Below are 144179 nucleotides of genomic sequence, written 5' to 3'. Positions count from 1 at the left end.
TGGACTAGAATAATATAAAATATAACCTTTAATTTTGAATAATAAAATTATTTCACCTTATCCGACATGCTTGTTTGCAGTCTATCCACAATGGTAGCACAAAAAACACATGGAGGGTACACATCATCTGTTTAGAAGAGATTCCAAACATTAAAAAAAAAAAAAAAAAAGAATATATTTTATTGATATACATATTTAAAAACACTTAAAAAGACAAGGAATAGAACCTCTAAATAAGGGATGGGAAAACTACTGTATGACTAAAGATGCACAGTCTAAGCGTGGGGAGGTGGGCACCAGAAAAATAGGACAAGAGGGATGAAGGTGGAATGAGGAGATACGTATATAAGTAAATAGATATATTTAGATTGTCAAGCAGTCCTTTAAAAGGTTCTGCAAAAATTTGCACGTGTATTTACTTGTTTATCATTTGTAATTGCCCATAAGATGTATATGCGAACAATCCTCCCTTCCTACGTGGTGCCTGAGTTAACTTATGAGAAAAGTGAAATCATGAGATAATTGTATATTACTTCGACACAGAAAGTAGTGCAGTCAGGATGGCATGCGGCATTCCCCTTACACTCAACGGACACCATTTCGCTATTGCTTCTTCAGGGGGTAATAGTGCTATCTGTGCCTACACCATATACAAAGTGAAACAAGAAGGCAGTACTATCAATGCAATATACAGCGGGTGAAATAAGTATTGAACACGTCACCAGTGGGGTTGAGCATTCCGATACTGCAAATATCGGGTATCGGCCGATATTTGCTGTATCGGAATTCTGATACCGAATTCCGATATTTTTGGAATATCAGAAATCGGAATCGGAAGTGTTCCCAGTCATCTTCGGCGTGTGCGGTGCGTATGGTTCCCAGGGTCTGAAGGAGAGGAAACTCTCCTTCAGGCCCTGGGATCCATATTCATGTAAAAAATAAAGAATAAAAATAAAAAATATGGATATACTCACCCCTCCGAAAACCCTGGCTGGCACCGCTGCAAGCGTCTGCCTACGTTCCTAAGAATGCAAAGCGTGAAGGACCTTCGATGACGTTGCGGTCATATGAGCGGTCACGGACCAATCATAAGACCACGACGTCATCGAAGGTCCTTCACCCTCTGCATTCTTAGGAACGGAGGCAGACGCTTGCAGGGGTGACAGCCAGGGTTCTCGGAGGGGTGAGTATATCCATATTTTTTATTTTTAATCTTTATTTTTTACATGAATATGGATCCCAGGGCCTGAAGGAGAGTTTCCTCTCCTTCAGACCCTGGGAACCATCCAGGATAGCTTCCGATACTTGTGTCCCATTGACTTGCATTGGTATCGGGTATCGATATCGGCGATATCCGATATTTTTTGGATATCGGCCGATCCCATCCGATCCGATTTATTGATGATGTGACACAGGACAGAAGCAGATGAATGAATTCTGAGGTATTCAGAGACATACTGTGTGCTCAGATCCAGCCAAATGCAGCCAAACTGATTGGTTGTCATTTCATACTACAGATGGACAATGACCCAAAACATAAAGCCAAAGCAACCCAGGAGTTTATTAAAGCAAAGAAGTGGAATATTCTTGAATGGCCAAGTCAGTCACCTGATCTCAACCCATTTGAGCATGCATTTCACTTGTTAAAGACTAAACTTCAGACAGAAAGACCCACAAACAAACAGCAACTGAAAACCACCGCAGTGATGGCCTGGCAGAGCATCAAAAAGGAGGAAACACAGCGCCTGGTGATGTCCATGAGGTCAAGACTTCAGGCAGTCATTGCCAACAAAGGGTTTTCAACCAAGTACTAGAAATGAACATTTTATTTAAAATTATTTAATCTGTCCAATTACTTTTGGTCCCTTTAAAAACAGGGTGGCACATGTTAAGGAGCTGAAACTCCTAAACCCTTCATCCAATTTTAATGTGGATACCCTCAAACAAAAGCTGAAAGTCCGAACTACAACTGCATCTGAATTGTTTTTTTTAATTCATTGTGGTAATGTCTATAACCAAAATTAGAAAAATGTTGTCTCTGTCCAAATATACATACTTGTAGTAAACGTGACTGGCTGTTCTCTTTGCCAGGCCGGAGAATCCTAACAGCGCACAATGCGCACACTGTGAGGATTCAAAAGTTTGCAGACTTTCATCACAAACCTGGACAACTAGGGTCCCATACAAAGTAGTTATTTATTAACAGAAAATACGAGAAGTAGATTTTGTAAACCTCACTAGTGTGATTGTAAGACTTTCAAATTGGCAGTAACATAAATGAAAAAGTTGTTTGTGTTATTAAAAAATAAGAAGAACCTACATACATTATACTGAACGCCATGTTTGAGTTTGTGAAGACATGAGGTTATTTCTATAAATGCATTGGAATGTAACTGTCAATTACATATTCCACTACTTTTTATTAGCAGCCTCCATTGTGGTTGATATATGGATTTCCAGATTGGGCAACACCCTCTAACATCCACATGCCCTGATTGATTGTACAAAAAATGTTTTTTTTTTATGAAAAAGATTGCATAATTGTTTATTTTGAAATATAGTTGCCTGATATTTCTTAGGTTTCACAGCTACTACAGTCCGATTAGGGTATGTTCACATTTTTGACACATTTTTCCTGCATTTTTTTCCTGCACGTTTTTTCCAGCAAAACATGAAACATTTTTACTGAACCAGCAAAGTGAATGATATTTCTGGACTCTCATGCACATATTATAAATTTTTTCTTGTAGATTTGAAGCAGTTTCAAATATGCAGCATGTAAATTCTATCAGTGTCTTTGCAGCGTTTTGCCCCGGAAAACAGGAAAAAAAAACACAAAAAACTAATTAAAAATGCACACAAAAATGCTGCAAAATCACCGTAAAAAAATAGACTTTTCATGCAACATTCTTCTTGCCAAATGTCTGCAAAAAATACTTAATGTGTGCACATAAGTTTATTCTGCTGCTGCCCTTGCCCTAGGGTGGTCTTACAAATAAAACAACCCTGGATAGAAACAAAAATTAAAAAGTGACACCATTCCAAACCTGTTGTTTGTGTGATAACTGAATATACATCTTTTTTTTCACTGTTTTTGGCACCTTTCAACCCTAAAGCTGTGATTTATGAAGATTACACTTTGAGATTGCTTATTAAAGTCTTTAAACACCCAAGACATGATGCTTCGCATCACATCAAAGAAAGTTTATAGAACCGGATCTCTGACTTTGAACAAAGATCCTGGAAATCTGACTTCTGTTGTTCCAATGGTTCAGTAGGTTATAAATGGCAAAACTTTTTATGAACTGTAGCTATAGTAAATCCTTACTTCCTCTATCAGCATAGCTCTGCCGTGTTATCATTTCACGGCAATTATGGGCATGCCTTAGAGAAGAAGACAACACCTAATTTACTCCATCGTTTTCCGGGGATACGTCATGAGAAAATAATGGAAGAACAGACTACAGTTCCTGTTTTGTCTATCTCCGTGTCGTTCTGTCTTCACAGGCAAGAAGACAAGATTGCCAAGATTGGGGAAAAAAGACAAAAATCCGTGAAGGAGAGAAAATCTATCATTTGTATTTTGGAAACATTTGTGTCTATGAGATCTGGGTCTATCTGCTATGAACCAACCTAATGTTAGCTGTTGGATTGGTGAAGTCTGGTGTCATTCTGTAAGCTCTTTCCTTAATGATCCCTCATCCATCTCAATTACTGTACTGTCAATTCATCATCTAATATTTATATTACGCATCTATGCCAGACACATCCAACAAACACATCTCCCATGGTATTTTGACACTTTTTCACGCAGTCTTTATAAACAGTTGTCAGCCCATAGCTATAATTAGTAGCTCCATACCCCCTTCTGTACACAATACGTCTTTAGTCTTTATATTGCTTGTTATTAATGGTCTAGTGTTATATAAAAAGATTGGTAATATAAATACAATAAAGGATGGCTGCATTTCCATCATCAGTTTCATCACTAATGACAGTAATAGAGCCAATGATAGGAAAATAGAAAGCTCTACATTATTAACTTAAAGGGATTGTCCACTACTGGAAAATCCCAGCTTAACACAAAAACCCACAAAGGGGTGCCGCTCCTGCAGTATTGATGCTGCTGTTGACGGCCTATGGATGACACAGTATAAGGCTGGTTTCACATTTGCGGTTGTGTCCGCAGCATTTCGGATGCATACATTTGCATGTGTATTGATTTCCTATCTTTAAGATTGTAGACGCAGATGCTTGCGTTTGCATGCGTTCGCCTGCGTTTGCTTACGCATGCGTTCTTTCGCGGTGGGCGTCGGGGCGCGGCTGACGCACCATGTTGGAACTTTTGAGGCGGCAAATTTCTGTCAAATATGCGCAGGCATGAGCATGCGGATGAGTGCGTTTAAAAAAAGCATTACTGTCTATGGTAACGCATGTGTATGCATGTCTTTGCGTATGCATGCGTTCGATTCGCTTGCGTACTTCGGACTGCGCATGTCCAGGAACTGATTGAGACACACCCATTGAGACACGCCCTCCTGGAAATATCAAACGCATGTGAATAAAAAATGCAAACGCATGCAAAAACGCATGCAAACGTTGCGTTTTTTAACCGTCATGTGTAAGTTGATGCGGATAAAAAATGCAGCGTTAGGCCAGTCTCACACGTCCAGATAATTCCGGTACTGGAGAATCGGTACCAGAGTTATCTGTGTCCGTGTGTCCATGTGCTCAAGTGGCACATCAGTGTGGCACACATGCGGCAGCCGTGTGCCGCCCATGAGCCGCCTGAGGACGACATGGACCACCGCAGGAGAGGCAGCGCTACAGTAAGCGCTGTCCCCTGCTTGTGGTGCTGAATCCGGCATTCATCCCCTCTCCGCTGCTTGGCTGAAAGCAGCACTTGCAGGAGAGAAGGGATGAAAGATCATGGGTTTTTTTGTTTTTTTTTTAATTTAAAGTTTGGGGTCACCTCTCGCCTCCCACCCCTCCCCACCCCCCCATGCGCCCACCCGCTTTAAGAGAAATACTCACCCAACTCCCGCGATGCCTGCTCTCAGCGCCGGCAGCTCGTCCTGTGTGAGCAGTCACGTGGTACAGCTCATTAACGTGATGAATATGTTCTGAATATATGACCCCAAACTTTAATTTAAACAAAAAAAACCCTTCTCCTGCAAGCGCTGCTTTCAGCCGAGCAGGGGAGAAGGGATGAATGCCAGCTACAGCACCACATGCAGGGGACAGCGCTTACTGTAGCGCTGTTTCTCCTGCAGCGGTACGTGCACATGGAGGAGAGTGCACACTGTTCTCTGTGTGCACGTGTGTGGGATGCTTTGCGGACCGTGCTGCCGGAGAAAAACAGACATGTCTATGTGTTTTCAACACGGACACACGGTCCGTGAAAACACGCAGACATGTGCATAGACCCATTCATTTGAATGGGTCTACATGTGTCAGTGTCTCCGGTGCATAAGAAAACTGTCACTACACGTACCGGAGACACTGACGTGTGAAACCGGCCTTAGCATGTGTTTGCATGCGTTTTGCAATGCGGTTGCAGTTGCGGACGAGACGCTGCAGACTCAACCACAAATATGAACTGTTATGATCCGGTGACCTTGGAGCCGCATGAGACTTTCTCTGGAGAAGGTGGAACCTGTACTGACCGCAACCCCTAAACTAACACCGCAACTAGAAGTAGCTGTGGGGTGTACCTAACACATCCTAGACACCTCGACACAGCCGGAGGACTAAATACCCCTATAGATGGAAATGGGAATTCTGTCTTGCCTCAGAGCAGAACCCCAAAGAATAGGCAGCCCCCCACAAATATTGACTGTGAGTATTAGAGGAAAGACACGCAGGCAGAAAACAGGATTTAGCAAAAGAGGCCACTCTAGCTAAATAGAAAAGGATAGGACAGAATACTAAGCGGTCAGTATTAAAACCCAAAAAATATCCACAGCAGATAATACAAAAATTCCACATCTAACTAAAGACATGGAAAGTATATCTGCATCTCCTGAGAATCCAACTTGACTGAAAAAGTCCAAACACAGTCTAAGCTGGACAAGAAAAAACAATGAATAGTACTGAACTGTAAAGCACACAGCATGTGTGCTGCAGAAACAAAACCCAGACACTTATCTTTGCAGATTTGGCAGCAGGGCAGGAGGAACCAGACAGAGATGTAAAACCTCCAAGAACAATGGACAACTGGCAAGGGCTAATGAATCCTGCATAACTAAATACCCAGTCAGAGCTGCAATCAGCAGGAACACCTGATCAGGATTGCAACCCAGGGATAGCTGTATTACCACCAATAACCACCGGAGGGAACCCAAGAGCAGAATTCACAACAATGAACCTTGCCTAATATGTCTGCTGCAGCCAATCAGCGAACACTGTTTGGCTGCAGCCCTCACTATTTTGTCACAGCAGACATCTATCATCCTAACGGGTCGCACAACAGCATTTTTTCCAATCCACTCTGACCAGAGTTTTATTCGAGTGTGGTCCGATTTTCTAGGAGAAAATGGCAAAAAAAATGTTTACATCTTCTCCACTGTGACAGTCCACGAAAATCAGTCAGCACTCGGATGTCATTCGAGTGCATCCCAATTTTTTTCAATGACTCATTGACTTGCAAAGCCAATTGTGATACGATTTATGGATGCAAATTAAAATTATACTGCAATTTTTTTAAAATGGACAGACTCAGTCCGAGGAAAAAAAATAGCTAAAAATAGGACATGTGCATGGCCCCATAGAATAACATTGGTCTGAGTGCGATTTGATATTTTGTCAGAACCCACTAGGACCAAAAATGCAATTGTCTGCACAAGCCCTTGAACTGCAACCAAAACAGTGGCCACTGGCTGCAACAGACATGTAGCACAGCAATGTCATGTTACCTGCCGGGAACAGCCACACTGGCATTGCAGGAATGGTGCCATTGTTGGGTGATGATGAGTATTCAGTATTTGTATTTTAAACAATAATTTTTGTGACAAATTAAATGAGGATTTACAAGCGGTCAGCTAAATGTACCATCATTCTTGAGCAATTTGTCCAAAAAACAACTGGAGCCAATGCTTTGCACCAAATTCAGTATAGCATGGGTCCAATTTATAATTGTTTATTATGAGGTGACAAATAAAATAAAAATGTTCTTTATTTTTGTCTATCCTTTTCTGCAACATTTTAGCTCAAAAAGTCGCATGTTTCATTAAAATGTTGCAACACATTAACAAAAATTCCAGGCGCACATAAAATCACTCCAGAGCGAGGCTGGAATACACGTTGCGACTTGTTAAAAAGCTGTAATGGAATAATCACCCACAATCAACTGGAATCCCGCAAACCAATATGGCTAAATAGAGCTGTAAGGGGCGCAATAAGTGACAAAAAGAAAGCATTTAGAGAATTGAAGGAAGTAGGTAGTGAGGAGGCATTAAATAAATACAGAAAATTAAATAAATTCTGTAAAAAGCAAATCAAGGCAGCAAAAATTGAGACAGAGAGACTCATTGCAAGAGAGAGTAAAAATAATCCCAAAATATTCTTTAACTACATAAAAAGTAAGAAACTAAAAAATGAAAGTGTTGGCCCCCTTAAAAATAGTCTGGGTGAAATGGTGGATGAGGATGAGGAAAAAGCCAAAATGCTAAATGACTTTTTTTCATCAGTATTTACACAAGAAAATCCCATGGCAGACAATATGATCAGTGATAACAAAAATTCCCAATTAAAGGTTACCTGCTTAACCCAGCAGGAAGTACGGCGGCGTCTAAAAATCACTAAAATTGATAAATCTCCGGGCCCGGATGGGATACACCCCCGAGTACTGCAGGAACTAAGTACAGTCATTGATAGACCATTATTTTTAATCTTTAAAGAGTCCATAATAACAGGGTCTGTACCACAGGACTGGCGTATAGCAAATGTGGTGCCAATATTCAAAAAGGGGACAAAAACTGAACTCGGAAATTATAGGCCAGTAAGCTTAACCTCTACTGTGGGTAAAATCCTGGAGGGCATTCTAAGGGATGCTATGCTGGAGTATCTGAAGAGGAATAACCTCATGACCCAGTATCAGCACGGGTTTACTAGGGACCGTTCATGTCAGACTAATTTGATCAGCTTCTATGAAGAGGTAAGTTCCAGACTGGACCAAGGGAACCCAGTAGATGTAGTGTATATGGACTTTTCAAAAGCTTTTGATACGGTGCCACACAAAAGGTTGATACATAAAATGAGAATAATGGGGATAGGGGAAAATATGTGTAAGTGGGTTGAGAGCTGGATCAGGGATAGGAAACAAAGGGTGGTTATTAATGGAGCACACTCGGACTGGGTCGCGGTTAGTAGTGGGGTACCACAGGGGTCAGTATTGGGCCCTCTTCTTTTTAACATATTTATTAATGACCTTGTAGGGGGCATTCAGAGTAGAATTTCAATATTTGCAGATGACACTAAACTCTGCAGGGTAATCAAGACAGAGGAGGACAATTTTGTATTACAGGATGATTTATGTAAACTAGAAGCTTGGGCTGATAAATGGCAAATGAGCTTTAATGGGGATAAATGTAAGGTCATGCACTTGGGTAGAAGTAATAGGATGTATAACTATGTGCTTATTTCTAAAATTCTGGGCAAAACCGTCAATGAAAAAGACCTGGGTGTATGGGTGGATGACAAACTCACATTCGGTGGCCAGTGTCAGGCAGCTGCTACAAAGGCAAATAAAATAATGGGATGCATTAAAAGAGGCATAGATGCTCATGAGGAGAACATAATTTTACCTCTATACAAGTCACTAGTTCGACCACACTTAGAATACTGTGCACAGTTCTGGTCTCTGGTGTATAAGAAAGACATAGCTGAACTAGAGCGGGTGCAGAGAAGAGTGACCAAGGTTATTAGAGGACTGGGGGGTCTGCAATACCAAGATAGGTTATTACACTTGGGGCTATTTAGTTTGGAAAAACGAAGACTAAGGAGTGATCTTATTTTAATGTATAAATATATGAGGGGACAGTACAAAGACATTTCTGATGATCTTTTTAATCATAGACCGGTGACAGGGACAAGGGGGCATCCTCTACGTCTGGAGGAAAGAAGGTTTAAGCATAATAACAGACGCGGATTCTTTACTGTAAGAGCAGTGAGACTATGGAACTCTCTGCCATATGATGTTGTAATGAGTGATTCATTACTTAAATTTAAGAGGGGACTGGATGCCTTTCTTGAAAAGTATAATGTTACAGGGTATATACACTAGATTCCTTGATAGGGCGTTGATCCAGGGAACTAGTCTGATTGCCGTAGGTGGAGTCGGGAAGGAATTTTTTTCTCCAATGTGGAGCTTACTCTTTGCCACATGGGTTTTTTTTGCCTTCCTCTGGATCAACATGTTAGGGCATGTTAGGTTAGGCTATGGGTTGAACTAGATGGACTTAAAGTCTTCCTTCAACCTTAATAACTATGTAACTATGTAACTAAAACCCCACTCACAATGACAAACAAAAAAACATGCAGACACATGTAAAACAGACTTCAAAAACGCGCAAATGACAGTCATGGGAATACTAAGTCTGCTTATTTTATTATGATAGTTTGAAACTTGAAAAGTGTGGTTGTAACCTAAACTTGCATTGTTTTCTATTTCATTAAACTGTTTTTTAAGTTTCTTTTGATTATTCAAACCTGTGATTTTTTTGATCACTTCTACTATATCCTGAACTAAGAAAGCAATTTTGTTTAATACTTTTTTTATTGAACTTTATTGTATGAAATGTTATTTTTGCTGAAATTGTATAATATAATATTGCATTGCACCCACTGTACCATGTGTGTGCTGCACTCATCTTTTTTTTGAAAGAAGAGATAAAATTCCATGCAGAAAAAATTTGTGAGATATATTCTCTATCAGAATAGATCAAATAGAAAGTTAAGATTTGACCCACCCTGGACCCCTCGACATAATATTTCTGGATCGATATAAAAATCAGGGTTCCCGAATTTTTATTTTTTCTGGACAGGTTATCAAAAAATCACGGCCAGATGCTATTTTTTACGGACTTATTGGGAAGCCATAAATCATTATGATTATAAGTGCTACATGTCTACATGCCTTAATTTTGATATGAAGACATCAGCTGCATTGATTGTAAAATTATGACAATTAGGCTATTTTCACGCTGGGCGATTTTTCTGCGGGTTTTTTTTGCTAATTTTTTGCTGCATTTTACAGTGCCAGCAAAGTCTATGAGATTTCAGAAATCTCCTGCACACACATTGTTTTTTTGTCATCAGTATTTTGTGCTTTCCATGATTCTTTGCACAATAGAACATGTCATTTCTTTCAGCATTTTTTCACCCATTGAAAGTAATGGGTGGTGAAAAAATGCTGAAAATCCACACCACAAAATGTAGATATTAGGTTTTGCAATGTTTTGGCGCCCAAACTCTAAATAGAATGAGATTTTTTTTTGCACTAAATTTTATCAGCATTCACAAGAGACAAATGTAGCATAACAAAAACACACAAAAAAAGCAGCAAAACCGCAGCACAAAACTCACCAAAAACGCCGCAAAACTTGCATTTATGCCACAGCTTCTGTCCTGCCAAGAGATGAGGCTTTGCTGCTGAAAAAAAATGCAGCAGAAAAGGCTAGTGTGAACATAGCCCAACAGTCCAAATAATCTGTCTAAGTTTTTTTAGCTTAGTTTTTTTTTTTTGCAACTGCAATGCAAGAAACTCGCGCCTCAATACCCGGCACTGCCGCCAGCACTTGGGACCGGAGTGTTCAGCTGCATGTATTTCCAGATTCTAGCATTACAGTTGCAAGTGTGACCCCAGCCTTAAATAAAAATCATGGATGCCTTACATTATTACGGACACATTGAAAAATCACGATAAATCATTATGATTATAAGTGATCCATGTCTACAGCCCATAATTCTGATATGAAGACATCAGCTGCCTTCACTGTAAAATAATGACAATTATAGTCAAAATAATCTGTATAAATTTCTCCAGCTTAAAAAAAATAAAAATTAAATCAAGGACCTCTTAAATTAATTTTTCTGGACAGAGCAAAACAGTGCCATATTTTTATGGAATGTCCGGTCGGTTGGCAACTCTGATAATCTACTGATTTATGGACTGTTGCTATAAATTCATCTAATAATGGGCCTTGTTTTTACCAATCCCATAGTATAATTCATACAGTAAGTAGATACTTTTGAAGAAGCAAAAAAAAATTAAATAACTAAATTTCACAAAAATGGAGGACGTTGGGATATTCAGTTTCGCAGTGATGTATTATTATTATTATTATTATTATTATTATTATTATTATTATTAAGAGTCTTATCGGTATTATTCATTTAGGAAACCTCATTTTAGTCAGATTTCGTGTATGAATAGGGCAGCGCTGTCTACTTCAAAACATAACACATGAAGATTAATGGTAAGATTTACTCTGAGGATAGTGATAGGAGTCTAAATAACTTTAAGCCATTACATTAGTGATGTCATGTGAAGCTGAATTAGTGCAAGAAATCCCAAAGTGCTGCTGCATAAACATAGTTGTCAAGCACTTGTTATTTTAAAGCTGGAGCTTGTCAAGACGGTATAATGGCTAAGACACACCAGCTCCGAGTCAACAGCTTTATTTATGGCTCGCTCTGAGACAGAGGAAGGTAATGTCTGCGAAAGCACAAACGTGGAATTAAAAGGAAACGTGTGACTCTGAAGAATGCAATTTTTATGAATGTATTTTACAGTATTAGCAAAAGGGGAACTAATTACACACTTCTCTTTATGACAGCCGTGTGGATGGAATTTTGCAGAACAGGAAATTTGCAACCCTATAATGGCAAGGGTGAACGAGAGACCACACAGACATATCCTCTCTACCGCCTTATATACATGGGTGGCGACTTACACAAAGGATCCAGGTGATCGGTGAATTTATAACCCACAAAGGTGCCACATTGGATAATTAAGGATTCATAAGTGGTGGTTAATTAGTATTATTCGTTTTTCTTTATATATATGAAAATGGGCTATTGTTTAAAAATAAGTACATATATAAGGTCGAAATTAAGGGGGAGCCTCCGAAAGACAATACACTCAAAGATAAACTGGAAGCATGGAATCCCAAGTGTACAAATGTAGCCAACTTAATTAGTCAGAGCAACACATGATGAAGCGTAATAAAAGAGAATGCGAAACACAAGGTAATAGGAGTACAACGAAAGACATGTATACTTATATGGTTCTGTGGCTTTTTAGAAGGTGGAGCACAAGGCTGTATATCTCAAAACAGGCACAGACAGACAAAATGTTATAGGCTCAATGCCCACAAGTGTTATAGGCCAAATTCCCATATAGAAAAGTGCAGTAATATATAAGGATAATAAAACAACATGTATCCCTACAGTGGTAAGAAATCAAATAGGAAACAGAATGCAAAGTATCAAATGTATAAAGTAAACTTGGGAGACCTGGGAGGATGAGAAACAGAACCCAAATGGGCATTTCGCTTTCGTTTATCTTCTTCCAGGGGGTCAGTTTGAATTAAAGTGAATCTACCACTAGGTTTTTGGTATGTAATCTGAGAGCACCATGATGAAGTGGCAGATAGTCTGATTCCAGAAATGAATCACTTTCTTTGCTGCTTTGTGTAGTTTGCATAGAATCTCTGTTTTCTCTCGTGTAGATGCATTCATATTCAGAATGCTGAGCCCTGTATAACGACGCCCACAGCACTGATTGACAGCTTCCTGTGTACACTGTATATTGAAAGCAAGCTGCCAATCAGTGGTGGGGGTGGGGTTATACAGATTAGCCTGGCTGGTTGCACTTGAGACCTAGTCCTCTAATAATAATCTCTTGCTGATAAAACACTGATTTGAAACTACTGCACAGAGTCTAACAAGTGACACATCTCTGGAATCAGGATCTTCTCCCCTACATTTTGTTGCTTTGTTGTTGATTCCCTTTAAGCATAGGAGGAGCAGAGATATAAGTAGATGTACTGAATAAAAAAGTTATACTGAATCTCTTCCCAGAAAACTATAAATCAATATGCTTAGGTTTTTCTACTCCATAACATCTGTCGGCAGATAGGACTGCATGTGTAATGCAACAGGTTCCCTTTAAATTTTTTTTAGGCGTGGGTTTCCTCTGGGTACTCCAGTTTCCTCCCACATTCCAAAGACATTCTAATAGGGAATTTAGACTGTCAGCCCCATCGGGGGCAGCGATGATAATGTATGTAAAGTGCTGTGGAATAAGATAGCGCTATATAAGCAAAACATAATAAATAAGTAATAAATAAATCTTAAATTCTGTGGCATTTTATAGAAATAATAGTTTAAAAAATAGCTATGAATGGAACTCTATTCTCAACAGACTTGGATACATCAAAAGTGCAGCTGAATATAAAAAAGTTTACTATACATCAGATTTTTTTTCCCACTTAGATAAGATATTTCTTTCTTTCCCCCTGCCCCCTGAACTTGTTATTTAGGCCGGGGTCACACTTGAGTTCAATGTGAGAAACTCGCGCTAGTCTCTCGCATCAATACCCAGCACTGCCGCCGGCACTCGGGACCGGATCATTCAGCTGCATAGAAATACATGCAGTCGCACACTCCGATCCCGAGTGACGGCGGCAGTGCTGGGTATTGATGCGAGAGACTAGCGCGAGTTTCTCGCATTGAACTCACAAGCGTGACCCCTGCCTTACTATGAAAAACTGCAAATCTGTCTAAGGCCCCTTCACACGTCTGTAAAAAAAACGGTACCAGAAAAACTGTACCAGTGTCAGTGTTTTGGAACAGTGCGCCATTAATGTTTTTCTGATATGGATAATGAAAGAATGAAATTACAAAGCTTCACCTATACTTTGCAATGTTAAACACATACAGCACACCAACGGCACGCGAATGCTCTCATGGACCCATAGACTTGTATTGGCTCGTCATCACCCGTGCTGCTGGAATAAAATGGACATGTGCATAGCAGCATAGGTTAATGTGTGGTATCCCTGAAAAAAACAGATGCCACACATATGGCAAACACAGCCAAGTGAAAGGGGCTTAATCAGATAAGATAGACTGTCAGCTCACTGTTCTAGCATGTGATGAAGCCCATTATACTCTATAGGGAGGAGTAGTGAGGAGCAGGGAGAGGAAACAGGCAGAGGCATATGTAAAAGATCGAGGTATGCTTTTTAAGTAATTTACCTCACCCCGGAGCTGAATCACATCCAGACAGCTCAGCTCTGCAGTATAATATCGTCCACTATGCTGCTACTGTGTGCTAAAAAAGAGATGTGGAGCAGGAATCCCTCTCTATGTGCTGGGCCGTGTATGGCAGAAATCATAGCAGCTAATATCCTTCCTCCAGCTCCAAGTGAATGGCAAATCTAGAAATAAAGACTGCAGGGGGAAAAGTGGTGAGTATGCAGTATAAAAGTCAAATAATTGCCAAATATAATTACTAATCATGTACATACAGTACATTCACATGACAGCTTCTTCTGAATAGTTACTTTAAAGTTACCTTTTAAAACAACAAACTGGGCATAGGGAGAAAAGTCCAAGCACAGTAGTCTGTCTGAATCTCATATTGCCCTTGTTTCAAGCAGGATTTAACTGACTATTAGAGATGAGGTGATTGTTGCACAGAGGGTTGAGTTTGAGTTAGATTTCCTGAAATTCGTAGTTTCACATAAATTCAAACAGTTTGAGATTCGATTTTCAAAAAATGAAAAACTTACCCAACACTAGTTTCAACAATGCTGAAGAATCAGAGAGCAGGCTAATGTCTTTTTGTGTGGGCCTCCCCATAATGCCCTGCAGCAATGACATGTTACATATGATCATACCATGTACCGTGGTAGTCAGTACCAGCGTCATCACAGGTCAGCGATTTCCAGTGGAGCACAGTTTGCACTGCAGAGACATTTTCGATCTCCAGAATCACTGGGTGAATCTCTTTTAATGTGTCGAAAGTCATGAACGACGTACTCGCCTTCCACGTCTTGGCACGCTACATGAAAATCGGGGTCCTGTCTGGGTGGGTGTGATGTATTACTGCTGTGGACACCTTCAGGTTTAGCTCTGCCACAATTTGAGAGGTGCCAGACCTCTTTAACCCCTTCCCGACATGCGCTGTACTAGTATTGTTCTGCGGGAACTGAGTTCCCGCAAACAGCAGTACTAGTACGGCGGCACAATCGCGCGGTCTCACAGTGAGCACTGTGACAGCGACATAGAGGGGCATCGCGCAGGGACGGGGGCTCCCTGCGCTCTCCCACTGGAACACGTTGTTCCGGTGTTCTGGAAGGAGACCCCGGATCCAAAATGGCCGCAGGGCTCCTTCTGGGTCCTTCACTGAGGTGGCTTGCCGGCGCCTGGTCTGAGCAGCCTCCTGCATTGCCTGTCAGATCGCTGATCTGACACAGTGCTATGCAAAGTGTCAGATCAGTGATCTGATGAAATATAGTGATGTCCCACCCTGGGACAATGTTATAAAGTAAAAAAGAAAAAATAGAATTTATGAAAAAAAAATCCCCAAATAAAGAAAAAAATAAATAAATAAATATTTTCCAATAAATCTATTTATTTACGTAAATAAATAAAAAAACAATAAAAGTACACATATTTGGTATCGCTGCGTCCGTAACAACCCAATCTATAAAACTATCCCACTAGTTAACCCCTTCAGTGAACACCGCAACAAAAATAAATAAAAAACGAGGCAAAAAACCATGCTTTATCTTCATACTGCCAAATAAAAAGTGCAATAAAATGTGATCAAAAAGACGGATATAAATAACCATGGGACCGCTGAAATCGTCATCTTGTCCCCCCCAAAAAAAGCTGCCACACAGCATCATCAGCAGAAAAATAAAAAAGTTATAGCTCTCAGAATAAAGCAATGCAAAAACAATTATTGTTTTATATAAAATAGTTTTTATTGTGTAAAAGCAGCAAAACATAAAAAAATGATATAAATGAGGTATCGCTGTAATCGTACTAACCCGAAGAATAAAGCTGCTTTATCAATTTTACCACACGTGGAATGGTATAAACGCCCCCTTAAAAGAAATTCAAGAATTGCTGGTTTTTGTTCATTCTGCCTCCCAAAAATCGGAATAAAAAGCGATAAAAAAGTCATGTGTCTGAAAATGGTACCAATAAATACATCAACTCATCCTGCAAAAAACAAGACTCACATGACTCTGTGGGCCAAAACATGGATAAATTATAGCTCTCAAAATGTGGTGATGCAAAAACTATTTTTTGCAATAAAAAGCGTTTAGTGTGTGATGGCTGCCAATCATAAAAATCAGCCCAAAAAAATGCTATAAAAGTAAATCAAACCCCCCTTCATCACCCCTTTAGTTTGGGAAAAATACTAAAATTTAGAAAAATATATTTATTTCCATTTTCCCATTAGAATTAGGGTTAGGGTTAGGGTTGGGGCTAAAGTTAGGGTTAGGATTGGGGCTAAAGTTAGGGTTGGGGTTAGGGTTGTGGTTAGGGTTGGGGCTAAAGTCAGGGTTAGGGTTGGGGCTAAAGTTAGAGTTAGGGTTGGGGCTAAAGTTAGGGTTTGGATTACATTTACGGTTGAGATTAGGGTTGGGATTAGGGGTTTGGTTAGGGTTATGGTTGGGATTAGGGTTGGGGGTGTGTTTGGGTTAGGGTTTCAGTTAGAATTAGGGGGTTTCCACTGTTTAGGCACATTAGGGGCTTTCCAAACGCGACATGGTGTCCAATCTCAATTCTAGCCAATTCTGCGTTGAAAAAGTAAAACAGTGCTCCTTCCCTTCCGAGCTCTCCCGTGCGCCCAAACAGGGGTTTACCCCAACATATGGGGTATCAGCGTAGTCAGGACAAATTGGACAACAAGATTTGGGATCCAATTTCTCTTGTTACCCTTGGGAAAATACAAAACCAGGGCTAAAAAATAATTTTTGTGGAAAACAAATTTTTTTTTATTTTCACTGCTTTGTGTTATAAACTGTAGTGAAACACTTGGGGGTTCAAAGTTCTCACAACACATCTAGATAAGTTCCTTGGAGAGTCTAGTTTCCAATATGGGGTCACTTGTGGGGGGTTTCTACTGTTTAGGTACATCAAGGGCTCTGCAAATGCAATGTGATGCCCGCAGACCATTCCATCAAAGTCTGCATTCCAAAACAGCACTCCTTCCCTTCCAAGCTCTGCCATGCGCCCAAACGGTAGTTCCCCCCCACATATGGGGTATCAGCATACTCAGGACAAATTGGAAAACAGCTTTTGGGGTCCAATTTCTCCTGTTACCCTTGGGAAAATAAAAACTTGCGGGCTAAAAAATAATTTTGTGGAAATAAAAAATGATTTTTTTAATTTTTACGGCTCTACATTCTAAACTTTAGTGAAACAATTGGGGTTTCAAAGTGCTCACTACACATCTAGATAAGTTCCTTAGGGGGTCTTCTTTCCAAAATGGGGTCACATGTGGGGGGTTTCTACTGTTTAGGCACTTTAGGGGCTCTCCAAACGCAACATGGGTTTTGATGTCAATTTCAGCCAATTTTGCATTGAAAATTGAAAAGTCAAACGGCGCTCCTTCCCTTCCGAGCTCTTCCATGCTCCCAAACAGTGGTTTACCCCCACACACAGGGTATAAGCATACTCAGCGCAAATTGCACAAGAACTATTGGGGTCCAATTTGTCCTGTTACCCTTGGGAAAATAAAAAATTTGGGGCAAAAAGATAACTTTTGTGAAAAAATATGATTTTTTTTTGCAGCTCTACATTATAAACTTCTGTGAAGCACTTGGGGGATCAAAGTGCTCACCACACATCTAGATTAGATCCTTAGGGGGTCTACTTTTCAAAATGGTGTCACTTGTGGGGGGTTTCCATTGCTTAGGCACATCAGGGGCTCTCCAAACGCGACATGGTGTCCGATCCCAATTCCAGCCAATTTTGCATTGAAAAGTCAAACGTCGCTCCTTCCCTTCCGCGCTCTGCCATGCACCCAAACAGTGGTTTACCCCCACACATGGGGTATCAGCGTACTCAGAACAAATTGCAAAACAACTTTTGGGGTCCAATTTGTCCTGTTACACTTGGGAAAATAAAAAATTGGGGGCGAAAAGATCATTTTTGTAAAAAAAATATGATTTTTTTGCGGCTCTACATTATAAACTTCAGTGAAGCACTTGGAGGTTTAAAGTGCTCACCACACATCTAGATTAGTTCCTAGGTGGTCTACTTTCCAAAATGGTGTCACTTGTGGGGGGTTTCCACTGTTTAGGCACATCAGAGGCTCTCCAAACGCGACATGGTGTCTGATCTCAATTCCAGTAAATTTTGCATTGAAAAGTCAAATGGAGCTCCTTCCCTTCCAAGCTCTGCCATGTGCCCAAACAATGGTTTACCCCCACATATGGGGTATTGGCGTACTCAGCACAAATTTTACAATGATTTTTGTTGTCCAATTTCTCCTTTTACCCTTGGTAAAATAAAACAAATTGAATCTGATATAAAAATTTTGTGAAAAAAGTTAAATGTTCAATTTTTTTAAACATTCCAAAAATTCCTGTGAAGCACCTGAAGGGTTAATAAACTTTTTGAATGTGGTTTTGAGTACCTTGAGGGGTGCTGTTTTTAGAATGGTGTCACTTTTGGGCCTTTTTTGTCATATAGACCCCTCAAAGTGACTTCAAGTGTGAGGTGGTCCTAAAAAAAAATGGTTTTGCAAATTTTGTTGTAAAAATTAGAAATCACTGGTCAACTTTTAACCCTTATAACTTCCTAACAAAAAAAATTATGTTTCCAAAATTGTGCAAATGTAAAGCAGACATGTGGGTAATGTTATTTATTAACTATTTTGTGTGATATAACTCTCTATTTTAAGGGCATAAAACTAAAAATTAAAAAATTGCAAAATTTTCAAAATTTTTGCCAAATTTCCATTTTTTTCACAAATAAACACAAGTCAAATCAATGAAATGTTACCACTAGCATAAAGTTCAATATGTCATGAGAAAAAAATCTCAGAGTGACCTGGATCCATTGAAGCGTTTCAGAGTTATGATCTCATAAAGTGACAGTGTCAGAATTGAAAAAATGGCCTGGTCAGGAAGTTAAAAACAGGCTTCGGGGTGAAGGGGTTAAATCCACAATGTGGAAACCAGACAAGTTTGCAAAAGTAAAGTCCTTTTTACTAACGATAAAAGCTTATGTACAGAGGGTAGCAGAAAATAAGCTTGCTTTTTTCTTCTGCACAATAAAGAGGCACATACTTAGTGGTAAATGTTACAAATGAACAAAAGAACAAATTGGGTAACTCCATCTTCCTGCTACAGGGCCACATGGGTCAATGTGCTTTACTATGACTAGTGATGATCAAATTGAGAAATTTTCGGATTCAGGAAAATCAGCACGAATAATTTCTAATATCTGTGTATTCATACCAAATAACGAATCCAATGCAAGTCAATGGGAAAGCCGAATATTTTTCTGCTGGACCCAACAAACAGGTCTGGGAGCCAGAGAAAAAAATCTGAAATGGATGGGAAAGTGCTAAAACTAAATAAGAACAGCAAGGAGAAGGTGCCTGCATGCCTTTCTGACTCACATATGGTATCCGGGAATAATGTTATCAGACTATTGCGCCGATTTTACAGATTTTTAAAAATACCCACTAAACCAAACGAATTTTTTTAAAAATGCTAAGAAATATTTTTCCTTCATAATTACATGTATATAACGCAAAATAAAAATTACAAAAAAAATACCTCCCCTTTAGCAAGCTTTTCCTTTAACATTTGTAAGGGCTCTCACTCCTACATTTGGGAGGATCTTGCCTCATGCCAAATAGTTAGCAATATAATGGAATACAAATTCCCCATCCCTTTACAATGCCATTTCAAACATGCCCATTTAAATTTTGGACTTTGCCCGCCAGCACCACCATGTTCACCGCCATGTCATTATTTTGTCCTCGCTTACAATTTGCAGAGTGCCAGGAGGTGCCGTGAAACCTACATTTTGTAAGCTCCACAATTCATTTTGGCAATGGAACATCTGTCATTGTGGATGAAGCTGCTGTAAGGTGAATATAACACAGGAGTTGGGGGAGCTGCATGATCCATGTTGTTAAATTGGATTCTACCAGACACCAAAAGCATTAGAATTAAATTCTGAATACAGTGTATGCAAGCGAGGGCCTGTATTGTGGTTAGTCTGTTAGGCCTGAAACCCATGTGAGCAACATGTACAAGACTCATTTTACTTGGAAGCAGCCTCCTCAAGGGAAAGAGACAGAAGTGCCATTGACCAATCTGCACAAGCCTAAGCACTTCTTCTGGAAACTACCCAACCAGGCAGAATTTCCCTGTTGCATGGTTTTGAGCAATAATGGAGTAATTACAGGATATGTCCCAGGCATACTCAGGTGACAGGCAATGCTACAGAGCTCAGGTAAAGGCCTTAGCGTGGAAATTACCATGTTTCAATATGTACAAGGCTGTGGCCTGAATAGGTCTATGGAGCGTATTAACCCAGTCTCTTAGACGTGCTTAAAATGTACATAAACGGGCGAATACCCCACCACCATTTTTTTGTAAGGACTCAAACTTAAAAAATGTAAGGGAAGCGACAATTTAAAAAAGCGACAGAAGTCTCATTTAGGAGCCTGGAAAGTCAGTAATGGTCTTCATCCAGCACCATACAAGTAAAGTACTAACGTATATGCCCTATCTAACTAACAATTCGTTCCGTCCACCTACTGGTCTGCTGCGTATTTGAGTAGTATATGACGTATGCTAACAAAGCTATTATGTCGAATTTCCCTTTATAAAGGGATGTGTGGGTAAGATTTTTGAACTAGCAGCATATATATAGAGCATGTTTCATTACTCATATTATTATTCTATGTAAGGCTGAAACCTGAAGAATTGTGTGGAGCATATTAATGCATTTATGTTCCAAAATGTCCAAGTGCAGAACCAAAAATCAACATCAGGCTACCAGATACACAATTAAAGAGTCTGTGAGAAGGGCAACACAATAAATAAATTGTAAAAATAGAATATATAGAGACTAGTTGGCCAATGCTAAATTTTCGCACATTCGTCGTCGGGGGCGCAGGCAATTTCCAAAAAAGCAAGCTGGTTAAATACATATATGTAGATTGTTAATAGAAAAGTTGGTTTGATAAGTAGAGGCCAAAAAATGTCTTAGTAAAATAAAATATCGCTGTTATAAAACCTCCCTAAACACAACATCGGGGGTGATAATGTCAGTCTGAGTGACTTTTTGATTGTAAGTATCGCTTACGCAAGCATGTATATTTTTGAAGCTTCGCACTCTTGAAAATGTCACGTACAACTGGCCGTGTGAATATTGGTGTTGGTAGGCCAGCTGTTTGAAGTTTTTGTCCCTGTGCTTTATTAGTGGTCATTGCAAATGCCACTTTGACTGGGAATTGCTTTCTGCTCAGGTGGAAAGGCATAATTTGTTCGGAAGGTGTGAGGTTAATTCGAGGTATGATAACTGAGCGGAATTAATGACTTTTGCAGTGATTGTGTAATTGCCTAAATTAGTGATGACTAATGTCAATCCATTGATGAGTCCTTGTTTAGCGTAAAGATTTCTTAGCAACATGATAATCGTATTTTTTTCAAGACCAACTTTTGAGGGGGTAAGCTAGAAGGGTTTAAGGAATTGAGAAACTCTAATTGGTATAACTGTTGATGTTGTGGATCCTCACATAATACAGTATTGCAACTTAGATAACCTTTAGACTTGCCAGTAGTGTTGAGCGATACCGTCCGATACTTGAAAGTATCGGTATCGGAAAGTATCGGCCGATACCGGCAAAGTATCGGATCTAATCCGATACCGATACCCGATACCAATACAAGTCATTGGGACTCAAGTATCGGACGGTATTCCTGATGGTTCCCAGGGTCTGAAGGAGAGGAAACTCTCCTTCAGGCCCTGGGATCCATATTAATGTGTAAAATAAAGAATTAAAATAAAAAATATTGCTATACTCACCTCTCCGACGCAGCCTGGACCTTACCGAGGGAACCGGCAGCGTTCTTTGCTTAAAATGCACGCTTTTACTTCCTTCCGTGACGTCACGGCCTGTGATTGGTCACGTGCCGCCCATGTGGCCGCGACGCGACCAATCACAGCAAGCCGTGACGTAATTTTCAGGTCCTCAATGCCTAATTCTAGGCATTCATGATTTTAAAATTACGTTCCGGCTTGTGATTGGTCGCGTCGCGGTCACATGGGTGACGCGACCAATCACAAGCCGTGACGTCACGGGAGGCAGGAGACGCGCGCATTTTTAAAATTACGTCACGGCTTGTGATTGGTGATTTCAGGTCCTGAATGCAGAAATAGGCACGCGACCAATCACAAGCCGGAACGTAATTTTAAAATCATGAATGCCTAGAATTAGGCATTGAGGACCTGAAAATTACGTCACGGCTTGCTGTGATTGGTCGCGTCGCGGCCACATGGGCGGCACGCGACCAATCACAAGCCGTGACTTCAAGGAAGGAAGTAAAAGCGCGCATTTTAAGCAAACAACGCTGCCGGTTCCCTTGGTGAGGTCCAGGCTGCGTCGGAGAGGTGAGTATAGCAATATTTTTTATTTTAATTCTTTATTTTACACATTAATGTTGTTTCGATACCGATACCCGATACCACAAAAGTATCGGATCTCGGTATCGGAATTCCGATACCCGCAAGTATCGGCCGATACTCGATACTTGCGGTATCGGAATGCTCAACACTACTTGCCAGTTATCATTTGTGTAACAACGTAATCATTAAGTGCTGTACAATCTTAATTTTTTGGACACAAAATTGCTGTAGAATAGAAGTTGGAAACATTTTGTTCATTGATTTGTGTGGCTTTAAAAACAGTGCTAATTAAGCTATGGTAATCAGAGTAACAATGTTTTGGTTTTTTGACTGCATCAGGGGCAAAGTCAGTCTGTATTTCTAAATCACCATTACTTAACTTTAGTAACTAGTCAGTGAACACGTGATCATCGTTTGCTCTCATGTTTTCGGTTTATTTCCTAACTTTTACGTTTGGCAATAAAGGAGATTGTTTCACATTTCATTCCACTATGGCTTTTCTACTGGCGTGTCGTAGTACAGGTAAGACCTGTTGAAAATGTCCGCCAAACAAAATTATTTTACCTCCATATGGTAGTCGATTGTTAGTGATGTCCTTCAAAAGCCTAACAACAACTGTGAGAGCATCTTTATGAACCATTGAGACTTCGTCCAAAATAACGAGGTCAGCATCCTGGAGTACTTATGCATAATTGGTGTTTAGTCGCATCGATGATACAGACGTTTCTAAGATGGGGACTGGCAACTTAAATAGGGAATGTGATGTTTGGCCTCCTGGTAGAAGATTTTGCAGCAATGTCTGTCCATGCAACTGGCAAGATGACCCTTTGTTCACCTCATATTATGTGACATACTGTAACGTCTTGTAGAGAAATGTTTTTCCTGATCGCCCCGGTCCATCGATGAAGTAACTAACAGTGGGGAAGTTTTTTTTCTAACGTCGTGTAACACCTCATTTGCTATCACTGCCTGCTCCGCGTTGAGTTGGCTCTATGACTCTTCTCCATTTTTGCGCTCGTTGTCAACGTCATACGTTTCGCTTGGCTGTTGTACGTAAACTGGCTGTGGCAAATTAAATTGTTGACAGTTTGTGTCGTGTTATTTGTAAATGTCTTGCAATTGTAGGAGAGCCCAGTTGTAGGATTCGTCCTGTGGGTGTTGTCTTTGAAAATCTTCTGCTAAGGCATTTCTGAATGTTTCCCACAACAGAAGTACATTGCTAGGTTTAGAGAAAATGCAGATAATTGCAAAAAGGCATCTCAACTGGGATGGCATTTGGTGTTGAGCAGCTTCTTGCAAGCATTCCTTCCATTCTGCGTCTTTAATCACCAAATGTAATTTTTCTGCAGCCTGGTGGGCTGTATGGAACAAAGTTCCATCAACAGTGCATAGGTGTATGAAGGATTGGGGCCCTTTAACGTTTTACTTCATAAAGGTAAAAACTTTCTGTATCTGGTAACATGAAGGTGTATATGCGACCAAGGCACTTGGTGCTGTCCATTGTCCTTTTGACCAAATAAAATGTTTGGGAATTTGATGGTAAAGATACTGGCAGGCCGAGACATTAGTACGAGGCAAAGTAAAAAATGCCATGAGCTTTGAGTCTCGTTCAACATTAGCATTAGCTTCCTTGCGAGCTTGAAAAAGAACCATATGTTGTTCTTCTAAATGCACAGGTAGGCGTTTGATGGAATGAGATCAGTAGAAAAGACAGGGACTGTTCCGCAAGACCCGTGTACCATGCATTGTTGAATAATTGAATAATTTCCGGTTTTGTGTTTTTATCTGGACTTTTGGCACAAATTAATGAATCAACATAATCAATAGTACACAGTTTATCAATGTCTTTGAGTTTGAGTAGGATTTGAGCATGAGGTAGGCCCCTTTTTTGAAATTCAAAAACAGAAACGTACGCAAGAACTACCCCAAGTACATGTTTTTCAAAATATCATCCATTAGCACTTGTAATTTTAAATGGAAATCTCTGGAAACTAAGTCTGGCATATGGTTAACCTTTCTGTATGGTTTTAATTGAGAGATGATTTCACTCCACTTTGTATTGCAGGTGAAAGTGATAAAATGATCTGGCTTGCCAAAGCGAGCAACTACAGCCATTGCATCCTGATCATTTGGAAGCATATTTCTGGGGCTACCAATATATGTTGAGGGAAGAATAGGAATTCCCCCAATTGCACCTCGTTCTTGAGCATCACTGTGAAGAAAGTCCATTAAACCTTTGTAACTGTCAGCTACAAGTTGTTTTTGATGTGTGCAAATATATGCTAACCAGGAGCCTTCTATTTTTACAAAACTGTCTACAATGTACTGTTGAAAAAATTTACTTGAAGAATGAAGTGTGACGCCCCAGGGTCCTGGTCGTCACAGTGGCATTGCTTTCCTCTCGGGGAGAGTGATGTCACGCTTGGAAGCAATGAAGGATATCTTTCACCAGGTAATCACATACATACAAAACATTCATACTCCAGGCCAGAAGGGTGTGCTCCAAACCTGGTTTAGGGTGAACTCCCCTATAAATATATTTTGGTCTGGAGGGAAAGGGTCAGTGAGTGGAGATTCTGTCAGAGGACAGAGACGAGGCAGACAGAGATAGAGTGTCAGAAGGACGGAAGGGGCCATGTAGTCTGAGGTACTACAACTCCTGGAGAAAAGAGAACTTAGAAAGAATGAACAGCTTGTGGAAAGTGTGCAGGCGAGAAAAGGCACAGGAGAGTGATACCAGCAGAGCAGAGCAGTGAATTAGCTACCTCCCTGGCTGGCGCAGATTTCGGTAGCCGGAAGACTGTGGCAGTGCTGAACTCTAAGTGGCATAGCTGAAACCGGCAGGACAGCTGAACTTCAAGTTACCTGTCCGTCTTTACACCCAGGAGACACAGTGATACATATAGGGCGCGGGTCGTGATAGAGACCCTATAAAAAGGCCTGCTTTACCTGTCATACAGGTTATGTCCTAACCTATATGGGGGACAGAGAGGAACTGTGAGGACCTTATCAGAAGCCACAGGCAGTAAGGGACTACAACACCACTGCACTTTAAGGAAGGCTCTTATCTCCACCTGGTGAAGGGGACTCTGGATTTGCTTCCAAGCTGGCTGGACCCTGTCTGTCCTGTGATCTGGTGCCCTGGACTGCGGTTGCCTGAATCTACAGTAAACCAGGCAAAGACATTGCAAACCTGTGTCCTTGTTCTTCATTGCACCATTCACCTTCTTCACCTATACACCGGCAGCCCTGGGGACCTACTTCACGTGTGGGAAGTTATTCCATCTAGCCGCCATACCATCTCCCCCAGAGGACCCCTTTAAGCAGCATCGGTCCCTACTGACTGAGAACCACAGATGGCGTTACAAACACAAACTTTATTCAATCCCTCTTTTATATGGGCGCCCAGGGCCACGGACCGGGTCGCCACTGTGACACGTCCCTTTAAGCACCGGACCTGGTACCAAGTACCCCACTGCCCAGGTAGGTGACTCAGAAGTATACTGAAACCATCTGTAACTGCTAACCGATAACAATAGTACTGCAATTGAGTAGTGACAGTTCGTACAGCTGAAGCATGAACATTAACATGTTGCCTTCCTTCACTCCAACCTGCTTCACCACATGGGAAAAGCAATGGGTAGTACATTGGATCAGAATGTGAATTCAAGTAAGAGATTTTATGAAGTTGCCCATTTGATTTTGAGTAGATAGAAAAATCTGATTTGCCTTGTGGTGCACCGTCGTGACTAAGAAACACATCTGCCACTAAACTTACTGTAGGTTCATTAGATCTGCCTGGATGGAATGCATTAGTAGTAGTAAATTGTAATTGCAACTGAGAAGCATCGTGTGAGACATCTTTGATATACTTGTGTGCTTTGGGGTAGTGTGGTGCCACCTGCAGGTCATTTTTCCTTACTGCAGGTTTATGAAAATTAATGTTTAAACTGTATTTTGTGATCACATCATGGATGTGTGGTTTGTTTGACTATTTTCTTGCTGAAGGGGGCAAGTTTACCTTTCAAATGGTGTATCATTTGTGTGTGTGGGTGCAGTATGAACAGAGATACAAAGTAATCACCGAAAAAGAGTGTTTAGAAATAATATATAAGGATTGAGAGTAGAAATTTGACCTTTGCACAATGTCCAAAGGTTTAAAAAAATGACCCTAAGGGGTCTATATCATATATGCTGAAAGAGGCCATATGGGGACCTCACAATTAGTGTTGAGCGATACCGTCCGATACTTGAAAGTATCGGTATCGGAAAGTATCGGCCGATACCGGCAAAGTATCGGATCTAATCTGATACCGATACCCGATACCAATACAAGTCAATGGGACACCAAGTATCGGACGGTATCCTGTATGGTTCCCAGGGTCTGAAGGAGAGGAAACTCTCCTTCAGGCCCTGGGATCCATATCAATGTGTAAAAGAAAGAATTAAAATAAAAAATAGGGATATACTCACCTCTCCGACGCAGCCTGGACTTTACCGCCGTAACCGGGAGCCGTTGTACCTAGGAATGCGCGCTTGAAGGGCCTTAGATGACGTCACGGCGCTCTGATTGGTCCGTAGCGGTCGCGTGACCGCTACACGACCAATCACAAAGCAGTGACGTCACCTAAGGTCTTTCAAGCGCTTGAAATACCTTAGAAGACATCCGCAGCTTCTGATTGGTCGCGTAGCGGTCGCGTGACCGCTACGCGACCAATCACAAAGCAGTGACGTCACCTAAGGTCTTTCAAGCGCTTGAAAGACCTTAGGTGACGTCACTGCTTTGTGATTGGTCGCGTAGCGGTCACGCAACCGCTACGGACCAATCAGAGCGGCGTGACGTCATCTAAGGCCCTTCAAGCGCGCATTTTTAGGTACAACGGCTCCCGGTTACGGCGGTAAAGTCCAGGCTGCGTCGGAGAGGTGAGTATATCCCTATTTTTTATTTTAATTCTTTCTTTTACACATTGATATTAATCCCGATACCGATTCCCGATACCACAAAAGTATCGGATCTCGGTATCGGAATTCCGATACCCGCAAGTATCGGCCGATACCCGATACTTGCGGTATCGGAATGCTCAACACTACTCACAATACATTTAGCAGTTATTACAAGAGGTAGAGATAGAGAGTACAAGCTTCGCCATTGCACAGTGTGCAAAGGTTTAAAAAAATTAGCCAAGGGGTCTGTATCAGACCAGCTGAAAGACCCCGTGATGGGGACATCACAATACACTTAGCAGTGATTACAAGTGGTAGAGGTAGAGAGTACAAGTTTCATTATTGCACAATGTGCAAAAATTCAAAAAGTACAAAACATTATCCAGGTGAGGTTTACATAGATGAACACTAAAGTACTTGTTGCAGAAGCAGGAAGAGGAAGAGGAGGAGGAGATGATTTCCTGAACAAAATGATTTTGGATGGTAAGGGATGGACATGAAGACAACTTCCTAAAAAAACTATTTGCCTGCATTTACATAACATTGCTGTCATCCGTAGAGCTTACAAAGTCAGAGGAAATCCAGGCCTTGTTCAATTTCAGAAGAGTCAGCCTGTCTCCATTTTCCGTTGATAGGCATGTGTGCCTATCTGTTTTGATTGCACCTGCCAAGCTAAAGATCCACTCAGACAGCACACTCATGGCAGAGGGTGGCAGCACCTCCAAGGTGTACATGGAGAGGTCGAGCCAAGTGTACAACTTGGACAATCAATAGTTAAAGGGCACTGAAGAATCAGGAGGGACTCTGGTATGGTCACTTAATTAGTCCTTCACCATATTGGTCAACTTCTCCATCCTCGTCATAGTTACACCCACAGATAGCCCTTGCTGATGTGACAGTCTCATGAAAATGGTCCAGTTGGTGGACATTCCATCCCCCTTGAATTGCACCTGGTGTTTGTGGCCCTCCCCTGTAATCCTTGTGAGCAAAAAGAGCTGGTACCTCTGCCATCAGCATTGTCTGAGGGTAATCTTTTGAGCAAGTCTTCCACTACGGCCCTCTGGCATGCATGCACTGAAAAAGGCACGTCTGACTCCGACATTAGAGAAGCACATTTCTCCTTGTACCATGGGTTAAAAAGGTGCACAGCTAGTCTTTCACGCGAGGGTCTTGGGAAAGGCTTCTGGACATGAACTCTGCCATGTGTGGCAGACTACAAAGAGTCAAAAGTTCAGTGGCCTAACCAGGAAGAACAGTAACCATCCTCTCCTCCACACGACACATAGCCTCCACCTCCTCCTCCTCTTCAGTCCATCCATGCTAGATAGGAATGAAGCTGGGATTGGGAGTCCCCTCTGTAGCACAGAGCAAAAAATCCTCTTTCTCCTCCTCCTCCTCTTCTTCCTCCTGTTCCTCATCATCACCCAATGTAACCTGCGAATACTGCGTGAGGCTGGGCTGTGTGGTATCAGCCATGTGCGCTGACAAGGCGTACCTTGGAAAGTAGGTCAGGCAAATTAGGCTATGTTTTTACAAACTGCTGCACAACCAAGTTCAGCACATGGGCCATGCATGGAACGTGTACCAGCTTGCCAAGCTTTAAAGCCACCACCAAGTTATGTCCATTATTGCACACAACCAGAAATGGTTGAGAGTTCAGCAGGGAGAGCCTGTTTTTTTATCCCTTTCAACGTCTCGGCTGTGAGCTTTATCACCTAAACAGATGAGCTTCAGCAGTGCGTTCTGCCTCTTCACCAAGGCAGTGCTGCAGATTTCCCAGCTGGAGAGTGATGGGGAATCAAGTTCTGCTGAGGATGAGGAGGAGAAGACACAGGAAGTGGAATATGAGGATACTGAAACCCTGGTGGAAGTTGGGCCAGCTATTCTTGGTGTGGGTAAGATGTGTGATGTCCCAGCCTCAGACTCTGTCCCAGACTCCACCAGGTTAACCTAGTGTGCCATAAGGGAAATGTATCGTCCCTGTACACAAGAACTTATCCATGTGTCTGTGGTTTGGTGTACCTCTCCTCCTGTGACTGTGTAGGCCAGAACACAGCTGATAGTGTGTAACACTTGCTTATGTAACGTGGGGACAGCACACCAGGAAAAATTGTGTCAGCTGGGAATCGAGTACCGTGGGGCTGCCACTGACAATAAATCACGGAAAGACTCAGTTCCCACAAGTGAAAACAGCAACATTTCCAGGGCTAGCAATCTGGCAATGTGGATGTTTAGCATTTGGGCCTGTCGGTGGGTGGATGGATATTTCTGCTATCTGGTAAACATCTAGGGTAGGGACAACTGGACACTGCGATGGTACAACGCTGCTGTTTGTGTACAACCGCTGGTTTTGGGCAGGAGGCATCAGCACCTGCTTCTTGGACAGCAAATTGAGCAGGCTGTAACACAGGGGAAAAGGCAGTGGTTTCACTCTAAGGCTAGGTTCACATTGCGTTAGTGGGTGATCGCTAACGGACAGCGTTGCACGGCGAAAATGTCGCAATTAACACCGTGCAATGGGTCCGTTAGCGCACCCATTGAAAGCAATGTTGTTTCAGCCTGAAGCGCATCGCTAGCGCGTGCCTTTTTCGGCTCGTGCTAGCGATGTGACGTTCTTTTGTGGCGCGCCTCGGACACTGCTTGCAGCGTCCGCGGCGCGCCCGAGGTCCGTTCCCCGCTCTCGCAGATCGGGGATCTGTGAGAGCGGGGACGTTAGCGCAACCCCTAAATGCGGCCCCGAAAAAGACATTGCGTTAGCGCAATCCGCTAGCGTTAGCGCTAAAAGGATTGCCCTAACGCAATGTGAACCTAGCCTTAGACACAGATTTGAAACCTAAACGTTCTGCCCACCTACTGGGGTGCTTGGCTGCCATGTGCTTTTGCATGTTGGTGATGCTTAGGTTGGCAGTGTTCTTGCCTCTTCTTAGCTTGGTTTGGCAGATGCTGCAAATTGGTCTAAGTTCACACTGCGTTAGCAGCAGCCCGCTCAGCACATACGCTAAAAGGCTGCTGCTAGAGCAAGTGCCGGCGTTTGCATCCCGCTAGCGCAGATAGAGCTCGGGTCCGTCACTCAATGATGGCACATCGCTAGCGCATGCCCATTGTGGGCGTGTGCTAGCGATTCCTCCACCATTGCATTCAATGGCGGCGTTAACGGACTACGTTACACCGTGTAATGCCGCGGTGTAACGTAGTCCATTAAACGGGTCACACTAACGCAATGTGAACCCAGCCTTACAATTATTAGATCTGAAGGACTTTCACAAAAAAGCTGTCATACAGGGGAACAAAGCACCCTTGGCCTGTTATCTAGCCGAATGGGGGGGCTCCGTGGAACAGTTGACTTGAGTTGAGTTCTACCTCTGGGCAATCCACTACCTCTTCTTGCATGTTTTATTGCTATGGATCCATCCCTCTCTGCACTGCTGTGCTCGCTAGGCGTGCCACCATGCCAGATTGGATCAGTGGCCTCATCATTAATCATGTCATCTTCCAATACCTCAATCTGATCCTCCTTCTGAGTTGCAATTTGAGGCTGACCTGATGGCAGCTGTGCCTCATGATTATCCTCCACCTTTTCAGACATCAATTAACCTTCCCCAAAGTATGTTTCTCCTGGCCATGGGTGCTCAAATGTTTGTGCATCGCTGCACTCCACCTCCTCATGACCCTCTTTAATTGTGCACGTTGAAAAGCCTGAAAAATTACAAGGGAACGTAAGCAGTTCTTCACAGTGGCCAGCATTGAGGTCATATGTCTACTGGGACTCTTGATGGTGGGAGGAAGAAGGACCAGGTTGAGTATTCAGAGGCCCAGGCCCCAGCTGAATGATTTACATCTGTTAGCCAGCATAAGTACATGTGGGGGTTGCCTGGTTGTTAGGGAATCTCCACATGTACTTATGCTGGCTAACAGATGCAAATGATTCAGCTGCGGCAATAAAAACTAAATCTCCGAGCACTAAAGAATACTCGGAGGACCCCCGAGCGTGCTCGGGAAATCTCGAGTAACGAGTATATTCGCTCATCACTAAAGATTATCTCTACCTGGATTGCACCAGTCACACAACTGCTAGATAAAGATACGCTTTTTTTAAACCAATAGAAAATTATTATTTTTTTTATCGCCTTGCTGACACACTCCAAATGAGCAGTAATGGAGAATATTGCCCCTGCTAAAGTTTCAAATATGATTATCTCTACCCGAATTGCACCAGTCGCACAACTGCTAGACAAAATATTAGGTATTTAAGCAATAGACGAGGAATATTATTTAGCAATTAGATTTTAAAATGGATGTTACTATATTCTGGCACTGAGGAGTATTATTTTGCATTAAAAAACAAAATTATAAGCTGCTACACAGGAATATTATGTAGCTCCCCTAAATGGTTTTGTATATGCTTTTACTACCTAGTATTATTTCTCTCTGCATATAGCTGATTTTCATATTTTGGTGGTGGATGAAACCCTTCCTATTTCACCCTAATCCCACAGTCTGTTCCTAATACTAACTACTATACAACACAGTGAAAACTAGCAGAGATCTGCAGCATGTACTTGCAATGATGAGAACACCCAGGTGCCTGCCTTTCACCCTCCCTCCAATTAAATCTCTCCCTACTTAAATCCCCACCTAACAAACAAGTAATCTCTTCACAATCTTCAGCTCTTAATAAAGCTTTTTGGAATGAATAACGCTCACTATAATCTTCTATCACTCTCCTTACACTCCTTTCACTCTCCCTATGCTGAAACTATGCTCTCCCTGTGGTGTTTCTGGCTGCAATGTGCGCAAGATGTTGCCGGCAGCCTTTAAATAGTCCCTATGACCATGGAAGGCCAGCCAATGAAAGGTGCTGCCAGCATTACTGTGATTGGCAAGCCAGCCCAGCATATTCATTGGCTGCAAATAAAGCACCAAACATGTTGGGCAGGTCACTCGAATATACCGAGCCAAATACCTAATCACTCGACGAGTAATGAATTGCCTTAATACTGTACTATTTGTGCGAGTAACAAACAATGCGGAATGTATTCACTCATCACTAACTATGACCACTGCAACCAAACTGCCCTCCAGGACTCCACGGGTCAATGTTTTTGGCTGTGGCCACTGCAATCTTGTGAAGCAATGAAAGAGAGCTCTCACTCACTGCTACTATACCAACGTGCCCCAGCCTGCGTGACTCTGACTTGGTTCACGGCTGGTTTCCAAGTCTGCTAACACCACTGCTTCCTTTAGCTTTTCCAGTAATTAAGTGCCCCAAATGTGCCTGTCATGAGGAACTGACACCACTGAAACTTTCTTGCTGAAACTTTCTCCTTTTTTCTTGTCTCTTCTCACACACTCCCATCCTATGATGATAGCCATCCTCTGATGGTGTCCTCTCTTCTCTCTTGCTAACTAACTACTCCCTACCCAACAGCAACTAACTCACAGGTCTCTACTACTCCTCAAAACCATGGTCCGGCCTTACAGTTAACCCTGTCATCTCTGACTAATGGGAACTACAGCCTCCAGGTAGACAACACATGCAATACAGTAAATTTTCATACATTTAAAATAACAGGGGTCTTCAGAGGGGTGTTATGCATCTTCTCCCCCTCTCTTCTGTAGAGTGTAAACTTATGATCATTGGGGTTCTCTCTCGCTGTACCCCATATTGTAAGCTCTTTTGATCAGCAGGTCTTTTCTCTCCCTTTCTCATATAGAATGTAAGTTGTTATCTTCAGCAGGTCCTCTCTCTCTCATATAGAGTGTAAGGTCAGCAGGGTCATCTCTCTCTTCTATAGTGTTTAAGTTATTATGATCATCATAGTTCTCTCTTTCTACTATTTAGTGTAAACCCTTATCAATGGGTCCTCTCTCTTTCCTATAGAATTCAAGCTATTATAATCAGTGATTTCTCTCTTCTACAGTATAGAGTGTAAGCTCCTATGGTCAGTGGAATCTACTCTCCTGTTAAGTGTAAGATCTTATGAACAGTCGCGCTCTCTCTCCCCTCTCCCTCCTCTCCCCATGTGTATTTTCCAGACAATTGCAAGCCAGTATTGAGACTCACCACAAATCAATTTTTTGGATTTCAAAAGATCTTCTCTTCCCCAATTAAATCATACTTCACAAGAAATTACAGACACTCTCTTATGATTTGTTTCGCACTATTTATGTAGTGCTAAAGTAAAATGTGGAAGATTGTAAGAATGCACAAAAAGTCCACTTACACGTTTGTTATATATTAAGAGTTTAAGACAGATAACTAGAAATTAATCGTATTTCTTTTACTTCTTATAATTTTTGTTTATGGTACAAAATGATCATGTCAGTCTAGAGATTTTTTAGCAAAAATTTCTTAGAAGTCAACATAGATTCCCAAGTCTGTTTGTTTGTGCGTATTCTTTAGACTACAGTAACTTTAACTTAATGTTTGAGCTGCAAAAATATTGTATTATCTTGAATCAGTAACACAACAATTTAATTAAGAACGGATGTTCTTTTTCTTGATGCTGACATTATAGATATTTGTGTAGATGCATTTCATATTTCTCAGAATAAAAGTGATGATCACCTCCCAGCCTCTAAAAATAAATCTTTAATTACACCTAAAAGACTCAGAACTGTGAGGCTTTTGATCTAAGAAACAGTATGTAGAAAATTAGAAAACCATGTAAAATAAAAATCAAATGCTTAATTAAGAATGTTTCCTTTACATTTATTAATATTTACATGCCATTTGTATTCTTCCTTTGATACAAAAATGCAAAGTTTCAGGAATAAATTGCCAAAATGAGAAATGAATAAACTAATTAGCCAAGTATATATTTATTTAAAGCCAGTCTCTCACAAAAAGTATTTACCTAGCTGTATGCACATTGCAGTATTTTTTTCTTGCTATCTGCATCCTATACGCATATGTGTAATTTTCTCACTTCATGGTTGGAGAATCCTTGACCTAGTCTCAATCAGACTCCTTTAGGAGTAATTTTCTATGATTGCAATAGTTTGTTCTTTTAGAAGATAAGTCTCATGGAAATTCTTTTATTTACAAACAAAGCATCACCTTGTGTATAAAATCTGATGTCCTGTTTGTAAATAACAAAATACTCATGAAATTCCATTGAACGAGCAGAACGTTGCACAGTATGTTGTATACAGGTTTGCGAACCTACTTACTGCAACTTCAATTTGAAGAAAATTCTCAATGTTTAACCTTTTACCAACATCTGCCGCACATGTATAGCTTAAGTCAATAGCGGGTATATGGAGCAAGCTCACTGCATGAGCTCATCCCATACCGGGAAGGTAATGGCTGTGTATTAGGGTCAGGACCTGCCTTTATCAGCAGTGGTTCAAGTTCCACTCCACCTGCGACTGTTAATATGTTAAATACTGCTGTTAAAAATCTATCAGTGGCATTAACAGCGTGCCGGCATGGAGGCAGGTCAGTCTATGCGCCTATCGACACCCCAGTGACTTAATTGCAGGGCACTAGTGGAGTACTATGACAGCCAGGGATCTCTGGAAGACCTTTGTGCCTGTCATCAGGAAGCTCCTGTAAGGGGCACAAGGAGGTGTCCGTAAATATGAATATTGTATTGCCATTGTAAATAATTCATGTTGTGCATATTTATGGTACCCTTTCTGTAAATGCTATGTATGATTACTGTTATAGTTGTAGGGAAAGCGTAGTACCCTAGTTTGGCCACTAGTAGGGGGTGGAGAGTATGCTTAACCTATATATAGTTAAAGTAAGAGGATCTAACGCCCATTAACCAGTGGAACATCTGGGATTTGAATCAGTTGGGCGGTAGCGCCCTGACAGGGCTGATAGCTCTGTAACATTGAAGATAAGAGTCCAGTCATACAGTATTCGGGGTCAGGGCCTCATCGGGGAGTAACACCAGGAGAAGTACTGACAGTGCAGAATAAGTGGGATTGCAGTAGCCAGATGAAGACAAAACAGTACTGGCAGGTCACTCAGAATGTGGCGGCTTGTTTTGTGGGTGGATGTTCTCGAGACTGGGGTAAAATGGTTTAGAGTTTCCCCCTACTGGAGCAGGACTGAGCAGAGTTGACACTGAGAGACCGGAGAGCACGGTCCATCCTGGAAGCGAGCTTAGCGACAGAGAAGGAAACACAGGGACAAAGGAGAAAGTGTCCAATATTAACCCTGATACTGATGCTGGAGAGAATATGTAAGCGCTGTGTACTAGAAGCGGTAAAGTTAATAGTTCAAGTGTTGAACTGGATTGTGACTTTGTTTATTCTTCATCGTCTGAGGAGTATGTGCAGAGCAGTGCAGGAAGTCATGTAGGGGAGCTGGAGAATGTGACAGGTAATGGAAGGGAGCCCTGTGATTTGTATGTGATGGGAGGCCAGGGTGTGCTAGAGACTTTTACCTCAGCCACAACTGCCGCCCTGGCCCTCCCTCACACTTGGCGTAGTCGGCAGGATGCCAACACCCTGCTATGCGGGGATGCCACAAAGAATGAAGAAAAAAATGGTTTGGATGTGACTGAAACAATGGACTTGATTGAAACTACAAATTTGAATGATATTCTTTTTGTGACCAAGATGGCGACCTCAAAGATGGTGGTGAAGGGCGCCAAGGAAGAGAACAACAATGGTGGCTACCCCTTTCATGGTCAAGTCATCCTAGAAAGAGCTCGAAAGTCTGACTGCCAACAATTTCTGAACCTACCATGGTGGGTGTGGCTAAATAAGAGGACCTCGCCTTCCCCTATCAAATGCTGCAAAATGGGTGGAGTAGCTGGAGTTCACCCCACCTAGGAATGGATGGGGTCCGAAAGTGACCTGTGGGTGCAGCTGTACAGAACCATTTTGTAATCCGGGCCCGGTGATGATAAAGCCCTCTTATTATCGTCCTTGCCAAGGTATTGGCCGCGTAGAGTGGAGGTGGCGAGAAGAGGAGCATCCATGGCCCAGAAAAGTGAGAGGGGGAAAAGGAGAGGCAGTAGCTTACCTGTCCCAGAAGATCCTCCAAGCACCGGACTGGTGGCTACCAGAGCTGGGGAGGAGTGATGAGTCTGTCCAGCGACACTGGGAGAAGAGGCCTGCACCACCGATGCTGACATTACTGATCCAGCGGACACCAGAGGCAACAACCACCCTTGAGGAACCCAGACCGGAAGCCAGGAATGAACCGAATCCTGACGCAGTAGCGGCGAAGTGCACCGTGTAAGGATACAGCGATCACGGGATGGGCGCGGCTAATGTGACTGGAGTGGTGAGTGCACCCCTGCCCCTTACCTCAGAAGTAAGGTCCATGCCACAACTCCGTGTCCCCGAGGCCCAGTCTCCCTCCGCCACTGTGATGTCCCTGAGTGCCTCCCGTTTCCACCAGGCGGGAGAGGGCCTTTTTTCCTTTGCCTAACTAGGCTGCTTGGATTGAGCATGTTTTCAGGCGTAAAAAACAATGAGAGTGTGAGGTCTGGGGGGAGTTGCACCAAAGGGGAAGGTGCTATGGCAGACCGCCGCAGCAGCGGGCAGCTAGTTTACACTGACATGAACCGCAGCTATGATTTTAGACGTGAAATGGAGACCAATGTCAAGGGCTAGGTCAATGCTGCCTTGGTCAAATTTGGCCGACCCTTATGGGAGGGAGACTGGGTCACCTTCAGGGAGGATGGCCCTTGCGAATACTATTTCCTCAGCCACGACTGCCACCCCGGCCCTCCCTCACACTCCCATGAACACCCTTCCTGTGGATGGTTTTTAAACGAGGCCATAATTTTTACTATATGTAACAATGCTGTGGTATTGCTGTATTTAGCACAAGCAATCAGATGATCGTAAGTAAAAGTCACCTACAGACACTAATAAATAGAGTGAAAAGTAAAAATAAGTGTTAAAAAATATGAAATAAAAAGCATAAAAATTCAAATCAACCCTTTTTTCATATTAAAAATAAAAATAATAAAACAAATACATAAATGTGGTAACATCGTGTCCATAAGTGTCCGATCTATCAAAATACAAAAATAATTAAATCCACAAATCGAAGAAAAAAGTAAGCAGCACTCACCAATCTTCTAAAACAGGTAAACTTTTATTCAGTCATGAAAAAATCTTCACAGCTCGGGGGTGTACAAAAGATAGAGTGTGCAGGTCCGGATGATGGCTGTTTCGTGCCGATCTGGCGCTTCTGCGGGTCACTCACGACGGTACCAAGATATATATCTTTCCTGTATCAAAAAGGGGGATAAAAAAACTTACGTATTTATGCACTGAAGATGGCACAATTCCTGAGTTTTTCCAGCAAGATGGTGCACCACCACATTATGGGTGTCAGGTCCTAGAATTCCTACATGAACATTTTCCTGGAAAGTGGATTGGTTGTCGTGGGCCAGTTGAATGGCCACCAAGGTCTCTCGATCTGACCCCCTTAGACTTTTATCTTTGGGGTCATCTGAAGGCAATTGTCTATGCTGTGAAGATATGAAATGTGCAGCATCTGAAACAAGGGATACGGGAAGCCTGTGCTAGCATTTCTTCTGCGTTGTTGCTATCAGTGTGTCAAGAGTGGGAGAAGAGGGTTGCATTTACAATCCAACACAATGGGCAGCACTTTGAACACATTTTATAAGAGGTCATAAACTTGTAAATAACTCATGAAAGAATAAAGTTGCATTAAAACCAAGCACACCATTGTTTTTTTGTGTGAAATTTTCAATACGTTTGATGTGTCACCTCAAGAGGGTTTGGTGACCCTCTTCCCATTGAAAAAAATAAAGTTAGATCCAAAATAGCCGACTTCAAAATGGCCGCCATGGTCACCACCCATCTTGAAAAGTCCCCCCCCCCGTATACTAATGTGCCACAAACAGGAAGTTGATGTCACCAACCATTCCCATGTTATTTAGGTGTATCCGTATAAATGGCCCACCATATATATGTATATATATAAAACATTAAGTTACCCAATATTTTTTTCTATTAAGTTAAAATCCCTATAATGAAGGCTCTCTTGTCATTAGGGTATTTCTCTCCAACAATTCACCACAATTTGGAAACTCATGCATAATATATAATTCTTAGCCTCTTAATTCCTGATCTGAGTATTATTATGATGATGAGTAGGCAATCATAAATCTATTCCTGCCTACAGTAGCAAGCAGCCCACTGAACTTGACCTGGAAAAGCTTAAGCCCCTCATTAAACTTAGTGGCTCAGATGGTTGAAATAATTGGATGCTAGCCAGAGGGCATCTATTTAGTCTATAATTAGGTCATTTTTTCATTTCATTTTCTTTCCTTTCAGCAAGTGTACTTATAAATTAATTTAAAATCCTCCAGTGAAGGGAAAAATACAAATAAATATGATGTAAGTTACAAATCATGAAGCCGAGCAGCTATTGAAAAATGATTCTATTAGCATGAACAGATTGGTCCATGGACAGTACACATGCTGCTGTGCAGATTCTGAAATCATTCCTATTGATTGCAAGCAGCAAGTTACTTCTAAATTTAAACCTAAAAAATATAAAATATTTCTAATAAAGTGGAAATGGCTTACAAATTCCACAAAAACAAATCTAAAAACCTTTACTACATCTATGGTTAGTTTAGCAGAATAGTTAAAGAAAAAAAAACGTCTATACAAATGTGTATCCTCTTAATTTATTGCAGTCATCATACCATATAACATTGTGTACTTATAATTGCTCATTTTGCCTTTATACCAAGTTAATTCTTCTCTTTTCCATTAGATCTATTACATCACATGATTAAAAACAAAACTAGTTGAATCCTTCTAAGCACTATGTAGAAAAAAGAAGTATCTCTTTCCTGCAGGAGTCATCATTAGAACTACAATTCCACCTCACTCAAAGTCCCTGGCAGGGAGGAGTGGAGCAGCTGGGTCAGGAATTGAAAAGGGGGATGACTTATACAGTGGAAATTGACCTCCTGTTTCTACACAGAGCTTCAGATAGTCAGTTTTTAATTACGTGAAGTCACATATCTAATGGAAAGAGAAGAATTAACTGAGTAGAAAGGCAAAATGAGCAATTGTAAGTACACCATGCTATCTGATGATTGCAATATATTAAGAGGATAAAAACTTTAATGGTAGTGCTTCTTTAAAGAGAATCTGTCACCACATTCGGCCTGTGTCAACTATTAATTTGAGCATACAGGTTATAGACTGCTGAAAAGGAACCTTTAAGCCTCATAACAGATGCCATGTTGTTGAGAAATATGCTTTTATTCGATTATGTAAATTAGTTCTTCCAGGCTATGGTAAGGATGCTTCTTGGGTGATAACGCTGCCCCCACACTTAATTATCTTATGTATCACCTCCCACAGTGTCACTCTGTCCCTGTGATGTTGAGTGCTCAGCAAGAAATATCACATTCCATCTCCTAGTGTTCCTCTTCAGTGTTCCACCCTTCTATTGGCACAAACTTCAGGTTCCTACTACACAGATGGCAGCGAGTTACTGGTACATGTATAGTGCAAAGTTTGTGCACACCGACAACACTGGGAGCAGAAGTACCAGTGTCTCGCCGGCACCTGCATGTAGGAACGTGAACCCTATGCCAATAGAAAGGTGGAACACTGAAGAGAAACACCGGGAGCTGGAATGCAAGATTTCCAAATGGCACCAGGAAGGAGTAACATTGTGGGAGGTAATACATAGGATAATGAAATGCAGAACCGGAGTTATCTTCCGGGCAGCACCTTCCCCATAGCCTGGAAGGAACTAATTTACATAATTGGATAAATGTGCATTTATCAACAAGGCATCTGATCTGAAGCTTACAGGTATGACTTTTTTTCAGCATCGTATATCCTGTGTAACTATATTAATAGTTTAGATATCTCTCATGAAGAAACAGACTACCTTCTATTGGCCAGAGAGCGGCTAAGAGATTTTGTTAATTTCGTTATACAATTACATGAGAAATAACATAGAAATGGCACCAAGTAGAGTACCTATATGTGATCTAGCATTAATACTTTCTGAGGAATGCAAATATTTTTAAAAACTGACAAACAGTCCATTTTTAGTGTTCTACCAGACGAGAATAGCCAGTGGCGTACGCCACGTGTTTCCTATGGGGCTCGTGAGTTTGAGGGGCATGCCAACACCGACACCCCCTCCGTAAATGCACATTCCCGGATATTGAAAGCACTGATGGAAGAGGGAGCTGCCAGCTTTCTCCTCCATCATTCTTTCTTGGCGTCTGGCGTCTCAGCGCAACGTAAGCGATTATGTCACTACATGGTGCAGACTGCGCTGAGATGTGTGGCGCCTCAGAATTCTTGCTGCAGAGACTGTAGCAGGAACAAGGAAGAGAGGTGAGTATTGTATTTGTTTTTTTTAAATTGTGGTGGCCATAATACTGCACATAGGACTATGGAGAGTGCATTATAATGCATGGAGGACTAAGGAGAGTGCTGTATACTGTATGGAAAACTATGGGGACTGTAGTATATTGTATGGAGAACTGTGGGGAGTAGTGTTGAGCATTCCGATACCGCAAGATACCGAGATCCGATACTTTTGTGATATCGGGAATCGGTATCGGGATCAATATTAATGTGTAAAATAAAGAATAAAAATAAAAAATATTGATATACTCACCTCTCCGACACAGCCTGGACCTTACCGATGTAACCGCCAGCCTCCGTTCATAAGAATGAGCGCTTGAAAGTCCTTAGATGACGTCGCGGCCTGTGATTAGTCGCGGAGTGGTCACGTGACCGCAACGCGACCAATCACAAGCCGTGACGTCATCTAAGATCTTTCAAGCGCTTGAAAGTCCTTAGATGACGTCGCGGCCTGTGATTGGTCGCGTTGCGGTCACGTGACCGCTCCGCGACCAATCACAGGCCGCGACGTCATCTAAGGACTTTCAAGCACTCATTCATATGAACGGAGGCTGGCGGTTACAACCAGGGCGCGTCAGAGGGTGAGTATATCAATATATTTTTTTTTTATTCTTTATTTTACACATTAATATGGATCCCAGGGCCTGAAGGGGAGTTTCCTCTCCTTCAGACCCTGGGAACCATCAGGATACCTTCCGATACTTGGTGTCCCATTGACTTGTATTGGTATCGGGTATCGGTATCGGCGATATCCGATACTTTTCGGGTATTGGCCGATGCTATCCGATACCAATACTTTCAAGTATTGGACGGTATCGCTCAACACTAGTGGGGAGTGCAATATATTGTATGTAGGCTATGGAGTGCAGTATACTGTATGGAAGACTATGGGGAGTGCAGTGTATTGTAAGGAGTACTATAGGGAGTGCAGTGTACTGTATGGAGGACTATTTGGATTGCAGTGTACTGTATGGAGGACTATGGGGTGCATCATACTATATGGAAGCCAATGTGGGGGCCATTATAATATTTGGAGGGCCATGTGGATGCCTTTATGCATTATGGAGGACTATGTGGGGGCCATTACACTGTACGCAAGCAGTTGTACATTGTGAACGTTTGTGTGGAGTCTATAATTGTTGAGGGCAGTGTGGGGGTGATTATACTGTTTGGAAAGATACTGTGGGGCATTATACAGTGTGGACAGGTTTGGGGCCATTATGCTGTATGTAGGCCCATTATACTGCATTGAAGGCTGTGTGGGGGTCACAGTTGGGGGATCACACTGTTTTGGGGTCACCATACTTTGCCAGAGGGAGTTTAGGGAGGGTACAGTAGGGTCATACTGTGCATGTGTAAGGTCCAGTGAAGGACTTCATTGTGGGGTTATCATACAGTGATTGTGGGGCACTTTTTTGGCATCATACTAGATGATGTGATGAAAGGGGCATTTTGGGCTTCGGTAGGAGGTAAATTACTTTGTAAAGGCTGCAAAGTTTTGAGACATGCTCTTCTGTGGCCCTGTCAAATACTATTTTTATTTTTGATGTGGGGAGCAATTAGAACTTCTGCTATGGGGCCCCATGATTTCTATGTATGCCCCTGAGCATAACATATGGACGTGTATTCTCAGTGTTAAAATCGGATATCACACAGGCAGCATGAGGCTTAATGTTATTTAATAGGGCTATTCAGATGAAAGTTTTTCTCTCATAGACCGTGTCATTTGAAAAAACAAATCTAGCATGCACTATTCTCTCCTGTTTTTCATCAAGTCAACTTTATGGCTGCGCAAAAATAAATTAAAAGATTGATCCAATACAGTTCAATACAAATCATCCAAATTGCATCCAGGTTTTACAGATATATTGCATTATTAACATAGCAAACATCTTGGTTTTGTAACTTTTTTAAATGTTGACGTAAAAAGATTGATGCCATATAGATATTATATGAAAGTTAAAAAACAGAAATACGAATGACACAGATATATGAGTGGAATACAGATGACATTCTGGATGGAAATCGGCCATTTTTTCAGGATTAAAATTTTAAATTTTCTCATGAGAAAAACACATTTCTTTGTACCATGTAAGGCTGGTTTCACATTTGCGTTTTTTGCCGCTGCGTTTTAGCGCAAAAAAATGCATGCGTTTTTTTTCCTATATTTAACATTAAAAATGCATGCAGTTTTTTTGTATGCGTTTTGCCGCGTTTGACGACGCATGCGTCGTTTCTATGCTTGCATTTTGTTGCAGAAATGCAACATGTAGTAATTTCTAGAGGCGTTTTTTTGCCGCAAAAAAACGCATGCTTTTTTTGCGGCAAAAAAAGTATTGCTGTCTATGTAAACGCATGCGTTTTTAAGCACATGCGTTTGGTTGCATTTTAAACGCATGCATTTCAATAAAAAAAAACAAGAATACACACTGATAAGCCACCCCCCACCATCAAGGTGGTAAAGGGATCCAAACCCTAACCCTAACCCTACCCCTAACCCTAACCCTAACCCTAGGGATCCTAACCCTAACCCTAACCCTAACCCTAGGGATCCTAACCCTAACCCTAACCCTACCCCTAACCCTAACCCTAGGGATCCTAACCCTAACCCTAACCCTACCCCTAACCCTAACCCCAACCCTAGCTATTTCTATTTATAGTGGGTTTTCTACATGATTTTGATGATTGGCAGCTGTCACACACTTCTCAGCATGCGTTTCAAAAACGCAAACGCAGGAAAAAACGCATGTAAATGCATCAAAACGCTGCGTCTTTTTTACCGCATGAGAAAACGCATGTGTCTAAAAAACACAGCGTTTGCACGCGTTTACATGCGTTTTTTTCACCACCTGAGTTTGCGTTTTAAATGCTGCGTTTTTAAACGCAAATGTGAAAATAGCCTTAGTCAGTAGATTGAAAAAGAAAAATGTTAAAATTTGAGAGTCCTCACCTTTTAATGGCTAACTGAAAAAATGGTACTAAATATTAAGCTTTCAAGACTACTTAGGTCTCTTCACCAGGCAAAGTTTTCGCATTTTCATCTGAATTTATCATATGGGTAAACACATAACCAAATATTATTGAGATATTCTTGAGTAATATTTGCAGATTTTCGCAGTAGATTTGTGATGCCCTGCTCATCAGTGGGTGTAATCCACAATACAAGCTTTGACATGCTGCGTATTTTAAAATTTCCGCATTGTGTAGATGAGATTTCTAAAATCTGATTTACTTAGCTGGAACTGTATTATGTTTCAGATTATGCTCATGCATATCCGAGTGGAAAATATACATTAACACACACACTAGCTGCATTCACCCTAAACTTATAAAATGTTACTACTATTAGTTATAATTATGATTTCAGAGAATGAGTTTCACAACCAATCAAGGAATTCAGGTAAAGTATTTTAAGTCCCTTGTTTTGATTAGCATTAAAAAAAAAGATTTGCATGCAGATTTTTTCATTATTTTGCTAAAATAAAAATGAAAGATCTACAAATAAATAAAATAAATAAAATGTTTGCGTTTCAATAAAACAACTAGCCACACATACCATATGGTTAGCTTTTCTGTTTCAACCAATTAGATTTTTTTTTAGCTAAGCTTGGAAATATTGTATTCTTCCAGTAGACATCTTAACCGTAACCTGCCATATACAGAAAAGCTAATTACCAGCAGATATAGGATTAATCAGCAGGTAGATAGCATTGAAATACTACTTGGCCATGTTACTGGACCAGTGGCTACAGGGAGAAAATGAACTTATATCCTCCCTATAGCTGTGTAATACCAGTCATCGGAACAGGAAGCGGTGACAATCTCCACTCACTAAAGGCTGAGTGTGGCCGTAATCACTCCCAGACACTATGATTGACAGCCTTTTCTGCAACATGTGTGTGCAGTATGTGTGCAGATCAGACAGTCAATCAATGTGCTGGGGAGTAATTACAGCAGACCGCAATCTGTAGTGAGCGGAGATTGTAACTGCTCCCTGTACCGATTTTTACGCTATGAACTTTCATATTACAAAATCTTTTCATACACTCAGACTTAGCAAGAAATGAAACTGAAATTTCATAAAATATATTAATATATTGTTGTGCTTCCAATCTTTTCATACTGTAAGTAATTGACTTTTGTCGAGCTTGGTGACAAGACCATAAAATCACATATATAATGTAATATTTGCCATAGATAAACATTAGTGATAAGCGAACGTGCTCGATAAGGTGTTATCAGAGCATGCTTGTGTGGTAACCGATGACATCAGCGTGCTCGAATAATATGTTTGAGTCCCCACGGCTGCATGTCTCGACTCCCACAACACATGCAGGGATTGCCTATCAAGCAGGCAATTCATCCACATTCTGGCTGACAGGACCCGTAGACTTAGGACAAGTGACACTGATGACGTCATTACAGGTTTTTCTGCACTTCTATGTTGCTGCCTGCTTGTGATTGGTCAGTGTCAAACAGGAGGCAGAAGTACATGTCCAGAATGAAATTTATGCACTAACACCCACTTACTAAAGTTAACTCATTAAGTGCCAAATATTTGATTGTTAATATCTCCGTGTCAGTGAGGTCCAATTAAAAAATAATGTTTTATTCTGTTCTGCAGACATCCATTATCCAGCTCAACATTATAAATTTGGTGAAGAGTTCTCTTTCACCAAATTTCAAGTCTCTTCACAAGAACAGCCATGCACAGGCTGCATCAGTCCTGTTGACTTCTGAACACACAAGACATTGGCACTATACTTACAGTATATAATATTTATTAAGTTTATGGCTGATGGAGAAAAGCATTGGGGCACAGTGTGTAAGAATAGGGAAGGTGTTGCAGCATAAATATACTTCAGAAATAAAATATAAAATAGGTGTCTGTCAGTGCAGTAGAGTAAGTAAAATAAACCAGAAATTCATGAGACAATGAAAAATTAGTTGGAACGCTGAAGAAGGAACTAAGTCGCTTTAAGTTGCTTTTAGTTTTATTTGGAGTTAAAAAGGGATCTGTCTCCAGACTTTGTTTTAAATGTACGGGAGACATGTAGATCAGGATAGCAGACTGTCAGTTATTACATGTCTCATACTGGTAATGCCTCCTTTATAAAAAGCTCTGAAGGCAGATTCTCAGGGAGATCTATGTCTCGCCCACAGAGCTTAACAGCTAATTTACATATTAAGAAAAAAATTGGATTTCTCTGGAATAAGACTTCAGATTGCAGATATAAAGGTATCATTTTATTTAACTTTTTATGACCAAAATGCTTATATAAAAGGCATAGGAGGATTGATTCTACTGACAAATTTCCTTTAAGGGAACATGGCTGTGACTGGCAGTTTGTGGCACTATCGCTAACATGGTTTACCTTTGACTTGCACTATATTTGCAAATCATGGCAGACAATTGATAGTGACGGCTTGTGCTATATTAAGGCATGAAGACTGAAATGACTGGACAGTGAGAATGGTTTGGCGCCTTCGTTCCAGCAATTGGTGACTGTCCCATCATCTTAGACCCTTCTTCCTGAAACATCCCTATTATTAATGTTTAATCCTGTAAATATTGGACCCTCATTCATTTGTGTGTATGGGGTTTTAGAAAAAGCTTGAAGAATAAATCTAGTCTCTGAATTTTATTTCCTGATCTACACTAGAATTTTAAGCATTCTTCTTTGAATCAAAAGAGAAACATTCTTAATGCCACAAGAAATAATAAAAGTGAAAATGCTCTCCTACAAGTCTAAATTTTGAAACTGTTGGAAATATTTCAATACTCTGCAGTCTTAGATGTATATATTCTATAGAGGATTTTTATTATGTAGCTCGATGATGTTCATATTACACTGAGACAAGTCTGAACAATTGGCTCTCTGTGTAACGAAACAGATGTGCTATGAAACAGCTGGTCCTGAAATCTCCATGCAAGTTATCTTACAACGAATTTCAAAAGAAGTTATGTTGATATTGTTACGTTGCATTAGGTTTACACTACTTCCACTCTGTAGTGAAATGAATGTGCAAATTTGACCCCCGCTTCAGTTGTTTCGGGAAGTAATGACTCATTAAAGGTCTATTAGAAGACACCTTTGATATTGTGTGAGAAAATTGGAGTTTGTTTATGTTATGAAACAAATGTTTGTCAAAGATTTTTTTAAGAATTTTTTGAAAAAAAAAATATTTTAATTGCCTTCGGCTCCATCTTGAGCCATGGTGACTTGATGAATGAATTATCTGTTGTCAAATCGATCTTGTGCAAGTCTAGATGGGTCCGTCAGGGTTTTCTCTGCTGTTATTTTAATTGTCAATAAAAAACTGGAAGGAAAGTAAAAGCGTAATATGGTCTTATCTGGGTATTAAAAGATACCTCTAATCAGATTTTACTCACCAGATAGAGCCCAAACACAGGCTCATAGAAATATTAGCTGCTGCAGATCCACCGGTCTCCTCGTGACCAGCCAGAGTAAAAAAAAAAATTAAAAAATGGGATAAAAAGGTGGATTATCTCCGCGCTGCTTGAAAGATAAAAGTCCAAATGGATATTCAGATGAAAAAGTGGCTTTATTCAACGCATTTCAAAGTACTATGACTCCTTCATCAGGAAACCACAAAAATATCTGTGATATACTTTCTACACAAAGGCTTGCACACAGGAGTCATTGACAGCAAACATTTTTTAAAGCTTTTTAGCAGTTTTACAGATCACAGAAATGTTCACAGACCATGATAACAGTGTACGTCTGAGAAATGGAAGCCAGCAAAAGGTTTAAAAGCTTTTCAACAGTTTTACAGATTACAGAAATTTTCACAGACCACGTAACATTATTTGTCTGAGAAATGGAGGCCTACTATATTTTCAAAAGCTTTTGTTCCCTTTTAGAGATCTTAAAAATGTTCACAGGCCATTGTATGTATGAGAAATGAAAGCCTACAAAATTTTTATAAGCATTTTAGCAGTTTTAGAGCTCACAGAAATGTTCACAAACCAAGTAACACTGTGTGTCTGAGAAATGGAAGCTTATAAAGCTTTTAAAAGCTTTTTTCAGTTTTAGAGATCACAGAAATGTTCACAGACCATGTAGCACTGTATGTCTGAGAAATGGAAGCCTATACATTTTTTACAAGCATTTTAGCAGTTTTAGAGATCATAGAAATGTTCACGGACCACATAACACTGTGTATCTGAGAAATTGATGCCTATAACATTTTTAAAACCTTTTTCTCACTTTTAAAGATCACAGAAATGTTTACAGACCACATGACACTGTGTATCTGGGAAATGGAAGCCTAGAAAATTTTGAAAACCTTTTGTTCACTTTTACAGATCACATAAATGTTCACAGACCATGTAACACTGTATGTCTGAGGAATGGAATCCTACAACATTTTTAAAGCTTTATAGTAGTTTTAGATATCATAGAAATTTACTCCACACTATGGAATAGTGTATGGCTTGGAAATGGAGCCCAGGAAAATGTTTCAATGATTTTTGGGTGTGTTATATAACACAAAAAAGGCCCTCAAAGCACCTAATCCTATATGGATCAAAATATATTTAACTTTTTCACCATCCACAAAAAATTCTGCAGCTTTATATTTGCCAATTGACTGCACAGGTCAAATCCCTGTCTACAGACTGGATTCTGTAACTCTCCCTGCTCCTGTGACTCACTCCCTCGCTAGGCTAAATGCAGATTGTATGTTCTACAAACGATTAGTAGAACATTGGTCTAACATATCCGTAAATTCTGTCTGTAGCCAGGTCCCAAGCACAGGAGCATTTAAATGTATGTAGAGGGGGGTTTCTATCACTCCCTGTCAAGCCCCTGCATGACTCCTGTCCTGACAAGGACAGTACCCAAATGTGATCTTCTACTGGTATCCCACCATATATGTATCAATGGTTATTTTCCAATGCATTTCTTCCCCAGTAAGAGGGATTCATCAGGGGAACAATAATAGAAAATTAGTGGGTATGAATGGACCCTGCAGTGGCAAGAGTCCAGTATACTAAGCGTGGTCAGCTTTAGCAACACCCATGAGGGGGAAATGGTAACCAGCTTCAGCACCAACATCAACACTACAGGCCTCTGATTCGTCACACTGTGCATGCAGGCATAGGCAAGCACTCTCTCCCTCCAATAAGAAGTGTTACAGAGCTGTTCAATAGCATCAGTATGCCAAGCTGGGCTGCACCTGTCCTTTTGTAAACCCTGATGATGTGAGACAGACAGCCAATTACAGTAATGCCACAACCAAGATGGGCATGGCATTACATTGTCTCACAGGCAATCAACGCATGTTTATTGGCTGTGTCACAGGTGCTAAATATACAGGGATTTGCATTTTACATCAAGCACCAACCATTACTTGCCGAGTAACGAGAACATCTGGGCACTATGATACTTGAGTGATAACCGAGTATCACCGAGTATGTTTGCTCATTCCTAATAATGAGCAATTAGTAGTGTTGATTTATTTTAGTAATAGTTAAAGCTACATGTTAACATGCTTCTTTTTTTATAATATTGTGTTCTGATATTTTTTACCTAATGGGCTTTATATTTCTAGACTTCTACAGCACGAGCTATTTAGGTGTATGTACGAGATTGGGTTTGACTCCAGTAATTTTATTTTCAACAAGTTGTTCAATCTTTCATCTATTTTTTATGACTGATTCACACGAACAGTGCACAGCTATGAATTTTTGTTTCCTTTTGGGAAAATAAGCGTTGGCAGTGATTGTTGAAAGGAAAAAAATGTTGTTGGAACTCGTTTCATGCCCAATACTTCTAGTAAAATGCACTAGTAGGAGCTCCATGAATTCCCAGTCCACTTTACAAGTTCAAAAATAGTGCAGTGGAAATCTCCCAGACTAGCTTGATGAATTTTTGTCACATTTCCATCAATTCGAACAATCATAGGATGTTAGGAATGAGGTTGATAATCAATTTACATTTCTCATGATTTAAAATAGGAAAACCATTTAAAAATCTCTGAAGTGAAACTCAACCTCCTCTGTTGTGAATTCCGCTCTTGGGCTCCCTCCGGTGGTTGTGAGTAGCACTTTTGTGAGTTCTGCTCTTGGGCTCCCTCCTGTGGTTTTGAGTGGTATAGCTGCTTCTTGGATTTAGCATTAGCAGCTGCTTCCACTGATCGTCTTTCTGGCTCGGCTATTTTAGTCTGGCTTTAGCCCTCAATCAATGCCAGTTGTCAATTGTTCCTGCTTGGAGCCACTGCTCTTTTGGATTTCCCTGACACTCTGTCCAGTTCAGCAAAGATAAGTCCTTGCTTGTCCTTTTGCAGTCCATTTGTTGTGGACTTTATTGTTCAGCACATTCTATGTTTTGCTCATTTGTCCAGCTTATCAGTATGGATCTATTTAGCTAAGCTGGAAGCTCTGGGCTGCAGATTTTGCCCTCCACACCTTTAGTCAGGTGTGGAGATTTTTGCATATCTCTGCAGTGGACTTTTTCTAGTTTTTATTACTGACCGCACAGTGTTCTTTCTTTACTATGTATATAGCTAGAAGTGGCCTCCTTTGCTAAATCTTGTTTCATACTACGTATGTCATTTCCTTCTCCTCTCACAGTCAATATTTGTGGGGGGCTATCCTATCCTTTGGGGATTTTCTCTGAGGCAAGATAGCTTTCCTGTTTCTACCTTTAGGGGTAGCTAGTTCTCCGGCTGTGACGAGGTGTCCAGGGAGTGACAGGAACATCCCACGGCTACTTCTAGTGTTGTGTTAAGATCAGGAACTGCGGTCTGTATAGTTACCACCTGCTCAGAGCTAGTCGCATGTCGCTCCTAAATTACCAGTCCATAACAGTACAACTGGCCCAAAAATGAGTTGAATGCATCTCAAAAGAAGGAAAAGAAAAAGAGTTCTGAGCCATTTTTTTTTTCTTTATTCTGTTTTGTCTTTTTCCTTCCTCTTAATCTCTGGGTGGATTTGGGCGCGGACATGGATGTTCAGGGTCTGTTTTCTCGCATGGATCAGCTTGCTGCAAGAGTTCAGAGTATCCAAGATTATGTTGTTCAGACTCCAGCCTTAGAGCCTAGAATTCCTACTCCAGATTTGTTTTACGGGGATAGATCTAAGTTTTTGAACTTTAAAAATAACTGCAAATTGTTTTTTGCTCTGAAACCCTGTTCCTCTGGTGACCCCACTCAGCAAGTTAAAATAGTTATTTCTCTGCTGCGTGGTGACCCTCAGGACTGGGCATCATCCCTTGAGTCAGGGGATCTGGCATTGCTTAATGTAGATGCATTTTTTCAATCGCTCGGATTATTGTATGACGAACCTAACTCTGTGGATCATGCGGAAAAAAACCTTGTTGGCTCTGTGCCAGGGTCAGGAAGTGGCAGAATTATACTGCCAGAAATTTAGAAAATGGTCTGTGCTCACTAAATGGAATGAGGACGCTCTGGCAGCAATTTTCAGAAAGGGTCTTTCTGAAGCCCTTAAAGATGTTGTGGTGGGGTTCCCCACGCCTGTTGGTCTGAGCGAATCTATGTCTCTAGCCATTCTGATCGATTGGCGCCTGCGTGAGCGCAAAGTGGTGCACCATATGGTAGCATCCTCTGAGCGGAGTCCTGAGCCTATGCAATGTGATAGGATTCTGACTAGAGGGGAACAGAGGGGATACAGACGTCAGAATGGGCTGTGTTTTTACTGTGGTGATTCAGCTCATACTATCTCTGATTGCCCTAAGCGTATTAAGAGGGTCGCTAGATCTGTTACCATTAGTACTGTACAGCCTAAGTTTCTCCTGTCTGTGACCCTGATTTGCTCATTGTCATCTTTCTCTGTCATGGCATTTGTGGATTCAGGCGCTGCCCTGAACTTAATGGACTTAGAATTTGCCAGGCGCTGTGGTTTTTCTTTGCAACCTTTGCAGAGCCCTATTCCTTTGAGGGGTATTGATGCTACACCGTTGGCCAAGAATAAACCTCAGTATTGGACTCAGTTGACTATGTGCATGGCTCCAGCACATCAGGAAGATTGTCGTTTTCTGGTGTTGCATAATTTACATGATGTTGTACTGGGTTTTCCATTATTACAAGTACACAATCCAGTGTTGGATTGGAAATCGATGTCTGTGACTAGTTGGGGTTGTCAAGGGGTACATAGTGACATTCCTTTAATGTCAATTTCCTCTTCCCCCTCTTCTGATGTTCCTGAATTTTTGTCAGATTTCCAGGATGTATTCGATGAGCCCAAGTCCAGTTCCCTTCCTCCACATAGGGACTGTGATTGTGCTATTGACTTGATTCCAGGCTGTAAGTTCCCTAAGGGCCGACTTTTCAGCCTGTCTGTGCCAGAACATACCGCTATGCAGAGCTATGTTAAGGAGTCCTTGGAGAAGGGGCATATTCGGCCGTCTTCGTCACCATTGGGAGCGGGATTCTTTTTTGTTGCCAAGAAGGATGGCTCCTTGAGACCCTGTATTGATTATCGCCTTCTTAATAAGATCACGGTCAAATTCCAATACCCTTTACCTTTGCTCTCTGATTTGTTTGCTTGGATTAAGGGGGCTAGTTGGTTTACCAAGATTGACCTTCGAGGGGTATATAATCTTGTTCGTATTAAACAGGGTGACGAATGGAAAACTGCATTTAATACGCCCGAAGGCCATTTTGAATACCTGGTGATGCCTTTCGGGCTTTCTAATGCTCCTTCTGTATTTCAGTCCTTCATGCATGACATTTTCCGCAATTATCTTGATAAATTCTTGATTGTGTATTTGGATGATATTTTTATTTTTTCCAATGATTGGGAGTCTCATGTGAAGCAGGTCAGGATGGTATTCCAGATCCTTCGTGATAATGCTCTATTTGTGAAGGGGTCTAATTGCATATTTGGAGTTCAGAAGGTCTCTTTTTTGGGGTTTATTTTTTCTCCTTCGTCTATAGAAATGGATCCTGTTAAGGTCCAAGCCATTCATGACTGGATTCAACCCACATCTGTGAAGAGCTGTTGTGAACTCTGTTTCCGGGCTCCCTCCTGTGGTCATGAGTGGTACTGTGTGAGTTCTCTCTTTGGGCTCCTCCTGGTGGCTCTTTTTGTTATTTTGCAGGTTTCTGGCAGGATCAGCTGTCTCGTCATCTGCTAGTTAGGTTTCCTATTTAATCCACCTGGTCCTTCATTCCTTGCCTGTTGCCGTTGTATTCAGTGCTATTCTGATTGCTCCTGTCTACATCCGTTATCAGTCTCTCCAAGAGAAGCTAAGTTCTGTTTGCTTATTTTTGCTCATCTGTGTTCAAGATGTTTCCTAGTATATGATGAGTTTTTGTCCAGCTTGCTAATATGTGATTTCCCTGCTTGCTGGTGCTCTGGGGTGCTGAGTTGCTCCCTCCACATCATTAGTTGGTGTGGGGGTTCTCGCATTCTCTGCGTGGATATTTTTGCATAGGGTTTTTTACTGACCGCACAGATCCCTTGCTATTTTCTGCTATCTAGCGTTAGCGGGCCTCATTTGCTTAACCTGTTTCATCTCTGCGTTTGTCTTTTCCTCTTAACTCACCGTTATTATTTGTGGGGGGCTTCTATATCTCTGGGGGATTTCTCTGAGGCAAGTGAGGTCTTTACTTTCTCTTTAGGGGTAGTCAGTTTCTCAGGCCGTGAAGAGACGTCTAGGATTTAAGGAAACGTTCCACGGCTGCCTATAGTGTGTGCGGTTAGGATCAGGTTTGCGGTTAGTCCAATTACCACATCCCCAGAGCTCGTCCTATTATTTTCTACTTAGCTGGTTAGATTTGTGATCCTAAGCCACTAGGATCATAACAAAGAGCCTTCAGAAATTTTTGGGCTTTGCTAATTTTTATCGCCGTTTCATTGCCAACTTCTCTAGTGTGGTTAAGCCCCTGACCGATTTGACGAAGAAAGGCGCTGATGTGACAAATTGGTCCTCTGAGGCTGTTGAGGCCTTTCAGAAGCTTAAGCGCCGATTTACTTCTGCCCGTCTTGCGTCAGCCGGATGTGTCTCTTCCTTTTCAGGTTGAGGTTGACGCTTCTGAGATTGGGGCAGGGGCCGTTTTGTCACAGAGGAATCCTTGATGAAACCATGTGCCTTCTTTTCCCGAAAGTTTTCGCCTGCGGAACGCAATTATGATGTCGGCAATCGGGAGTTGTTGGCTATGAAGTGGGCATTTGAGGAGTGGCGACATTGGCTTGAGGGGGCCAAGCACCATATTGTGGTCTTGACCGATCATAAGAATCTGATTTACCTCGAGTCGGCCAAGCGGCTGAACCCTAGACAGGCTCGGTGGTCCCTGTTTTTCTCCCGTTTCGATTTTGTGGTTTCATATCTTCCGGGATCTAAGAATGTTAAAGTGGATGCCCTCTCTAGGAGTTTTTTGCCTGATTCTCCTGGAGTTCTTGAGCCGGTTGGCATTCTTAGGGAAGGGGTGATTCTTTCTGCCATCTCCCCTGATTTACGGCGGGTGCTTCAGGAATTTCAGGCTGATAAACCTGACCGCTGTCCTGTGGGGAAGCTGTTTGTTCCTGATAGATGGACAAGTAAGGTAATTTCTGAGGTCCATTGTTTGGTGTTGGCCGGTCATCCTGGGATTTTTGGTACCAGAGATTTGGTGGCTAGGTCCTTTTGGTGGCCTTCCTTGTCGCGGGATGTGCGTTCTTTTGTGCAGTCCTGTGGGACTTGTGCCCGGGCTAAGCCTTGCTGTTCCCGCACTAGTGGGTTGCTTTTGCCTTTGCCTGTCCCTGAGAGGCCCTGGACGCATATTTCCATGGATTTTATTTTGGATCTTCCTGTGTCCCAGAGGATGTCTGTTATCTGGGTGGTTTGTGACCGGTTCTCTAAAATGGTCCATTTGGTACCTTTGCATAAATTGCCTTTTTCCTCTGATTTGGTTCCATTGTTTTTTCAGCATGTGGTTCGTTTGCATGGCATTCCGGAAAATATTGTGTCTGACAGAGGTTCCCAGTTTGTTTCCGGGTTTTGGCGGGCCTTTTGTGCTAGGATGAGCATTAATTTGTCTTTTTCTTCGGTGTTCCATCCTCAGACAAATGGCCAAACTGAGCGAACTAATCAAACCTTGGAAACCTATTTCAGATGCTTTGTGTCTGCTGATCAGGATGATTGGGTGGCTTTCTTGCCGTTGGCCGAGTTTGCCCTTAATAATCGGGCCAGTTCGGCTACTTTGGTTTCGCCTTTTTTTGTAATTTTGGTTTCCATCCTCGTTTTTCTTCAGGGCGGGTTGAGCCTTCTGATTGTCCTGGTGTAGATTCTGTGATGGACAGGTTACAGCAGATTTGGACTCATGTGGTAGACAATTTGACGTTGTCTCAGGAAAAGGCTCAGCGTTTTGCTAACCGCCGTCGGTGTGTTGGTCCTCGGCTTCGTGTGGGGGATTTAGTCTGGTTATCTTCTCGTCATGTTCCTATGAAGGTTTCTTCCCCTAAGTTCAAGCCTCGGTTTATTGGTCCTTATAAGATCTCTGAGATTATCAATCCAGTGTCTTTTCGTTTGGCCCTTCCAGCCTCTTTTGCCATCCACAATGTTTTCCATAGATCTTTGTTGCGGAGATATGTGGTGCCCGTTGTTCCCTCTGTTGATCCTCCTGCCCCGGTGTTGGTTGAGGGGGAGTTGGAATATGTGGTTGAGAAAATTTTGGATTCTCGTTTTTTGAGGCGGAGGCTTCAGTATCTTGTTAAGTGGAAGGGTTATGGCCAGGAGGATAATTCTTGGGTGGTTGCCTCCGATGTCCATGCTGCCGATTTGGTTCGTGCTTTTCACTCGGCTCATCCTGATCGGCCTGGGGGCTCTGGTCAGGGTTCGGTGACCCCTCCTCAAGGGGGGGTACTGTTGTGAATTCCGCTCTTGGGCTCCCTCCGGTGGTTGTGAGTAGCACTTTTGTGAGTTCTGCTCTTGGGCTCCCTCCTGTGGTTTTGAGTGGTATAGCTGCTTCTTGGATTTAGCATTAGCAGCTGCTTCCGCTGATCGTCTTTCTGGCTCGGCTATTTTAGTCTGGCTTTAGCCCTCAATCAATTCCAGTTGTCAATTGTTCCTGCTTGGAGCCACTGCTCTTTTGGATTTCCCTGACACTCTGTCCAGTTCAGCAAAGATAAGTCCTTGCTTGTCCTTTTGCAGTCCATTTGTTGTGGACTTTATTGTTCAGCACATTCTATGTTTTGCTCATTTGTCCAGCTTATCAGTATGGATCTATTTAGCTAAGCTGGAAGCTCTGGGCTGCAGATTTTGCCCTCCACACCTTTAGTCAGGTGTGGAGATTTTTGCATATCTCTGCGGTGGACTTTTTCTAGTTTTTATTACTGACCGCACAGTGTTCTTTCCTTACTATGTATATAGCTAGAAGTGGCCTCCTTTGCTAAATCTTGTTTCATACTACGTATGTCATTTCCTTCTCCTCTCACAGTCAATATTTGTGGGGGGCTATCCAATCCTTTGGGGATTTTCTCTGAAGCAAGATAGCTTTCCTGTTTCTACCTTTAGGGGTAGCTAGTTCTCCAGCTGTGACGAGGTGTCCAGGGAGTGACAGGAACATCCCACGGCTACTTCTATTGTTGTGTTAAGATCAGGAACTGCAGTCTGTATAGTTACCACCTGCTCAGAGCTAGTCGCATGTCGCTCCTAAATTACCAGTCCATAACACTCCTCCAACAATATTGGCGGGCATACTGACTCAGCGTGGTTCTATAAACATTCATCTAGTGGCAGATGCCTATGCATCAAGCCTGCCGCCCTCCAGAAGAGGATTCCTTTTTTGGGGGGGTTCCCTTGTGCATGTACTGTGAAATGTAGAAAATGACCTGATTCTTCACTGGTGAAAAGTTTGCAGCATTCCATGCAAATAAGTATGTATGACCCCTCACATCCAGTTCATATATTGGTTTAAATGGAAGTGTTCATGTATCAACCTACTTACCACATCTGACTGAGAGGTTTCCCATCATAACAAGCTTGATCTCAATGCTTCCCCTCTGACTATATCAAAGGACCTGAGAGTTGGATGTATCCATAATGTCTCACATAGTGAAGTGGATCTTTGAAGCCCCTACTTTAGATAAGCAGTTCTTATGCAGTACTAACAGGTTGTATTGATGCAGCATTCTTGAACAATGACTAGTAATGTAGTACAGCTGGAACAATGACAAATGATGTAGCAGAGTTGTGATGATGACAACTGATGTAGCAGATCTGGGACAATGAAATCTGATATAGCAGAGCAGGAACAATGGCAATGATTTAGCAGATGTGGAAGCATGATGCAACACAGCTGGAACCATAATACTGAAGGGATATAGACTGTGAAACATAGTAAAAGAGATGCCGACTACCTGTATATTCAGGTGTCGTCCTACCACCTTATCCGGGTTTAAAAGACATGGATGGATTAAGTCATTGAAGTTGTCTCGATTTCCATGGTAAGAAAACATGCAGGAGAGTAGACAGGACTGGTTAGAGAGGGGGAGCAATGTAGGTCTCAGTTCTGGAACTGCAACAAATGAGTAAAAACCATGATATTCTCTTAATTAGGTAATCTTACCAAGGTCCTAATATTGTAGGTTGCCCTCTACGTAACATCATCGATCCCTTTGTAGCTAGAGTCTGTTATCATGTCAGGATCTAATCACAGGAGCATTGACCATTAGGAGCATCAGGTTGGATAATGGGTGGACCATTTTACAAGGGACAGTTTGTAGTGTTAGGAGCTGGATTCACTTGAAAGTGGGAGTCACTAACTTGAGAATCCTGGGTAACTGGGCTAACGCAATAAGACCAAATTACTGGCTTAATTTCTAGTAGTCATACACAGAGCAGGTATATTTTCTACATTTATCATATTAAAGACTAATTGAGACAGCTTAAAGTAGTTATCCAAGGCCTTTGTCCTTTTTTCCTATAGGGATAAGCACTTTTCAGCAGATAGCTGCTAACTACCGGCCTGTTCTGTTCTGTGATGACCTCTCCCAACTACAAGCGGTTGCGGACTGCTCCTGGCAGCGATTTTACTGCTTCTCGCGATGCTCCATAAAACAAAAAATACCTTTTCTTCTGCTCTGCTTAGTCAATGGGGCATCACTGCCAAAATCATGTGGATTGAGATCTGGCTTCTCGCTGACTAAAAGAAACGTAATGCCTGCTAACCAATGTGTAAACATATAATACATAGAAAATAGAAGTGCAATATAAAGGTAGTGATGAAATGTACATTTTATTACCTGACATACATGGCAAGTGCCTTACTATGTGCATTGTATTTGTGATTGATTAATTATTTGTGAAGGTGTAAAGTCAACCTTCAAGGTTCACCTAGAGAAAATACATTGCATCACGAATTCCTCACGTCTTTCTGGCCTCGGTAAGGCAGTTCATTTGTCAGGCTGCTTCATTGGTATAATGACCAATTTTATTTTCCCTCAGATTCTGAAACTTTTGCCAGAAATATCTAATACCTGGCTTTTTTAAATGTTTGCTGGGCAGCTGTTAATTTCCGTCTATATAAAATTCATTTCCAAAACAGTCAGAAATTCCCAGCAGAGACATCTGGCAGGACCTATTCTGAGCAGTTCACATTTCTTCTGCAAAGCTCTGTAGTTTCAGGTTACATATTCCCTCTAACCCAACATGTATTCTCCTGCGTCTTTACACATCCACGCAAATGAAATGTTTAGTGCTAGCTAGGTGCCAAAAACGCATAAAATGTAGTTGTACCTATTACAGCAAAATGGTACAATAAGGGCGGTAATATGTAAACACACACAAACATAATATTTTCTGTGATCTGGGTGAATATTATATATATATTACATAAAACATGTAGATTTAAAGGTAATTACAGTAAATTAGTTAATTACAAGACTTGCACAGCTCTAAAATTGAATTTATTGTATACTCAAAGTCCCAGTACATACACCCAGTATGGTAAACCCAGAGACCCTATGGCTTTATATTGCACTTCATGACCCTCTATAACAGAGCTGGGCTAAGTGCGAATGAGACAGCCAAGGGTCTGAAAATGGTGGCCCAGGGGCCGCACCATGCTGTCTGCTGCCCATCCACCACTTCCCGATGTCACCAGTATGCGCATACTCGGGATGCAGACAGCAGTGAATACATTGGAGCAGGATGGGGCCACCAGCCTCTTCTTCCATCAATCAACATGTGAGACAGCAGACACGATGATGCCACTTCATCGCACTGCTGAGAGTCAATGCACCAAAGACCGGAGCATAGTGCCAGGGGAGTATGTGTTTGTTTTTCTTTCTTTCAAATGTGTATGGGATGTATACATGTACTTGGGAGGCTATCTGGGAGCTCATACTGTATACATGAAGTTATGTGTGGCTCACACTGTATGTAGCAGGCTATGTAGGGCTCATACTTTATATTGAGGGCTATGTAGGGGCTGCTGTATATAGAAAAGCTGTGTCTGGGCATACTGTATGACTGAGGCTGTGTGGGGGCTCATGCTGTATATAGTGAGGCTGTGTGGGGGGCTCATGCTGTATATAATGAGGCTGTGTGGGGCTCATGCTGTATATAGGGAGGCTGCATTGGGTGCTCATGTTATATATCGGGAGGCTTTGTTGGGCTCATGCTGTACATAGGGAGGCTGAGTGAGGGTTCATGTTGTATATAGGGGATTGTCAGCATACCTAATTTTGCTTAATATCATGTGACAATATGAATATAAAATGACAATTATAATTGTAATTAACATGTTAATATTAATATTCAGCAAAATTGTTTTCAGCCTATTGCTTCTGGCCTTCACAAAAGTAACAGTCTCTCATATGGCTCCTCAGTAAAATTAATTGCTCACCCCTGTTCTATAACATAGAATCCACTGGAACATGCCAATAAAAAAACAATGTCTGTGTATCTTAATAAAAAAATTGCATAGCTACATTTAAATTTTCATTTGCTGGAAATTTAAAGCACCACTCCTGATTACTCACAAACAATCCAAAAACACACAATTTGACCACATCTCTCTAAGCCCACCCACTTGAAGTCCATTTTGATGGAAATTCCTATTAAAAATATATGGTTGAGAGATAAAAAAAACTAAAGGCACAATGAGGTCTTCGCTCCTACTCTTTTGGTACTGTATTAGGATCCCTACTTCACAGACCTAAAGTGCATTTCAATTCTCTTTTGCAGAACTTTTTTAAGCTCCAACCCTGATCCGTCCAGTAGCACTTGCAACAACTCTCACTTTGAGCATATTTTTTCTAAGCTAAGAGTTAAACTTGCATATTATTGGAGAATACAGCCCAAAATAGGACAGTTGGAAGGTGCAGTATCATATTAGATCCACATAAGAGTATGTTTTGGGTGCTGTATTATGAATCCATACTTTGTCGATCCACATTTCAGCAATGTGCATGATTGCTGAAGGAAAATTTTCCTTAAATGTTTGTATACTTATATATGCAAAAGTTTATTTCAGCTCAACTTTACAAATGTGTGAAGTTCTAATAAGAAGATTGTAGACTTATATAGTGCCATGCTATATCTCAATACACCACCAATTTCATCACATACAATATTCGCAGTCTACTATGTCTGAGTGTCCGCCTGTACTAGGTGTACATGCTTGAAAATTAAGCACATAAGCTCTGTCGGCACCATTATAGTCTATGGCCCCATTGCAGCATACGCCCAAATCCCATTTTGATGGGTGACGTAAACCCGGTTGGGGCCACCGATATGTGAGGTCTTATTTTTTTTCGAAGAGTTTGTACAGTTTTTTAAGTTCCACTTGAGCAATCTTGCATGTAAGTGTCACATTTGGATTACATTTTTATGGGTTTAAAGGAGAGAAAAGAAAAACATCATACCATTTTATTATAACATTTATCGATGACCATACTGTAAGTAATCTGTTCACTTTATTGGAAGAGTTGTTACAATTTCAAGTGTACAAAATATGTACATTTTATTTAGTGATTTATGATGTTTATGTAAATCAAAACATAATTATTGTATTTTATATAATAATTTTGTTGTAATTTTATTGGGAAAACAATCTCGGACTTTTATTTTACACTTATTATACTGGCATATAGAGATACATCTCTACATGCTATTACAATCTGTAGGTAGAGAAGAATACCATTTAAATATTTAGGAAGAGAAAATTCTCCTATACTTGGCTCACTGCTAGAGTTTCTGTCTGCCATGCTACAAGTTGTGAGTTCAAATCCTGGTAAGGATGGAGCTTCAAGAAAAACAACTATTTTACTATCTATTAATGTGTGTATAGACCACAAACAAATACAGGGGCCCTCCTCCAAGGTTCTGAGTCGAAGGAGGAAAAACTGAATAATCACAGAAGTGCCCTGACTAGGACACATGTTGAGAAACAGGATCCCACTTCACCTGTGTGTTACATGCTCAGAGATTGTCTTTGTTATATGCTTCACAGGGTTTTGCTCTCAAGAGCAGGAAAACTGTGCTGTACATCACCGGGAAATAACTGTTCTGCTGCCCCCGAGAGATGTTGCCTGTGCCTGAGACAAGATGCTCAGCTTGCCACGTGGCAGATGGGGCACTGTACATTGTTGCAGTGTTCACGAGACTTTAGGACTTCAAAGCATATTCCCATGTTGTGAATTTATGGAATATCCACATTGAGCTCATCAATATTCTGAACTCTCACACAAATAAATGTTGAGCAGGAACCGCTTCACTGACTTTAGCATGCAATTACAGCAGGGACCTTCACTTGTCATATAATTATGGCCAACCCTTCGGATATGCCATCAATGTGCAAGATTGGACAACCTCTTTAAATCTATGTTATAGTTCATTGCTTGTAATAATAAAAAAATTAGATATTTGTAACATTTTAAAAACTTTACACGTCCCTAAAAGCAATTAAAAAATTAATTTTTGTATCACAGACCAATAATTACCATTACAAAGGCTCATTAATGGTCATATCATATAGATAATTGCAAAATCACAATCTGACGCGGTAGACGGCATCTATATAATATGTATGTACATCTGTTCACAATGTTCGGGTTCACATCGTAATGCTGTTTCCATACAGAAATCCTGGCTATACTTGCTGAAAGAACTGACAGGGTTCTCTATTCACTCAGTGAATTTTCTTGACTCTGCGGATTAGCCCAAAACAGCTGTGAGCAGCGTTGAAGTGTTCCCTTAAACACAACAAAATGTTAATGTTGCCTAGGGCAGTTTTTTTTCTTTTCCCTAACTCTCAAGTGATTTTATGAACCAGCCGGTCTGGAAAATTTTGCATTTGTTTGCAGGAAAAGTAAATACTGCCAAAATCAACAGCTTCCTTCCTTTGGGAGTGTAGAGCAAATTGGTGTGCAGATTACTCCAAATCAGTGATCTTAAAATGGAGTTAATGCAAACCCTTCGGGCTCCGAGGTTATACCTCTGGTGTGATAAATCTTTCCTATGCATTGCACACTTGAGAGGTGAAGTAAATTAAAATTGATCTCCCTTATAAATATGTTGCCAAAAATGTTTCACTGGCCATTAATGGTTTACTGCTGGTTTCCTCGACATCGGGTCAAGTAACTACGCCTCAGACTGGTGCTGCTGTTGATGGATTTAATGGTGATTAGTATGAAGCAAAATGATGTCATGTGTTGTCACCTGCCAAAAAGAATTGTACTGTATCCACTGCAATGGACCTTACAGTAAATTAGGAAAACGTTCAGATGAGATGGACTGCAAATCATCTTCAAACAGACAGAGAGTGCAGAGTGAAATGTTATAGTGTGCTACTGGTATGAAAAATAAAGTGATTTCTACATAGGCAATGGACTTTAAGAACATCTCTATGAATATAATTATTACTATTATTAGTTTCTAGATTTGTAGTTGCATATGGTATTTTGCATACTGTGAAAAAGAGTGAACAGAGTGGTGTTCAGAGCTGAGACTAAAAGGGGTGCAAAGGTGGTGGTCCTACTCAGAGGCGAAACACTTGTCTACCAGGTAAAAAGACACAAATATTGTAAATGAAGAGCTGGTCTATGGGCTTGCTGTGGTGCACTGTTCACAGAGTAAAGAAGTTTCTTACCAACTGTAAGCATGATTCCTTTATTCAAATATTCTTAAAACACACAAACTATTTTTTGGCTTCGGGCTAGAGCCTCAGAGACTGGTTGGTCTGTTTTCAGAAACTTCTAATTAAGGAATCACGCCTACAATTGGTAAGAGACTTCTTAACTTTGCAGACTGCACAACACAGCAAGCCCATAGACCAGCTCTTCACTTATCCTAACTCACGTGGAGAACCGCATGGTAAGGCTGGTTTCAGACTTGTGTTCGGCAGGGCTGCGGAAGAAAGCCTTCTTCCTCCATTAATCCCCGCCCACTGCCGCACCTCTTCCTTTAGCTCCACCTACATCTGCATGCATCCTGCATACCCTATCTTTAACATTAGGTACGCAGGCCATGCGTATGTATGTGGATGCCTCCGCATGTGTTGTTTGGACCCTGTGCTGAACTGCGTTGAACACAACATGTTGCATTTTGCTGTGATCGGTGCAGCGTCAAAATGATGAATGCGGAGGCCTGTGTACCCAATGTTAAAGATAGGGTATGCAGGACTCATGCATACGTAGGCGGAGCTGAAGGAAGAGGTGCGACAGTGTGCGGGACTTAACAGAGGAAGAAGGCTCTGGTAAAGGACCACAATTACAAAAAGAGTGCTTTTGTATTTTGTTAATTTTGTACCAAGAAAGAACTCATTGGAGTCCTTTGAACCCAGGACCCCAGCGCTGCAAAGCAACAGAGCTAACATCTGACCTTCCTTGATACCTCTTCAGTGATGACTTTTTGTGTACTCTATGTTCTCATTTGATTAGAAAATCGCTGTCTGTTTTATGATCTGTTACCATTAATTTTGTGAATTTTTGTGAACAAATGCTCTTTTGGGGATTTCTGATTCATTGTCTGGTATAATAATACTTTCTCATTGTGCTTAGTAGGAGCACCCCAATGCATTCCACTGTCTATTAAACTACATCCAAACCGTCTAATGGATATCTAAACTAAATCTAAACTGAAATGCGGCCAAGTTTTTTTTCTATGAAATTATGGACCTACACTTGAACTTGTCTTTAGAGCTCCAGCTCATCTCTGGTGACACAACTCAAATAAAGCCAAATGACTGTTATTATTTTCACTATTGAGTTGCCCTGGTATTGAAAATAGAACATGACAGTAATGATTTATTTATCCACGTTTCAGCATTTATACTGCGGCTAGCAATGCGGGGCAGTTCTACATTTTTATATTTGTATTAGCACGACATCAGAAGAATTCCTCAGTTGCAAAGGATTTGGGGCTGTTTTAAATTGGTGTCATGTGCGAAAGTAAGATCATATGTGTAAATAGGTCTCTGGGTGGCAAGATGCTTAATTTATAAGTGAAACCACTCTGAATTTGTCAATCACTATTAAAACATCGGAAAGAAGATAAAAAAGCTATAGTAAAATATATAATAATATATTAGCTATAAAGTGTCAATTGTCTTGCCAGTTCCTTTCTTGATGTAACGTTAGCTCTCACGGTGGCCTCTAAATTTAACAACCTCAGTTATCCATACCTCGAGACCTACTAAAAGCACCATAAAAAAAAAACATGATAAGAAGCGAGGATACCACTTACGAACCAGCATAGCCTTACCTTTTTCTTTTTTGCTCTAGCTGGAACTATGGAGCTGAGCTTTCAATATGAAGATTTCTATAAAGCAGCTTACAGATCTAACAAGGGTTAGCTGACTCAGATAACACATCGTTATGATATCATGACACACAAAAAGTTTAATTTGACCACTAACTTGACATCATTGAATGAGTTGTGCAACTTATCTTAATCTTATTAAATGAAATAACCTTCTGTGATAAGTTATCGGGAAGGTGCATTGCAAGCCATGAAAACCTTCACAACAACCATAATATTGGCAACATGTTTACTGATATTATATTAATGTAATATAGCCTTGTATGGGACATTAATAACTGTTAAGCTACTGGTCAGTTATAGTAGCTATTTGGTACTAAATGGCCTAATTACAGTCTAGCTCAAATCGTTGACTTTGCCGAATTTTCACTAAAAATGTGATTTGTAGCGGAAAAAATTTACTCAAATCTCAAAACTGGAAATTTTGTAATTGCTAGTAAAATACATATGAGGGAGAGAAGGGAGAGATAGCACCCCACTGACCATAAGCTCTTACACTCTACAGGAAAGAGAGATGATCCAGCTGACGATAAGAGATTATACTCTACAGGAGAAAGAGAGAGGACCCCGCTGACCATAAAAGGTTACATTCTACAGGAGAGAGAGGACCCCGCTGATCATAAGAAGTTACCCTCTACAGAAGAGAGAGAAAACCCCACTGACCATAAGAGCTTACACTCTACAGGAGCTACAGGAGAGAGAGAGGACCTCACTGACAATAAGAGCTTATGCTTACACTTTACAGGAGAGAGAGAAAAGGGATCCAGTTGACAATAAGAGCTTACACTCTACAGGAGAGAGGACCTTGCTGACCATAAGCTCTTACACTCTACAGGATAGAGAGAGAGTATCCAGCTGACAATAAGAGCTTACACTCTACATGAGATAGAGAGGACCCCACTGACCATAAGAGCTTACACTCCACAGAAAAAAGAGAGGGCCATGCTGGCCACACATGCTTACATTTTACAGGCAACAGAGAGAAAAGACACCACTTACCATAACATCTTACGGTTACGTGAGAAAGAGGACCCCGCTGACTATAAGACCTTATACTTTACATGCGAAAAAGAGAGTAGCCTGCTGACCATAAGAGCTTCTACTCTATAGAACAGAGAGACCTATCCAGTGACACTGGAGAATGAAAATAATTCTGCGGTACAAACTGTGCTGCACTGGGAACCGCTCATCTGTGATGGCAAAGGTACTGACCATCACTGTACAAAGTATGGTAATCCGCTTAATGTCATATCATAGGGGGTTCTAGCTGGTGGATCCCACCTGGTGTTCCCTGTCATCATACCCGGCACTGGTAAGTGCTGCTTGTTACATTCACTGCTGCTGTGCAGTGTGGTATATTCTATCTATTAGCCAATTCGGCACAATTACTTCCTGGCAGCACCTTTCCTTTGCTATTATGCACAGTGGTTAGTTTGGCAGCTAACACTGGGGGATACCCGCTCCTTTTTAATCATCCTTGTGCACCTTAGTATATATTGACTTTTGTATACTTTATGCAACTTTTGCTTGTCTATATTTATTTATTTAATAATCTAATAAAAATTACAATTTTTCAATTACCTATTCGCTCCTTTTTTGTACTCCTTTTCGTATGGTTTCTATGGAGTTGGTTTTTCGCTTTGGTGGGGGGGGGTTCTAGCACTACCAAGTGCTTTAATCCCCCTCCTGTGTTAAATATGTTGCCTGGTTTTGCTATAAAAGTCATATCTGCAGGGCATTATGGGGAGGGCCTCATTGCAATGTAAAATTACGTTTGCCCACGCTCTAATGTCTAATGCTTTAGCAGTGTGAGAAATAGTTTGGGCAATTTTAAATTTTTTTTGCAAACCACAAATCGAATTACAAAATATTCGAATTTGCATAAACACAACAATTTCAAGGAATGCGACTTAAGCTCGATCCTCAGTGATCCACTCATCTCTACTGAGAATCCCTTAACACAGTGTCACCAGAGGGAAAATTATCCTTTGTCTGATGGAAAATGTGCCTCTGATAAACTGTTATGCCCTACCATTGAATAGCTAAGGGAGTTTCTGAACCTTAACACCTTGTTAAATGAATAAGGTAAATTTCCATCATAGTACTACCATTGGTCATCAGGCACTACATGGCTGTTTCAAGTTGGAAAAACCTCTTTTTAAAGCTAAATATTTTAGCAATCTCCTCCATACTAATACTGAAGGAACACTATATATAGAAAATTAAACAATAAATATTTAAAAGTGATCCTAGCATTTCCTCTGCCAATCTCCTAATTTTTTTTTATCCTAATTTCTCTCATATTGGAATTAAAACTGAGAAATATATATATAAAAAATCCCTCTATGTGTCTGAGGAGCTCTACCATGTCCCATTCCTCCTCAGTGTCCTGTGTCTGGCTGTAAGACAACTGACTGAAGCAGAAGCCAATTATTTTCTATGGAGGCAAGACTTCAGACAACAACCAGCCTAACGTTACACTAAGCAACTTACCAGCGATCGCGACCAGCGACGTGATCGCTGGTAAGTTGCTGTGTGGTCGCTGGGGAGCTGTCACACAGACAGCTCTCTCCAGCGACCAAGCGACTTCGGCATCGCTGAAACTGTCTTCAGCGATGCCGAAGTCCCCATGTAAAAAAAAAAAAAACACTACATACGCACCTTCTGTCGTCCTTCATGTCCCTCGGCGCTTGCCGCACTGACTGTGTCTCAGCGCCGGCCGGCCGTAACAGCGGTGCCCAGCGGTGAACCGCTGTTACTGCAGGTTCACCGCTGGGCTCTGCTTTACGGCCGGACGGCGCTGAGACAGTCAGTACGGCAAGCTCCAGGGGACGTGACGGACAACAGACGGTGAGTATGTAGTGGTTTTTTTTTACTTTTACCATGGTATCCATGGTAAATATCGGGTTACTAAGCGCGGCCCTGCGCTTAGTAACCCGATGTTTACCATGGATACCAGTGAAGACATCGCTGGATCGGCGTCACACACGGCGATCCAGCGATGTCAGCGGGAGAGTTGCGACGAAAGAAAGTTCTTCCACTCTCCCTGCAACCAGCGATATCCCAGCAGGATCCAGATCGCTGCTGCGTGCCAAACATAGCGATATCGCTATGCAGGACGCTGCAACGTCACGGATCGCTGGCGATATCGCCTAGTGTGACGGTACCTTAAGATTACCAGTTTTGTTCCCTGCAGGATTTCTATAAGACTGATTGAGGGTCACGGAAAAAATGCTGTGGACAAAAAACAGTGAAGGCAACTATATTTCTTGTTTAATTAACCTTTTCTGGGTTTAGTATTCCTGCTCTGTCCAAAGAATTACATTGGCAGTAGGTCCCATAAAAATTGTCAGTGTTCGTCACTAAGAATCTAATGTTTATGGCAAGTAAATGTGGTGCGCAGTCCATTTGTGGAGCTGGCGCAGAATATGAGGCCACTTTTCCAGATACACAGTGCTTATATTGATTCCTAATATAACTTTTAATTGCTTTTATCTGACATTTGCAGCATATTTATTTCCAAGGCATTGCCTAAATACTCGCATATAAATGTCTTCACTGTGTGGATTTGTCCAAATATATTTGCTTATTTTTCCAAAGTATTTCCTAAAAGTTGTCCCAATAGGTCCGCATGAACCAGGTGCAGATTTAGTAGAAATTTACTTTCAGCTCAGCGAGGAAAAATATTCATGTCACATTTGTGCTGTCTGCCAAAGACTTACATGAGCCTATTTCACTTTTAAGGATATAACTAAATCTGGCAAACTAACAAATAAAGAAAAGTATAAACTGCCAACACAGGGCTAATTTCCTCTTCTAACTAAAATCAGTGATGACATTTCCTTTGTTTTTGGCAAATATCCAGATTCTAAACAAGGAGGTTTTGCTTAAGTTTATCTAAAACACGCATCTGAAAAAAGATTAAATGCTAGGCATCTGCGAACTAAATGAAGATTGAAACTGGGTACAAATTTTAAGAATTAAACATTAAAAAATTTTGGTTTGACGCATCTTCTTACAGGTCAATGACGGTTGGAGCTGTAAGAACCTATTGTCAGAATACAGCAGTTTTCATGTGCAGTAAAGTTCCAATGAAATAAATAGGACTTCTATTGATTGAGTTACTGATTTAAAGATACCTCCAAATTGCAACCTTACAGTCATAGATTGATTTCTTCTGGTATTCAGTGGGATCTCCTAATTTTGGGTCCATATTGGTACTATTCGAGCAGATAATTCTTGGGAATCAAATGTTATTTCCCTGATGGGTAATTTACACTGTGTGCAGAATTATTAGGCAAGTTGTATTTTGATCACATGATACTTTTTATACATGTTGTCCTACTCCAAGCTGTTCAGGCTTGAGAGCCAACTACCAATTCAGTAAATCAGGTGATGTGCATCTCTGTAATGAGAAGGGGAGAAGTCTAATGACATCAACACCCTATATAAGGTGTGCATAATTTTTAAGCAACTTCCTTTCCTTTGGCAAAATGGGTCAGAAGAGAGATTTGACGGGCTCTAAAAAGTCCAAAATTGTGAGTTGTCTTGCAGGGGGATGCAGAAGTCTTGAAATTGCGAAACTTTTGAAGTGTGATCACCAAACAATCAAGGGTTTCATGGCAAATAGCCAACAGAGTCACAAGAAGCATGTTGGGCAAAAAAGGAGCAAAGAAACTGCCCATGAATTGAGGAAAATCAAGTGTGAAGCTGCCAAGATGCCATTTGCCACCAGTTTAGCCATATTTCAGAGCTGCAACATTGCTGGAATAACAAAAAGCACAAGGTGTGCGATACTCAGGGACATGGCCAAGGTAAGGAAGGCATAAACACGACTACCTTTGAACAAGAAACATAAGATAAAACGTCAAGACTGGGCCAAAAAATATCTGGAGACTGCCATTTGAAAGGTTTTATGGACTGATGAAATGAGAGTAACTCTTGATGGGCCAGAAGCTGGAACAGTAAAGGGCAGAGAGCTCCACTCTGACTCAGACGCCAGCAAGGTGGAGGTGGGGTACTGGTATGGGCTGGTACCATCAAATATGAACTTGTGGGACCTTTTCGGGTTGAGGATGGAGTGAAGCTCAATTTCCAGACCTACTGCCAGTTTCAGGAAGACAACTTCTTCAAGCAGTAGCACAGGAAGAAGTCGGTATCGTTCAAGAAAAACAGGATTTTCATGCAGGACAATGCTCCATCACATGCCTCCAACTACTCCACAGCATGGCTGGCCAGTAAAGGTCTCAAAGAAGAAAAAATAATCACATGGCCCCCTTGTTCACCTGATCTGAACCCATAGAGAACCTGTGGTCCCTCATAAAATATGAGATCTACAGGGAGGGAAAACAGTCCACCTCTCGGAACAGTATCTGGGAGGCTGTGGTGACTGCTGCCGCAATGTTCATCGTAAACAGATCAAGCAACTGACAGAATCTATGGATGGAAGGCTGCTGAGTGTCATCATAAAGAAATGTGGCTATATTGGTCACTAATTTTGGGGGGTTTTGTTTTTGCATGTCAGAAATGATTATTTCTAAATTTTGTGCAGTAATATTCGTTTAACTAGTGAAAATAAACAAGTGAGATGGGAATATATTTGTTTTTTATTAAGTTGCTTAATAATTCTGCACAGTAATAGTTACCTGCACAACCAGATAGCCTCCTAAGATAGCCAAATCTAAAAAAAACCCACTCCAACTTCCAAAAATATTAAGCTTTGATATTTATGAGTCTTTTGGGTTGATTGAGAACATAGTTGTTGATCAATAATAAAAATAATCCTCTAAAATACAACTTGCCTAATATTTCTGCACACAGTGTATATCACAAACCATAGCTGAATTAACAGCAATAATAATAATGTCAATTATCCTTTGGCCTGTACCACCTATTAGTAAACACTTCCATCATTAAGACGTTGCCAATCACCACTGATAACCCCTGAAAAACCCCTACTTAATCAATTTATGATCCCAATTGAACAAAAAATTAGGGATAATCACCTACTACAGCAGTAACATTCCAGCGACATCGGCACCGCTGTAGCTTCATGGTCACGTGGCACAGTTGGGTCACGTGTCTGTTGCAACAAACAAGTGGCCACTGTTTGATTGCAGCTTATCAATGTACCATCAAGGAAAACACCTGCTCCGATGGAATAGTAAGGGCTGCAGCCAAACAGTGACCGTTCATTGGCTTCAGCAGGCATATGACTCAAAAGTGTCGACATCGCTTGAACAGCATTACTGAGGGAGGTGAGTACACACTGTTTTTATTTTATTCGGAGTCCTGAATTCATAATGCAGGGGTTGTCTTATAGTGAACACCCTTTTTAATAGATGGGGAGGTATTTGGTCCAATATTAGCGGTAGCTTGCTATGTTTATGGAAGGAAACGATGCCAGTATACAAAATAAAATAAATTCAATTATGTTTATATAAATCTACTTAAAATAGCAGACAGCCAAATCAAACATGGAGGACAAAAAAAAGAACCATCCAATTATTTGTTTTGAGTCATTGTATAATGGCTCAAAATGCGTAATCAGATTGTTCTTTTTATTTGTCCTCCATGATTGATATGGCTCTCTGCTATCTTAAGAAACTCATTGACTTTTTTCTATTGTGGACATCATTTTTCTTCCTACTATATTGGCTCCACTTCTGGCCTTGCGGTTATTGTTTCCAGGGTGAACTGACTGCCTCCTTCACACATTTACTATGTTTATATTATTAGGAAACATTATATACTATATTGATAAAAGTATTGGGCCCCCAGATTACACCTACAAGAACTTTTATTGCACCCATTCTAAATACAACAACATTAACATGAAGTTAGTCTGGCCTATGCAACTAAAAGAGTTTCCATTGTCCTGGGGCTCCACTCCATCTGATGCATGACATTGTGTTTGTAGATGCAAGACTTGCATGCAACCAATAAGCAAAGGAAACTCATGCCACAAAGCTCCGGGTGCAGGGTTTTTGTGCTGATACTAACGTAGGAGGAGGCTTGGCACATTAGCACTCAATGTCCGCGTTCTGTACCTATACATGGTCTGTACTCTGTGGCTCAGTTGCTGTGGACTCTAAACACTTCTACTTTTCAATAATACCACTTACAGCTGATTTTGGAATAGTTTAGAGGAAGAAATTTAATGAACGGACTTGTTAAAATGGTGACGTCCTGTTACAGGACATTGCTAGTATCAGTGAGCTCTTTAGCATGACCTATTCTAAGATTAGTAAAGACAGACTACATTGGGATTATGTAGACCTTTGGCAATGAAATACTTGAATTCACTGATTAAAGATGTGTGTCCCAGTACTTTTGTCTCTATAGCATATTATTGGGCAGCATGGTGGCTCGGTGGAAAGAACTGTTGGAGTCCTGGGTTCAAATCCCACCAAGACAACATCTACCAGGAGTTTGTATGTGCTCCCGGTATTTGCATGGGATTCCTCCCATCGCTCCAAAGACATATTGTTAGGGAGTTTAGATTGTGAGCTGCAATGGGGACAGTGATGATGACTGTGGGATTGATAAAGTGCTTTTTTTTTTATTACCTACCCATTTTTCTTAGGGTCGGCGATTTATTTTTATGGAGAAACCAAATTGATCGGGGATAGAAAAAGTGTCCATTACTTGATAGACAATGAAATGTGCCTTTCATTCATTGGGGTCATTGGCAATCCCTGGCATTCCCAGTTATGTTCAGAGCTTCCTAGCCATGACATTATGAGTTATGTTTCTTTCCATAACTTGCTGCTTGTCAAGCAGCAGCTCGAAACCAAGTTACGATTAGTCAAGAAAGTTACTTTAAATAAAGAATGGATCCCCTCGGATTTATCTATATGATGAACGAGCATGAGGACAGAAAAATGTAAGATAACATTGCTTTCCACTTGCCCGTGGACAGTTACAATTTCTGAACTGTGGCTGCCTTTCCTGCTGCTTACTGATTTTATATCCCAAAAGTACAACTCCTGTCACAGTGCACAGATGGGAAAGCCATTTCTCTTGATTGACCCTTCACCTTCTCACACATGTAGACATCACATTTCTTATGCACAGTATGGATAACAATATGTTGCTCTTTCCCTGAACTCGGCTACAGTAAAGCATTTTTACGTGAGGAAAAGGAAAACAATTTTGTAAAGCTGTTAAAGTTTTCCATGATTGGTTTGAAACATTTCCAGTTAAATAAAAGTTTCCTTTGCATTCTCCTTTATCCTAAGTGATGGTGCCTATAAATAACAGATGAGATCTCGATGACCAAGAAAAAAATAGTTTGAAAGACAATAATTTTATTCACCATTTTATACAACACGATAGACAACATATTTATTTTTTGTGCAGTTCCAGGGCTGAATCAAAAGATAGAGTAGACCCCAGACAATAAATTTAGTGGTGCCAGCAGGATAACCCTCTCTAAAAATGAGTGTTGAAGATCAGTTGATTGCAGTGGATCTGACTGTTTTTCTGTCCCCCGTTGTGTTAAGTAGTCACTGTAACTTGGTCTCATTTACTAGATAATGATAACAGGCTGTCATGGTATTTACAAATGATGTTGTCTTATGATGAAAAATCACCGTATAGCTTCACGTACTAGATGTCTCCCTTCTGTCTAACTTGCTGTACAATGCCTGTACAATAACGTTAATGCCTTGCACATCTTGTGGTATAGCATCTAATCAGGAGGAATTATCACAGCCTATATAAAAGCTGAAGCAGGGAATGCAAGAGCCATTTTTGGTGCATTTAGTGACAGTTTGTCATATTTCACAGCTCAGCAACAGAGATTCTGTAAGAAGATAAAGCATGAAAATTAGACAATTACTCCACTCTTTAATATGCTGAATAACTGCAGCACTGAAGAAGATGAGAATTGTAGTCTGGAAATAAATACAGCAATTATTATTATCATTATTATTTATTATTAAAGCGCCATGGTGCTTTATATGTGAGGAGGGGTACTGCACTGACTCTTTGCATTTCTTGTCTGAGGGCAACATTTTTCCTTCTTGAGAGTCACATACCGGTCCTGGCATGCCAATGTAAGGAGGCTTATTCACCATGCAATGCTCCTCTGGGACAGTAAACATGCAAATGATCTCTTCAGAGAGAATGAGGACTAGAAATCTATAGCGCCACCTGTTGGAAGCAGCAATCCTACAAGTCGCTATCAACACTTTAACAAGCCTTGCAATATGATTTAGGATAAAGAGCCAAATTATAATCTCAGTTTGCAGAAACTGTGTTTCAGGTTATTGCCCCTCATCAATAGAAAGTATGCAAACTGATTTGGCTAGGTCAGAGGCTTTGGACTGAGATGTTAATGGTAACATTTCTCCTTGCGTTGAGTGACATACCAGCCCTGGCATGCCAATGTAAGGATGCTTATTCTCCATGCAATGCTCTTCTGGTACATTAAATATGCAAATTGCCTTTTCAGAGAGGAAGAGGACTAGAACTTACAATACTATTCACAGGCATTTCTTTTTACAGAGCTACATTAGTTAATGCACAACATGAAATATTTCTTCAATGGCTGTTCAGCATTCATGGGTCAACTTCTGTCTGGCATGGAGGTGACAAGCCCTGTATTGGTGGGAACAGTCACTAAACAGTCTCTTGCACAATCCAGCCACTGACAAGAGCCACTGCTTGGTCTCCCTAGCAGCACGTTTTCCTGGCAAAGTCTATCAGCTCTCTCTGGGGCTCTCTATCATCAGCCGGACCCAGTCTGGCCTGCAATTCTCCCTCTGCCCACGCTCAGTAAAGTAAGCCTCTGCTTATAGTGATGGCCCGTTTCACACATTGCCTCTGATCACCAGACAAGGCTTGGGTCTCTAGCTGGATTTCCTCAGGTCCGCTTCGGTACTTGACCAGCCGATGAATGTCTCCTTGGTCCATATGGATGAGGGCTGGTCCTTGGCTGTTGACCAGCATCATCTGGGTCGGGATCCTTGACCGACTTCGTTCAGGTCTTCAGTGCTTGACCGTCAACGGGTGGAGTCTGGACCTTGACTGGCATAGCTCTGCTCTTTGGTGCTTGACCGTCATTGTCTGAGTCTGTACTTTGCTGGTACACATAGCTGTGATCAACTGTCTTGGCTGCTAGAGCTGCAGCAGTAGCAACTGTCACTTCCTTTGGTGTCAAATCTTCTCTCTTTTTGGCATGCTGGCCTTTTGTATCCAAGGCTGGCTTCGTCACGTCACCTGACCAAGACAACTGGCTAATTCCGTCCCTCCTGCAACTTCTCTCCTTTGGATCAGTTCTGCAGGGTTTTGTTCAGGCCTGAACGCCACACGTATTGCCTCGTTTAATCCGCTGTGCTCAGTTCTCCAACACTACTTCCAACAGGTGGCGCTATAGAGTTCTAGCTCTATTCCTCTCTGGAGAGGCAATTTTCATTTCTTGTGTAATGGTTTTTGTAAAGGGAGAAATAGTTCTTTTAAATACAAAAGAAAATTCCCCAAATGCCAGACAATTATCCTCGACTGTCTACCTCACAGAGTGTGTGTGTGTCACAAACAATTTTTTTTTTAATATCTGCTTTACTAGTCAGATTTTACACTAGTACACTCCACACTAATACAATGCCCTGTTACTTGTACTGGCTTTTTGGATGTGCACTTAAATAATATTTTTAACTATCACATTTTTGGAAAGGTGCTTGAATTCTGTTGCAAAAATGGAAAAGAAAAAAATTAAAATATTTGGACAAATAACTGTACATATCTGTTTGTGCACAAATATTTTACTAATCCAATTTTGCAAGCATACACGCCACACCTATTCTGTGTTCAGTTGCCACAATTTGCTTCATTATGTCTTTTTTTTGGCAAGGGTTGGAAATTTGGGATTGAAAATGCTATTTTGAGGTAATTATATTATTTTATGGTAAAAGAAAAAGTGACAATAGATGGGATAGTGAAAATTAAAAAAAATATTTCACTGCTAAGAATGTGATAGCTGCTAACAGCAGCAGATTCCCTCTCCATCACTAACACCAGCCATCTGGACAGTAGTACTACTAAATGAAGAACAAATTAGCCTCCATACACAGTTTTAAGGCAATTTTCAGAGTCTTTTTTTTTTTAAATTTGCTAAATCTGATGAATTCGAAAGTCAAAAGATCTGATCATCTCTGAGCAGAAGGAATTGTACAGATAGGGTCATATTGCTCACATTTGAGCAGGTAATGAAGCCGGATGGTAGATAATTAGTGAGATTGCACAAAGTAGAGACAGAACTGATATGTAAATTTATGTGGTCTTGTTTTAGTTTATGTTAATTTAGATGGCTTGGTCTAGTTGGTTTCTGATGTAGCATCTGAATTTATTTACACTGTTTGGTATTGGATCTGAATCTATTTAGGAGTCTCATCTTGGGTTTGTATTTATTTAGGCCAGTGTTTCCCAAACTCCAGTCCTCACGGCCCCCACACATCATGTTTTCAGGATTTACTTAGTATTGCACAGGTAATGGAATTATTATGAAAGGCATCAAAATTGCCACAGGTTCTCTCACCTGTGCAATGCTAATAAAATTCTGAAAACATGATGTGTGGGGGCTGTGAGGACTGGAATTTGGGAAACACTGATTTAGAGGATCTGGGCTTTGCATAGGGTATCCATGTCATGTAAGAGTGAGCAAATGGGCATATCCTGTTCAGTTGATAACGATAGCTACATTTTATTCTTTAGTTTATGGATGTGTGCATTGTACTGCTTTATTGATATTCTGTGCAATTCTGCTTACTTATTTCTGTTATTTGTGGTAGGTGATGGATCTACCGAGTTAGATCAGGCACACGCAGTATGTAGGCTACTTCATTTTGTTTGACAATATGGTGGTAGAACAATAAAGTCCCAGGGTGTCTTTTTAGGGAAGCTTAATTCCCTTTAACGAGTCTTGCAATATGACTTAGGATAAGAGCCAAATCAGTATCTCAATTCACTGACACGGTGTTTCGGGCTGTTGGCCCTCGTCAGTGCGGAGCATGAGAACTGTTTTTGCGAGGGCCAACAGCCCAAAACACCGTGTCTGCGAATTCAGATACTGATTTGGCTTTTATCCTAAGTCATACGGGAAGACTCGTTAAACGGTTGATTGTGACTTGTAGGATCGCTACTTCCAATAGGTGGCACTATAGAGTTTAAGTCCTCCTTTTTCTGGAGGCAATTTGCATATTAAATTTCCCAGAGGAGCATTGCACGGCGAATAAGCCTCCTTACCTTGACAAGCCAGAGCTGGTATGTCACTCTTCATAAGGAGAAACCTTACTTTTTATTGAAGGTCTTTTATACTATTTAGTTTTATGGTGATAATGCTGGGAAGTTACAAAAGCTTTAAGATAGCAGCATGAAAACCTGGTAGGTGAGACCATCAGAGGAGATCATTAGAGAGGTTAGAAGACCGTTGGGTGGAGGCCATTGCTTTTCAAACATTCCCTTACATATAGGAAGTGCCTAGCGTTACACAGAAAAGATTATGTACCTGCAGGAACATAGATTGAGAGATTCACTAGAGGCAACCAGATGCCTAGCAGAGTCTACCTTAAAGAAGGAGAGAATCTAGCAAGATGCCCTTGAGACATTTCTTGAGGCTATCCAAAAAACAGAGGCAGGCAGAGGGGCCGGAGAATCACAGACAGGGAGAAAAAGAACCAGTGCGCAGTCCGGCAGCTGAGAAGCAAAACCTAATTAGCAGAAAACTTCAAATGGTGATTAAAGAAAAACTACACAACATATATATCAGTATTACAAGTGCCATTAATGCAATTTCTTTAGTTTACATTACAAAATCGTGCATTCTCTTTAATGACATTGATACTTTCCTGAGGAACTACATGCAGAACACAATGCAGAATATGAGGGGCTTATAGTGACAGGCAATATATCAGGATTTGGCTGTTGGTGTGAGCACAAAGTGCCAAGAAACCCATCTTGCCCAATGTGAAAACTAACAGGCGTCTGACACATTTCAGTTAATTTACCAGGCATAAGCAATAAGGGATTTTAACGAAAAATAAAGAAGCCCAGTGTCATGTACCTGTGTATATCATATTGAATCAAGTTTTTCAGCAGCATCTCTCGATTTGCATAAAACAGCTATTTGTCAAATTCACATCTGCTATGTCTTTGCATACAGGTTATATTGGGAGATGTGGTGTCGGAATCAGTGGTAGCTTTATAAAATGACAAAACGAAAATTATTATATACTGAGCTGACACATATTTGGAAAGTTCTTAATTTGTTGTAGGCTGCTAGACTTTAGGACTGTGACCACATTTGGTTGTGCACTGTTTGACTGAAGAAAAGCTTTTTGTTGGGTTGTTTAGTAACTGCAGCTAAACTTAGTGACTTTCTCTAAACAAATGTGTTACTTTTGTACAGGTTTCCTATTTCGGAATGTGTACACAATAGCACATCTGTTATGATGCAGAGCTGTGTTTTCTTCCCCCTGGCTTACTCCTTCCACATTAGCACCCACAGAAACTTTTTAACACACTGAATCATTTGCAAACCACATGTGCTACAAGGGCAGGAATAAGATCCATGAATTATGAGCGCTTTCCCAAATGGCTGCTTGTGGCTAACAGCGCTGTTCCTGATATAAAGGTTTTGTAACACAATTTATCTGACTCACATGTAAAGCGCCATGGAATAAATGGCGCTATAAGAATAAATAATAATAATAATCTGCAGAGTGAACATCCCAGTGTGTGTTTTTTCAGTATGTGCAGCCAGAAGTCTGTCTTGAGTTTACATTACTTTACAACTCCAATAAATGCTGTCAAATACAAAAGCAGTCAACAATTTTGTCTTCTAATTAATTTGCAAACCTGACATGAAAGACACCAGAAAACCTTAGAGATGAGCCAATACATTTGAGCAAAATTGAATTCTACTTGAATTCTACAAAAATCAGCAAATCATTAAAATGTGAAATTTACTTCTGTGCGAATTCATCAAAATGGTATCAGCTGACCGCTATTTTTCTGAACTGTAAGTGGCCATAAAATACAAGAATCCTTACCGCTCATCTCTACGGACTCTTCGCTCCTCACTGTCACTTTTCCAGGCCTCGTGACATCTTTTGATCTCTTCTGCTTGCGCTGACATCCCAGGATCTCTTATAGTGAGCCATAATTTCCAACTATGACAAGATCCAGAGAGGTTCTGCGAAAGTGCATGTAAAGTCGCTGGGCAAGTTGTGACATCATGACATCGTGACATATTGTAGAAAAAAAAATATGGGAGACCTGGGAATTTAAAAAATACAATCTAAGAGGCCACAACAATTAACAAAACCAACTTAAAGCATATTTGGTGATTAATCATTTAAGAAAAAAAGAAAAAGAAGTATACGAATGAGAAAAGGATCTCCATAAGTACAAATTTTTGTTACGATTCCTCTGCTCAGCGAGTGACTGTTTTTCTTTCCTATGGAATATGGGTCATGCGGAGTTGTCAGTGTTTGAATTGACAGCTTGACTGTCCAATCTTGTGATTGGTATGCTGAGATGTTGGTGCTTTGATTGACAGCTCAGCTGTCCAATCTGGGACTGGGAGGTGTGTGACTTTCTCCAGGTGTTCTCTGCTCTGGAGTTTGCCCAACCTGATCCCTGCCTGATGAGTGTTCGCATCACTTCCCGGTGAGGGCTTACATCATTCTGTTGTTCTGAGTTCTGATCATCATGCCTGGCACTTGGACCATGTTCTGACTATCCCTTTGTCTTGTCCTTTTGCCTTTATCCGCTATCTTGTGGTATTTTGACTCTTGACCATGGCCTGACTAAGGCTGCTTTCACACTAGTGTCGGTACGGGGCCGTCGCGCTGCGTCGGCCCGACGTACTGAAGCATACTGTGAAGAAAATGCCCGACGTTGGCAGCGGAAGCAGTCTTAAGACGCTTCCGCTGCTTCATTGTAAGGTACAGGGAGGAGGGGGTGGAGTTTCGGCCGCGTATGCACGGTCGAAAATGGCGGTCCCGACGCACAAAAAAAGTTACATGTAACTTTTTTTGTGGCGGCGGTGCGCAAAACACGACGTAACCGTCGCACGATGGTTGCGACGTGTGGCACTGTGTCGCAATGCGTCGGTAATGTTAGTCTATGGGGAAAAAACGCATCCTGCAGACAACTTTGCAGGATGCATTTTTTCTCCACAACGACGCATTGCGACGTGCAGTGCACGACGCTAGTGTGAAAGTAGCCTTATGCCTTTGTCTTTTCCCTTGGTTTCCTATGTGCTCTCTGAGTGCTGACCTCGGAACGTCTGACTTCTCTGCCTCATGGCCTATCCATGAGTACTGACTAGTGTCATCATATTATTATACAAATGTACAATAAGGATAAATATAAAAACACTTACAAAACCAATAGGCAGCAATCAGTACAATGTAACCTCAATAAATTAGCAACCCACCCACCTTCGCCATAAATGTTTCACATAGAGTACCCTTTAAAATGATATTGGTAGTACTTATATTGGTAGTAACCAAAAGGGCCAGTTAGTGCCAGTTACAAACAATGCATAAATTATCAAACAATAAATAAAAATTTGGTCCTGTAAGAACACCTTATTATAGCAAAAAATATACTTGGCATAATAAAAATAGAATGTCAGAGATGATAACAAACACATGGAACACAATTATGTTAATAAACTCTATAATAAGGATATAAGCCATAAAGATCTGTTATGGAAAAACCAGTACAGTTGACCATGAGATAAGGGGTATATTAAAAGGACATGTCAGTTGAGGCAGAGACAGGAGGTAGAAAGTCCCATGTGTATCACCACCAGACCTGTGGCTTCATCAGGGAAAAAGTCAAGTCCTGGGGATTTGAGCGGAAGTGACGGGGATCAGAAGATCTGATGAGGATGGTGAGGAGCGAATGAACAAAAGAGGTAATATGAGTATAAGGATTTTAATTTTTTACATATTTTGTTTATTATGCTCTGATATCTACAGAGCAAATAGGCTGCATTAAATTCGCAGAGAACTCCTTTTCTGCTGATAAAATTTCCAGAGAAAAAAAAACTTGCAAACAAGCTAATTAGAATTTTGCCTTTCCACTCCTTTCTAATCATAAGTTAATTTGCCCTAAATTTGAATGAAGTGTCTGATTTTGTCATATTAATGATACTATGATAGGTTATATAGGTGATCTGGCAACGGCATCAACAAATTAATCAGCACCGGTGTCGTCAAAGCACAAGTGTACAAAGTCCCAGGCACCCCAGGGCTATCAACTAAAAAGAAACTTACAAAATGATAGAAACTGTAAGCCCTTTATTCCCCCCACAACATGGTGCAATATTTAAACTCATCAAGGGTTTTTGTCAAGACCATCAAGACTACCCAAGGGGTCATTATAGTCCTTTTACTGCTCACGGTGAAATATCTCACCCAACACTGAAAATATGAAAAAAGGACAAATAGATGAAGCAAGAAAGATTTCTTTAGATGTAAACCTCACTGGAATGCGAGTTTCTTTTGTTAAGTGATGTCATATCACTCGTATATAATTATCACTGTGGTCCCGACCTGAGGAAGCCACTCTGACCTTGACAATATAGAGACTGCCTATGACAGTTCCAAGGTTTTTCCCTGCACATCTAAGCACCCAACTGTACAAGGAGCTATTGAATTCAATGAGCAATTCACTTAAATGGTGCATTGGGTAACAGAGGAGATCACTGTACAGAGAACGAAAATGGAATAGTAGGTACGTAATACTGAAGCTACTAAGTGTCCCCAGTCTCATAGTTCTTTGGTCAGTAGTGTTGCACTCCTGGATTCCAATTCAAACAAGACCAACATCTACATGAAACTTGTATATTCTCCAAAAATTTGTGTACATTTCCTATGGGTACTCTGGCTTTCTCCTGAAATCCAAAAATGTACTGTATATCAGATTGATCATAATGTTTGCCATATTAAAATGAGATTGTAAGCCCCACCAGGAACGGACTGATGTCTACACTGCTGGGGAATATGTTTGTGCTATTCAAGCAACGAGAAATTAAAATAATGTCAATGGGGCAGACAGCAAAGCACTGCTTCCCCATAGACCGGGAGAGATTGACCACCTGAGACAAATTGCACATCTTTTGTAGGTATCTCAACTCTTTTTAAAAAAGTCTGTGTATTCTGGAAGTCTTTTCTCTTTTTGCCTGCTTGCTATATTGTAGAGTCATGGCCAAAGGTTTTAAAGGGAACCTGTCACCAGGTTTGTCCCATATGAGATAAGACCAGTACCTTTAAGCCTTGATATACAGAATTCTAATATGCAGAACATGCCCCTAATCTAGCCTGCAAAAAAAGAAAAACAACTTTTATAATCCTTAACTACAGGGTGGTCTGGTCCGATAGGTAGTCTGATCTCACTCCTGCCTTTTTAGAGAACACCAGTGATTGTCTTACCGCTGTCTCTAACATCATGTCCTCCCTCTATCTGAAACTGAACCTGTCAAATACTGAACTTCTCGTGTTCTCTCCCTCTACTAACCTATCTTTGCCTGACATTGCCATCTCCGTGTGTGGTTCCACCATTACTCCAAAGCAACATGCCCGCTGCCTTGGGGTCATACTTGATTCCGAGCTTTCCTTTACCCCCCACATCTGATCATTGGCTCGCTCTTCTTATCTGCATCTCAAAAACATTTCTAGAATTCGCCCTTTTCTTACTTTCGGCTCTGCAAAAACTCTTACTGTTTCACTCATTCATTCTCGTCGGGACTATTGTAACTCTCTCCTAATGGCCTCCCTCTTACCAAACTCTCCTCTTTCCAATCTGTCCTGAATGCTGCAGCCAGGATCATATTCCTCACCAACCGTTACACCAATGCCTCTACCCTGTGCCAGTCATTACACTGGCTACCCATCCGCTCCAGAATCCAGTACAAAACTATTACCCTCATTTACAAAGCACTCCATGGCTCAGCACCACCCTACATCTCCTCCCTGGTCTCAGCCTACCACCCTACCTGTGTTCTCCGTTCTGCTAATGACCTGAGGTTAGCATCCTCAATAATCAGAACCTGCCACTCCCGTCTCCAAGACTTTTCACATGCTTCGCCAATTCTTTGGAATGCACTACTCAGGTTAATACGATTAATCCCCACAGTTTTAAGCGTGCCCTAAAAACGCATTTGTTCAGACTGGCCTACCGCCTCAACGCATTAACCTAATTATCCCTGTGTGGCCCATTCATATAAGTTAAACCATAATCAGGTTCCTCGCATCATGTTCTCATACAATTTATGCAGTTAATAGCCCTCTGTGTCTGTACTGCTGTTAACTGGTTCATGCAGCTTTACATGAACACTCGATCCTTACACTATGGCTGGTCCGAACAATGAAACCAATTGTTACCATCCACCTCTCGTGTCTCCCCTTTTTCCTCATAGTTTGTCAGCTTGCGAGCAGGGCCCTCACTCCTCTTGGTATCTGTTTTGAACTGTGATTTTTGTTATGCTGTAATGTCTATTGTCTGTACAAATCCCCTCTATAATTTGTAAAGCGCTGCGGAATATGTTGGAGCTATATAAATAAAATTATTATTATTATAATAGGTGTCGCTGGTCTTGATCCGGTGCCTTCCTACTTCTTGTGATGCTGTCCTCCTTCTGTGCTTCGTGTAGATGACGTATCCTACATCATCCATACAGTGTCCCCAGCATCACGCTCCTCTGTAGGCGTGCTTCTTTGCCCTGACCAGGGCAGAGTAAAGTAGTGCAGTACTCATGTGCTGGGTATCTTTGACCTTTCCCGGCACATGCACGCTGAAGAGAAGTACGCCTGCACAGGAGCACGATGTCGAGGACATTGTGTGGTTCAAATAGAAAGCGCCACCCACATGAAGTACAGAAGGAAGTCGGCATTGCAAGAAAAAGGGAGGCACCGGACCAAGACAGCAACGCCCTTCGGACCCGACTGCCCCATAGGTAAGTATTAGAAAAGGTATTTTTCTTGTCTTGCAGGCTTGATTGGGAGCATATGCAGTATAGAGCATATAAGAATACTGTATATGAGGGCTGAAAGATACTGGTCTTATCTAATTTAATCAGATGTCTCTATGGTTACTGCAGTACAATTAGAACCATTTCATAAGTTTTAAATTTTTAATGACAAATACATCAAGTACATGCAAAGACTCAATATCTAGAGTGTTGACCTTTATTTTGCAAGACTTCTGCAATTTGCCCTAGCAGTTGGATATCAACTTCTTGGCCAAATAGTGACTGATGATAATGCTTTCTTGCCTAATCAGTGCTTCGAGTTTATTTCAATATCTATGGTTTTGTTTGTCCACCTCCTTTTTGAAGATTGATATCTGTTTTGTTGTCTAAGCCACTTCATTTTTGCATTGTGAAATTGTTCTCCATTAAGCTGGAAAAAGCATCGCTCATCACCAAATATCTCCTGCATCTTTGGGAGAAGTTGCTGTTAGAGGAGGTTTAGATACCAGTTTTTATTCTTGGAAGTGTTCTTAGGCCAAATTGTGAATGAGCCCACTCCTTTGCATGAAAGGCCTCTACACATGAATGGTCTCAGGATGTTTTGCAGTTGGCCTTACACAGGAGTCATGGTAATATTCACCTTTTCTTTTCCAGACAACAATTCTTTCAGTTGTCCCATAACAGTGTGAAGGGGCCTTCATCAGAGAAAAAACTTTACTCCAGTACTCTGCAGTCCAATACCTGTAATTCCATCAAAATGTTCTTCAGACCTTGATGAGTTTATTTTGTGAGACATGGCTTTATTGCTGCCCTTCTTCACACCAGGCCAGCCTCCATAAGCATTCGCCTTACTGTGCATGCAGATGCATTGACACCTGCTTGCTGCCATTCCTGATGAAGTTCTGCACTGAAGTTGAGCAAATCATATAGCTGGCTGAATCCTCCTTAGGAGAGGATGCTGGCACTTGCTGCTTTTTCTAAAGCCTTCTTCAAAGCAATTAAAGATGAAGACGTAGATGAACTGATAAATGGCCGATATAAGGCCAATCTTACAATCTGCAATGTCCTTGCCTGTAAAGCCCTTTTGATGTAAAGCAATAATAATTGCACACATTTCCTTGGAGGTCACCATGGTTTTAAAGGTATGACAGGGATATCGGCTGATTTATCCTTGCTAATACTTTCTCCTATTGAGTCAGAGCTGAAATTTCGTGAAAATAAGTTTTTGTGGCTAGTTACTTTTCGTGGTAAGATATAACGTTGTACATTTTTTGCAACTCATCTAACAACTCAATCTAGAGTTAATACAAATTGCCACTGTAAAAAGTGAAGCAGCAAACTGTGAAAACCAAAATTTGCTTCCGTGCCAAAACTCTTGGCCATGACTGCATACATGCCACATTCTTTATTCTGAATTACTTTACAAAAAGGAATACCAATGTTGATTACCCATGCAAATAATCAACACCAGTTCTTTTCATTGACTTCACAGACCTATGCCTCATTAATCCATGGAACAAAAAGTCTGTATTGTATCTCTGTGTTGTGAAATCATGTATTTATTATCCGGATTCTGTGACAATACTTTATTAATATATTTATTATACTTTTATATCACTGTGTTTATTAATTTTGTATTATGAAATAACCCACTTTTTTACTCCATGTTGGGATATAAGCATGTACATTTTCTAGATGAAGTAACATCATTATGTGCCCCATGATTCTTCTAATACAGGGAACATTTTGGGTCATTGTTGTTGATATTCATTGTGCAAAAGGATTTAAGGACAATGCCAGTACTTGTATTTCTGGCTACTCATATGCTTTCCAGTGGACCAATATTTATTTTCAGTTTCCAATTTACTAGAAAATAGGAATGTTAAAAGAAAATCAATAAACATATTGAAAGGGTTTTTCCAGACTTAATTTTAGAGACGCTTTTCATAAAATAAGAGGGGGTTTAACAACCACAAATATAATGTTATTTTTAATGGAAAGAAATCCTGTGCAGCTGCCTTAATGGATTTTTTTTTCAAAATGAGCAATTCCATTGATATGGCCGGATACAAAAACACTAGAAGACAGCTGGAACATCTCTAGCCCCTGCATAATGTCCAAAATAATAAAATCTGACTTTATAAGGGCTTTCTATCTAATGTATTTCTACAATACTCTGAGTACATTACGGATAACCATGGATTGACTGCCAAGGTTAAATTGGTAAGTGCTGTGGAATATGTTGGCACTATGTAAATAAAATTATTATTATTATTACTACTACTACTAATCCTATTAAGCCTGGGAACTTCTGACGCTCCCAGTAATAAGCCATGAATGTTTAAAAAAATTAAACGTGTATCTCTTATAATATAGGAAATTAGATTGAACAGTTTCTAACTCTCACTCTGGTATTGTAGGGGGCCAGGTTACAAATTTTGTACATATTTTCCATCCCTGGCATCCCCACCTATGATGTAAATGAGAGTCCAATGTCCCCCCTCCTAATGGAGCAATGGTCATTCATGCACTCTACTGCTCAACTTTTGTGTATGTGGCAGAAATAGCTGATTACGGCGTTCCCCTATATCAGTCACATAGACATTGAATAGAGCGATTGTGCGCATGCTTGATTACTGATCCATTAAAACTAAGGACCCGTTTTAATGATGATTGAGGTTCCTAGTGGAGAAGCTGAGAACAATTACACATTTAGCACATATCCACTATATTGATGCTCAATGTTGATTATAGGCCAAGCCTATAGTCAAGGCATAATGATCAAAAGGGGGGCCCATTGGTGCCAGTGCCAATTTCACCTGGATGTGCATCCTTGGATACATATTCAGTTGAAATGTATTGTGACACAGAAACCCTTTGGCTCCCTGTGCTGGAAAAAACACTGCTGGTCAATCAGAGACCGGCAGCAGACGTCGGCTTGCGTGTGGCTCATGGCAGTGATATCATGCGCTGTCCATGCTGGCATGCCAAAGTCACCTATCAACTCCTATGCCAGCTATATAGGAGGATGCTGCATGTCGTTGGAGCAAGGGAAGGTAAGAAGAATTGTTTTTTTCATTCTCAAATGTGCTGGAAAAAAACAGAAGGGGTCTAGGAAGGTGGGCGTTATACCAGAATGAGGGTCATTGTACCAGGATGGGGGGCATTACACAAGGACGGAGCTCAAGAGGGGGGAATATTGTTATATGATGGGGCCCCGAATGGGTGGAATTACTGGAAGGGCAGAGGTTGAGACTTTTTTTACTAGAAGTTGTCCAAGGTGGAGGACATTATTATAGGAAGGGGCTCAGGATGGGGGACATTATTAAATAAAGGGCCCATGATGGAAGACATTATAACATGATGGTAAACATTATACCAGGAAGGGGAATGGGCCCAGGATAGGAGACACTATACCAGGAAGGGGGCCAAAATGTGGAACATTTTTATAGCATGGGGCACATACTATAAATGGGAATGGGTCCAGGATAAGGAACAATATACCTGGAAGGGCACATTTTTCCAGAAAAGGGCCCAGGATGGGAGATATTTTTAAAGGAAGGTGCCAGGATGGGGAACATTATTACATGGGAGGCAAACACGCATGTCTTTATTGGATCTAGAATGCTACAGGAGTCAATACATCTGACCAACATGCATTTGGAGGTCCAAACTTTGCATCGGGGCCCATCAGACTCTAGTTATGCCACTGTATATAGTCATGTTATGACAGTGATTTAGCCCTGCTCAGTGCTGTCATATTTGCATTTCTTCTATGTCTGTCTGTTTGGCCTTGAGTACCTGAGTTCAACACCTCCACAATCTAAATTATCATGGTTAATTGGCGCACACTCATTGACATTAGTGGGTGAAAGGCTACAGTTGTTAAGCAGTATGTCTCTGTCAACCAGGCTGTGGGATTGGCATTTTGTCAGTAAAAGAGAATGTGTAAAAGAATTTTGACAGAACTTTTATTGCACCAGTCCTCATTTTTGGATGTTGTAAATTTAGAAATTAAAGGGGGAATTTCACTACTAGTTATTTTCTGGTGTCAAAAAGATGCTAAATTGGCAGGAGGGAGGTTTGCAAAAAAAATGGTACAAACTCTTCGCCTCTTCGTATTGGCTCAATATTTTTTAAAAAAAAGTATGTGCAGCTCATCATAAGTAGTGGGACCCATCGCTGCCCAGCAAATTTACTATAATGTATGCCAGAAAACCAATGTAGATTATTGCGGAGATCTAAGCCAGCTTTCCGCTAGCAAAGACATCATTTTCTGGTGCACGGGCAGACCAAGCTACTCCAAATTTATGAAGAGACACCTTATTCCAACAGGCGCATTAATCAAGACTGGTGAAAGAACCATTGGTCACAAAAAATCCCCTCAATATTACCACTACTTACAGTAAATTATTGCTATCTATAATATAACGCTGGGAGCGTCACTCTGTCCGAAGCCTCTATAGACTGCGCAAGCGCACGCGCCGGCGCAGTCTAGGCCCCACAGAGCGACGCTCCCAGGAGATCGCGGTATGCGTAAACACTGAACGCTCACCGCGATCTCCAACGGAGAAGCAGGGACCGCCAGGAGGGTAAGTATGATATATTTACCTGTCCCGTTCCTCCGTTGCGCGCTGCCCCTCCGTCCTCCGGTCCACATCCTCTGCCTGTGACGTTCACAGTTCAGAGGGCGCGATGACGCGCTTAATGCGCGCCGCCCTCTGACTGAACAGTCACAGGCAGAGGACCCGGAAGACAGACCGGCGCGCAGCGCTGGATCAGGGCCAGGTAACTATAGCAAGTGCCGGGGGCCTGAGCTAGCGGCGACTCCGGCACCTGACCCCCACAGTGCGCCGGTGTCCCCGCCTGCTCAGGCCCCCGGCACCGCCGCGCACAGCCTGAGCCACCGCAGCCAGCACCGCATGAGCCACCGCACCCAGCACCGCCTGAGCCACCGCAGCCAGCACCGCCTGAGCCACCGCAGCCAGCACCGCCTGAGCCACCGCAGCCAGCACCGCCTGAGCCACCGCACCCAGCACGGCCTGAGCCACCGCACCCAGCACGGCCTGAGCCACCGCAGCCAGCACCGCCTGAGCCACCGCAGCCAGCACCGCCTGAGCCACCGCAGCCAGCACCGCCTGAGCCACCGCAGCCAGCACCGCCTGAGCCACCGCACCCAGCACGGCCTGAGCCACCGCACCCAGCACGGCCTGAGCCACCGCAGCCAGCACCGCCTGAGCCACCGCAGCCAGCACCGCCTGAGCCACCGCACCCAGCACGGCCTGAGCCACCGCACCCAGCACGGCCTGAGCCACCGCACCCAGCACGGCCTGAGCCACCGCACCCAGCACGGCCTGAGCCACCGCACCCAGCACGGCCTGAGCCACCGCACCCAGCACGGCCTGAGCCACCGCACCCAGCACGGCCTGAGCCACCGCACCCAGCACGGCCTGAGCCACCGCACCCAGCACGGCCGCCCACAGCCACGCACAGCCGCCGCACCCAGCACAGCCTGAGCCACCGCACAGCCTGAGCCACCGCACCCAGCACAGCCACGCACAGCCGCCGCACCCAGCACAGCCACGCACAGCCGCCGCACCCAGCACAGCCACGCACAGCCGCCGCACCCAGCACAGCCACGCACAGCCGCCTGCACTCAGCACCGCCACGCACAGCTGCCCGCGCTCAGCTCCGCCACGCAAAGCCACCCACGCACAGCACAGCCACATACAGCCGCCCGCACTCAGCACAGCCGCCTGCACTTAGCACAGCCGCCCGCACTGATGGGGGCGCAGGATGGAGCAGCACATGATAGGGTGGAGCAGCACATGACAGGATGGGGGCGCAGGATGGAGCAGCACAGCCACCGCACCCAGCACAGCCACCGCACCCAGCACAGCCGCCCGCACCCAGCACAGCCTGAGCCACCGCACCCAGCACAGCCACGCACAGCTGCCGCACCCAGCACAGCCACCGCACCCAGCACAGCCACGCCCACCCAGCACGGCCACGCACAGCCGCCTGCACTCAGCACAGCCACGCACAGCCGCCTGCACTCAGCATAGCCACGCACAGCCGCCTGCACTCAGCACCGCCACGCACAGCCGCCCGCACTCAGCACCGCCACGCACAGCCGCCCGCACTCAGCACCGCCACGCACAGCCGCCCGCACTCAGCACCGCCACGCACAGCCGCCCGCACTCAGCACCGCCACGCACAGCATAGCCACGCACAGCCGCCGCACCCAGCATAGCCACGCACAGCCGCCGCACCCAGCATAGCCACGCACAGCCGCCGCACCCAGCACCACCACAAACAGCCGCCGCACCCAGCACAGCCACGCACAGCCGCCCACACCCAGCACAGCCAGCACAGCCGGCCACACCCAGCACAGCCGCCCGCACCCAGCACAGCCGCCGCACCCAGCACAGCCGCCGCACCCAGCACAGCCGCCGCACCCAGCACAGCCGCCGCACCCAGCACAGCCACGCCCACCCAGCACAGCCACGCACAGCCGCCCGCACCCAGCACAGCCGCCCGCACTCAGCACCGCCACGCACAGCCGCCCGCACTCAGCACCGCCACGCACAGCCGCCCATGCACAGCACAGCCACATACAGCCGCCGCACCCAGCATAGCCACGCACAGCCGCCCGCACCCAGCACCGCCACGCACAGCCGCCGCACCCAGCACAGCCACGCACAGCCGCCCGCACCCAGCACAGCTGCCCGCACCCAGCACAGCCGCCTGCACTCAGCACAGCCACGCACAGCCGCCCACAGCCACGCACAGCCGCCTGCACTCAGCACCGCCACTCACAGCTGCCCGCACTCAGCACCGCCACGCACAGCCGCCCACGCATAGCACAGCCACATACAGCCGCCCGCACTTAGCACAGCCGCCCGCACTGATGGGGTGCAGGATGGAGCAGCACATGATAGGGTGGAGCAGCACATGACAGGATGGGGGCGCAGGATGGAGCAGCACAGCCACCGCACCCAGCACAGCCACCGCACCCAGCACAGCCACCGCACCCAGCACAGCCACCGCACCCAGCACAGCCACCGCACCCAGCACAGCCACGCACAGCCGCCCGCACCCAGCACAGCCACGCACAGCCGCCCGCACTCAGTACCGCCACGCACAGCCGCCCGCACCCAGCACAGCCACCTGCACCCAGCACAGCCACGCCCAGCCGCCTGCACCCAGCACAGCCACGCCCAGCCGCCCACGCACAGCACAGCCACATACAGCCGCCCGCACTCAGCACAGCTGCCCGCACTCAGCACAGCCGCCCGCACTGATGGGGGCGCAGGATGGGAGCACATGACAGGATGGGGATGCAGGATGGAGTAGCACATACCAGGATGGAGACCATATACCAATATAAATGCTCGCCACCCGGGCGTAGAACGGGTTCAATAGCTAGTAAATGAATAAAGGTTGGTAACCGCTACAATATGGAGCAGTTGCAAGATAATAATGATGGTACTGATAAAGCTGTGTTGTGTCTAATCATATTTGTCAATCGCTAAACTAAAGTTCCCACTGCTCACATAGAACATAGGACATATTGGAAAGAAAATCAAGATGAGCTGGAGATCCTCTGGTGTCAGGCTTTATAAATTAGTGTTTACCAGGCAGCCACCGGTAACAGAACTTGTTCTCTGCTGACATCCATTACACATCTCCTGCTGGTAGACAGCTGTGATACCTTGGCAGGAGTCAAATATTTTATTAGTAAGATGTATTCATCCTAAAATCTCAATTACCATAGTCTGAGAGTCTGGACTCCGAAATAAACTTGGCCAAAGAGATCACTAGTTTTAGAGAAAAATACATAAAAGTGCTAAAATGTAAACCAAAATAAATAGAATATTAATGGAATATGTAAAATAGTAACTTTTTTGTCTCTATAGGTTTTATATATTTTCTAGAAATGTGTTTAAAGGGAACCTGTTACCTTGAAAAACCCTCTTTACCTACATAGGGTTAATCTGCAGGTTTATATCACTACAATGCTGTCCCTCAGCCTTACTGTAAATGCCCCCCTAGGAGAAAATGAACTTATTTCCTCCTGGGAGCCTCCGGCTTTCAGTTATAAGGGTGTGCACTAGTGATGAGCCAGTATACTCGTTGCTCGGATTTTCCAGAGCACGCTCGGGTGGTCTCCGAGTATTTATGACTGCTCGGAGATTTAGTTTAGTTGATGCAGCTGGATGATTTGCGACTACTAGACAGGTTGATTACATTTGGGGATTCCCTAGCAACCAGGCAACCCCCACATATACTCAGGCTGGCTAGCAGCCGTAAATCATCCAGCTGTGGCAAAGAAAACTAAATCTCCGAGCAGTCATAATAAATACTCAGAAACCACCCGAGCATGCTCAGGAAAACCCGAGCAACGAGTATACTCGCTCATCACTAGTTTACACATTGTGGCAATAGTCATTACTAACAACACCGCGTACTATACTGTGAGTGGCAGCTTTAAACATGTCCCAGCACTTTCATTGACAGCTTGTGTGGCACCCCAGGAGTTCAGGTACCACAGTAGTATTGCCTTCCTCTCGGGGAGGGTAATGCCATGCCTGGAGACAGGAGGGATCCCTTTGGCAGGTAATCTTACATGCAACATTTTCTGACTCCAGGCCAGAAAGGGGAGCTTTAAACCCTGTTTAAGGGGAACTTCCCTATATACATCCTGGTCTGGAGGAGGAGTCAGTTAGTCTGGTGCAGACAAGCAGACAGTTGACAGTTGGTAGCAGACAGTGAAGGAGCACAGAAGGACTTAGGAGCTAGAGGAGGCCTGCGACTGGGCCTCTCTAAGCTGAGCGCAGAAACCGGGCACCGGGAGCCCGAGGTCACGAGGAACTACATGTCCCACTGCAGAACCGGAGGGCAGGAAACTAAAAGACCTTGTTAGACAACTACAGGCAGCAAGGGACAACAGACCAGTGCATAGTGGAAGGCTGCCAAACTGACCTGTCAAAGGGATTGCCACTTGTCTTCAGGCAGCCTGGACTCCATCTATACCTGTTGCCGGTACCCTGGACTGAGGCTGCTTAACACCAGTAAACCAGGTAAAGACTGCAATTCTGTGTCCTCCATTTATTTGCTGGCATTCACCATCCCTGCCAAACACACTGGGAGCTGTGGGGACCCCGCTTCTCCTGTGGGAAGCGACACCATCTTTGCTGCAGCACCATCGCCCCCAGAGGACCCCTTTAAGCAGCGTCGGTCACCTCTGACCGAGAACCACAGGTGACGTCATGAACTTTCATTATTTCCACAACTCCTTTAAAGACCGTCCCTTTTACTTGGGCGCCCAGGGCCATGGACTGGGTCGCTGCCACCTTGACCACCCCTTTAATTACGACCGGACCCAGTACTGAGTATCCCCACTGCACTGACGGCCGACTCGCTTGCTCTGCACATATGCCCTGGAAAGACTCGTTGCACTGCTCCTATGACTGAAAGCTGGAAATAAGGTAATTTTCTCCCAGTAACTTTCATTAAGGCGGTCAGGCAGCATTGTAACACTTTTTACCTGAAGATGAACCCTATATCTACAGGTAATAGGCTATCACCTCAATGAAAAAGATTTAGACGCAGCAATGTTTAACATGTTGGTGGTTGCATTAGTAGACATACATCCACAGCAAAATACCACGGTGCAAGAAGGAAATATGGGCCCTTTCCGGTCCTATAATGAATTTTGAAAAATATGTAAAAAGAATGTGCTCCTTCATTCTAAGTGTAGATGTATTTTTCTATAACCTCCTATTTGTCAAACCAACATATGTTGAGATAAGTGGCATTAGATTAACTGCTTTAAAAAAATCTTGATTTTATGATCCTCTGTAAGGAGTTGTTTAAGTTATATGTGTGTCTATATGTGGCCGCCCAATAGTTGTGATGTGTGCTGCAGTCTATGAATGTTTTTTCAGCTTATCGGATTAATGTATGGTTTGAAAATAGAGTACTTAAGTAAATTTAAGAAAAGGTTTGGGTAGACATCTTTTTCTTTAGTATTTTTGAGTTTTCAGTTGTAAAGAAGCTCACAGTTCAGTGTGTTTAAGCATACCCTAGCTATATGTCATGAGTAAAATCTTGCAAATAATAATATTCTCACTATAAGGACCACAACTCAGCAATTTTTGCATACAAAAGACATCGGAAAACTCTTGTAAATGATAATATTCTGATTTCCTGCACTTGTCCCTAGAGGGAGTTATTAGGTATATCCACTGAATTCAAAGAAATCTGTTTAAAGCCTTGTGATCTCCATGTAGTGGGAGGTAAAGGTAGAACAAAATTTCTCTACTTTTTTTTTTTGCAAGGTTGGGGTAGGTTGTGGTAGATGAAACAAGAAATTAAGCAATACTATAATAATGCACAATAAGTATACTAATGCCCATAAAACATAATTTCTTAGTTCAGAATTTTTTTTATTGTTCCTAAAAATCCTTGTGATTCCATCTCATACATGACCCACCCTAGGCTTCAAATTTAGCACTTCACAGGACTTTTTTTTAAATGCATCTTTTGGCACTCTTCCTCCCCAGATGCTAGAGAGGTATGCATATCTTAGTTATTGTAAAGCCTCAGAGACTTAATGGAAACAGTATTAATCCTTTCTTTACTCTACTGGTACAGCTAATATAAACACACTGTAACATAAGTTGACGATTCTTTGGACCTATTTACATTTGCTTTTGATTAATTACTTTTAACTTACATCTCCAAATAATCATTCATTTAGAAAGGTTTTTTTCTTCATTATTTGTCAATGAAAAGACTTATAAGACCGCAAGAACATGACCTTAATGGGGTAATCTCATTTATACATTTAGTAATATGCTGTAATTTATTTTTATATATTTTAAGGAAAATCTGCAGAGGTGGAGAGTACTTAAGAGTAGCGACGAGCAGATGAATTTGAGTGAAACTGAATTGTACTCGACTTTTAATAAAATCTGCATTCTCCAAAATGTGGATTTTTATCATTCACTTTCGTTCGGATGGAGCAAATTGGTGGCAACTGAACCATAATATGCCAACACATGGTTAAAGAAACAAAAAATAATAATTATACTCAATTTCCTTACTTTTCTGGCCCCTGCACTACCCACCACCACCCGTACAGTCCTCACTGCATCTTCTGAACCCCCATTGCGCACTTTGGAATCTTTGGTCCTCTTGATATGCCAGACTCCTGTGTCTCATGGGTCCGGAGATGGTTCTGCAGGAAAGGATTGGGCAATGGCATCATGACATCGCAACATGCGCCAATGACCTTCTGGGCACAATGACATCTACAGTCCAATACAGCACGGGATGACCGAAGATTCCAATGCGAGCGGCAGGGATCAGAAGATGCAGCAAGGACTGGACGGATAGCAGTTAGTAGCGGAGGGGGCTGAAGTGATGCGCAGAGGGTGACTATAACGATTTAGATACAGGAAAGATATATATCTTGGTACCGTGTTAGCCAGTGGATAGAAAAATATTTAGAACTGAGAGTCCTCAGTAGTTGATACCTTTTAATGGCTACCTGAAAAGATGGTAACAAATTGCAAGCTTTCGAGACTACTCAGGTCTCTTCATCAGGGAAGATGTATATCCTGATGAAGAGACCTGAGTAGTCTTGAAAGCTTTCAATTTGTTACCATCTTTTCAGTTAGCCATAAAAAGGTATCAACCACTGAGGACTCTCAATTCTAAATATTTTTCTATAACAATTTAGTAATTTATTTTTACATATTACATTTATTATTCTCTGGATAGACACCCCAGAGCTTAATAAAGGACATTAAATTAGCTGAGAATAACTTATCCACAAATCCAATTTCCCAGAAAAAAAAGAGCAAATAGTGGAATCTAAATGTTGCCTTATTCACCCATCTCTATCACAATAAAAAAGAGTAAGGGTACTGTCTCACAGTGGCACTTTGGTCGCTACGACGGCACGATCCTTGACGCTCCAGCGTCGCTCCATTATCGCTCCAGCGTCGTAGACAGCGGTCACACTTTGCAATGCACGGCTCTGGAGCAATAATTTCATGACGTATTTGCGATGTAGAAGCCGTTGGTTACTGTGCGCACATCGTATACAACCTTTGTTACACGATGCGATCATGCCGCCACAGCGGGACACTTGACGACGAAAGAAAGTTTCAAACGATCTGCTACGACGTACGATTCTCAGCGGGGTCCCTGATCGCAGTAGCGTGTCAGACACAGCGAGATCGTAACTATATCGCTGGAACGTCACGGATCGTGCCGTCGTAGCGACCAAAGTGCCACTGTGAGACAGTACCCTAACACAAAACATATTGGTAACAATTAACTGAACAAGAGAAGAAAAGAGTGAAATAGAATTATAAAGTGTCTCCAGATTTAGCAAAGTTACAACTGTCATAGACAGATTATTGTTTATTGTTTAGTGTTGGTAGCAGCATGGGCCACAAAACATCCTACACATGAACACACTGATGACACAAAGATGAAGTAAAGACAGCTCACATTACTGTCCTCTGCTCGAGCTGCAAGCAGGGGACAATGTTGAGAGTTGTTTTCAACTGTTAACAGCGAGAGCAGACGGCAGCTGATAAGAGTATTCATCTGCCGCCATCTGCGCTATAAATAAAAATTAGCTAACATCATTTTTTGTGGGGTCACCCATTTTAATAACCAGGAAAGGCTAAGTATACAGCCAGGAGTGAGCTGATATTAATCACTTGGGAGCCTTTATGAATATTGTCTCTTTCCCAGAATATTAACCGCTTTACCTTGGCTGGTTGTCAAAAATTGGATGGGGACCACACACCATTTTTTTAAATTATTTATTTAAATAATTTAAAAATACAGCATGGGAACCCCTCTATTCCTGATAACCAGCGTTACTAACACTGACAGCTGAGGGTTGCAGCCCGCAGCTGTCAGTTTTTCCTGGCTGATTATAGTGCAATTCATGGGTCAATTGATGCCACTTCTCCTGGAGTCTGAACTTAATTGTAGCTGCTTTGGTAGCTTTTTGCCCCCCCCCCCCTGGAGATGTTGTCTATGCCTTCGACTTTGCCTCCCATTTGATTGTTTGCTCCTACTGTTCCCTTGAATTTCACTTTGTTGTTTCATGAGCATTTTTTATGATTGCAGGTTTCTTTCATGAAAGTCTCTTTCCCAAGTCTGTCTGGTTTGTGCTATCTGTTTGAAGTCTGCCCCTTGCTTCCCTGGGTGGAGGAGGAAATAATTCAATGGGCATTTAGGAGCATAGTAAGGTTGGAGACCAAGGTCTCTCTACCATCAAGAGTACCCCTGGGACAGGGATAGTGAGGGCTCCTGCTTCAGAGATAGTTTTAGGCCCCTCTCTCTTACTTCAGACCATTACATCGTGACAGTTAGCCTCAGTGATAAGAAGCTGGAAAAATGCTCCAGCATACTAACTGCTGAGTGGAGTTAATTATCCATGTTAAGGGCTAGGGTTTTGTGGACACCTGAAGAGTGGGTGGGAGGCTGATAACCATAGTTAAAATAGTTAAACAGAAAGCATTCCTGTGGCTGCCTCATAAAGCAGCAGAGTGAGCCGATCTGATCTACCACACTATATACATAGACAAGGTCATATATATATATACATATACAGTATATATATATATATATACAGGGGCGTAACTACCGCGGTCGCAGCGGTCGCCATTGCGACCGGGCCCCGCAGGTCAGGGGCCCCACGCCGGCAGGTCTGAGCAGGGCCAGGCTGGCCATCGGGCACTTCTGGCAAATGCCAGAAGAGCCGATGCCAGTAGTGGGCCGCTGCACTGTTCCTCCCCCGGAACCCCCCCCAGTGCCGCCGCCGCCGCCGCATTTAACTATACCGGCGTCTATGACACCGGTATAGTTCAATGCAATGATGGGAGGAGAGAGCGTCACCTGACGCTTCCTCTCCCATCATTCCCCGCTCTGCCTCTGACAGTACACTGCGGGTGCGCGATGACGTCATATCATCGCGCACCTGCAGTGTCCTGGGCAGACTGCAGCCGCCAGGAGCAGCGCGGGCAAAAGGAAAGGTGAGGAGAGTTTTTTTTTTTTCTTTTTAACCGGACTGTGGGGCCATTATCGGGGGGGGGGGAATGAGATGAGATGTGGGCTGTGCTCTATATATCCCTGTGCGGGCTGTGCTGTATATACCCCTGTGGGGGCTGTGCTGTATATATCCCTGTGCGGGCTCTGCTGTATATATCCCTGTGCGGGCTCTGCTGTATATACCACTGTGCGGGCTCTGCTGTATATACCACTGTGCGGGCTCTGCTGTATATAACACTGTGCGGGCTGTGCTCTATATACTACTGTGCGGGCTCTGTTGTATATAACACTGTGCGGGCTGTGCTGTATATACCACTGTGCGGGCTCTGCTGTATATAACACTGTGCGGGCTGTGCTCTATATACCACTGTGCGGGCTCTGCTGTATATAACACTGTGCGGGCTGTGCTGTATATACCACTGTGCGGGCTGTGCTGTATATACCACTGTGCGGGCTGTGCTGTATATACCACTGTGCGGGCTCTGCTGGATATACCACTGTGCGGGCTGTGCTCTATATATCCCTGTGCGGGCTCTGCTGTATATACCACTGTGCGGGCTGTGCTGGATATACCACTGTGCGGGCTGTGCTGTATATACCACTGTGCGGGCTGTGCTGTATATACCACTGTGCGGGCTCTGCTGGATATACCACTGTGCGGGCTGTGCTCTATATATCCCTGTGCGGGCTCTGCTGTATATACCACTGTGCGGGCTGTGCTGTATATACCACTGTGCGGGCTCTGCTGGATATACCACTGTGCGGGCTGTGCTCTATATATCCCTGTGCGGGCTCTGCTGTATATACCACTGTGCGGGCTGTGCTGGATATACCACTGTGCGGGCTGTGCTGTATATACCACTGTGCGGGCTGTGCTGTATATACCACTGTGCGGGCTCTGCTGGATATACCACTGTGCGGGCTGTGCTCTATATATCCCTGTGCGGGCTCTGCTGTATATACCACTGTGCGGGCTGTGCTGTATATACCACTGTGCGGGCTGTGCTGTATATACCACTGTGCGGGCTGTGCTGTATATACCACTGTGCGGGCTCTGCTGTATATACCACTGTGCGGGCTCTGCTGTATATACCACTGTGCGGGCTGTGCTGGATATACCACTGTGCGGGCTCTGCTGTATATACCACTGTGCGGGCTCTGCTGTATATACCACTGTGCGGGCTGTGCTGGATATACCACTGTGAGGGCTGTGCTGTATATACCCCCTGTGCGGGCTGTGCTGTATATACCCCTGTGCGGGCTGTGCTGTATATACCCCTGTGCGGGCTGTGCTGTATATACCCCTGTGCGGGCTGTGCTGTATATACCACTGTGCGGGCTGTGCTGGATATACCACTGTGCGGGCTGTGCTGGATATACCACTGTGCGGTCTGTGCTGGATATACCACTGTGCGGTCTGTGCTGGATATACCACTGTGCGGGCTGTGCTGGATAGACCACTGTGCGGGCTGTGCTGGCACCCAACACCATGTTGCAGTGCAGGAGATTCCTGCAACAGTCCGAGGCGTATCTAGGGGAAGCGGGGCGGGGGAAGGTGGGGGGGTTGTGGGGGCGGGGGAAGGTGGGGGGGGTAGGGGGGGTAGGGGGGGGGCCCCATTTGGAAGTTCGCACCGGGGCCCATAACTTTGTAGTTACGCCACTGTATATATATATACAGTATATATTATATATCATCAGAAACTATATGATTCCTAACTAAGTAGGGAGGAAGTGGGGAGAGTACCTTATCACTTCGCATGCAGGAAGGCACTGGAGCCAAAGTAGGAGTGACTCACCAGCGCCTGCACAGAGGACAAAAGAAGCCAATGCCCATAGTAGGGCAGAAAAGTAATTGTGCTATTGCAAGGTGCAGGTGCGGGATTGTGGAACCACCACTACAAGTCACAGGGCACAGTGACGCTGATGGGAGATGGCTGGTATGCTAATGAAAGACTAGAGGCAGAGTTTTCTTCCAGGCACCGCTTGCCCTTGAGCCTGGAAGATCCCATTACCATAAAGGAATAAAAGAGTATTTCTGCACAACAAGACCACTGATATTAGGCATACAGGTAGGGCTATTTAAACATTCTATAACCTGTATGCCCATATTAATAGGTTACCTAGGTCCAAGGGGGTGACAAATTCCCTTTTATGAGCTCTAATTCCTAAACCTTTACTGCAATTAGGGTGTGAATACCCTAAAATTTAAAGCTGAGAGTTTACATTTTGAGCCTACATTGATTATATAACTGTATCTTAAATATATTTTGTTAAACAGCAAAAATGTCAACCTGTGCCACTTTCCATATATTTGTGGACCTAACTGTATGTGAAATAAATGCAGATAAACTCTCATAAAAATGCACAAAAATCCTGGAGTTATAAAAAAATTTATTCTGTAGCCTATTAGGTGTCGAGTTCCCGCCTCCGCACAGGGGGAATCTCGAACCATGTCTTCTGCGGTCTCCCATTCTTCTCCAGCCGCAGTGGAGCCTGTTCAGCAGAGACGTTGGTCCCTCCCAGCGTCTTGCACAAGCTGATACTGTGTGACTGGTTACTGCTGCCTTTCCAGGCTCTGCCTTTGGAGCCAGCACTGACCAGCAGCGAGCTGGTCTTTCTGGGACTAATCCTGCTTTTCCCATACTGAGCATGCCCACAAGACGACCTCCCATTGGAGGTCGGGGGTCACATGCTTGGGTCCTGTTGCGGCTCCTATTGGACCATCAGGAAGGTCCCATAACACTGCTGCTATAAAAGGTTACTATCTAGCACCTGACAGTGCTACCTGCACACCTAGCACACGTTACAGTGCCTTTTGCTATGCCCGCTTATACGGCACCGTGCGCAATCAGTGCGCTTTCCTGACAGCCGGTCAGTGTAGGGTGGGAATTCCCGCTTGGACTCAGCATCTGACTCAGGGCGTCCTCAGGCGCAGGCTCAAAAGCCACCGAGGGTCAGAGTGAGTCTAATCACCAGTTTAGTGGGGGTGATTCATAGGGATCCCACTAGTGTCTTTCAGCTGCACCCTGTGACTGCTAACAGGGCGCAGCGTATATTGGCGACTCTGTGAAGCAACAGAGTTCGCTTCCATTCACACTGGGTGAGGTCTAAACCCACGTGTGAGCAAGCGTCCATCTGCCATTACTCAGCAGCAGGTGTCATCTCTACACGGTGGACCCCGGACTGCGAACGCACCTCATATTCTCTATTATCATTATTTACTGCATTCCGCCAGTCCTAACATAGCCTCTCCTCCTCTGACTTCAGATTACCTATACCTCATTGTTCTTCCAATATTTAGAATTGTCTCAGCGATGGCATTACAGTACTGCTGTACTCATGTCAATGCTAAGTGTACATTCCCAGTGGGAAACAATCTGCAGCAGATTTATCAGTGCAGTTAATACATTTGATGCATTTTTCATCTTAGTTACTATGTGCAACTAATTTACATCAATCATCTAAAATTCTAGATATTTTCATTAAAAAAATATTTTTTTACTTTCCTTCAAATGCTTTTCCATTTCATGTTCATCTAAATTGTCCTATTTGTTTCTATTTCCCGGTCACATAATTTACCTCTAACACTATCATGTATTCTCTGGTTTCAGCATTATATGTGTGATAAAGGGCTCTTAAAATCCCTCTATATTATACACAGCAGAGAAGGTAACACATTATTGCTGCACAATGCACTTGTTGTGGCTTTACTGGTCTTGGAACGCTATCAATTATTGGAGACTGTGAGAAATGGAGCCGGTTACAGATGTTAAAGTGAACTACAATATTTTCACAGGTCTCATTGCTCATGAAGAAGACACCTGTGGCTGTGGAGAAGGATATACATGTAACAGCTATACGTATATATTTTTATCTTGTACTGAGTAAGCCCATAATGTCTTTTTTTTTCTTGTTTACATTAAAGAAAGCTTCTGGCCAATCACAGTCCAGATAATTTAAAGGTTGCTATCAATAAGCTTTACATATTGTATATCTTGGACTGTGCCAAATACTTTTCAACGAGACTCAAGAGTGTACCTAAAGTTTGTAATGCTCAATGCAGCAAATGAAATTAATAGGCTCTTGTATTCTCTGCAGATAGAGGTGCTGTTTGTTTTAAAATTCCGCCCATAATATGTCACCCAAGAGGTCTTACTTCATTTCTAGTTTACAAAATATATTTTTTTCTTGTGCAATTTTACCCTGTAACTAGATCCCAATTATAGGATAAATAACCCCCAACAATGGCCGTGTAAGTCACAGGCAGGATTGATCTGACTCTCCTAAGAGCTAGCAGTTCCGACATGCCAGGCACAAGATGATGATCACGTGATCACTGGTTTTGCGGATGTGTCTATGTCTACATAGTGATGTAACCTGGATAACAGAAGAGAGAAACATTTATAAGCTACTTTAGTTTTCTCCCCAGTGTCACTGGCTGCAAATGATATTCTATTGCTTGGCTAAGGCTAGCTTCACACTAGTGTTCGGCAGGGCTGTGGATGACAGCCTTCTTTCTCCGTAAAGCCCCGCCCACTGCCGCACCTCTTCCTTCAGCTCCACCTATGTCTGCATGCGTTCTGCGTAACTTATCTTTAATATTGGGTATGCAGGCCATGCGGATGTAAGCGGATGCCCCCGCATGCGTCGTTTTGAAGCTGTTGCGTTTGACTCAGGTCAGCGCAGCGTCAAGATGATGCATGTGGAGGCATCCGCATACATCCGCATGGCCTGCTTACCAAAAGTTAAAGATAGGGTACACAGAAGGCATGCAGATGTAGTCGGAGCTGAAGGAAGAGGCGTGGCAGTGGGCATGACTTCACGGAGGAAGAAGGCTTTCATCCGCAGCCCTGCCGAACGCTAGTGTGAAGCCTGCCTTAATGCCATATTGGGGTTATATTTGACTTGGATCTTTGCTTAACTCTCCTGTAACCAACGCTCACTCGCTCATGTCACCTGCACCTCAAAAACATCTCCAGATTCCAAAAACAGTTACTGTTTGATTTTTTTATATTATCATAACTAATACAAATCTCTACTAATCAATCATTCTCTCTTCTCTAATCTATTGTGAAATCTGTAGCTAGGATAGCATTTCTGTCCAGCTGCCAGACTAAAGGTACCTTCACACGAAACGACTTTACAACGAGAACGACAACGATCCGTGACGTTGCAGCGTCCTGGATAGCGGTATCGTTGTGTTTGACACGCAGCAGCGATCTGGATCCTGCTGTGATATCGCTGGTCGTTGAATAAAGTTCAGAACTTTATTTGGTCGTCAGACTGGCGTGTATCGTCAGGTTTGACACCAAAAGCAACGATACCAGCGATGTTTTACGCTGGTAACCAGGGTAAATATCGGGTTACTAAGCGCAGGGCCGCGCTTAGTAACCCGATGTTTACCCTGGTTACCAGCGTAAAAGTAAAAAAAACAAACAGTACATACTCACCTGCGTGTCCCCTGCCGTCCGCTTCCTGCTCTGACTGAGCGCCGGCCCTAAAGTGAAAGTAAAAGCACAGCGGTGATGGCGCTCACACAGTACAGGAAGCGGACGCCGGGGGACGCGCAGGTGAGCATGTACTGTCTGTTATTTTTACTTTTACGCTGGTAACCAGGGTAAACATCGGGTTACTAAGCGCGGCCCTGCGCTTAGTAACCCGATGTTTACCCTGGTTACCCGGGGACTTTGGCATCGTTGGTCGCTGGAGAGGTCTGTGTGACAGCTCTCCAGCGACCAAACAGCGACGCTGCAGCGATCGGCATCGTTGTCGCTATCGCTGCAGCGTCGCTTCGTGTGAAGGTACCTTAATACTTCAACCTTGTACCAGTCATTGCACTGGTTACTCATCCGCTACAGAACACAACATAAACTTATCACAGTCACCCACAATGCTCTGTAAAGTTGTGCTTCACACTAAATGTCTTCCATCATCTTGGTCTACCATCCTTCCTAACCATGCTCTCCTTTCTACTAATGATGTAAAACTAACATCCACCATAATTTCAAGCTCCCACTCCCATCTCAACAGACTTTTTTCACGCTACGCCAGTTCTCTGGAATGCATTACCCCAAACAATCTCTTAAATTCCCAGTATTCACAATTTTAGGCATGCTGTAAAAACATATGTTTTAAGCGGGCTGTGATCTCACATCAATAATCTACTCTCAGTTCTCTCTTCCTACATTTTCATTATGATCTAATCCTTTCTATCTTATGTTCCCACATACTTATTGCACCCAGTAGCAAGTTGTTTCTGGACATATCAATATACAAATGCTAGCTGGTGATTGGTTCATGCAGCTTTACCTCTGCAGATGACTGAGCTGTGCTGTTCTGCTCTGCAACTAAGCACATGCAGCTGCCACTGGCACCGGGAAGAGCTGATCAGTGGTGGTGACATGTGTTGCATCCCCACCGATCTGGTATTCATGATTTATCCTAAGGAGAGGCCATAATAAATTACCAGTAACAATCCTTCTAACAGATCAATGACGAAAAATATTTATGCAGACTCAAGAACCATATAACCTGTCATCAAATAACAATGGGTGGGGTAGTTAATAAAATGATTTGTCCATTTATTATATATACAGTGCCTTGAGAAAGTATTCGGCCCCCTGGAACTTTTCAACCTTTTCCCACATATCATGATTCAAACATAAAGATACCAAATGTAAATTTTTGGTGAAGAATCAACAACAAGTGGAACACAATTGTGAAGTTGAATGACATTTATTGGTTATTTTAAATTTTTGTGGAAATTCAAAAACTGAAAAGTGGGGCGTGCAATATTATTTGGCCCCTTTACTTTCAGTGCAGCAAACTCACTCCAGAAGTTCATTGTGGATCTCTGAATGATCCACTGTTGTCCTAAATGCCTAAAGATGCTAAATATAATCCACCTGTGTGTAATCAAGTCTCCATATAAATGCACCTGCTCTGTGATAGTCTCAGGGTTCTGTTTGAAGCACAGAGAGCATAACGGAGACCAAGAAACACAACAGGCAGGTCCGTGATACTGTTGTGGAGAAGTTTAAAGCCGGATTTGGATACAAAATGATTTCCAAAAACTTGAAACATCACAAGGAGCACTGTGCAAGTGATCATATTGAAATGGAAGGAGTATCATACCACTGCAAATCTACCAAGACCTGTCTGTCCATCTAAACTGATCAGATATTCAGCCAAGAGGCCCATGATCACTCTGGATTAACTGCAGAGATCTACAGCTGAGGTGGGACAGTCTGTCCATAGGACAACAATCAGTCGTACACTGCACAAATCTGGCCTTTATGGAAGAGTGGAAAGAAGAAAGCCATTTCTCAAAGATAGCCATAAAAAGTGTTATTTAAAGTCTGCAACAAGCCTCCTGGGAGACACACCAAACATGTGGAAGAAGGTGCTCTTGTCAGATGAAACCAAAATCGAACTTTTTGGAAACAATGCCAAGCGACATGTTTGGCGTAAAGGCAACACAGCTCATGACCCTAAATACACTGTCAAACATGGTGGTGGCAGCATCATAGTTTGGGCCTGCCTTTATTCAACAGCGACAGGGAAGATGGTTAAAATTGATGGGAAGATGCATGGAGCAAAAAACAGGACCATTCTTGAAGAAAATCTGTTGGTAATCTGCAAAAGCCCTGAGACTGGGACGGATATTTGTCTTCCAACATGACAATGATCCCAAACATAAAGCAAAATCTACAATAAAATGGTTCACAAATAAACGTATCCAGGTGTTAAAATGGCCAAGTCAAAGTCCAGGCCTCAATCCAATCGAGAATTTGTGGAAAGAGCTGAAAACTGCTGTTCACAAACGATCTCAATTAAACCTCACTGAGCTCGAGCTGTTTGCCAAGGAAGAATGTACAAGAATTTCAGTCTCTCGATGTACACAACTGATAGAGACATACCCCAAGCGACTTGCAGCTGTAAGCGCTGCAAAAGGTGGCGCAATAAAGTATTAAGTTAAAGGGGCCGAATAATATTGCACACCCCACTTTTCAGCTTTTGAATTTCCACAAAAAGTTAAAATAACCAATAAATTTCGTTCAACTTCACAATTGTGTTCCACTTGTTGTTGATTCTTCACTAAAAATTTACATTTGGTATCTTTATGTTTGAAGCATGATATGTGGGAAAAGGTTGAATAGTTCCAAGGGGCCGAATACTTTCGTATATAGTTTAATTCTGTTTTCATGTCTCATCAGCAGAGGTCTTGGAGTGATGAGATGGGAAAACAGAAATAGACTATATAAATATAAATATAAATATATATATTTATATATATATATATTAAAAACATACATACATACATACAGTGGGGGGAAAAAGTATTTGATCCCTTGCTGATTTTGTAAGTTTGCCCACTGACAAAGACATGAACAGTCTATAATTTTAAGGGTAGGTTAATTTTAACATTGAGAGATAGAATATCGAAAATAAAATCCAGAAAACTACATTGTATAAATTATATAATCCTACAAAAGAAATTGAGCAAATTGCTCACAATAAATGTGGTGAGACAAGTATATTATCAAAAATCAATGTATAAATTTTATTAACTCACTCACAAACATAGATTAAAATAACAACAACCAGATACATGGACGAGTAAAGAAAGGGGAAAAGATCCAGATATATAAAATCCTCGACACATTCCCAAACCGCATCAAGAGATGGCACAAAGGAAAACAGTACATCAATATAAATAGCTCACATAGGAGTCATCAGCAATAAGCTTAATCTTTAGGGGAAACATGATAAGTGCATAATCACAAGTGTAACTGTCATCCCCTAAATGTAAAGTGCCACTCATAGTGCGGAAAACAAAAGCTCTTACACATGTGGGGGGGAAAAGATTGGCGACCGAGTCCCTATATATCAATAGCCCCAATGCACATTTCGCGTATTCAGGCTTCTTCGGGGGCTGTGTGGACACCAAGGCCTGCCAATCTTATATAGGGGGAGTCAAAACAGTATGTGAATGCATGTCATCGTGCTCATGTGAGCGCATGTGGGGAGAGACCACAGCTGCCACACGTCACATCCGGCTATCCGGCATCCAGTGTGGGTCAAAGGAAAAACTTCCTGTGACATTACTGACCCACACTGGGCCAAAATGAAGCCTTCCAGGACGCAAGCAAACTGGGGAACCGCAGCGCATGCGCGCATTGCAGCAGACATGACAACTACTGGTCAAGGCATGGGCAAACTAAGACAGGCATATTTGGTGTAAATGAAAATACAGTATGCAGAAAATATTATACAACACGTAAAGAAGCATACGCCAAGCTAGGAGTCAGTGGAAAAAAAGGGGGAAAGACAAACAAGAAAAATGACAATAAATATCCTAGACTCAATATAAGGATCCAATTTTTGGAAAGGGAGCATACTATATAGGCTTCAGACTCAATATTTCAGGGGATCCTCTTAAAGTCCATTTCTAATGATAGCGTCTTCCACATATGGATGTAACGATGAATGATATACAGTATACATCACAGTATGGGAGGAGAAAAGAGCATGGAAAAAGGAACCCCAGCAAACAAATTTTTCCACTACATTCCATCAATTGGTCACTAGATAAAAAAGAACTAAAAAGACATACAGTATTAAAAACCAAGGAGATGGAGTAAAGAATCATAAATAGTGTTGAGCGATACCGTCCGATACTTGAAAGTATCGGTATCGGAAAGTATCGGCCGATACCGGCAAAGTATCGGATCCAATCCGATACCGATACCCGATACCAATACAAGTCAATGGGACTCAAGTATCGGACGGTATTCCTGATGGTTCCCAGGGTCTGAAGGAGAGGAAACTCTCCTTCAGGCCCTGGGATCCATATAAATGTGTAAAAGAAAGAATTAAAATAAAAAATATCGCTATACTCACCCTCCGACGCAGCCTGGACCTCAGCGAGGGAACCGGCAGCGTTGTTTGTTTAAAATTCGCGCTTTTACTTGGTTACGTGAAGTCCCGGCTTGTGATTGGTCAGGGCAGCCATGTTGCCGGGACGCGGACCAATCACAGCAAGCCGTGACGAAATTACGTCACGGCTTGCTGTGATTGGTCCGCGTCCCGGCAACATGGCCGCCATTAACCAATCACAAGCCGTGACGTCACGGGAGGCTGGACACGCGCGCTTTTTAAAATGGGCGCGTGTCCAGCCTCCCGTGACGTCCCGGCTTGTGATTGGTTGCGCCGCGGTCAACCAATCACAAGCCGGGAGGCTGGACACGCGCGCATTTTAAAATTTTAAAATGCGCGCGTGTCCAGCCTCCCGGCTTGTGATTGGTTGATCGCGGCGCAACCAATCACAAGCCGGGACGTCACGGGAGGTTGGACACGCGCCCATTTTAAAATGCGCGCGTGTCCAGCCTCCCGTGACGTCACGGCTTGTGATTGGTTGCGTCTCCCATGTGACTGCGACGCAACCAATCACAAAGCCGGGACGTAATTTTAAAATCCTTAAGGACCTGAAATTACGTCACGGCTTGCTATGATTGGTTGCGTCGCCCATGTGACTGCGACGCAACCAATCACAACGCCGGAACGTAATTTTAAAATCCTGAAGGACCTGAAATTACGTCACGGCTTGCTGTGATTGGTTGCGTCCCGGTCACATGGGCGGCACGCAACCAATCACAAGCCGGGACTCACGTAAAGGAAAGAAAAGCGCAAATTTTAAACAAAGAACGCTGCCGCTTCCCTCGGTAAGATGCAGGCTGCGTCGGAGAGGTGAGTATAGCAATATTTTTTATTTTAATTCTCTCTTTTACACATTTTTACATTAATGTTGTTTCGATACCGATACCCGATATCACAAAAATATCGGATCTCGGTATCGGAATTCCGATACAGCAAGTATCGGCCGATACCCGATACTTGCAGTATCGGAATGCTCAACACTAATCATAAACAAATAGAGGGACTCACAGAAAAGGGACAAAGGATAATTTTTTGTTTAACCCTTGAGGAGACATTGTGCTCAAAGAGACGATCCAAGGGCACTCAAGCTGTGCCAGGATGCATTTTAAATCACCTCCTCTTATGTCACAATGTACTCTATCAAGACCATGTATTTTCAAACCAGATGGAGTGCAATCGTGGCACAGCTTGAAGTGCCTAGATATTGTCTTTAATTAAGTTTAATCATCACAATTCTTTGCGGCCACAATGTCTCTGAAATGCCCCCTCATCCTAACGCTAAGCTCCCACGATGTAAGCCCCACATAAATAAGGTTACAAAGACAAAAAGTATAATACACCACATGTGTAGTACCACATGTGATGTAACTTGCAATCTGATAGTCTCTACTTCCATCCGCTGAGGTAAATGAAGTCTCCTGAACAATGTTCTGACATGCCCTAAAAGACCCACAAGGATAACAGCCCCATTTTTGTTTACCTGTCCTGAAGAGATTCAGAGGGTTGGCCACATAGTGGTTCCTCATCAGCAAATCTTTGAGGTTTCGATCTCTCCTGGCTGTCATAAGTGGTTGATCAGGAATAATTCTGTTTCTGTAATATCTGATGCATCAGCTCCCATTGATTGTTATGAGTTGAGATAAATCTCAATGGTGCATCCTTCATAGCATCCTTCATGGACCTGGGTGGCACTCTACAGAGTAATTGGTTGCGAGGCTCTCTCCTGGCACGCAGATAGCCTTTCCTTATACTCCCATTGCTGTATCCACGGTCCCGGAATCTCCTGGATAGGTCCTTTGCCTGACCCACAAAGACTCCATCCAATGAACATATCCTCTTCATCCTCAAAAATTGTCCAATAGGGACTGCTCGTATGAAAGAGGATGTGTGTGCAGAATTGCATGAAGTAATGAATTAACTGATGTTTCCTTGCGGAAAACATCAGTTTGTATTGTGCCAGTTGCATCTATCAAGATCTTAATATCCAGAAAATCTATTTCGTTAACTGCAATTCTATGAGCCAATTTAATATTATACGTGTTTTGATTCAATTCATGGATGAAGTCACAAAGGTCAGGCTCGGGCCCTGTCATATGATGAAAATGTCATCAATATAACGATACCAGCATTGCGCCTGGGAAGCGATGTGAGCACCCCAAACCCCTGAAAATCTCTCTCTCCCAGTAACCAAGAAAGAGATTAGCGTATGAGGGTGTGCAATTATATAAGTGTTTTTGCATTTTGCAGAGAGAAATAAGTATTTGATCCCCTACCAACCATTAAGAGTTTTGGCTCCTACAGACAAGTTAGACACTCTTAATCAATTTGCTGTCTTACATAGTCACCTTTATAAAAGAATCCTGTTCACAGACTCAATCAGTCAGACTCTAACCTCTACAATGTGGGCAAGACCAAAGAGCCTTATAAGGATGTCAGGGACAAGATCATAGACTTGCCCAAAGCTGGAAAGGGGTACAAAACCTTAAGTTAGACGCTGTGTGAGAAGGAGCCAACTCTTGGTGCAATAGTAAGAAAATGGAAGAAATACAAAATGACTGTCAATCGACATCCATCTGGGGCACCATGCAAAATCTCACCTCGTGGGGTATCCTTGATCATGAGGAAGGTGAGAGATCAGCCTAAAGGCCCCGTCTCACTAAGCGACGCTAAAGCGATCCCGACAACGATACGACCGGTCAGGGATCGTTGCTGCGTCGCTATGTGGTCGCTGGTGAGATGTCAAACAGTGAGATCTTCCCAACAATCGCAGCTGCGATCTCACTGTTTGACATCTCACCAGCGACCTGTAGCGACCTGTACAACGATGTCACATGGGAGCTATTATGACGATTCAGTGTCTGAGTCGTCAACGAGGTCGTTGGTAAGGTGTCAAACACAGCGATGTGTGCTACCCAGCGGGACCTCAACGATCAAAAAACGGTCCAGGCCATTCCGACACGACCAGCGATCTCACAGCAGGGGCCTGGTCGCTGCTACGTGTCACACATAGCGAGATCGCTACTAAGGTCGCTGTTGCGTCACAAAACTTGTGACTCAGCAGCGATCTCGCTAGCGATCTCGCTTAGTGAGACGGGGCCTTAAAACTACATGGGTGGAACTTGTAATGATCTCAAGGTAGCTGGGACCACAGTCACCAAGAAAACCATTGGTAACACATTACGCCGTAAAGAAGGCACATGTGCAGGCCCATTTGAAGTTTGCCAATGAACACCTGCATGATTCTGTGAGTGATTGGGAGGTGCTGTTTTCAGATGAGACAAAAATTTAGGTCTTTGGCATTAACTCAACTCGCTGTATTTGGAGAAAGAGAATGATACCTGTGACCCAAAGAACACCATCCTCGTTATCAAGCATGGAAACATTATGTTTAGGGGGTGTTTCTCTGCTAAGGACACAGGACTACTTTACCTCACCACATCAATGAGAGAATGGATGGAGCCATGTACCATAAAATCCTAAGTAACAACCTCCTTCCCTCTGCCAGGACATTAAAAATGGGTCATGACTGGGTCTTCCAGCAAGACAATGATCCAAAACATACAGCCAAGGCAACAAAGGAGTGGCTCAAAAAGAAGCACATTAACGTCATGGAGTGAAACTGGTGTAAAAATGCCAAATTGCTTTTTGCTCAACTTCGTAAAATTTCGCAATTTTGCAAGGCAATTTACACCATTTATGGCATGGTGGGCCATTACTGTGTATGCAGAGGCATCGCAATGATCTGTCAGGTATTCTAATAGCAGGAATGTTGGTGTCCTGGATGACCACTTACACACGTGGTTAAAATTGTTGGTACCCCTCGTTTAATGATAGAGAAAAACCCACAATGGTCACAGAAATAACTTGAATCTGACAAATATAATAAGAAATAAAAGATCTATGAAAATGAACAAATGAAAGTCAGACATTGCTTTTCAACCATGATTCCACAGAATGTTTTAAAAAATAAAACTCATGAAATAGGCCTGGACAGAAATTATGGTACCCTTAACTTAATATTTTGTTTCACAACCTTTTGAGACAATTCTGCAATTAAACGATTACTAAATAACAGGCATTGTATGTTGTTGATCTGGGGATTTATTCTGATTTCCGTATTTGGAGTTGAGAAAACAGTTTTTCCGTGAGAAAGGAAAACTCTTGAGTTTTTACCTTCCTCTTTAACAATTTTGCAAGATAACAGGTTGAAGAAAGACTTAAAGAGTGGCCATAGAGTAACTTTTCTCTTCACAAATCAATAATAAATTCAAAAATAATAAAGTTTGTAATATATCTTATCAAGGAAATCCACTTTGTCCTTCTGCTGGACTAATCATTCACTCTCAAAATTCTCTATGCACAAGTAATATCTGTCTTCAGGGAATATGCTGTATATTTTCCCTTTACTGAGATAGCAGATGACAGTTGGTGCTCATAACGTTCTATATAGAACTGTAACTGTTAAGGAGAACTTGCAGCAGATTGTCTGTGTCGGCCTCTAGCGCCACCCTTCATAGAATTTGAAAGCATCAAATGTCATCTCTTGTCTGAGTAATGGGAAAATATTAGTGATGAGCGAGTATACTCGTTGCTCGGGTTTTCCCGAGCACGCTCGGGTGGTCTCTGGGTATTTGTTAGTGTTCGGAGATTTAGTTTTCATCACTGCAGCTGAATAATTTACAGCTACTAGACAGCTTGATTACATGTGGGGATTCCCTAGCAACCAGGCAACCCCCACATGTACTCAGACTGGCTAGTGGCTGTAAATCAATGAGCTGCGGCGATGAAAACTTAATCTTCGAGCAGTTACAAATACTCAGAGACCACCCGAGCGTGCTCTGGAAAACCCGATCAATGAGTACACTCGCTCATCACTAGAAAATATGTCTTCTCTGACTACAGATTTTTCCCATGAGTTGAGAGTGAAAGATCAGTCCAGGAGGAGAAAGAAGCAGATCTCTATGACAAGATATATTACAAAGTTGCTTTTTTTCATGTGTACTATTCATTCACGAAACAAAAATTTAAATGACCATTACCCATTAGGTCTATTTTTTAACTATTCTAACTAACTGGACAGTCGCTGTCCAGTTATCCTACTAGGTCCCCCACTTGGGTGCGTATCTATTTCTTAAGAAAGGAGGGCTGAGGTAAAGAGCATTTACTTTTTCATTTTAAACTGGTATGTGCAATAATGTGCACTGCTGACTACAGCAAGCTGGGATAATATCTGATCCTCAAGAGGAAATCCAAATTTTGAGAATGATTGGTCCAACGAGAACAATATTTTTAATGCCTGATGATTAACACAACAGTCCATCACTTGCCTTTAGGTGTCTATTTCCATATGAGCATAAGTTGTTAGTAGTGTTGTAGCCTTATAGTCTCCGATTCAAGGATTGTAAACTTCTTATCTCATATGAGATGTTTTCAAGAGTCAGCAAGAACATGTTTTGGGTACATGGTAAATAAAGGTCATCATGACCTGGGTAACAGGGGGGCTGCATGAGTTACATTGAGTTACATTGCTGTAAATGGTATGAAATGCTGTTTCTTGTGTGAATAAACCAGAAAAGTGACCTGCTCACAACCAGTGCGCATTCTTTTCTTTGAGTGCTTGTTATTTGTGGGCCAAATCTCTTAATTCGGCCTCACTGGTAATCTGGCATATCTGACTTTAGGTCAGAGCAAAAACAGCTACAACAGTAGTTACACAGCATTGTAATGAGATTATTACTAGAGAATGAATAGAACTCTATTAGAATTTTGCAAAAGTCCACATTCGGCAAAATGTTGATTTTTTTTATTTATAGCTTGCTTCAGCAAAATGCCATTGGGATTAGCGATGAGTGAGTACACTCGTTGCTCTGGTTTTCCTGAGCACGCTTGGGTGGTCCCTGAGTATTTGTTAGTGCTTGAAGATTTCGTTTTTGTTGACGTAGCTGCATGATTTGCGACTGCTAGAGAGGCTGAATACATGTGGGGATTCCCTAGTATCCAGGCAACCCTCACATGTATTCAGGCTGGCTAGAAGCCATAAATTATGCAACTGCATCGACAAAAACGAAATCTTTGAGCACTAACAAATACTTGAAGACCATCCGAGTGTGCTAGGGAAAAACCGAGCAAAGAGTGTACTCGCTGATCACTAATTGGGACCCAATTTTCAAAACCATAGAAGGCCTTCAAAATGTTTAAAAAAATCCTTACGCGCAGTTTCTCCAGCACGGTGGCTCAGTAGATAGCACTGCAGCCTTGTAGCACTGGGGTCCAGGGTTCAAATACCACCAAGGACAACATCTTCATGGAGTTTGTGTGTTCTCCCCGTATTTGTGTGGGTTTCCTCCTGGTACTCCGGTTTCCTACCACATTCCAAAAACATACTGATAGGGATTCTAGATTGTGAGCCCCATTGGGTACAGCGATGATAATGTATGCAAACTGTAAAGCGCTGCGGAATATGTTAACGCTATATAAACATAAAGGTTATTATTATTTATTGTTCTACACCTCACGATCACCCGTCCAGCCCTCGTCGCAACTTCAAATCACTAACACTCTACTGGAATTCCCAGGGCCCCTCATGAGCTTTGGTGAGCGATGGTGCAGAACCATCCCAGGTCTCATCAGATCCGAGAGTCCAGTCCCAGCATGAGAGGCCCAGGGAATTCAATGCAACCGACAGCAATCTGAAGATGCAACCGAATGGGTGACTGTTAGGAGCAGACTGTGAGGTGAGGTGAATGGTGATGGGAGCATTAGTATTCTTTACATATTACATTTATTATGCTTTGGGGTCTAGAGACCATAATAAGTGACATTAAATTTGCAGACAATAACTTCTCTAATTTAATTTCCCAGGAAAATCTGTGCAAAAAGGTGAATTCGATGTTGCCTGATTTGCTTATCTCTGATAATTACCATCTTTCCATTTTCTAAGTATACTCCAGCAGTGAATGGGAGGAGACAGTATGAATAGCTGTGTATGTGTAGACTATATGTGGTAGGAGATGGCTTATTAACGATGAAGACTTTTCTCCTAAAATTGGTGGTTCGAGTTGTCCAAGTTGCTTAATCTTGTAAATTTCAATGAGAGTTACAAACTTTTTACATTGCACCAAAATATTCCTCAGCAGCACTTTACAAATCCATGAGAGCATGTACTTAATTGCCGAAGACCTGGTTGCTTAAGGGCTGAATTCCTTATTCCAGTGGATTCTCCTAGGAAAGTTAACTTGGTCTCAAAACTTCATTTTCCCCTAAGCTATGTGGGGAGAATGGTATGTGACACAATGCAGAGAAGGAAATCTATATCCAATGACCTCTGAAGAATTAATGAATGGTGGAGCTGCAAAATAGCCGAGAACGGGATTTATTAATAATACATGATGGATAGTTCAATACCATGTATAGAAGGAAATTCAATTTTTATCTAAGTTGTATGAAGACAGGCAGGCAGGGATTTTTTTTTTCCAAAGAGATTGATTTAAGATTCACAGCATGAGGTGTGAGATGCCTTATGGATTCTTTAAAAGCCACAACAGAAATAGAAACTACAAAAAAAGTCAATATCTATTCCTCTTGAACAAGCAAAAGTATATATACCCAAGAAGGCGCACAGAGAAAGCAAGACTTATGATACAATTATACTATTATGTTGCTGGGAAACAAATAATGTCATTATGGGAATTGAGAATGTTCTGACAAGTTGAAGGCGCAGTGAGAACACAATACTAAATAATAAAGAGCCACGAAGAGGAGGATAAGACTATCAACCAGACTGGGTAACAGAGGGAGTTGTTATCTGACCCTGGACACTGCCATGAAATCCTGGAATCAGTTACAGATACATCGGATTGTTTTTAATTGGCTTCTTGCTTGGACACATGATAATACTCGCCCTACATGTCAGCTTTGTGCTTACTACATTCAGTGGACAACAAAAGAAGAAGAAAAAGTATTGAGAAGTGAAAAGAAATTAAGGCAAATATCGTTAATAGGCAAAGACTTGGTAAATAAGCAAGGAATTAGTTTTAGGACTTCTATTGTACAGCAATACTTACAATGGTTGTAATTGTAAGGTTTCTTTCTCACATTTTTTCTACTGAGGACCCAACTATAACCAAAACCAACACCATCTGCCATGATTGTATAGTAATGGGTAGGTACCATATATAAAACCATATCAGCAGGTGTACTCATAAACCAGTGCAAAAATGTACACAAACACAAAGAGAATTAGAGAAAAAGAGGACTTGAACTCTATAGCGCCACCTGTTGGAAGAAGCAATCCTACAAGTCACAATCAACCCTTTAACGAGTCGTGCAATATGACTTAGGATAAAAGCCAAATCAGTAACTCAATTCGCAGACACGGTGTTTCGGGCTGTAGGCCCTCGTCAGTGCGAAGCATGAGAACTGATTTGGCTAGGTGAGAGGCTCTGGACTGAGGTCTAAGTCGCAGTATTTTAGCACAGCGTCGACTTGCGGCAACATTTTGAGACTTTTCAAAGCATTTTACACCAAAATTCTGGCTTAAACCTTTTGATGAAAGAGGCCCACAGTGTTACAACCAACAATATGGTCATAGAATCCCAACATAGAGGCCTAAATCAGGCTAGGGACACTCCCCACCAACATAGTAATCATACTTCTGCTTATTAAACATAAATGAACAATGTACAAGTATATGCTTACAAAAGATCCACAAAAACATTGGCACTGTTGTAACTGATGCTGACTTGTGTGACCCCCTATAGCTTCATATGGCCATATTAGCTATATACCATACAAGAATAAATGCTCTGTAAGCCCCAGCAACAATAACTCCTGGTTTATGTCACTTCTATGAGGTTTCTAAATCAAACATCAGGCTGACTGCTATGGTTCACAGAACATCAAAGTGCTTGACACATTCATGTTTAGTTAACTTCACTTGTATATAGAAAGTATAGTAAACATTTCTCTATAGTCTAACCCCCAGCTATAGGAGGAAGCGACTGTACAATATGACCTGTAGTGGGGAAAAAAGCATTGCGGTGCACCTGTAGCCAAGATTCACTCTCAAACATTCATTCTCCCTTATTATAAAATTTAAAAAAAATTTTTTTTAAAGCAGAATAACTAAAAAACTAAAAAAGTGTAAATTTGACATGTTTTTGTATTATTTAATAGTACAATATAATATGACATAAACTGAAAAAATCTGAGTGTCCCGATAAATTTAAATTAATTAGTTTGGTGGAAGTGGGGGGAGTCATTTGTGCTGTGTTTACTGTATGGTTAAAATCATATTTTTTTCCTGCAGTTCAGTTCACCATGATTCACCAACACCAAATATTTTTATTTTTTGTTGTAGTTTAATATTTAAAAAAATATATCTTGTGTCGTTAATGGAGGACATTTTTGCACGACTAACTGCATTTGTCATTGGTACTTTTTGATCTGAACTTTTAGGCTATGTTCACACTTTGCGGTTTTTGCTGCGGATCCGCTGCGGATTTGACGCTGCGGATCCGCAGCAGTTTTCCATGCAGGGTACAGTACAATGTTACCCTATGGAAAACAAAATCCGCTGTTCCCACTTTGGAGAAAATCCCTTTAAAAACCGCGAGGAATTGCTGCGGAAAAAAAGAAGGAGCATGTCACTTCTTTCCGCAGCGGTTTTCAACATGCACCAATAGGAAAGTGCTGTTGAAAACCCGCAGACGAATCCGCAGAAGAAACCGCAGGAAAATCCGCAGGGAAAACCGCTGCGGTTTTTCAATGCGGTTTTTCTAAATCCGCTGCGGAAAAACCCGCAGCAAAATCTGCAAAGTGTGAACATGCCCTTAATGTACTCCTCTTTAACCCCTTCCCGACCCATGACGCCACGTAGGCGTCATGAAAACCCGTGCCAATCCGACCCATGACGCCTATGTGGCGTCATGGAATGATCGCGTCCCTGCAGATCGGGTGAAGGGGTTAACTCCTATTTTACCCGATCTGCAGGGAGAGGGGGAGTGGTACTTCAGCCCAGGGGGGGTGGCTTCACCCCCCCGTGGCTACGATCGCTCTGATTGGCTGTTGAAAGTGAAACTGCCAATCAGAGCGATTTGTAATATTTCACCTAAACTGGTGAAATATTACAATCCAGCCATGGCCGATGCTGCAATATCATCGGCCATGGCTGGAAATACTGAAGTGCCCCCCCCCACGCCCACCGATCGCCCCCCCCGTCCTCCGTTATGGGGTCCGGTCCCCTCCGTCCGCCTGCCGGCTCCCCCGTCCTCCTGTCCGCTCCCTCCTTGCTCAGACCCCCCCCCCCTGTTCTCCGTTCCCCCCCCCCGTGCTCCGATCCACCCCCCCACCACCCCTTCATACTTACCGATCCTCCCGGTGTCCAGCCGTCTCCTCACTGGGCGCCGCAATCTTGGAAAATGGCGGGCGCATGCTCAGTGCGCCCGCCGAATCTGCCAGTCGGCAGATTCCTTACAGGTACATTTTAATCGCTGTGGTAGGTTCTATCACAGCGATCAAAATAAAAAAAATAATAAATAACCCCCCCCCCTTTATCACCCCCATAGGGACAATAATAAAATAAAGAATTATTTTTTTTTTTTCCACTAGGGTTAGGGTTAGAACTAGGGTTAGAACTAGGGGTAGGGTTAGGGGTAGGGTTAGGGTTACGGGTAGGGTTAGGGGTAGGGTTATGGCATGTGCACACAGAGTGGATCGGCCGCGGATCGGCAGCGGATCGGCCGCGGATCGGCAGCGGATCGGCCGCGGATCCGCAGCGGATCGGCAGCGGATCGGCCGCGGATCCGCAGCGGATCGGCCGCGGATCCGCAGCGGATCGGCCGCGGATCCGCAGCGGATCCGCTGCGGATTGGCAGCGGATCCGCAGCAGATTGGCAGCGGATCCGCAGCGGATCGGCCGCGGATCGGCAGCGGATCCGCAGCGGATTGGCAGCAGATCCGCAGCGGATTGGCCGCGGATCCGCAGCGGATCCGCAGCGGATTGGCCGCGGATCCGCAGCGGATTGACAGCGGATCCGCAGCGGATCGGCCGCGGATCCGCAGCGGATCGGCCGCGGATCCGCAGCGGATCCGCTGCGGATTGGCAGCGGATCCGCAGCGGATTGGCAGCGGATCCGCAGCGGATTGGCCGCGGATCGGCAGCGGATCGGCCGCGGATCCGCAGCGGATCCGCAGCGGATTGGCAGCAGATCCGCAGCGGATTGGCCGCGGATCCGCAGCGGATTGACAGCGGATCCGCAGCGGATTGGCCGCGGATCCGCAGCGGATTGGCCGCTGCGAATTCGAAGCAGTTTTCCATCAGGTTTACAGTACCATGTACACCTAAGGAAAACCAAATCCGCTGTGCCCATGGTGCGGAAAATTCCGTGCAGAAACGCTGCGTTGTATTTTCCGCAGCATGTCAATTCTTTGTGCGGATTCCGCAGCGTTTTACACCTGTTCCTCAATAGGAATCCGCAGGTGAAATCCGCACAAAAAAACACTGGAAATCTGCTGTAAATCCGCAGGTAAAACGCAGTGCCTTTTACCTGCAGATTTTTCAAAAATCGTGCGGAAAAATCTCACACGAATCCGCAACGTGGGCACATAGCCTTAGGGTTAGGGTTGGAATTAGAGTTAGGGTTGGAATTAGGGCTAGGGTTTGAAATAGGGTTAAGATTAGGCTTGTGGTTAGGGTTACGGATAGGGTTAGGGGTGTGTTGGGGTTACAGTTGTGGTTAGGGTTGGGATTAGGGCTACGGTTGGGATTAGGGTTAGGATTAGGGTTGGAATTAGGGTTACGGGTGTGTTGCGGTTAGGGTTGTGGTTAGGGGTGTGTTGGGGTTAGGGTTGTGATTAGGGTTATGGCTACAGTTGGGATTAGGATTAGGGGTGTGTTGGGGTTAGTGTTGAAGTTAGAATTGAGGGGTTTCCACTGTTTAGGAACATCAGGGGTCTCCAAACGCAACATGGCGCCACCATTGATTCCAGCCAATCTTGCATTCAAAAAGTCAAATGGTGCTCCCTCCCTTCCAAGCCCCGACGTGCGCCCAAACAGTGGTTTACCCCCACATTTGGGGTACCAGCGTACTCAGGACAAACTGGGCAACAACTGTTGGGGTCCAATTTCTCCTGTTACCCTTGCAAAAACAAAAAATTACTTGCTAAAACATAATTTTTGAGGAAAGAACAATTATTTTTTATTTTCACGGCTCTGCGTTATAAACTTCTGTGAAGCACTTGGGGGTTGAAAGTGCTCACCACACATCTAGATAAGTTCCTTCGGGGGTCTAGTTTCCAAAATGGGGTCACTTGTGGGGTGTTTCTACTGTTTAGGCACATCAGGGGCTCTGCAAATGCAATGTGATGCCCGCAGACCATTCCATCAAAGTCTGCATTTCAAATGTCACTACTTCCCTTCCGAGCCCTGACGTGAGCCCAAACAGTGGTTTACCCCCACATATGGGGTATCAGCATACTCACAACAAACTGGGCAACAAATATTGGGGTCCAAATTCTCCTGTTACCCTTGTGAAAATAAAAAATTGCTTGCTAAAACATCTTTTTTGAGGAAAGAAAAATGATTTTTTATTTTCACGGCTCTGCGTTGTAAACTTCTGTGAAGCACTTGGGGGTTGAACGTGCTCACCACACATCTAGATAAGTTCCTTGGGGGGTCTAGTTTCCAAAATGGGGTCACTTGTGGGGGGTTTCTACTGTTTAGGCATATCAGGGGCTCTGCAAACGTAACATGATGCCCGCAGACCATTCCATCAAAGTCTGCATTCCAAAACGTCACTACTTCCCTTCCGAGCCCCGGCATGTGCCCAAACAGTGGTTTACCCCCACATATGGGGTATCAGCGTACTCAGGAGAAACTGGACAACAACTTTTGGGGTCCAATTTCTCCTGTTACTCTTGCAAAAATAAAAAAATTCTGGGCTAAAAAATATTTTTGAGGAAAGGAAACACATTTTTTATTTTCACGGCTCTGCGTTATAAACTTCTGTGAAGCACTTGGGGGTTCAAAGTGCTCACCACACATCTAGATTAGTTCCTTGGGAGGTCTAGTTTCCAAAATGGGGTCACTTGTGCGGGAGCTCCAATGTTTAGGCACACAGGGGCTCTCCAAACGCGACATGGTGTCCGCTAATGATTGGAGCTAATTTTCCATTCAAAAAGCCAAATGGCGTGCCTTCCCTTCCGAGCCCTGCCGTGCGCCCAAACAGTGGTTTACCCCCACATATGGGGTATCACCGTACTCAGGACAAACTGGACAACAAAATTTGGGGTCCAATTTCTCCTATTACCCTTGGGAAAATAAAAAATTCTGGGCTAAAAATCATTTTTGAGGAAAGAAAAATTATTTTTTTATTTTCACGGCTCTGCGTTATAAACTTCTGTGAAGCACCTGGGGGTTATAAGTGCTCACTATGCATCTAGATAAGTTCCTTGGGGGGTCTAGTTTCCAAAATGGGGTCACTTGTAGGGGAGCTCCAATGTTTAGGCACACAGGGGCTCTCCAAACGCGACATGGTGTCCGCTAACGATTGGAGCTAATTTTCCATTCAAAAAGTCAAATGGCACGCCTCTCCTTCCGAGCCTTGCCGTGCACCCAAACAGTGGTTTACCCCCACATATGAGGTATCGGCATACTCAGGAGAAATTGCCCAACAAATTTTAGGATCCATTTTATCCTGTTGCCCATGTGAAAATGAAAGAATTGAGGCTAAAAGAAATTTTGTGTGAAAAAAAGTACTTTTTCATTTTTGCGGATCAATTTGTGAAGCACCTGGGGGTTTAAAGTGCTCACTATGCCTCTAGATGAGTTCCTTGGGGGGTCTAGTTTCCAAAATTGGGTCACTTGTGGAGGAGCTCCAATGTTTAGGCACACAGGGGCTTTCCAAACGCAACATGGTGTCCGCTAACGATGGAGATAATTTTTCATTCAAAAAGTCAAATGGCGCTCCTTCCCTTCCGAGCCTTACCATGTGCCCAAACAGTGGTTTACCCCCACATGTGAGGTATTGGTGTACTCAGGAGAAATTGCCCAACAAAATTTAGGATCCATTTTATCCTGTTGCCCATGTGAAAATGAAAAAATTGAGGCTAAAATAATTTTTTTGTGAAAAAAAAGTACTTTTTCATTTTTACGGATCAATTTGTGAAGCACCTGGGGGTTTAAAGTGCTCACTATGCTTCTAGATAAGTTCCTTGGGGGGTCTAGTTTCCAAAATGGGGTCACTTGTGGGGGAGCTCCAATGTTTAGGCACACGGGGGCTCTCCAAACGTGACATGGTGTCCGCTAAAGATTGGAGCCAATTTTTCATTCAAAAAGTCAAATGGCGCTCCTTCCCTTCCGAGCCCTGCCGTGCGCCCAAACAGTGGTTTACCCCCACATATGAGGTATCAGCGTACTCAGGACAAATTGGACAACAACGACCGTGGTCCAGTTTCTCCATTTACTGCTGGGAAAATAAAAAAATTGTTGCTAAAAGATCATTTTTGTGACTAAAAAGTTAAATGTTCATTTTTTACTTCCATGTTGCTTCTGCTGCTGTGAAACACCTGAAGGGTTAATAAACTTCTTGAATGTGGTTTTGAGCACCTTGAGGGGTGCAGTTTTCAGAATGGTGTCACTTTTGGGTATTTTCAGCCATATAGAACCCTCAAAATGACTTCAAATGTGAGGTGGTCCCTAAAAAAAATGGTTTTGTAAATTTTGTTGTAAAAATGAGAAATCACTGGTCAAATTTTAACCCTTATAACTTCCTAGCAAAAAAAAAAAATTGTTTCCAAAATTGTGCTGATGTAAAGTAGACATGTGGGAAACGTTATTTATTAACTATTTTGTGTCACATAACTCTCTGGTTTAACAGAATAAAAATTCAAAATGTGAAAATTGCGAAATTTTCAAATTTTTTGCCAAATTTCCGTTTTTTTCACAAATAAACTCAGAAATTATTGACCTAAATTTACCACTAACATGAAGCCCAATATGTCACGAAAAAACTATCTCAGAATCGCTAGGATCCGTTGAAGCGTTCCTGAGTTATTACCTCATAAAGGGACACTGGTCAGAATTTCAAAAAACGGCAAGGTCATTAAGGCCAAAATAGGCTGGGTCATGAAGGGGTTAAAGAGGTTTTCCAATCAACAAAAACAACTTGCCAGAGGAAATTTACTATAAAGTATGAAAAATCTGATACTTACCTTTTTAAGTCCTCCACTTCTAGCTCCCGATCTATAATTCCAGTGGTCCCATGTTGATTTGTCTTTACATTGCTGAATCGATAAGTGTTGCAGGGGTGCGTAACTGCTCCCGCCAGTCACTGGCAGATTGTTTATTGTTTAAAAAAAAAAAAGCATAAAAACCCATGAATAAAATGATATATTATTGTCTATAGATGAGCAGATCAGCAAGATTTGAATTTACCAAATGGCAGAGGTTTTACCTGGAAATTCTGTCAAGCAAAATTATTTTCCATGATTTGAATGTTCCCTGATATGCTGTGGGGTCTCTGCAGACCACAGAGCACAATAAACATGACAAGTAAGAAAATTAAAAAATTATGCTCACCGCTTTCCGGTTTCAGCAGTCCCGCTGCCTTTGTTGCCCACTGCACACCCATCCGGTCTTCAGGGCCTCTTCTTTTTGCATGTGTGTGCCAGTGTCATCAGTCTGGAAATAGGACTTCCACCTGTGACCAGGCCTCGATGGTCACAGTGCTTTGTTATACCGTCACCTCTAAGTTCAGGTCACAGCTGGGAGTCTTGTTCTACAGTGAAGACACTGGCCTGTGACTGCGGAAAGAAAAGGCCTTTAAGACCGGATGGTGGGCAACAGGCAACAAAGGCAGCATGTGTTGCTTGGACAGGTGAGCGTTGAGTATCATGTCTTGGGGCTTTTTTTAGCCCTTTGCCTGCACTCTACAGTTCAGCAAAATGTTGGCCGAAGCTGGCTGAAATTTTGCTTAATTTGAGAATAATGACTTGCAAAAAATTTGTTTACTGGGAAAACAGATTTATCTCAAATTTGAGCAGAATTAATTTCTAATAAATTTGCTCATCTCAAATATTGACATAACTTGTATGCAAAATAAACAATTCTCATCTGACGGAATGACACATTATAGTCATGGCCGAAAGTGTTGGCCCCCTTGAAATTGTTCCAGAAAAAGTATTTCTCCCAGAAAATTATTGCAATTATACGTAGTTTGTTATACACATGTTTATTTCCTTTGTGTGTAGTGGAACAACACAAAAAAAACAGAGAGAAAGCTGGACATAATCTCACACAAAACCCCAAAAATGGGCCAAAATTGTTGGCACCTTTCCAAAATTGTGGGCAAAAAACTTTGTTTCGAGGATGTAATGCTCTTTCAAACTCACCTGTGGCAAGTACACCTGAAACCAGATAAAAAGGGGAAAAGTTGACTCAATCTATGCATTGTGTGTCTGTGTATACCACAGTAAGTATGGACAACAGAAAGAGGAGAAGAGTACTGTCTGAGGACTTGAGAACCAAAATTGTTCAAAAAAACAAATAAACTCAAGGTTAAAAGTCCATCTCCAGAGATCTTGATTTTTTTTGGACAATGTGTGCAGCATGATCAAGAAGTTCACAACCCATGGCACTGTTGGTAATCTCCCTGGACATGGATGGCAGAGAGAAATTGATAAAAGGTTGTAACACAGGATAGTCCGGATGGTGGATAAGCAGCCCCAATAAATTTCCAAAGAAATTCAAGCTGTACCGCAGGTGGCTCAGGGTGCATCAGTGTCAGCACAAAATGGCCATCTACATTTGAAAGAAATGATACACTGTTGCAGGAGACCCAGGAGGACCCCACTGCTGACACAGAGACGTAAAAAAGCTAGACTGCAGTTTGCCAAAATGCACATGAGTAAGCCAAAATGCTTCTGGGAAAGTGTCTTGTGGACAGACCAAGATGAAGCTTTTTTGGTAAAGCACATCATTCTATTGTTTACCAAAAATGGAATGAGGCCAACAAGGAAAAGAACACAGTATCTAAAGTTAAATATTGTGGACATACAAAGATGTTTTGGCATTGTTTTGCTGCCTCTGACACTGGGTGTCTTGACTGTGTGCAAGGCATCATGAAATCTGAATATTACCAAAGGATTTTGTGTCACAATGTAGTACCTAGTGTTAGAAAGCTCGGTTTGTGTCCTAGGTCATGGGTTTTACAGCAGGACAATGACCCAAACATACTTCAAGAACTCCCCCAAAATAAAGTGGGCAAAATAAGTAATGATACACTGCCAATTTTGCCAGTTTTCCCACCTACAAAGAATGGAGAGGTCTGTCATTTTTATTGTTGGTACACTTCAACTGTGACAGAGACGGGATCTTTAAAAAAAAAATCCAGAAAATCGCATTGTATGATTTTTACATAATTAATTTGTATTTTATTGCATGAAATAAGTATTTCATATAATAGGAAAAAACTTAATATTTGGTTCACAAACCTTTGTTTACAATTACAGAGGTCAGATGTGTCCTTTAGTTCTTGGCAAAGTTTTCACACACTGCAGAAATAATTTTGGCCCACTCCTCCATACAAATATTCACCAGTTATTTCAAGTTTCAGAGCTGTCGCTGGGCAACATTGAGTTTCAGCTCCCTCCAAAGATTTCCTATTGGGTTTAGGTCTGAATTCTGGCTAGGCCACTACAGTACCTTGAAATGCTTCTTACGGAGCTACTCCTAAGTTGCCCTGGCTGTGTGTTTCAGGTTATTGTCATGATAGAAGACCCAGCCATGACCCATCTTCAGTGCTTTTACTGAGGGAAGAAGGTTGTTGGCCAAAATCTCGAGATACATGACCCCATCCATCCTCCCTTCAATATGGTGCAGTCATCCTGTCCCCTTTGCAGAAAATCACCCCCAAAGTATGATGTTTTCACCACCATGCTTCACGGTTAAGACAGTGTTCTTGGAGTTATACTCATCCTTCTTAATTCAAACATGGCAAGTGGAATTGATACCAAAAAGCTCTATTTTGGTCTCATCTGACCACATGACCTTCTCCCATGCCTCCTCTGGATCATCTAGATGGTCAATGATGAATTTCAAATGAGCCTGGACATGTGCTGGAGTGAGCAGGGGGACTTTGCTTTCCATTCAGGATTTTAATCCATGACAGCATAGTGTGTTACTAACTTACTAAAAGTAATGTTTGAGACTGTGGTCCCAGCTCTCTGCAGGTCATTGACCAGGTACTCCCGTATAGTCCTGGGCTGATTCCTGACGTTTCTCAGAGTCATCCTTACCCCACGAGGCGAGATCTGTCATGGAGCCCCAGACTGAGGAAGATTGACAGTCATCTTGTGCTTCTTCCATTTTCTAATAATTGCGCCAACAGTTGTTGCCTTCCCACAAAACTGTTTTGGCCATGGTGTCCTTAGACAGCTCTTTGGTCTTGGCCATGGTGCACAGGTTGGAGTGTGATTGAGTTTGTGGACAGGTGTCTTTTACACAGGTAACAAGTTCAAACAGGTGCAATTAATACAGGCAATGAGTGTAGAGTAGGAGGGCTTCTTTAAAAAAATAAAACTAACATGTCTGTGAGAGCCAGAATTCTTGCTGGTTAGTAGGTGATCAAATACTTATTTCATGAAATAAAATGCAATTTAATTATTTAAGAATCATACAATGTGATTTTGTTTTTTATTTATAGATGCGGTCTCTCACAGATGAAGTATACCTATGATAAAAATTACAAATCTCTCTATTCTTTGTATATAGGAAAGATATATATCTTGGTACCATGTTAGCCACTAGGTAGAAAAATATTTAGAATTGAGAGTCCTCAGTTAGCCATTAAAAGGTATCAACCACTGAGGACTCTCAATTCTAAATATTTTTCTGTTCTTTGTAGAAACTTGTCGATGGCTACAGAAATCGATTATTACTAGGGTTGAGCGAAACGGGTCGGCCATTTTCAGAAGTCGCCGACTTTTGGCAAAGTCGGGTTTCATGAAACCCGACCCGACCCCTGTGTGGGGTCAGCCATGAGGTCGGCGATCTTCTGAATCTGGTATCGGAATTCCAATACCGAGTTCCGATATGTTTGCGATATCGGGAATCGGTATCGGAATCCATATTTAAGTGTTAAATAAAGAATCAAAATAAAAAATATTGATATACTCACCCTCGGACGCGCCCTGGTACTAACCGGCAGCCTTCCTTCCTAAGAATGAGCGCGTGAATGACCTGCGGTGACGTCGCGGCTTGTGATTGGTCGCGAGCGGTCACATGGACAAGCCGCGACGTCATCTAAGGTCCTTCACGCGCTCATTCTTAGGAAGGAAGGCTGCCGGAAAGAAGCAGGGCGTGTCCGAGAGTGAGTATATACCTAATTGGAATATACTCACCCTCGGACGTGCCCTGCTTCTTTCCGGCAGCCTTCCTTCCTAAGAATGAGCGCGTGAAAGACCTTAGATGACGTCGCGGCTTGTCCATGTGACCACTCGCGACCAATCACAAGCCGCGACGTCACCGCAGGTCATTCACGCGCTCATTCTTAGGTAGGAAGGCTGCCGGTTAGTACCAGGGCGCATCCGAGGGTGAGTATATCAATATTTTTTATTTTGATTCTTTATTTTACACATTAATATGGATCCCAGGGCCTGAAGGAGAGTTTCCTCTCCTTCAGACCCTGGGAACCATAGTATCCCATTGCACTGCATTGGGTTTCGTGTTTCGGCCGACCCCGACTTTTTTATAGGATCGGCCGATTTCACTCGACCCGACTTTTGAGAAAGTCGGGTTTCGTGAAACCCGACCCGATCCTATAAAAATAAAAGTCGCTCAACCCTAATTATTACAGTTATTTATTCCAAAGGATGTGCAACCAAATACCAAATATTAAGTTTAAAGGTGCCAAAAAGTTTGTTTGGCCCATGGGGTTTTGCATGAAATTATGGCAAATTTGCCTTTTTTCAATTTTTTTTTTAGTTTTATTCCAATGCACACATGGTAAATAAACATGTGCATAACAAAACATGTGTAATTAAAATAATTTTCTGTGAGACATACGGTACTTTTTTTCTGGAACAATTTCAAGGGCACCAACACTTTCGTCCATGACTGTATGTGTAAAACACATAGAATTTTTCCCAGTCCCCAGCATCCTTTTAAAAAATTCTTAGTCTTATATTGACCAGTGGGAATATTCTAATATTCAGATTACAATTTCAAAGCAATTTCTTAAAGACTATTTTTCAACATGATTTCAGGGTAAATTTTCACATCGATCACCAGCTTTCTTTTTAAATATGTCTATAAACTGTATATCAATGGAGATCAAGAAAATATATGGTTGGCATACAAGCTGGCTAAGCATCAGAAGAAATCTTGATTAACATACCACTTGTTCCAAAATCGAACATAATCTGGAATTTAGAATGTGACATTAAGCCTGGTAAGATAAGTCAAAATGTTTTGTGTCGTGCACATTTTAATGTAAAATACATCCATGGTTTTTAGTATTTATATTTCATGGAATCCTTGGTAAAAAATTGTTGGCAATAATATTGGCTTTTCTTAGTTTTACAATGTAGTTTGGAAGATTAATACTTCTTCACCTTTACTATTTTGTCAACATAGTGAAGACGCAGGCAGTTAACCCAGGGCCATATTTAGAGATTAGATCTATGCACTATCGTTGAAGGTGCCGCCATTAATGGCTCAATTAAATTTGTCCATTATTTTCATGATTTGCCCATTTCTGAGCATTTGTAAATATAATAAGTCAGGGCTAACGAACAAGATGAATGATAAAACCAAACCTAAATTAAAGGGGGAGGAAAGAAAAAAGAAATGAGGGTAATAGTTGGCTAAATATAAAGGGGCCAAACTCAAAGCAATACAAAACAAAGGATCACCAGACAGCATTTAGGCTAGAGAATAATTAAAAATATGCCTTTATTTATAGTGATGGCAACAGTTACATAATTAAAATAATACAAATTTGCGCAAGAACAGGACAAGGTGAAATAAAAAAAATATATATATATAATTGTAATTAACATATATAATGGTTCACAGCAACCCCCCAAAAAAATTACAATAAAAGGATTTTAATAAATTATTCAGCTGTGCATACCAAAATGTGCAAAAAGATTTTCTATAAACCAATAAAGTGAATAGTGCAAAAAATTAATCTCAAAAGTCACATACCAAAATAGTTCATAGATAAAAAGTACTAGTGTGTGTTATATACTAAACCAATTAATAGTGTAATATATATATAAAAAAATCGATAATATAAAATAGATAAAGTGCTATAGTGCAGCGACCACAATTAGGGTCAAACAATGTGCAAACCACACCAAACCAAAAGTGAGACTATATTGCACTAATATATATAAGAGGTAGCACAGCGATATATACTATATACCTTGGGGGGGTATGCTGAGTCCCGTGCCTGCGCTCACCCAAGAGGTGATGAGAGGCTCTGGTCTAAGGGTCAACGCCTGTCATCTAGCCAAATTAGTTCTCATGCTTCGCACTGACGAGGGCCAACAGCCCGAAACACCGTGTCTGCGAATTGAGATACTGATTTGGCTTTTATCCTAAGTCATATTGCACGACTCATTAAGTCCTCTTTTTCTCAGAAGAGGCAATTTGCATATTATAATGATATAGAAATCACACCCATTGAACAGGTACAGCATTCTTTCTCCAGATAGAAAGATCTATGTAGAAAGGAGATGTTCGAGATGTTCTGCATCTTCCGTCTGGATTGTAAACCTATCGGTACAGAAAATTGTCTAGTAGCTGGTTATTCAGAAAAGATCTATTTGATTTTATCATATGTTTCCTTCCAATATGTTTTTGGTTTTCTGTAACATGGAAGTTGATTTTTAGTATACCTTTCCAGATGAACATTCACAGTAGATTGCAGAGTACCAACATGTGTCAGGCAACAGCTGCAAGTGGAAATTTAAAGAATCCCCTATCACCCCGTCTCAGAACTCCACAGCCCAGTGGCAAATGCAGCCCGATAACATTATCAACCACAGTGCTCCAAACTAGTCACAGCTACCGGACCCCTATAATAGTGGCAACCCGAGAAGTCAAAAACTGTGGCAGCAACATTGTTCCTATAACAGAGACAGACTCAGAATGCCCAGAACAATAACAGAGTAACACTTAGGGTATGTATCCATGGTCCGGAAGCTCCGCACTTTGGACGCTGCGGATACCCCTCTTCTCCCAATGCACCGCACCTTGTTGTACACACGGTGACTCCGCATGTGTTCATTGAACACATGCGGAATCACCGCATCCTATAGATAGACTGTGTTATTTATCTTGCGGAGACTGAGCGTCTCTGCAAGATAAATAGACATGCTGTGGTCTGGAAAGACGCGCCGCATGTGCGTATATGCAGGGTCTGCACGCATAGTGGAGATGGGATTTCATAAAATCCCTTCCACTATGCTGTAACATTTGGACGCTGCGGATTGGACGCTGTGGCTGTACGCAGCATCCAATCCGCAGCAAATCCCGAACGTTTCCTGACCGTGGAAACATAGCCTTACAGGAAATCTGTCAGCAACCTTTTGCTATGTAATCTGAATGGAACATTATATTGATTAAGAGATCCTGGTTCCAGTGATGTATCACTTAGTTCACTGGGTGCAGCAGCTGTGATAGAATCACAGTCTTCATTGCAACAGAGCACGGAATGCTGAGCTGTGTATAACACCGATTGCCAGCTTTCTGTGTACACTGTATATTGACAGAAAGTTACTAATCAGTGGTGGAGGCGGGGTCAAACTACAAAGCATAAAGCATCTAGTCTTCTAGTGATAATCCCCTTCTGATAAAACACTTATTATGTTAAAACAGCAAAATACAGCCTAGTAAGTGTCATATCACTGGAATCAGGGGGTATACCTGCTCTTTAATTATGTAGCAAAAATCTGTTGACAGATTCCCATTAATAACAGTACTAGTCACAGTGCCATCATATAAGTGACAGTCAGAGAGCCCCTATAACAGTGACAATCACTGTTGTGACCCTATTAATTTTACCCCTCTATAACTTGAAAAGAAAGTCAGTAATAATACAACAAATGCTTCAACAACGTGTCTGATAGAGAGTGAGAATCTGGCATGTTTATAAGCTGGACAGAAGCTTCTCCTACCCACGGTAAGCTGAAGTGGATCAGAAGGGGTCGCCTTTCCAGCCCCCTATACTTTTTATGTAGGTTTTAAGGATGAAGGGGATGAGGAAACTTTATTGGAAAAATTAGGTTATTTGGCATTGATGTTTAAACTCCTTCACAAATGTCAGTTTCTGTCTGGTGTTTGATGTTATGGGGTGGTCCTTGGGCAGGGATTGAACAACCTGATTTTTTACCAGAGATGTAGGAAAGAATGCGCTAAGCACTGGTCCTCAATATCCCTGAGGTTACATAACTCTATTAATAGGTCTGGGTGTATTCAACCACTTTCTGAAGACTGAAAATGTATATTACATTTCTGTCAATTAACTCCTATTCATTGTAGCTGCATTGTCTTTACAAACAATGTAAGAAGAAATTGGGCATCCAATAGGGCCACCAAAGAAGTTTCTAAAAAAAATTAAAATACAGCTAATTAGCAAAATACACAATTTAAAATATAATAAAAATATAATTTATCTTCTACACACTTCAACTACAGTAATTAATAAAACTAAAACAAAGACGTACTCTATTAAAAATAATATAATGGTAGCCACAGAACACCAGACACAGAAGACCCTGTCCAATCAGTGCAACACAAATCTTTTTGCTCGCCTGAACAGAAACCTAATGTTAGGGATGGTGGAACGCACCGAGTAAATATAGAGATAGTATAGGTGCGTTCGCAGCCCGGGGTCCACCGTGCAGGAGTGGAACCTGCTGCTAGTAAATGGCGGCACTATATAGCGGTACTACGCCTGAATAGACACGGGTACCGTCACTCGGTCTGTATAGGAGCGAACTCTGTTGCTTCACAGAGTTGCCGGGATTAAAGATAACGCTGTGCCCTGTTAGGATTCACAGGGAGCAGCAAATGAATACTAGTGGGATCCCTGCAACTCACCCCCACTGTGCTGGTGGTTGATCCCGCTCTGGCCCTCGGTGGTTGTTGAGCCCGCGCCTGAGGACGCCCTGAGTCAGATGCTGGGATCAAACGGGAGTTCCCACCCTACACTGATGGATTGTCATGAGACACTAAAGATAGCCACACAGAGTGCGTACAGTACCGCAGCGGCAGTCACTGCAGGATAGACACAGTATATTTTGTGCCTGGTGCTGGATCTGGCGCTAGACAGCTACAACACTCGCAAGCATTCAACAACTCTAGGGGTGGGAATGATTCAGAGCTTTCACTAGAACACACACGCACGCGCGCGCACGCACGCACGCACGCACGCACGCACGCACGCACGCACGCACACACTCTCTTATACTAGTGCATGGCCAAGCAGCCATGCAAACCTTTTATAGCTGCAGCTCTTCAGGACCTTCCTGGTGGACCAATAGGAGCTGCTACAGGACCTGAGCGTGTGACTGCTGACCTCCAATGAGAGATCTTCCCTTGGGCATGCTCAGAAGGAGAAAAGCAGGACTTAGTCCCAGGGAATCCTGCTCGCCGCTGAACAGTATTGGTTATAATGGCTGAACCTGGAAGGGCAGCAGTAACAAAACGTGCAGCATCTGTCTAAGCCAGACGCTGGGACCGATGTCTCTGCTGAGCAGGATCCACTGCGACTAGGGGAGAATGGAAGACTGCAGTGGAGATGGTTCGAGATTCCCCCTGTGCAGCGGCAGGAACTTGACACCTAACACCTAAAAGAGTTTATTAATTTATAAATTGAAGAAATGTTCGATTTTCAAAAAATAAAACTAACAATTCTTACAATTACCAGTTACCAAAAAGTCTCAAATTGAATGTTTCATTTTTCAGATCATCTGTCAAATCCTTCAAGAAGGTTTTTTTTCTAACTTTTTTATGCTTTTTACACAAGTAATGTTTGTTTTTGTAACTATAAAAATGTTTATCGCAAACAGAGCTTAACATAAAGTGCGACCGCTAATGTCATCCTTGTTGGATGGCACAGCTCTGTAATACATTTCAAGGCTATACTTTGTGGATGATGAACGGACGGTTGTTCTGTCTAAATTGTACGCTTAGTGTTTATAATATATACTGGTCTATGTAATAGTAGAGGATTACACAGCGTCAGAAAAAATATCTCCACATTTCTAAATGGAGAAAGGAAACAAATCAGACCACCATCAGTATGGTACAACACAGATGTTCTGACTCTTCAAGGCAAGAAAAAAAATGAACTGTGGATTTATAAATTTGGCGGAATATATGTCACAAATATTTCTCTACTCAGCATCAGTGCTTCTGTGTGCAGCTGTGGCCTGTATTTGTCAAGGGCCTGTCACAGAGTAATTGGAAAAGTTGTGAAAAAAATCCTAAAATTCCACTTTGGGCTGACTTTGCTTTTTTGGACTAATTCAATTTGACTAAAGAAAGGGGAAAATGTTCATTATCCAAAAAGCAGACAATATACATCCAAACTCATATTTTAAAAATCAAAATATGGTTCTGTATTATCGTACACATTTCAACAATTTCTGGTTTGGCTTTTATCCTAAGTCATGTGACGAGGCTCGTTAAAGGGTTGATATTGACTTTTAGGATTGCTACCTTCCAATAGATGACACTACAGTTCTAGTCTTCTTCCTCTCCGAAGAGGCTATTTTGATATTTAATTTCCCAAAGGAGCATGCATGGCTTTAAGTCTCTTCACTCTGACATGCCAGGCCTGGCTTGTCACTCTCCACAAAGAGAAACGTTAACCCTTAGATCCCAGTCAGAGGCCCCTCATCTAAGCAAATCATATCTCTTACCTTGCACTGATGAGGGGCAATAGCACAAAATACAGCGTGTCTGCAAATTAAGATTCTGGTTTTGTTGTTATCCTAAGTCTAGTGTTGAGCGATACCGTCCGATACTTGAAAGTATCGGTATCGGAAAGTATCGGCCGATACCGGCAAAGTATCGGATCTAATCCGATACCGATACCCGATACCAATACAAGTCAATGGGACTCATGTATCGGACGGTATTCCTGATGGTTCCCAGGGTCTGAAGGAGAGGAAACTCTCCTTCAGGCCCTGGGAACCATATTAATGTGTAAAATAAAGAATTAAAATAAAAAATATTGCTATACTCACCTCTCCGACGCAGCCTGGACCTTACCGAGGGAACCGGGAGCGTTCTTTGCTTAAAATGCGCGCTTTTCCTTCCTTCCGTGATGTCACGGCTTCTGATTGGTCGCGTGCCGCCCATGTGGCTGCGACGCGACCAATCACAGCAAGCCGTGACGTAATTTTCAGGTCCTTCTAGGCATTCAGTATTTTAAAATTACGTTCCGGCTTTGTGATTGGTCGCATCGCGGTCACATGGGCGACGCGACCAATCACAAGCCGTGACGTCACGGGAGGCAGGAGACGCGCGCATTTTTAAAATTACGTCACGGCTTGTGATTGGTTGCGTGCCGCCCATGTGACCGAGACGCGACCAATCACAGCAAGCCGTGACGTAATTTCAGGTCCTGATGCCTATTTCTGCATTCAGGACCTGAAATTACGTCACGGCTTGCTGTGATTGGTCGCGTCGCGGTCACATGGGCGGCACGCAACCAATCACAAGCCGCGATGTAATTTTAAAAATGCGCGCGTTTCCTGCCTCCCGTGACGTCACGGCTTGTGATTGGTCGCGTCGCCCATGTGACCGCGACGCGACCAATCACAAAGCCGGAACTTAATTTTAAAATACTGAATGCCTAGAAGGACCTGAAAATTACGTCACAGCTTGCTGTGATTGGTCGCGTCGCGGCCACATGGGCGGCACGCAACCAATCACAAGCCGTGACGTCACAGAAGGAAGGAAAAGCGCGCATTTTAAGCAAAGAACGCTGCCGGTTCCCTCGGTGAGGTCCAGGCTGCGTCGGAGAGGTGAGTATAGCAATATTTTTTATTTTAATTCTTTCTTTTACACATTAATGTTGTATTTTACACATTAATGTTGTTTCGATACCGATACCCGATACCACAAAAGTATCGGATCTCGGTATCGGAATTCCGATACAGCAAATATCGGCCGATACCCGATACTTGCGGTATCGGAATGCTCAACACTACCTAAGTCATATTGAAAGGCTCGTTAAAGAGTCAATATTGACTTTTAGGATTGCTACTTCCAATACGTGGCACTAGAGGTCTTGTCCTCTTCGTCTTTGAAGAGGTAATTTGCATATTTAATTTCCCAGAGGAATTCCCAGAGTCTCCTCGCTCTGACATGTCAGGCCTGGCTTGTCACTCTCCACAAGGAGAAACGTTACCACTTAGAACCCAGTCAGAGGCCCCTCATCTAACCAAATTATATCTCTTACTTTGCACTGATGAGGGGAAATAGCACAAAATACACAGTGTCTGCAAATTGAGATTCTGGTTTGTTGTTATCCTAAGTAATATGGCAAGGCTAGTTAGGGGGACGATATTGAGTTTTAGAATTGCTACTTCCAATAGGTAGCACTAGAGTTCTAGTCCTTCCTTTTCCGAAGAGGCAATTTGCATAAGGATTCTCAGAAATAGCCCCATATTAACTCTCATGTACTGTACCCTAATATTTGTGATCTATTGACTAGAAAATCTTTTTCTCAATAGTTGTTTAGCTGTTTGTGGGTTATATCCATTTTTTAATGCTCTGATAGTATTGTGCTGGGCTTGTGCCGCTGGTCAACTGCCAGCGTGAACAGGCCAATCTGCATTGTGAAATATGGAGGGGAAAAAACACTAGTCTGGCCCTGTGGGACAGGAGGAGGACTACCTATTAAGGCTGTTTTCACTAATATTAGTTGTGTTATGTTGGAAAATAAAAAAAAAGATGGAAAAAACATCAACACCGAACAAAATGGAAAGAAGGTAAGTTTTATATGTGATTTACATACATATTTTGAGCTGACAAGTAACAACTTTACAACTTGACATCTATTAACAACTCAGCATATTCAGCAATTAATGTGACTCATATATTACTAAAAGCTGTAAAAGCTGATAAAGGAAAAGTAAAAAGAACTGTTCCAATAGAAGCCTATTGGTCACATCCATACTATAAGATCAGACGTTCTGCCCATTCGATTCTAAGTAACAACATATACGACAAACATCCCATTCTCTGGCATCAGAGATTGCATTCTACAAAACGATTATAATGAGCTAAAAGTTTGTATCTTAGCAAAAAGTACACAAATTGTTTTTTTTTCATTATATGGATTATAGGTCATTGGAGCTGAGAGTCTAAGCGGGAGTTCATATAACCAGTAATCATCAGTTTGAAACAGATACAGTAACCAAAGACTTTAATATTAAAAAGATGTATACAGTCGCTATCCCTTTTTTTTAGACGGACATAAAAGTTGTGTTTGCACAACTTTTTTTGTCCTGCTAAAACATTGATTACTGCTGTATCTATTTCTGATATTATTGCAGTCAATGTGAATGGATCAATTTTAAAGTGTATCAGTTTTTCATCAGTAGGATCCAGGTTCTTTTTTTTTACTGGATCAGTTACAAATAGATGATAACTGGACATGTGAACTCAGCCTAATATATGACTTAACACACATGTAGCTTTCAGCAAATGCGGGTTTACACAGTACCATCACAATCCACCCAGTTGTAAAACACTGGCCTGTTTACACAGACCAACGAACATTATATGCACATAAAATGCTAGTTAGCATGATCATTTAGTGCCCATAGAATTTCAATAACAATTTTTTGCCCATCACCTGATTACTCATTACCTGTTTATGTCACTGCTGCTGGGTATTACTACTGCGGGGAGAGCTGCACACAGCAGCAAGGGAGCTGAGCAAAGCACCGGGTAACTAACCAGGTAACAAACAGGACCTGAACCATGTGACAAAGTGGGAGGTGGTCGGGGGTGGAGCCAGAGGCTGGGGAGCAGAGGAGATGAATAGTCAAACAAGCTAAGATCAGAACCAGGAGATCACAAGGCACCAAAGGGGAGAGATGGGGGATTGTCAGAAGAGAAGCCAGAGGTTAGAAATCCAAAAGAAAAAATTAACGGCGTGATGCTCGGAGAGCAAGGAACACAATTGCAAACCGAGCACACACTCCAAGGGTCAGGCACACAGACAAGACAAGAGTATAGCTGACAGGGAAACCTAGTCTGGAGTGAGTATAAATACCCCTCCCAGATCCAAAGGGAGGCCAGCAAAATTAACCCTGAGAGAACAGGACAGTAACCATGTCCTAACCATGACAGTTTGCTTTTAAGCCTGTTTAAAAATCACTGCACCTAACGAACAAACTATTTGCTCATTCAACAAGTCATTCCTGACCTGTTTAGATGGGCCAATAGTTAAGGACGAGCATTCTTATTGGTGCATTTAAATGGTCTTTAAAGTAAGAATCAAATTCTACAAACTCCATGCAAAAGATGTCCGTGATCGGATTTGAACCCACAATCATTGTTTCATAGCTTTTAAAGTTGAAGGTAGACTTAAGTCCATCAAGTTCAACCTAAAGCCTAAATGTTGGTGCATTTTATCACCGACCTTCAGTAGTGTCAGTGGGTTCATACAACAGAAGACACTATACAGTACGTATGGCAGGATATTTATCATATTTAGAGTTTCGTAAGCGAGACCTTCTAATAAAATCATCATTACTTCCTCTTTTGCATGAAAATTTTATGGGAACTTTTTTCTTATTATTTTGACAGCAATCTCCAAAAATGCTTTTAAAGGAACTCAAGAGAGTCAATATCTGTTTTAATTTCATTTATAGTTTTGTTTTGCTGCCAAAAGATAGAATATTTTCTATATCATTTAGTTAAATAAACAGAAAATTATTACTTGGCCCACTGTCACATTAATAGGCACTTATTGGTTAAATATCCACATTGTCATGGCATTTGTCATTTGTGCTTCTTAAGGGTCTTTGCTTTATTTCCAATTATATGCAACATTTTAATTTTCTTAATTTCTTATTATTTGTGTATAGCTTTGACTGGACTATACGACACTGGGAGAAGACTTCTTAGTATTACTATTTATTATTATAGTATCATTTATTCCATGGCACTTTACATGAGTTTATTATTAAAACAATTAAAAAACAAAAAAGTTATCATCAGAGCAAATAATGAAACATGTTCTCTTCCCATAATCTGCCCAAAACCTATAACCTGATTGGATGTAATGAGTCACATATAGAGATATGTGAATTGTTTCCATGCAAACAGATTTTATGGCAATTTTTTAGAAACTGACTGAACCTGAAACCATCTTGCACATTGTGGAAGATTGCAGCAAGCAGAAAAGGATCCCATGTCCTTGGGCAGGAGGCTTCCCCATGATATCGTGCAGCTATCACATCACATGGTATAGCACAATCAATCAGTAGGAACTAGCCTGTATAAAATCAGAAGCAGGAAATACAGCAGCCATTTGGTGCTGAATCCGGATAGTGAGAGTATGAGACTGTCACAGTTTAGTCATAGAGAAACAGAGAGAAAGCGATACAACACTGAACAACTGTACAGATATAGTGTGAAGGCACAGCAGTCAAAAAGATTATATATAGGTCTTTGTAGCAAGAGACCTGTTAATCACTTAAAGCAGCACTGGGACGAGCAAGCCATAGGTGGAACCTGATCCTCAAACTAAAGGGTCCAGCGTTTAAAAAAAAAATACTTCCCAGCTGCAATAGTGCAGCCGGGCTGTGATACGTACTGCACAGAGTTTGGATAGCATGGATCAAGTGACAGGTTCACTTTAAAGTTGTAAAATATGGCCACATAGATTTATCTGAATTTCTAGTTATATGATACAATGAGTTTACAGAGTGCATATAATCTGACGAGCGTCCATTGTTCATACAGAATTTACCCATAAAGGCAGCCAAAGCAGCAACTTTAGGGTATGTGCACACGTTGCAGATTTGCCTATGGAATTTTCTGCTCAGATTCTGCATCTCTTGGCAGAAAACGCAGGTAAAAATCCGCACGAATTTGATACGTTTTTGATGCGGATTTTCATGCGTTTTTGTATGCTAAATAAAGATCTAGAATTTTTATGTCATTTCTTGTCCAACCTCTTCATTTACATACTCCATTGAAGAATACTGTTTACACACACTGATAGATAGAAAATAGATAGATAGATCTGTAGATAGATAAATAGATAGATAATAGATAGATAGGTAGATAAATATCAAGCCCGATGTTTAGTTATAGACGTAATAAAATGATACATAGAGAGTTAAATAAAGAGACACACAAACACAAAATCTGCGTTAGGCCGGGGTCCGACTTGCGAGAAACTCGAAGATCTTTTTAAACCTGCGGTTTTGCTGTGGATTTGCCTGACTCAATGGAAGTCAATAGGTGCAGAAACGCTGCAGATCTGCAAAAACAATTGACATGCTGTGGAAAATAAAATGCTGCAATTCCGTGCATTTTTTTCACAGCGTGTGCACAACAATTCTCAATTTCCCATTGACTAACATTGCTTGGGCACTAAACTGTGGATTTGATACAACTCCGCGTGTCCAAAAACGCTGCGGAAACGCATCAAAATCCGCAACGTGTGCACATAGCCTTACTGTCTATGGAGGGAGGCCTTCAGCTTTGGTTGGGTTCAAAACCATTAATATGACTGGTGTGAGCTTTATAGGGCTTTTTTCTATCACAATCACTGCGAAAAAGGAAAGGTTGAACTGGCTGCCTTTGAGCTGGCAGTTGGCATGAGCCACTAGTGGGGTGGGAGGCCCATTTTCAGTTTTGCTATGGTGCTTCTTTTTCTGTAATTACATCACTGGTTCCTATCATGCCTCAGCAGTCGGCAGGCCTGTGTAAATACACACTTATTGCTTGAGTTGTTAAAAGATATTTTAGACGTTAGTAATGCTGCATTCTGTAATGCCCAGAAATTATATATTAATATAAGCAAAGAGTCATTTAAAAAAAGAAAAACAATTTTATTAAAAGACATTTATAGCTCCACACAGTTCCGAAACTGGAAGCAGCCGCTCAGCCTTAACTTAATGTATTTTAGATAGAATGGTGGAAAGACATGACTTTATTGGCACAACAAAAAAGGTTAGTAAAAGTGGAAAAGGACCATCATAGATACAGTTGTGCTCAAAAGTTTACATACCCCAGCAGAATTTTTGCTTTCTTGGCCTTTTTTCAGAGAACATGAAAGATAACACCAAAACTTTTTCTCCACTCATGATTAGTGGTTGAGTGAAGCCATTTATTGTCAAATTACTGTGTTTTCTCTTTTCAAATCATAATGACAACCCAAAACATCAAAATGACCCTGATCAAAAGTTTACATACCCCATGACAGCTTGAATTCTTTTGTGGTCGTTGTGGATGAGGTTCTTTATTTTCTCAGATGGTTAAGCTGCCCACTCTTCTTGGCAAAAAGCCTCCAGTTCCTGTAAATTCCTCGGCTGTCTAGCATGAACTGCACGTTTGAGATCTTCCCAGAGTGGCTCAATGATATTGAGGTCAGGAGACTGAGATAGACGCTCCAGAACCATTACTTCCTTCTGCTGTAACCAATGACAGGTCAACTTGGCCTTGTGTTTTAGATCTTTGTCATATTGGACCATCCAAGTACGTCCCATGTGCAGCTTCCGGGCTGATGATTGCAAATTTGCCTCCAGTATTTGCTGATAACGTGCAGCATTCATCTTTCCTTCAACTTTGACCAAGTTTCCTGTACCTTTGTAGCTCACACATCTCCAAAACATCAGAGATCTACCTCCATGTTTTACAGCAGGAATAGTGTTCGTTTCATCATAGGCCTTATTGACCTCTATCCAAATGTATTGTTTATGGTTGTGCTTGTGGCCAAAAAGTTAAATTTTGGTCTCATCACTCCAAATTTCCTTGTTCCAGAAGATTTGAGGCTTGTCTCTGTGCTGTTTAGTGTATTGCAGGCGAGATACTTTGTGGCGTTTGTGTAGTAATGGCTTTCTTCTGGCGAGTCGACCATGCAGCTAATTTTTCTTCAAGTGCCTCCTTATTGTGCATCTTGAAACAGCCACACCACTATTTTTCAGAGTGTCCAGTATTTCAGTTGATGTTATTTGTGGGTTTTTCTTTGCATCTCGAACAATTTTCCTGGCAATTGTGGAAAAAATTTATGTTGGTCTACCTGATTGTGGTTTTGTTTTTACAGAGCTCCTGATTTTCCATTTATTAGTTACAGTTTGAATGCTTCTGACTGGCATTATCAATTCCTTGGATATCTTTTTGTATCCCTTTCCTGTTTTATACTGTTCAACTACCTTTTCCTGTAGATCCGTTGACAATTCTTTTGCTTTCTTCATGACTCACAATCCAGAAATGTCAGTGGCTGGATGAAAGATGCAAGAGTCTGTCTGGATCCCAGAAACTCACTCAGCTTTTATTCACACACACTGATTACAAGCAAACAAGTCACAGATGAGGATGTTACCTTTAGTAGCCATTCAAATCCATTTGTGTCAACTTCTGTGCATGTTATCAGGCCAAAATCACCAGGGAATGTAAACTTTTGATGAGTTTATTTGGATGTTTTGGGTTGTCATTTTGATTTAAAAAGAGAAAACACAGTAGTTTGACAATAAATGGCTTCACCAACCACTAACCATGAGTAGAGAAAAAGTTTTGGTGTTATTTTATTTTGCGGCGTGCGTAGTTGGCAATTTTTAGGCCACGCCTCTGACCACACCCATTTCACAACTAGTCACACCCATATCCACATCCCAACCACACCCATTTAGCACTGCTGATCACACTGTTTCATATACAATAATTATAACAGTGCTCCATACTGTATAATGGCCACACAGTGCTGAATAATGTATAATGGCCACACATGATGCTCAATACTGTATAACGGCCACACAGTGCTCCATAATGTATAATGGCCACACATGATGCTCAATACTGTATAACGGCCACACATGATGCTCAATACTGTATAATGGCCACACACAGTTCTCCATACTGTATAATGATCCCACATGATGCTCAATACTGTATAATGGCAACACATGATGCTCCATAGTGTATAATGGCCACACATGATGCTCAATACTGTATAATTGCCACACATGATGCTCCACACTGTATAATGGCCACACATGATGCTCAATACTGTATAATGGCCATTGGCCACACATGATGCTTCATACTGTATAATGGCCACACATGTTGCTCCATACTGTATAATGACCCCACATGATGTTCAATGCTGTATAATGGTCCAAAATGATGCTCCATCCCATATGCATGGCTCATATTCCTCCTCCTCCTGTACGCATGGCTAATATATCCCCCTGCTGTATGCATGGCTCATATTCCCCCCTCCTGTATGCATGGCTCATATTCCCCCTGTATGCATGGCTCATATTCACCCCTCCTGTATGCATGGCTCATATTCCCCCCTCCTGTATGCATGGCTCATATTCCCCCCTCCTGTATGCATGGCTCATATTCCCTCCCTCCTGTATGCATGGCTCATCTCCCCCCTCCTGTATGCATGGCTCATCTCCCCCCTCCTGTATGCATGGCTCATCTCGCTCCCATCCCATATGCATGGCTCATATTCCCCCCCTCCTGTATGCATGGCTCATATTCCGCCCTTCCTGTATGCATGGCTAATATTCCCCCCCTCCTGTATGCATGGCTCATATTCCCTCCCCTCCTGTATGCATGGCTCATATCCCCCCTCCTGTATGCATGGCTCATATTCCCCCCTCCTGTATGCATGGCTCATATCCCCCCCTCCTGTATGCATGGCTCATATTCCCCCCTCCTGTATGCATGGCTCATATTCCCCCCTCCTGTATGTATGGCTCATATTCACCCCCCTCCTGTATGCATGGCTCATATACCCCCCTGCATGCATGGCTCATCTTTCAACCCCCCTGCTCCTGCTCCCATCTTGCATGGCTCGGCTTACCGTCTTCCTTCATCCCCCCTGTCACCTGTCCCCCCGTCCCCTGTCCCTCACACTCACCTTTCCAACACCGCGTGGCTACGCCAAACATCCCTCTGGCTCTGTCCCAACTCCCGGTGCAGCACCTTCTTCCTGAGTGAGCGGTCATGTGGTACCGCTCATTAAGGTCATGAATATGCCCATATTTATGACCTTAATGAGCGGTACCACATGACCGCTCACTCAGGACCAGCTGCAGACGCTGAGACCAAGCATCGCTGGAGCAGGGTGAGTGTGACATCCTCAAGGAGGGTGGGTGGGAGGCGGGCGGTTAGTCGGGGGGGGCTGGGGGGCGGTCAGTCAGGAGGTGACCAGGACTTAAATAAATTAAAAAAAAGTAAAAAAAAAACCTTGCTCAGGTGCCGCCCCCCGCATCATCCCGCCCTAGGCACATGCCCTCAAGTGCCTAGTGGCAAATACGGCCCTGATGATAATACTAACCTAGCTGCTCACCTGTCCCACCATAGCTGCCCATCATCCATACATCTGCATCTTCCAGTTCCTACTTTCAGCCCTCCTCTTCTTTCTAACATGCTTTTTTTCCCTTCTTCACTCAGCGGCAAGTCTTTTGGCACTAAATAGGTCTCAGACGTTACAGCACACATTGTAACATAGAGCACATGTTATGATGTCACACTTGATGATTTCATGATTTGATTTGCGGCGTGTGATATTTTGTCCATGCTGGAAAGCCTGGTGCAGAATGAAGATGGCTGCAGAGGATGTCGGACAGAAGAAGAAGACAGAAATAAGAGGCCATGTGGCAACAAAATCGAATTCCATGCAGTGGTAGAACAGATGAGCAGTGAGGTATCAATTTTTTTTTACCCTTTCCCAATCCTCTACAGCTTTTCAAAATGGCACCTAATTGGGCATCATCTTGCTGAATTTGAACAAAGTAAATTGTAAAATATTCAGATTCAGGATTCCAGACTACACTCAATAGTGCTTATATTTCAGTATTGTCTAATTCCTAGACAGTGCAAAGTTAGACTAGACGCCACATTTATCATTGTCGTTCATGCTGTGTGAAAATCTGGCTTATTTTAAGACTTTCTAATCTAAATTTACACCTTCAGTTAGCTGGCTTACTTTGGGAGGCTTGCATCAAGGCTTTTAAACAGGTTTTATGGCTTCCAAAAGTTACAAATTTTGTGCACCTCATTTTTGCAACAAAATGTTAACATTTTTGCAATTTTAAACTATCACCCCTGACATTTTTCAAAAATCGGAGTGGGCAACTATACAAATAAGGTTTTACCCAAATTTTTTAAATACAACCATGTAAAAAAAAAGTGTAAAAAAATGAAAATCCAATAAGGTAGTAACATCAAAAGT

This window comes from Ranitomeya variabilis, chromosome 6 (genome assembly GCF_051348905.1).
Source record: "Ranitomeya variabilis isolate aRanVar5 chromosome 6, aRanVar5.hap1, whole genome shotgun sequence".
Taxonomy (NCBI): Eukaryota; Metazoa; Chordata; class Amphibia; order Anura; family Dendrobatidae; genus Ranitomeya; species Ranitomeya variabilis.
This window is presented reverse-complemented; position numbering follows the sequence as displayed.